Genomic DNA, 144,179 nt, shown 5'->3' with positions numbered 1-144,179 from the left:
AGTAGGCAACTCATCTTGGGTAAACACAATTTGAGCTTTAGGATTCATCACAGAGTTAACCAAAGATGCTATATTACTAGATGTATTCGGTGGAGGAACATTCAAATCTTTCAGGGCATCTTGTAACATTCCATGATGAGCGGAAGAAGTTTGAATCAAATCCCAGAGGGATATCTTAGAAGGGGTAGCTTTAAGTTGTTCTATGAGATCATATTCCTTACCCATAACTTGCGAAATACGGGGAGCTTGCGGAAGAATTGGTTGAGGATTAGGAAGAGAAACTGGAATAACAGGAGGAGGATTAGGCTGCCTATTATTTCTGGTGTGATAAGTATGGGCAACCGCATGATAACTCTCTCTAGTTAATTGCTTGGCATAACTATAAGGACTTATAGGTTTTCTTCCTTGCACAGTGATGATTGGTTTATTCAGAGTAAGAAAGGAATCATGATCATACCCTCCTTGCACAGTAAGGAGAGGTGATTTAGGAACTTGAAAGGTGGGAGAAGGATAAGCACCTTGGACTTCAAAGAGAGGCTTATTATGCTCATTCAGGTTTATCATGTTAACCAATTTAGAAGTCTTGTTCTTGTTTAAAGATTTCGATAAAGCCACAAAGTCATCAAGAGCATCATCCAACAAAGTATGATCATAGCTATCAAAAGGTTTATTTTTTGATTCAAAAGGAGACATCTCTTCATAGAGGGGATTATTGAAAACAACCATGTTACTAGATTCAGTGGAAGAGTTGATAGGAATGTACCCTTGAGAGGAACCATTCAACTTATCTTTCTCATCACACCTAAATGGCATAGTAACAAGGTTTATGAGTCTTTGGTAAAATGAAGGTTTGGCATCTTTAGGGTTCAAAAACTCATCTAAAGCTTCATCTAATTCATCTTGGCTATAATCATAATAATCGTCATAAACATGAACATCTTGTAAATAAAAATCTGACATTTTGAAATAAAGGTTGCATAAAATTTAAACACACAATGCAAAGAAACACACTCTTTTTTATTTTTTTCTTTTTAATGAAAATGAAATGAAAACACGCTAAATCTAGATCTAGATCTAACAAATGCAATGCAAGAGGAAGCAATGATAGTTTCACGTCGGGTTCACCAAAATGTGTAGGGGAAAAAGCGAGACTAGGTTAACATGCCCTAATCCTACCTTTTGACACACATTACAGAATACGAAAGAGCCTAGAGGTATCACACAATTGGCTACTTCTTTTTGTGAAAGAGAGAGCCACGGGCTACCTATTAGGATTTCTATTCCTTTGTTGTAATTGAAAGATAAAATGATACAAGTTCAAGTCCTAATCCCAAAATGCAAGTATGAACTAATAACAAGATTGCAGAATTGAGATTAAACAATGAAAAGTTGTAAACACAAGGACAAAACAAGAATGCAGATGCGTACCCGGAGTCAAAATTTGATTGAAAATGTTCGGGACAGGGGCGCGGGCGCCACTGTCCTGATTCTGTCCCAGAAACCACTCCTGAAACTGTTGTTTTGCAACCTGGAAAACTGTCGGAAATGACAAAAAAATTTGTCTGTCAGGAGGACCAGGGCGCCCAACGCCTCTGTCCCAGGGACCAGGGTGCCCAGCGCCCCTGTCTTGGCAGGACTAGGGTGCCCCACACCCCTGTCCTGGTCTTTTGTCCTGCAACTTGGTGGGAAGGTCGGTCTCAGTCTGCTTCTCCTGGATCTGCAACCTGCAGCGTCGTCCGAGTCCCGAAACCTGCACTTGTATCTGAAAAGGGTATGGTGGGCGGCTATATAGGGTTTTGCCTTAGTCAAACCCCCACTTCGATGATTTCCACCTCCACGAATAGCCAAGTTGTATTGTAAAAAGTATTGTGTGTGTAGACCTTGTGTGTGTGCAAGATCCTAAAATGCAAGTAAGCAAACTAGAGCAACCTATAAAGTAAACCCTAATTGCTTGTAAATGACAATGTAAATGCTCTAAATGCTCTAAATCAATATGCAAAGTGATCTAAAGTATGAATAAGTGATATATTGAAGCTTATGCAAAAACATGAAAACAACATGAAATCATACCCAACCCCAAGGGAGGGGTACAAGCCAATCTTCAGTCGGTAATCTCCTATTGCTCTTCAATGTCTTCCAAGCCCTAAACGGATGAATGAAATTGATAAATTCTTGATAGAGGGATGTTGAATGTTGTTGAAGTCTTCAAAGATCTGATCTTTCGCTGCATATGAGGTTCCTGAAAACAAAATTCCAATCCTTTCAAATGAAGAAAGAGAGCTCTTATGTATGAAACCCTAGGTCATAATTTTGACTTTTAGCCGACCTAGAGATTGAATCTCCCGCCAATTTCTTGGGGTTAAGCTTTATTTTATGATTGGATTGTGCTCCTAAAATTTCGAGAAAAATGTCCGGGACCATGTGCACTCCGGGCGCCATGGTCCCGACAACTTTTCACCAAATTTTCAGGGCTGTCGGATATGATGATTTTAGAGAGAATCCTGAAGTTACAGGTGATTTCGAGATGTTTTGACCCTCGAAACCAAGCCCCCAAGTTCAAAATAGGACTTAATTAGGGTTTTTGATTGAATGATGTATTGGAGGAATAAAATGAAAAGGGCACACTTTAACGAAAGGGCCCAACTTTATGATGTGGAGGATGATGAAATAGGACCTTAGACCTAATTAATTTGATTAATTAAGTGCTAAAGGAGAAATGCAATGCAAAATATAAAATGCACCAAGGCGGGTGCTAAACTAGGTGTGAAATTGTACCACCCTAGCAAGTGCGTACAATTTACGATGCTACACTAAGTTATTAGGTTTGTTATCTTTTATTTAAAAGCCTCTTGTTGTTGTGCCTCTTGTGATTGCAAAAAGATGCTTTATGTGGTACATGAATACATGTATCTTTAGTTCATGATTTTATCTATTCTTTGGAGATCTTCATTTTGGTTTTGGAAATATTCATTTTGGTTCAAGAATGTATCTAGATCAATGTAGAAAGGGACAAGGCATGACGTAAATACAGAGGAATGAAAGCATGTGGATGAAAGTTGAGATATGGTGAACAACAGGGTAATGAAAATAAGAAAACTTTAAGGATAAGAGGACAATCATCATAGTCTTCATATAATGGACAATAAGAAGATACAATGCAATTTTAAAATTCATTATGATAGGAATGTCAATGACTTTATGAGAATATAGAGGTTGTAATGATGCTCAATATATTGTTAATAATGCACGGGTTATTGTTCTCAAGGAACTCAAAGATTACTTGATACATCCAAAGTATGACCAAAATCAATCCTTGAATATAGTTGAATGTTTGGAAGAAGTGCTTTTGTTAGAGATATTGATAAGTTTTCTAAGCCAGTATGTAGTTTTGGATGGAGTTAAAGAAGTTAAAAGGGATTTTTTCATTTGTGTAATGGAAGATCATGTAAATGATGGTGAGAAATGCATTGTAGATACTATAGGGATAATGATGTTCTATGAGGTCATTGTCAACCATTATATGGATTAAAGCAATGATGATAATAAGCCAAAGATTGCAAAAGGATAAATTTAGAGAAAGAAATTTTACCTCTATTGATTTTTCTTAATGATGAGAAACACATAATAATAAAAATATTAGACTTGTATCTATTGAGAATGGAGACATTTTGAAGTTTAGTTTGGATGTAGAGAGTGATAGTCATTTGTTAAAAAAATAGTCACATTGCTCCTTGCAGTTAAGGTTATTGTCATAGTTCGAAGTCATGAAATCCTTGTGATATGGTAGTCCTTTCAAAGTCATGATGATAGTGATGAAATGAAGAGGACTGCCCTTTCAAGAGGACAAACATAATGGTAGTTCATAAAGAGTTTCATAGGGTCAAGCTTGGAGTGATAATCACTGTGAAATAAAAGATAAAGGAGACAATACAATATGTAATCTTCAAGGTGCTAGTCAAGAGGACACTCAAATGTAAATTGAAGTAGATAAAATCAATAAGAAATGGATAATATTCTTGTACATGTCAATAAAGAATATGCATAGGGATAGTCTTCATTAAAAGCATAGTCAAAGAGGGCTTATATCAAGGGTATAAACAAAGAAAATTATATCACTGTTTTTTTTTTTGTCTTTTTCCTTACCTTTCATGACAACTTTTGTTTATGACAGTGATCAAGTTTGGTTAATAAGTTTGCATTATGATTTAAAGAGGGATAAAAATATAGAGAAATGCATCATTGAGACTGTTACCTAAAATTTCATTACCCATGTAATTTTAGCCAAAGGATACATTTTTATCAAATGATTGCATTTACAAAAAGGTACATTGCAGTTTTTTAAAAAGAAATGCATTTACAAAAGGTACATTGCAGTGTTAAAAAAAGAAAAGGGGGGTATTTTCATTCGTATTGAACAATGATAGATTACAAGTTGAGTTCATGCATTTGAAGCATATTTATACATACACTGAATTTCTTAAAACCTCACACAAGCCATGAGCTTAGCATTTCTATCTTTCCTACATACCCAAAACAGAAAAGGATAGAATCAAATAGTGAGTGTAAGGATAACCAGTCATTGCCTTGGGTTGCTTTGACTGGTTATTGGCTGTCTCGTTGCCTTATGACTGTTTTCTCGATCTTCAAATTCTGAAAAACCCCTACTTTCCTGCACAAAAGAGAAGAGGTGTTAGATCTAACAGATCTAAGCAATGAAAGATTATCCTACAATATATCATTTATCATATCCTATCTTATTTTTGTTTTGAAAGGGCGGGAAAGATAAAGACACAAATCACTGCTTCAGGAGAAAGAAATGTTTATGCTAATGTGTTTGTTTCATGTGCAGATAATTAGTTACTCTAATTGGCATGTGCCCCTAACCGAGGCTCCCTTCGGGTATGAGCCCGACATACCTTTTAGAGTAATTAATCTCAGAATATCAAAGTGGAATGATGAAGAAACCAACTGAAGTATCAAAGGGACATGTTTGTTTTGAATATGAAACCTTTTACTTTACTATTCATGATATGCATAAAAAGAAAACATTAATGGATAAACTGTTTTAAGGGACATATTATTTCAATGTGAAACCTTACAGTATTTTAAAGGGGCAATACCACGTAATGAAGATAAACAATTCAATGCAACAGGTTGGTATAGAAACAGAGTATCTGAGTTTTTTTTTTATGCATGATTCAAACAGTAAGCTTCAATGAAATCAGAATCAACTGGTAATGAAATGAGTGTCACGACCCCGTGCTTGAACTTCATTTCTACATAAGATCAAAATGCACAGTCATGAGACATGAGGTAGCAATGGCATTTTATGACTAATTGGAGCAAGGAAAATCTGCACTGTTATTCAATCTATGTTGAAGTTTGGGAGAAGCTTGTAAAATGAATACAGTTATTACAGCATACAGAAGACATGGGTACCTTCACAAATCAGTCACATTATCTTACCAAGTACAACTAACAGGTCTCCAAGCGAATCATTTCACATTTGCCAGCGCACTCCCAACATGTGCCAAAGTAGGAAATTTAACAAGGATAAAACGCAATCAGGATCGTGAACAAAACAAGCAGAGGAAGGCAAACTTGATCCAGTAGTTGGGAGGCAGCCACAAATTGAAAGAGTTACACAAATATTGGGACGCCGCACAAAGAACAATCCTTGCCTTATTGGTTAGCCTGGAGTAGGAAAGACAGCTATTGCTGAGGGACTTGCTCAATGAATAGCTTCAGGAGATGTTCCAGAAACAATTGAGGGTAAAAAGGTTATTACTTTAGACATGGGGTTACTTGTTGCAGGTACCAAGTATCGTGGAGAGTTTGAGGAAAGACTAAAAAAAAAACTTATGGATGAAATCAAACAGAGTGATGAGATCATACTCTTCATAGATGAAGTCCATACTTTAATTGGAGCAGGTGCAGTAGAAGGGGCAATTGATGCGGCCAATATCCTAAAACCAGCTCTCGCACGAGGTGAACTACAGTGCATTGGGGCAACCACCTTGGATGAATATAGAAAACACATTGAAAAAGATCCCACTCTAGAGAGAAGATTTCAACCCGTACAAGTGCCAGAACCAACTGTAGATGAGACGATACAGATATTGGCAGGACTACGTGAACGATATGAACTTCATCATAAGCTTCGTTACTCTGATGAGGCTTTAGAGTGTGCTGCCAAATTATCACATCAATACATCAATGATCGTTTCCTCCCTGACAAAGCAATTGATCTAGTTGATGAGGCTGGCTCTCATGTGCACCTCCGCCATTCACAGCTTCCTGAAGAAGCAAAAGAACTTGACAAAGAACTGAGGCAGATTACAAAAGAGAAGAATGAAGCTGTTCGAGGCCAAGATTTTGAAAAGGCTAGAGAGCTACGGGATCGTGAGATGGAACTGAGGGCACACCGTTTGCAGGAGGAGTATACTATGGCAAACTTAAATTTCCACCTGAGTACCCATGTAAGCCTCCAGGCATCAGCATGATTACACCAAGTGGGCGCTTTGCAACTCAAAAGAGGATATGCATGTCTATGAGTGATTTTCATCCAGAAACATGGAATCCTATGTGGTCTGTCTCAAGCATTCTAACAGGACTTCTTTCCTTCATGATGGACAACAGCCCAACAACTGGTAGTGTCTCATCGACGGAGGAAGAAAAGAAAAGACTAGCAAAGTCTTCTCTTGCGTTTAACTGTAAGAATGCTACATTCTGTAAGATCTTTCCAGAGTATGTGGAGAAGTACACAAAACAACTAAACACAGAGAAAATTAAATCTGAATTTGGTTTAACAGACGAAACAAGCAAAATGTGGAAAAAAGACACAGCACGTTACTTTTCTGGTAAATGTGTATGCGCAATATGTAAAAACAGACACACAACAAGTTTCTTGGTAAATATGTATGCAAATTGTGGGAAAAAACAGACACAGCGTAAAAACCCTCTTCAAACTTCCAACAATGGCATAACTAATCTCAGAATAAAGCAAGAAGGAGCCATTTTCATACCTGTAGAAAATATGATTTGCATTTAAAGAGAAGATTCAGAAAGCCCCAGCATCCTTTATCAACGACTTCACAAAGCGATGGAAAAATCAGAACATCAATGGCGGCACCAAAGGGTCTCAAACCCTCGAAGAGCTTCTTTGTTGTTTTCATTTTGCAAAATGAGAAATATACGATGGAGTGTAAAGCTTTTAGGGTAACAAAAACCCTTTGTAATTTTTTATATTCTCCCTCAAGTCTGCTGGGCTTTCCAAAATATGCAAAGTAATAAAAATAAAATGTATTTGATAAAATAGATGTTTAAAGTTTCCATCGATATATCAAATATGTTTTATTTTTATTCTTTTTATATATTTTTGTTTTCTTTCTTGGTTAAAAGCTGGTATTTCTTTGTAAAAGGTATTTAATTACAATACAATTATAAATTGTAATTAAATATTATTATTCAAAATGTAAAAGGTGTATCCATGTGCAAGAGGGAGACTAAGTCTTTTGACTTAGTTTTGAAGGATGAGTTAATTCAGGAGAGATAAGGCTCTCATTGAAGAAGTCTTTTCGGTTTGGAGACATAAGGAGAGCATATAGGAGCATGCATAACCACTTGGGAAATATTCAAAAGGAGTTGAGATAATTTTGGAGACAAGAACATTTTTATAGGAACATGAGGTTGTTCGAAATCAAATGGAGTGAATCTAGGGAGGTTGGAGCACTTTTAGGTAAAGGGTCGAAGTTGGACTTTTTCACCATTTTGGGGAGCTTTTATTACTTGGTTGAGCTTTTTGAGGCTGTTTCTAGTGGTCTTTTGGGTTAGTTATTCATTAAAGAAGACTTTTCCATGTTTGCAGCCCTTTTTGGTGTCTTCTAGACTCCTCTTTTTGAGGCCCTTTTCTTGCATCCGACCTAATCAGTTGGAGAGTTTTTTGTACTTAGTGCCTAGAGACACTTGATTTGGAGTTAGTTCAGATTTATGCAAGAACAGTGTTTTCAGAGACAGTTTTCTTGTCCTTAGCATTTCTTTTGCACAGATTCTGTAACTTAGATTTGGAGATATTATATATGTGATAGCATCTTTTGGAACGATTTTCTATGGAATCAAACCTTGTTTTCCTTCCAATTTTTTGTGTACAAGCATGATTGATGAAGCTAAATTTGTGAGTTATATTGCTCCTTGTTTACTTGTCTCAGTCAGTACCTTAATATAGGAACGTGTGTATGTTTGCAGGTCATAGTATGTGTTTAAAAGTTCAAAATTTTTGAGTGAAAAATTACTATTCCTCATTGGTTCATCTCAAGACCTTATTATGAAATACTTATGCAAACTTATAACAGGAAAAAAGTGTTTATCAATTAAAGTAGAATATTGTAGACTGAGATCGGTTTTCATCATTTATCTCTCACATTTTGGTGTATCACCAGGTTCTAGTTAAGTTTAGTTCAGTTTTAATTTTTCATTTCTGTAATTTCTTACCCTTTACCCTGCAAAGTTAGTCCAATATTAGAGAGTATCAGGTGATTATCCAATAGGAACCGACCTAGGAACCAGAGGTTTCATTTCAAGTTGTGCATTGCCCACATGCAGAAGTGAATCCCATGTTAGGCCAGATTGCTAAACTTATAATTTAGTAGGGTGCAAATTTGTGCCTTAACAGAGACAATCATACGCATAGGGTAAGGAGATTATCTTAACAATGCATGATGAGTAACATAATGGATAGTGATCAACTTAGAAGACAACAGGGCATCAACATAAAGTGAAAAGATATGTAATAAAGATCTGAAACCTATTGAAGACAACTAAAACTTTTAAAGTATAGAGGAATAGGGAAGATTTATCACTCCCATGTATCTTTTTTACATGAGTTAAGGTACCTATTGGGCATATATGCATTCAAACATCAGTTTAAAGCCTTAACACTCATTTTGGAGTAGTTAGAGAGTACTTCATTTCCCAAAATTAATCTCATCCAAACCAAGTTATTTAGGAGGATTTTTGAGGACTTTTAGGAGGGTAAGTGCACAAAGATGGTGGTAAAAAAGGGGGGTATAAGTGGACGCTTTTTTCTGAAATCAGGTGAACCTGAACTTGGAGGCAAAATTCGAAAGTCATCCACTCAAGATATGCAGATAATCAAAGAACAAATATTGTAGTACTCTGAATCTAGTTTCCAAACTACTAAAAAAATTCAAAATTGGATAAGATTAAGGGGGTCAAATCCTTTGCGCACGAAAATCAAACCCTGATTTTTTCTGAAAAATATAACACAATGTCTGACGTGCGCATCAAAGAAGTCATAGTTAGATTTAGTATTTTGACAAATATTTTGGCAAAAAGATAGTTAAGAGTGAGCACTAGAAGATGTGTATTTTTTTGTAATTTTTTGTTGAGTATTTTTTTTTTAATGATTTTTCCAATCGAGCATATCCTGAAAATTAGGTACCTATTTGTGTGCGAAGCATAAGTTGCACTAAACAAATTGAAAATACAATTTATTTATTTTTAAATTGTAAATAATCAAGTGCACTACAATAATATACAAAGTTTTATTAAATTTGGATAAATATATCAAAATTTATTAAAAAAATGGTGCACCTATGTCTGTGAGAACTATGGAGACACTGGTAAAAGAAATTCAATAATAATTTGTTATTGAAAAAAATTATATGGTTAGAAAGCTCAGAAGATTGGTGAAAATATGGTGGCAATTTTAGAAATACCCACTTGATGAAGTGTAAACCTGATGATGACAAAGTCGAGAAACCAAGTTGATAAAATAAAACATGTCAAAAAGGAGGGAAATGGAGGGAAATCAAACTTCCAAACCGTAGCTTTTTCATCCAAGCCTATTTCCAATCCTAAATAGTCAAAAGCGTGTACGGGGTACCTATGGTATAAAAAGCGCGTACAGGGTAATTATGGTGTAAAAAGTGCATACACCCTATCTTAACTAAAAGCATCACATACACACTATTTTTACTATAAAAAGCACGTACGCGCTACGTTTGTTTAAATTTTGGAATTGTGTATAATATGATATTGTATATATAATATGTGTATATACATATAATATATAATTTTTATATATAATATATAATATTTATATATAAGTATATAATAATATATAAAATATTAAGCATATATATACACACATATAAGTGTATTGTCTCCCCCTCTCAAGCGCATACAAGGTGCCTCTCTTTCTCTCCCTCTCTCTCTCTCTCTCTCTCTCTCTCTCTCCCTCTCCATCTCTCCCCTTCTCTCCCTCTCCCTCCCTCTCTCTCTCTCTCTTCCTCTCTCTCCCTCTCTCCCCTTCTCCCTTCCTCCATACCCCATCCCTCTCTCTCTTCTTCTCTCCCTCCCTCCCTCCATACCCCACTGCAACTGTGTATACACTTCTCTAGAAGTAAGTGAATTTATTTCTTGTCTACAACTTCATCTTTGATTTTTATCATGTACTCTTAGGGTTAGGTCAAGCTCTTACACTTTCTTTTTAGCGAAGCCTCATTGTTTGTTCATCTGGAGTCTCTCTTATGCTAACATTGGTCTAACTTAGCTATATCAAAACTAAACTACCGATGCTCTATTGTATGATGTTCTATTCATAACTTTAAATAATATATCATTTTATTAGCCCATCATATGACCCCTTAGGTGTCATTAGAGGTCATATTGTTTCCTAAGAGGTCATATGGTGTCCTATGACCCCTTAGGACACCATATGACCCCTTAAGACACCATACGACCCATAATGACACCATATGGTGTCCTAAGGGGTCATAAGATGCCATATGACCCCCCAGGACACCATATGACCCATAACAACACCATATGGTATCCTAAAGGGTCATATAGTGTTCTATGACCCCTTAGGACACTATTTGGTGTCGTTATAGGTCCTATGGTGTGCTAAGGGATCATATAGTTTCCTATGATCCCTTAGGACATCCTATGACCCTTTAGATGTTATCAGGGGTCATATTATGTTCTAAGGGTCATATGGTGTCCTATGACCCCTTAGGACACCATATGGTATCGTTATGTGTCTTATGGTGTCCTATGACCCCTAGGACACCTTATGACCCCTTAAGACACCATATGGTGTCGTTAGGGGTCATATTGTGTCCTATGATCCCTTAGGACTCCATATGACCTCTTATGTGTCATTATGGGTCATATGGTGTCCTATGACCCCTTAGGACTCCATATGACCTCTTATATGTCATTATGGGTCATATGGTATCCTAAGGAGTCATATGGTGTCCTATGACCCCTTAGGACACATGCATGGATCCCTAGGATACCATATGACCCTAGAGAGGGAGAGATGGGGAGGAGAGGGATGGAATGGGAGATACACCTAAGAGAGGAGAAGAGAGATAGATAGATAGAGACTGAGAGGGAGAGACAAGAGAGAAATGAGAGAGAGAGAGAGAGAGAGAGAGAGAGAGAGAGAGGACACCATATGACCTATAATGACACCATATGGAGTCCTAAGGGGTCATATGGTCTCCTACAACCCCTTAGGACACCATTTGATCCCTTAGGACTCCATATGATGTCGTTATGGGTCTTATGGTATCCTAAGAGGTCATATAGTGTTCTATGACCCCTTAGGACACCATTTGGTGTCATTATGGGTCATATGGTGTTCTAAGGGGTCATATGGTAATGAGAAAGGGAGAGAGGGAGGGGGAGGAGAGAGGGAGAGAATGAGAGAGATACACCTGAGAGAAGGGGAGAGTAAGATAGAGAGACAACGGATGAGAGGGAGAGACTTCAGATATAGAGAATGGGGGGAGAGAGAGAGAGAGAGAGAGAGAGAGAGAGAGAGAGAGACTTAAGTGAAAAATAGAGACTAAATTCTCTCCCCTTCTCTCTTCCTCCATACCCCTTCTTCTCTCCCTCCCTCCTTCCCTCCCCCCCTCCTTATCTCTCCCTCCCCCTTCTCCCCCCCCCTCTCTCTCTCTCTCTCTGAGTCCCCTTCTCTATGTCGCTCTCTATCTCTATCTCTCCCTCTATTTCCCTCTCTCTCTCCATCTCTCTCTATATCTCTCTAAATCTCCCTTTCTCTCATTTATCTCTTGTCTCTCCCTCTCAGTCTCTATCTATCTATCTCTCTCCTCCTCTCTTAAGTGTATCTCTCTCCCATTCCATCCCTCTCCTCCCCCTCTCTCCCTCTCCTCCATACCCCTTCTCCTCTCTCTCTCTCTCTCTCTCTCTCTCTCTCTCTCTCCTTGTGTGTGTGTCTTTGTCTGTCTGTTTGTCTGTCTCTCTCCATCTCCCTCTACCTCTCTCTCCCTCTCTCCCCTTCTCTCTTCCTCCATACCCTTTCTTCTCTCCCTCTCTCCCTCTTAGTCTCTATTTATCTATCCCACTCTCCTCCTCTCTTAGGTGTATCTCTCTCCCATTTCATCCCTCTCCTCCCCCTCTCTCCCTCTCCTCCATACCCCTTCTTCTCTCTGTCCCCCCCTCCCTCCCCCCTCCTTATCTCTCCCTCCCCCCTTCTCCCCCCCTCTCTGTCTCTCTTCCTCTCCCTCTTTGTCTCCCTCCCTCCACCTCTCTGTCTCCCTATCTCCCTCTCAGTCTCTATCTATATATCCCACTCCCCTCCTCTCTTAGGTGTATCTCTCTCATTCCATCCCTCTCCTCTATACCCCTTCTTCTCTACGTCCTCTCTCTCTCTCTCTCTCTCTCTCTCTCTCTCTCTCTCTCTCTCTCTCTCTCTCTCTCTCTCTCTCCATTCCTTCACATTTTCTTTAATACAAATAGCACATATGGGGCACTAAGCCTATTAGTTCGTTGCCTTTGCATAACATTTTTAAGGTGTAGGAGCGCGTACAGAGTACTGAGCCTATTATTTCATTGCCATGCCTTAACATTTTTAAGGTGTAGGAGCACATATGTGCTACTTATTAGCAAAGGGTGGAAAACAAATATCGTTGGGCTTGCCAACATTTTAGGGACTAATAGTGCACATGCGATTATTAATATAGCACGTACACGGTACTGAGAGATAGTTTTATTTTCCCAAGAGCCTCAATGGCCTCAAAAGACGTTTTTGAGGTCGTTGAAGGCCCCACTGCAACTGTGTTTGCACTTCTATCACTGTTTTATACATATAAGTAAGTGATTTTTTTTGTTTTTGCATGAATTCAAATGATTGAATTGTTATTCTTATTAGTTTTGCCAATATTATTATGATTGTTTAATAGTTTTGATTCAAAAATATAACTAGAAGATGCTTATTTATGGTTATTTGTTTGTTTATGAACTTTTGTTTACATATATATGTAATATGATTCTATTTAGGACAATTGATATAAAACATGGGAAAGAACAAGAGAGGAACAATGGAACAATGAGAGGCTGAAAAGGAAAGACAAAGGCAACGTATGAAGAAATTACGTGACATAAGAACAATGGGAGAAGAAGGTATGTCATCCTCAACATCTCAACTCGATTTACCAAATGAACATAATGCACCTAATGCAATTGAAGAAGAGAAATTTGATTTGCCATATTAACCTAATGCAACTGAAGAAGATACCACATTGAATAATCAATTAAATGATGAACATACACCTTCTCTATTTGATGAATTGAATGTATACAATGCACTGATGTTAACACCTCCTAGAATCATTCGTAGGAAACCAAAGTATCTAATTGACATTGATGAGAATATATTGAAGCCAATGCCCGATAAAATGAATGAGTGAACTTGTAGGAGAATGGCTAAAATAATATGGAAAAACTATTTTGAAAACTTAAATCAAACCGCAAGATGCCAATTAATTGTTCAAATGATTAAAATTTTTGAATTTTAGAGAGACAATGAAAATTCTAGGCCTAAGTTCATCTGAAAGTAACAATGAAAGAACTATTGGGAGAAATCTATTTTATGCATATCAAGATATTGTTTCAAAATCATGTACTAAATATTTTAATGCTACTCAACGTGTCATTACATCAACCATAATGAGCAAGAAAATAAAAAAAGATCGTTTGATAAGCAAAACAAGTAAGTCATTAAACGTTAGTAGAACAACATTAAGTAAAGCATTATAGAGATGAGAAAAAATAGAGGAACCTAACAATAATTCTCTTTGGGCATTCTTGGGTAGACTACCACGCAAAGACAAGGTTGTTGTTGATGCACTAAGAACATTAATTGAAATTTTTTGGCATGAAAACATAAGAGTTTCGCCTAACCAAAGAGATGTTGTTAGAAGGCGAATTGGGTCTAAAAATCATGAGCCACATGCCAAACACTATTTGGATATGACTCAAACAAAATTTTATAAAAGATTCCTTTAAAAGTTTCCTCAAATAAGAATTTCTCAAAGATTTTTTGAAATGGCAAAACCTTTTTATATTAAAACTAATAATGTACGCACCACGTGTTGTTGTAGGATGCATATTGAATTTTCCATGCACTATGATATTTTTCGTCATATTTGTTCTACTTTGAACACTAACGATGTTTTGCAGGAATGCAATATACAAGACCCTCCTAATTCGATAAGAGAATTCATTTTAAGTCTACTATGTAATAGACATGATGGTTGCATTTATTATAAGATGCCTTATTTAGAAGTTCTTTGTGCTATATGTGGTGGTTTGCAACATTTACCAAAATGTGTACATTTGGAGAGCACACATGAAATTTGTAGGAAACTAGTTTCTTCTAGAAAATACAAGACAATCACATATGGAGTTAAAGATGGAAAATATTTGAAGAGATGCAAGATAGTGAAAAATGATATATGTGTAGCTGAATTTATGAAAACGTTTCAAGAGAAACTAGTTTATGAGTACATAATGCATACACATATAGCTCTATGGTTAGATGAGCAATTCAAGTTATGTAAGGATACATTTTTCTCTTGGCACCGTTGTCTCTATCATTGATTTTGCTGAAAATCATACACTACAACCTCAAAATGAAGTGCAATCTATGTATTATCATTCTACACAAGTTTCTATTTTTGTACACATAACATTCATGCATGCAGATGATAGCACAAAGGAGGATAGAAAGGTTGTAAGAGAGTGTCACTTCTACATAAGTGATGATCGTACTCATTTATTAGAGTTTGTACAAGGATGCTTTAAAGTTTTCTATGATAGTGTAAGGGAAAGGAACATACGATACAACCAACACTTAATATGGTCAGATAATTGCATCGCACAATTCAAGAATGCAAGGATGTTTTATTGGTTGACAAGGATGCATATGACAAGCGATGTACAACATTTTTGGAATTTCACTGAGGCTGAACATGGTAAGGGAGAGAATGATGGTGCAGGAGCATGTGTAAAAAGAGCTCTAGCTAGAGAAGAATTGAAGTACGAAGGTGGTGCTGAGTTGATAGATGCAAAAATAATTGTGCGATGGTGTAAGTCTACGATGGGTCCAGGTAATCCGGGTACATCAATGGTTCATAGATATTTTTTGTTGATCACTGAATCTAACATTGAAAACTATCTTGATTATTGTACAACTGCAGGATCAAGTGACATGCACTCATTTATGAGTTCAAATGCAAGTTCACTTGTAATTTATACGAGACCGATGGTATTTTTTTTCTCTTCATGCATGTATTGTTTGTGGGAAGAATGTGAATCACAAGAGTGGGTTGACAAATGGTCTTGTAGACCGTTGGTTCCCATTGATACATATCAAATTTCCAAAGCACTACAATTGAGCCAGATGGAGACATCAGTGGATTTTGACCATGTATCCGACCTAGTGGATTCGAGTGATTTTTTGAGTTAATTTTTTTGTAAGTATTCTTTCATTCATTTTTTTGTACATCATATTTTATTTTTGGTATTAATTATCACTTTATAAAATGCATGTCATGTGTATGCAGTTGTTGCAAAAGAGAACAATGAAGAAGGAACAAATTACTATTTGTCTTGTTATGTTGAGCCTAAAATAAAATTGACAATCACAATCATTGACAGAGAGGATATTGAGTACCCAATAGGGTCTGTTGTCGTCACAAGAACATGGCTTAGGAGATACCCTATCAAACATTCTGATGTTTGGTTGTTCAAGGAATTTGGAACACACATACATATTCTTAATTTCTCTAACCTTTTTATTGCAACAAATATTCAAATGATTAAGTATTGTGGTAGACCTCATAACAAGGTTTTTTGTAAAGTTCGCGAATCTGACCACGAGGCAACACTTGACACAATACGGGTTAGAGCTGATGCTAAAGGCTCACTTGATTGATTCTATGGTTCAGAGTAGAATGATTTTGAGAATTTTGTATATATCATCGACGAATTGTTCTATATACATTTTTTGTATATATAAATGCCCATGAGCTTATTTTTACATGTTTAGGGGCATAATTTTGTATATTTAAATGGCAATGAGCTGATTTGTACATATGTAGATGTCAAATTTTGTATATTAAAATGGCGATGAGCTGAATCGTACATATTGTAATAACAAATTTTGTTTAAAATCCCATGAGATTATTTGTAAGACATTTTTTTGTATATTCAAATAGCAAAGAGCTGATTTGACCATATTTAGAGGCAAATTTTTTAATAATATGTGACAATGTTTTGTGACTATTTTTTGTGTCTATGTTTTGTGACTATGTTTTGAGTTTATGTGATGTGATAAGGTCAATCATGAGCATTCTTGATTCTTGTATAATCATGGAGAATTATTTGAGTCATTATCAGGTCATAAGGGTCATAGATTGAGTCTAGATACAATTCAAGCAAAAATTGTCAAAAAAGTTGTCAAGCAACTTGTACATCACGTCGGTAGGGTATGACTCTCGACGTTTTGATGTTTTGGGATGCACAAGAGGAGAATGCCTAGTGTAAACCTACCCACCTGGATGCATTCGTGACGTTAGTTTGTGCACACGACGAACCAAATCAATTCTAGCCTATCTTGCAACTTTGCATTGTATACAACTGGCGATTTTTGCAATAGGCGAAAAAATGCCACCAATTGAAAATGGCTCCAAGTCATCAAAAACTGAGATAGGCCATTGTAGAGGAGCCTCATGCAACCCCACAAGTTCAAACATATTGATCATATGTATCCTGGATTGGAAGAAATAGTCTGTCAAAGTTTGACAATTTTTTTGGATTCAGGGCACTTGAGAGATCGCACCAGTAGGGTATGACTCTCGACGTTCCAACACTTTGGGATGCACAAGAGGAGAATTCCTAGTGTAAACCTTCCCACCCAAACACGCTCGTAACGTCAGTTTTTGCACACGACGAAGCGAATCAAGTCTAGCCTATCCTGCAACAGACGGTTTTTGCAGCAGGCGAAAAATGTTACCAATTGAAAATGGCTCTGATTCGTCAAAAATCGAGATAGGCCATTGTAGAGAAGCCTCACATGACCCCATAGGTTCAAATGGATCAGTCATATATATCCTAAATTGGAAGAAATAATTTGTCAAAGTTTGACAATTTTTTGGGCTTAGGGCACTTGAGAGATCGTGGTGGTAGCGTATGACTCTCGATGTTCCAGCGCTTTGGGATGCACAAGAGGACCATGCCTAGTGTAAACCTGCCCACCCAGATGCCCTCGTGACGTTGGTTTGTGCACATGACAACCAAAATTTGACCATTGTGAGTGTGAGGGTGCTCTCGCACCACACACATATCGTTGTTTATATTCATATTGTCAATTTTTGTTGTTTATATTCATATTGTTGATTACATAGGCAAATATTAATCTAAATTTATAAAAGGGTAGCCACCAAATACAATGAATACACAATAATGAACTAAATACAAGAAGTTTTGTAGGGTTAATTCAACATTTTAGAAATTTTATCAAATCATATTCCACAATTGCAATGTTTTATATCATAAATTTTTGTTGTTTATATTCATATTGTTGATTAAATAGGCAAATGATTAATTAACTTTATAAAAGGACAACCAAAAAATACAATGAATACACAATAATGAACTCAGTGCACATTTATTGGATCGAATATCAACATTTATATATATATATATATATATATATATATAAAGGCATGTCTGCCAAGTCAATACAAGTATTACAAAAATGTGGCATATGCCATGTCCAAATAGATATACAATAAAAATGTAGAATATATCTACATGTATTGGTCATTATAAAATTGAGCCTCTTCGATGCAGTACGTGGCTCTGTAGATCGCTGCAAAATCACAATTCAAAAGCCAAGTTAGAATTCTTTTGTAGAAAATAGTTCACAATTAACAACATAACTATGATTTTAACTATAATTCATTTGCAATTTAAATGTAGATCACCTCATTAGTTGATCTTGAAGCTAATGTCTTTCCTATCCTCTCCTTGTCACTCTTAGGAGTTTTCTTGAAGACATACTTAAAAGGATCCACGTTATGGTTGTATCGCGAAGGGGTCTATTGCAGATTAAATGTACAATTAATACAATGTACTAATATAAATACATCAAAAACACTTAAAAGCTATAATATAGAGAACAATGACCTACTGGTGCCTAAGATGCTTCTCCAATGGACCGAGGGTGGCTCACCGTCGATGGATAAACTGTCGCTATTACCTATACAAAAAATTATCAAAGATTAAATACAATTAATATAATGATAAGTATTGTAGGTTAAAAACAATTAATGTAATATATCAAACAAAAGTGTACCAGATCCTGAGATGCTTCTCCAATGCACGGAGGAGTGCTCATCATTGATGAAGTAGCTATCGATATTTCATGTATGAAAAAATTATAAGATTATAATATATCACAAGTTCACATGTATGTGTGCATATAATCATGAAATCAAGAAAATAAAGTAGAGAAACATACCTCTGCCCTCTCTTGATCCACAGGCGAATCAGGTGCATTCAACAAATCCACATAGCTCAATGATCATTGTACATGTAAAATAGACAAAAAACACTAATCAATCTACAAACCCCAACTAATACTTGATTTCAACATTTTCAAACAATTGTACAACTAAAAATGTGTTTGATTACGTTCTTCCCATGTTTTGACGTCTTCAAGGAATTATTTTTCTTAGGATGAGGCCTAGATGCAGAGGGGGTACCCTAAAAAAACAAAATTAACATCAGATATTAGTATAAATAATATATTAAACATAATTTAAAAAATCTAAAATGAAATGACTTGCATATTCCATCAAAACAATACATAAAAAGGGTTGTACAACATATGATACCGTATAGCCTTGTAGGCCAAAATCGATCGTTGAGAGCGTGATGTCATCAATCTGGGACATTTGGTCCCCTGTCAACACCTATAAACCAAAAGTTAGACCAAGCATTAAAGATAGTTAGTATATCCTGTAATATTTTTGAATTCAAAGTGTATTGTTCTATTTTAACATGTTACCAAATTTATACCTCAAGGATCTAAGTTGCAGCTGTAGTAATTGCGAGAGGAGTATGGGATACGCTGTTGCATCCTAAAATGCATATTATTTGTCTCAATTTAAATTGATGTATACACGAAAATTCATTTATGTAATTACAAATTTAAGGTGACTGATAAATAAAATGCTATGAATTCAAATCAACACACCTGTGTCTCTCGCTGATAGGAAAACACCATGTCCATCAACTCATCTATCAGTGCCAAATCCTCAACCGTGCGGGCCTGACATCTAATCCCACAAATCGTGCACAAATGAGATGTGGATCCATATGCACCGACCACATCATCTATCCCTGAGCATATCCTCGGGCAACTAACACACATATGTTGAATGAACTCTATGTCACCACCTGGAGCAACTAATGGCTCATCATCTAGTACAATAGGGTGTGCTAACGATGCCCCATACAGGATGATGGCACCAGTAATTATTGTGGCCACCTGAAGAGTTAGTAGCTCCATCGACTCTTTTAACTCTACTGGGACAACCTGATGCACCTTGGGTTTGGGTGCTAGGGGGCGACGACTCTCCAGAGCTACTCGCCTACAGGCTCTAGGTCTATCTTGGGCAGAGCTGCCACCTCTACCATGAAACTCTCTCATGTCAAAATAGTTTGGTTGCACATTGAGCACAAACTCACAATATATTTTTCTCAAAAAATACAATGGCACCTCATAATTATTACAAGGTGGATCATCAAAGACCATCCACTACGTCTGCCAAAAAAGATTCTCCATCTGCACATTGGTACACCAATGTATGGGAAACCTCTTTTCATTAAGAGGTAATGACTGACCATTTTTAGGATCAACAAAAAGGGCATATATTTGTTGTTTATTAATATTTTTGTTTTTCATTGCCTTGTATGATAACCCATCAGCATAGTATTGACGACACCTATCCCTAAAGTTTCCCCATTTTGTAATTTGTGTGGAAACAACTATGGCATTGATGAATAATGATGAATAGTTAGTACCAAACCGGTACTGAGAGGGGGGGGGGGTGAATCAGTACAGACAAAAACCTTTCCTTGAACTAGTCTGACTGCAAAGACTACACTTAACTGGTAAATAGTATCACCGGTCTAAATCAGGGCACTACCGGTAAAACACAGTGAGACTGTGAAAGATATAAATCGATAACACTTAGATATTCACAACACCTAATATCTCATATCCACTTCACCCATATGCATAAACAAGTAATACATTGCTAGAAATATAATGACCATTGGACCAACATGCATTACCACTTAACAAAAAACACTAATCATCACATGAAAAAGCATCACACATGACACATTGATTTTTCACATGGAAACCCAACTGGGAAAAACCACGGTGGGGATGAATACCCACAAGCTATTCTTTGAACTCTTTTGAAGTCCACTCTATTGGGAGCCTAGTCCAGTTAAAGACTTTTACAATAGGTTCTGCTAGGAACCGATCCTGCTAGGGATCACCCGGTTAAGGGATGGCTTGAATACCTGGTTAAAGATTAGAACCCTGTTAAAGGTTACCTTGCAAGAGGATTTGAAGAACTCATTGAATTGAGTCACCATGTTAAAGGATTTACACAAAAGCCTATTAAAGCTACCCGGTTAAGGGATTTTCCAACTGCTAAAATGGTTAGAAGTCAACAGGTAATACACTGATCTGATAACAACACACAATGCCAAGGCAGATCCTCTCTAGCTCCTTTGCTTCTGCAATCACACTCTACAGGTATCCACACACTTCTCTGATTTGGCAAGAATCAGGTATCTCTTCACTCGGATACACACATAACATTTGCCAACAACTTTTAAAATGAAAAACATCATCAATCTTATAGGAAATAGATAGGTCGGTAGCATAAACCCTAAACCCTAAACATTTAGGTTTATCAATTCAGTCAGTTCAATCCTGACCATTAATCACACTGTATTGAATACAATAGTCTTGAATAGATCTCAAGACATTCTCCAATGTTCATTCTTTGTCGCTTCAAGAGGCTAATAACCCATCACATGCTCTCCACCATTTACAGAGAGTTCGCACATTCCTGAGGTAGATAGGATCAATCTTCTTCATGCAAGATCCTCAAGGAAATCCTTCATGCACACAAGGCTGACGTGGCAACATGATTTGAGCTTCATTACAATGCTAACTCATCACAAGATGTCATCAGTTGAAACACACAGGCTTGGAATGCATCAACCGGAAACCCTGAAGCTGAGACTACAAACCGGTAGTCATGCTAAATGAAACCCCGATACAGAACATCCCATATACCAGTTCTCATTCCAACATACCGCTTCACTTTTTCACATATACCGGTTCACAACATCATACCGATTCAGTTGCCAGTTTGCTTACATCAATATATTGGTTCATACTTCAGCATATTGACATCAATGACAATATACAACATCATCATGTCATCAAGCTATCATCATGTCATCAAGCTCTGCACATATGCCAACAATATCTGCCTTTGGCATTGATGGCAATATACAAAGATATCTCTCTGATTCACATCTTCTCCCCAATACTGCATATATCTTCTCCGCTTCACATCTTCTCCCCCTTTGACAACAATGCCAAAGTGGAGGCACAAATAGCTATGTTCCACTATGCTGCTCCCCCTAAGAAGTAGCATCCTTCAACACACCAATACTGAAAAAGATTTATCAATGCAATACCTGACTGATGTGGAGCACACACCTTTAGTTCACCTCTTGAAGGGGCAGCACCCCTAATTCACCTCTTAAATAGGTAAATGTAGCCTTCGGTAGAGGCTTGGTGAATATGTTTGCTAACTGCTCCTTACTGGAAACATGTTCCAATACAACCCCTTTGTTCTGAACCTTCTCCCTCAAGAAATGATACTTGAGCTCGAAGTGCTTGGTTCTAGCATGCAAAATCGAATTCTTGGAAATATTAATTGCATTTGTGTTGTCATAGAATATACTCACTGATGTAGATACGAGAACTTTGAAACCACTTAATACATGATTCATCCAAATTGTGTGAGTGCAGTTCATAAATGCTGCAACATATTCCGCTTCTACTGTAGACTGAGAGATATAGCTTTGCTCCTTACTCAACCATGAGACTAGTCTACCACCAAAAAAGAATGTACCATTGGTTGTGCTCTTCTGATCGTCCACATTACCAGCCCAATCAGCATTTGTAAACACTTTGAGGTTAAAATCATTACTGTATGGATACCACAATCCATAGTCAATAGTTCCCTTCAGATATCTAAGAATCCACTTGACTGCTACCAAGTGGGATTCTCTTGGACTTTTCTAGAACCGTGCAGTAATACCCATTGCATGAGCAATGTCTGGTCTGCTATGTACTACATAGTGCAACTCACCAATCATTGATTGGTATTCCTTTTCATTCACCAATGCTGAGTCATCCTCTTTTGACAATTTACAACCGGTCACCATTGGCGTACCAACCGGTTTGTTGTCTTCCATGCCAAAGGTCTTCAACACCTCTTTGACATACTTGGACTGAGTGATAAAGATACCATCTTTCATTTGTTGAATCTATAGTCCAATAAAGAACTTAATCTCCCCTATAAGTGACATATCAAATTCCTTCTTCATCTCATCTGCAAGATCACGACTCATCTTGTCATCTCCACCAAAACTTATGTCATCAACAAATACTTCACAGATTAGAATATGATCTCCTTTTGACTTCAAATAGATATTGCTATTTTCACTTGTTCTTTCAAATCCAATCTTCATAAGATGGGAGTGTAAGCATTCATACCATGCTCTAGGTGTCTGCTTCAATCCATACAAGGCTTTATGTAGCCTACACACCATGTCACTATTCTTTGATAGGGCAAACCCATTTGGTTGCTCTATATACACCTCCTCTTCAAGTATTCCATTTAGGAATGCAGATTTTACATCCATTTGATATACTTTGAATCCCTTGAAGGATGCATATGCAAGAAGCATACAAACTCCTTCCAATATAGCTACTAGAGCAAAGGTTTATCCATAGTCTTGTCCTTCTTCTTGAGCATATCCCTTACACACCAGTCTGGCTTTGTTTCTTACCACTGTGCCATCTTCATTCATCTTATTTTTGAAAACCCATTTGGTGCCAATGACATTTTTATGCTTAGGTCTGGGTACCAAAGACCATGTGCCATTCTTTTCTATCTCGTCAAGTTCCTCTTCCATTGCCTTGATCCAGTCTTCATCTTTATGTGCCTCTTTAAATGGTTTAGGCTCAAATTCAGAGATCATGCAAGAGTTTTCTTTGACCTTTCTTCTTGTAAGAATTCCTGCATCCTTGTCTCCTATGATTTGCTTTGGATCATGATTCAGCTTTACATACCTAGGAATGATCTTAATAGATTCCTCTTTCTTTTCTTCTTCATCCTCATCTTCATCAGCATCAACATCTACCGGTGTAGAAGCACTGTTACTGGTACTAGGCTGTTTTGCAACCGGTTCCCAAAAGGTTATAGCCGGTTCATCTACCACTTGCTCACTGTCGGTTTCCTCAGGTTTCTTAGAAGTTTCATCAACTCTAACATTGATACTTTCATCAATTTTCTGATTCCTATTGTTGAAATACTTGAGAGCTTTGCTCTTGGTGGAGTACCCTAGGAATATTCCCTCATCACATTTTGCATCAAACTTGCTCTGGTGTTCACTCCTTTTGATATAACACTTGCTACCAAACACTCTAAAGTAGCTTACTATAGGAGTCTTACCGGTCCAATACTCATAAGGTGTTTTATCCTTACCTTTCTTGATGAGTACCCAGTTCATTGTGTAGACTGCAGTGCTCACTGCTTCTCTCCAAAAAGTATGAGCAACTTTTCCTTGAATCAGCATGGTTCTGGCTGCTTCAACTACAATTTGGTTGTTCCTTTTTGCTAGGCCATTATGTTGTGGAGTCTGGGGGGCAGACAATTGCCTCTTGATGCCATTTTCTTCATAGTACTTATTGAACTCACTAGAAGTGAACTCACCTCCTTGGTTAGTTCTAAGGCATTTGATTCTCTTACCACTTTCTTTTTCAACCAGTGCTCTGAAGGATTTGAACTTTCCAAAAGCTTCAGACTTATCTTTCAAGAATGTGACCCACATCATTTTTGAGAAGTCATAAGTGAGAATCATAAAGTACCTATCTCCCTGCACACTCCTAGTTTTCATAGGACCACACAAATTAGTATGCACAAGATCAAGTAAATTGTCTGCAGTGAAAGATTTACCTTTGAAGATTGAGGAAGACATTTCCCCAGTTGACACTCTCTACACAAAGGATTCTCCGGTTTGCTTAGCACAGGCAATCCTCTAACTGCCTTGATCTTACTGGCCTTCACAATATTATCAAAGTTTACATGGCAGAGTCTCCTATGCCATATCCAGCTATCATCAAACTTAGCCATTAGACATGTATTGATATTTGCATTCAGCTAAAATAAGTTACCTCTGGTCTGCATACCGGTGGCCATCAGCTCACCACTCTTTCCTTTTATTTTGCAAACTCCATCTTTGAATCCCAGAGTGAGTCCATTATCATTCAGTTGGGCAACACTCAAAAGGTTGTGCCTGAGACCTTCTACCTAGTACACATTATCAACATTGCTTTTTCCATTTAGAGAGATGGACCCTCTGCCTTTTACCATACATGGTGCATCATTACCAAATCGAACCACGCCACCATCATACTCTTCCAGAGACAAAAAATTACTCTGGTCACCAGTCATGTGGTGAGAACAACCACTGTCAATAATCCACTCATTGGAATTATCAAATCGGGAGACAAGAGCCTTCTTGTCTGACACATCTTCCTTGATTGCTACAAACACAATGTCTTCACTTTCTTCATCTTCTGATTCCTCATCAGTGACAACTTCGTCAATTGCTACAAAACAGTTTCTCCTGTTTCCTCCTTTGAACTTCTTGAACTTCTCTGGTTTGTCCTTATTATCACCATTAGGACAGTTTACAACAATGTGTCCTATCCTATTGCAAGAAAAAATATTTCAAAGGGAGCTTACCTTTGTATTTACTGGTTCCCTTAGGAATTCTTTTGGCAAGAAGAGCTTCAAATTCCATCAGGATCTCCTCATCATCCATTTCTTTTCTTTGTCTTGGTTCACAACTGGTACAAGCTTCTTTTCCCTTTCTGGATGGTGCAACAGATACTCTAAAGGCTAATTCGGTCTTCTAAATACTATCATCATAATTATTTAGCTCATATGTGGTCAACTTAGCAATGATGGAGTCTAGGGATACCTTTGTCTTGTCTATAGACCTCAACTCCTGAATAACAGCAACCCTTATTGCATAGACTGGTAACAAGGATCTCAAGACTTTGCTAACAATAGTGGGATCATCTATTTTTCCTCCTGCACTCTTGATGTCTCCTACAACAGTTTTAATCCTAATGCCATACTACTGAATGGTTTCTCCTTCAACCATCCTCATATCCTCAAATTTACCTCTAAGGATTTCTTCCTTAGCTTGTTTCACATGCTCATCACTGCCATAAATATTCTCCAGAGCATCCCATACTTCTTTGGGATTGTCTTTATCTTGAACATCAATAAACTCAATGTCAGATAGACTGCTGATTAGGGCTTCCATGACTTGCCCATTCTCCTGAATCTCTCTTCTTTTGTCATCGGTGAGAGTACCAGTAGGGATAACATAGGCATTCTCAACATAGCTCCAATGTTGAGCACCCATGCTTCTAATGTAGATCTTCATTCTATCCTTCCATATCTTAAAGTTATCTTTGTTAAACTTTGGACCTTCCCTCTTCATCATTAGACTAGGATCTTTTCCTCAAGCGGTTAAGCTTACAACACAGAGGACCTGGAGGATGCTCTGATATCGATTGATGGGGGGGGTGAATTAGTACAGACAAAAACCTTTCCTTGAACCAGTCTAACTGCAAAGACTGCACTTAACTAGTAAACTGTATCACCGGTCTAAATCAGGGCACTACTGATAAAACATAGTGAGACTATGAAAGATATAAACCAGTAACACTTAGATATTCACAAGACCTAATATCTCATATCCACTTCACCCATATGCATAAACAAGTAATACATCATCAGAAATATAATGACCACTGAACCAACATGCATTACCACTTAACAGAAAACACTAATCATCACATTAAAAAGCATCACACATGACACACTGATTTTTCACGTGGAAACCCAACTGGGAAAAACCACGGTGGGGATGAATATCCACAAGTTGTTCTTTGAACTATTCTGAAGTCCGCTCTGTTAGGAGCCTAGTCTAGTTAAAGACTTTTACAATAGGTTTTACTAGGAACCGATCCTGCTAGGGATCACTCAGTTAAGGGATGGCTTAAATACCCGGTTAAAGGTTAGAACCCTATTAAAGGTTACCTCGCAAGAGGATTTGAAGAACTCATTGAATTGAGTCACCTTGTTAAAGGAATTACACAAAATCCTATTAAAGCTACTCGGTTATGGGATTTTCCAACCGCTGAAATGGTTAGAAGTCAATAGGTAATACACTGATCTGATAACAACACACAATGCCAAGGCAGATCCTCTCTAGCTCCTTTGCTTCTGCAATCACACTCTGCAAGTATCCACACACTTCTCTGGTCTGGCAAGAATCAGGTATCTCTTCACTTGGATACACACATAACATTTGCCAACAACTTTTAAAATGAAAAACATCATCAACCTTATAGGAAACAGATAGGTCAGTAGCATAAACCCTAAACCCTAAACATTTAGGTTTATCAATTCAGTTAGTTCAATCTTGACCGTTAATCACACTGTATTGAATACAACAGTCTTGAACAGATCTCAATACGTTCTCCAACGTTCATTCTTTGCTGCTTCAGGAGGCTTATAACCCATCACGCGCTCTCCACCGTTGACAGAGACTTTGCACATTCCCGAGGTAGATACGATCAATCTTCTTCATGCAAGATCCTCAAGGAAATCCTTCATGCGCACAAGGCTGGCGTGGCAACATGATCTGATCTTCATTACAATGCTAACTCATCACAAGATGTCATCGGTTGAATCACATAGGCTTGGAATGCATCAACCGAAAACCTTGAAGCTGAGACTACAAACTGGTAGTCATGCCAACTGAAACTCCGATACAAAACATCCCATATACCGGTTCTCATTCCAACAAACCGCTTCATTTTTTCATATATACCGGTTCACAACATCATACCGGTTCACTTGCCAGTTTGCTTACATCAATATACCAGTTCATACTTCAGCATATTGACATGAATGACAACATACAATATCATCATGTCATCAAGCTATCATCATGTCATCAAGCTCTGCACATATGCCAACAGGCACCACTAGCTAATGTTTCTAGGCTAGCGGCGAGGGATTTGTGATGCTCAAGTTCGGATGCTTTCAATTTATCAATCAGTCTATTTATTTTAGACATATTTTTCCCTAACTGATTAATTAATTGCTCCTGTGTTTCAGATGTATGGTCAAAAGGAGGAATTCGGGGTGTATCTTGTGGATTTTCAGGAGGTGCATTTTGTTGTTCTTGTTGTGGATGATCATAATCAGGTTTTTGAAACAAAAAATGAAAAAACCTAATCAAAATTAATGAAATTAAATTCAAAACATAAAACAAATTAAACAAACGGGAAAGAAAGACAAAAATTAAGAAAAACTAACCTTGATCCATAGTGTCTAGAGGAGAAATGAGGCACCCCATTTGCGGTTTTGTGGAGGAAATGAGGAAAAAAATGTGGTTGTCACAGGAAAATAAGACCTAGTTTTTTTTTAAAATTTTTTTTTGATAGGTACCGTGTAAGCGGTCCTTTAGGGCTTATAAGCGCGTATGCGCTCACTTTCCTTAAAGTAGCGCATACATGCTCACTTTCCTAAAAGCAGCGTGTACGTGCTACCTTTTTTAGGCTCAAGAACAATGGACCTAAGCGCATACATGGTGATTTCAAATTTTATAACCATGTATGTGTTGCTTGTTTTTTCATGTTTTTTTTGGGTGGTGTCCACTTTTCTAACCACCATCTTTGTGCACATACCCAGGAGAAGTAGTTTGGCAAGGCGAAACAAGAATATAGGATTGAGGGAGCACATTTAGTGGTAGTTTGGGAACTTTTGACCTAGTCCTAGCACAATCCAAACATCTAGCAACCAAAGTAGCAACTCATCAAGTGGAAGGAGTTTTACTAAGTCAAGGCAATTGGAGATATATTAATAAATACTCTAGTTGAGCACTCAAAGTAGGTTGAATTAGCTCCTAAGCATTCAATTCATGTTTTTAGTGAGCCGTCGATTCTCTCCCATGTGGAGAATGATTGTAAGCTATAAAGCACAGTTTAGGCTTAATTTTCAAGTTAGTTATTGCTTTTCATTTTAAAAAGTATTATAGTTTTAGAGCTCTTTCAAGCAAAAAAATAGGATAGTTTTGTAACTTAGAACCAGTCACTTTGTGACTTAAACAGTAGATGTAAGTTTACATTTTCAAGAAATTGTCAAGTAATTTTCAAAACATATAATTGTAAGAAGACTTTCTTTCAATAAAAATCAGTTCTATTACCTACAAAAGTGTTTTATTTGTTTGTAATGTAGTATTTAATGCATATTTTATGTGATATTTCATCAAATCCTTAAGCAATGTTTCGTTTGTAGCACCTTAGAACAACAACAAACACTTGTACTTATGCAAGTTGATAGTTGTGTAGTGTGAAAGTGAATCTTTTAGTTGTAAAAACTCTTTGTTTTCATTTTAAGAATTGTGAAAAAAGAAAAACCATTTAAAAATGTTAATGCATGGATATATGTAATGCTTTAGTTGTGCAAAACCATATGGACAGTTAAAACCGGTATATCAAAATAATGATGCGAGTCTCAATAACAACCTAGTGCACCACCTTAATAGAGTATGATTTTAATTTTTAGGCACTTCTTCCCCTTTTCATTGAAAGTCAATAGTTAAGAGTAAGTTTTAGGTGATTGGGCATAGGAATCAACCTTCTCTAGAGGTTAACTCTGAGAGGTTATTCCATGTGTCAATAGGTAGTTAAGTTAATATCTTATCTAGGGTGCGACTTTGTTGATAATAGTATCATTAGAACTTCATGACAAAAAATAATTGTGGATCATATGGCTCTCATTTTTGTTGGACCAATAACAATAAATTTGTTAGTTGCACCATTAATCTAGTTGAAACCTACAAATTTTAATTTTAGAACAACTTGTCAAGTGCATAACAATGCCTTTGTCTTTAGTTTTTGAATCATTTAAAATTTTCCTACCCCTTGTTTTCTCAATAAGGCATCATGCTCAATGTGTGGCCTTTGATGTCAATATGTATTTTTTGTACAATGCAACCAAGTTATTTTTTGTAAACAAATGTACCAATTAACATAATGCATCTCTCTCATTAGAAAAAATGTAGGTATTAATGTATGACATGAAGAGTTACCAATATGTTATGTTGCCTTAACATTCCTTGTATTTAAAAGGATGTCATGAAAATTAATTTGGTTAAGTTCATCCCTGTGTTATTGGAAAACCATTTTCAATGTAACCAGTATTTGAAATCTTCTCCAAATGTTGTCTTGTATGACATCCCAACATGCATTAGAAATGTTTTAAATAGATAATTTAATTATCCCAAGTCAATAACAAGCACAAATAACCAACCACCAAATAAATTTGATTATGATAGGTGAAATTTTTGTGTAACCTACTATCAATGTGTTTTAATAACCTTGGTCCAATCAAAGCCCATTTCATCAATTATAACACAATGAATGAAAAATGTATTTTTAGGAAAGTTGAGAAAGCTTGATTTTGAAGAGAATGAATTTGTATCTTTAATTGTTATGCTACACAAAGTGTTACATTAATGTTTAATACATTGATGTTAGAAGCAATCATACCTTATGAGGTGAGAAATTATAAGGGTGTTTGTGCGCTAAAAGACATTGATAAAGAATGCTACCTTGATGTTATTAATGAAGTATACATTTCCTTGTTCCATCAATACTTTGTATGTTATTCAAATTGGTGATTGTATTCCTAACTAATAAGAATAGCTCACAATAATGTTGAGAATATTTTTCTAACTAAAAGAAAGCCTGCCTAGCGTGAGACATGTTTTTATTTGTTTTATAGTTGATGTATTGAATTATTGAAGTCAATTAATGAAATAGTATTTCCCATAGAGGACCCTGTGTCAATGTATTGGTAGTCTACTTGTGCCTTCTAGGGATTTTGGAATATACAATATTTTAAAATTAGAAATGATAGATGTTGGTGTAGGTGGCTGAAATATGGTGGGTAGGATCCTAGAAGAGAAGAGAAGAGAAGAGAGTAAAGAGTTTTAGTTAGTAAAGGAGGTTGAATTATGGTGGAACAAATTCTACATTGAGGAAGAGGAGTGTAGATAAAATATGGTGGAGAAGGATGGTAAATGTTTTAAGCAAATGTTGGAAGAGGCAAAGGAAGAAGTATTTTATGAGCCTAATGCAATGACAAAGTTTTTTATAAAAAAAATTACAACTTGAAAGGATAGTTGTACTATTCATCTCTATTTTGTGAGTCCATGCTCACAAACTTCTTACTTGATGTGTTTAATGTAGGAGCATCTAGGTTCACAAGCAATCCTACATTACCAGAATAATAATATTTTATTTTTGTGTTTAATTTTTGCATTTTTGGTTTATCTTGGAGCTTCAAGAACATATATTGGAGAGTTGAAAGAAAATATATTTGTTTTATCAAGACTTGGCTTCCATTTCAAAAATCACAGACAAATAGGGTGATTAATGTGGTTTTAAGAGTGTTATATTATATAAATTCAAAGTTTCAAGGTTAAAGAAAATTAATTATTTTTGAAATTTTTATTCCAAAATAAAATTTTAAAAGGCATTTTGGCACTTAATTCTTGTCTTATTCCAGATAAGAGTGATTTGATTTCCAGATAAGAATGACTTGATCTATATTTTTATTTATTTTTAAAATTATTCTACAAAGAAAAGGTGTTTTATATGGTTATAAAATCTCAGGTGCCATATTTGGAAGCATTTAAAAATAAATGTGAAGCATATACAAACGAACTTCAAAAGACAATTGAAGGTAAATGAAAGAGAAAATTTGAGCATCTTACAAAGGTTTAAACCTCTATAAAATGAAACATTTAATGGTGTAAAGAGGTATAAATAAAGGTGAGAGAAAGAACTTGCAAGTAGTTGTAGAGGATTGCCTAAGAAAAGTGTAGGAAATGAGCTTGCCAAGAGGAGAGGAATACAAAGAAGAGACAAATGAATTTGCAAGTGTGTTGGTGGTATTCAAGGCAGCTATGCTAGCTCTAGAATGAAGTTAAAATTAGATTGTGAAAGAGGAGTGAAGCGCAAAGCATGTGAAGGCATGAAGGTTTGAATATTTGAAGGCATAAGTGCCTAAAAAAACTGTAAAATTTCTTTTTTTTTTTCTTGTTGAAATCCTCCATGTATGTAATTGTTTTTGAGGTTTTTTGTTGATGAATATATAAATAATTTTTTTAATAAAGACATGTTTCGGATTTTTTTCATATAATGGATTGGATGATATGTTAAAGTTGTAAATTTAGGTAGTTTGACAAGACACCCCAATCTTGTCTAAATTATTAAAGTATGAGATATAAAACAACTCATCATGATAAATTGTAGATATAGATAAATAAATATGCAATGAGATATACAACAACTCATCATATCAATTACATATATCCTATCCCAAGCAAGGATCAATTGTTAGAAATAGTAACTAGATTATAGTTGATGCCCATGATGGGTGACTTCTTTAACTATAACCAAGTGGTCATGAAAGAACCAAATCACCGCATGACAATATTCACTACTCCATGGGGTACATATGTGTATGTAAGGATGTCATTTGTATTGAAGAACATAATTTTAACTTTTTAGAGAATAATGGATATGACCTTTTCTATTCTCATTGATGAGATTACGGTTGTATATGAAGATGATCTGGCTATATTTTCAAAAGAAAGACAGAAAGGAGAGTTGATGCAACATCCAATTACATACATCCACAATTGTCGATTGGGGTCTCAAACTAGCTTCAACTACTACATTTATTGTCATAGTCTTATTACCACCAAAATTTGCTAAACCTTTAGGTCTCAAGATAAATTTTATTGAAATTCAGTGAGGCATCATCCTTAATGAAGAAGATCCACCTAATGTCAACCTCCACAATAATGCCTCCCTCTTCTACCTACCTATAGATTCAACATTGCTTCTTAATACCTACATAACTAGAAATTGTACCTTGGTGTGCAATGGGTACATTGAAGAGGTGTGAAAGGGCAATTGGTAGACCATTTAGAAAATGATATTATTTTTGCAACAAAAGTCTCCAAAAATGAGCAAAACTAAGTAGATATATACAAATAGAGAAAAGTAGATGTAGACAAATAGATATGGAGAGAGTGAGATATGTAAAGAGGGAAATAGAAATATGGGAAAATAGAGAGGGAGAGAGAAAGAGAGAAATAGAGATATATGAGATTAGAGAGAGAGAGAGAGGGAGGCGAGGAGAATCAAGAGAGGGAGAGATAATAATAGAAAAATATTTCAATTTAAACTATTAATTTTTCTTGTATCAATTTAAAGAACATTCTATATATATATATATATATATATATATATATATTGATATTTAATAATTTACAATACACAAAATACATAATAAATATAATTATGTTATAATATTATATAAATAAAATTTAACAAGAAATACATTTAATATTTATGTTATATAATAAAATAAAATATTATATAATTGTATTTAACAATTTGTAATTTACAGCTATTTTTGATAATATTATATTATATAAATTATACAATATCTCTTTATTGATATAATTTTGTTGGGTGAAAATCTGTAAACTCAAGAGAGCTTAAAAAATGTGGGTTTCACCACAGTATGTGAGACAATATCTCTCAGAAGGCAAGATATGGTCCCTCCTACTTGTAAGGGAAAGCTCCCCCTTTGTACTGCAAACTATATCTAATATTATCATATATGCTAACTTTACACTAATCCAGGATGATACAATTACTTTACTCTCTTTTTTAAGAGTAAGCATTTACCTAATTCTCTATCTAGAATGGATTTACTTTCCAAAGACTGAAAATAATTCTTATTTGCAGTGACATGCAATCTATAGTAATTTAGAAGCCTCTCGTTGCTCCTCTTTTGTGAAAACAACTAATGGGATGGGAAAGTAACTATGAAGCTCAAAGTCTTCTTCTAATTATTCTCTTCTCAACCTTTTACAAATGACTTTTTCTAATAATTCTTTTAAGTACAACCAAGCAGAATTTACCAAGAAGCTCATGAAAGCTCAAAGACTTTCCACGACTTCATATAAAGCTTTAGGAACAAAGATGAAATATATGTAGCTCAAAGACTTCAACATACACTTCACCTTAAATGTGCAAACATAGAAGATAAAAACAACACAAAGACTACAATTATCACTTTACTTGAGTATGAACCATTAAATTCAAACGTGATAAGTAGCTTAAAGACTACAAGATCAAATTTGACAATATACCATTAATTATAAACACAATAAGTAGCTCAAAGACTACAAGATTGGGTTTAAATATATTTCAAATAACACCACAATACTCATAATCAATTCTGAATAATATCGTCACATTTTGACTTGTTCCAACACAAAGATTGAAAGCAACTTGTCTCTTTTATTGATTGCAATTTGATTTACATCTAAAAACACAGTTTTAGAGTGCTTCCCAAATCAACAGAGCTTTGTTGCATTAGCCAAAAAATAGAAAAAAATATGCTCATTACAATGAAAATCCTCATATATACAGAGGAGAGGTGCACCATGAAACTAGGAAAGTTACTACTAATTTGTGACAAAGTCAAAGGTAGAATCCTATTTGACTTAGGACACGTGTAGTCCTACATGTGTACTAGAGCATACATAGAATGATACTTGAGTGTTGATATCTTATTACAAAAGGACACTTGAAGTGCTGTTTGAAATTACAAAATGCCACTACACTAGAGATGCATAAATATGACTAAGTGTCCAAAGACACATCTTTATTATGATCATCCTCCTTCATGAAATCTTCATATTGTTGTCAGGTAGCCTGTATTTCAGATTCATCTGGTGTTCACAATGTTTGACACCACTAAGGATGAGAGGAAGAGTGGATAGGAGTCTTGCTTCTTGAACTTCATTGTCTTTTCCTTGGAGACAATTTAACATCTGTACAAGGATGACATTGTAGCATAGGGAAATCATCCATACTTGTAGGGAGAAACTCATCAACCATCTTGATCATTTGAATTGAATAGGATCATGTATGTGCTGAATTTGGCACAATCAGAGTTACAAAAACCCTAATTGTATCACGACAGAACAAATAAATCGAGTCTACGAACCTTATTTATGTGTGTGCATTTGGTGTAATTTGGATTCGTAGGTCCGAATTATACTTAATTTGAAGTGTGGTTCAAAGGTGTAGTTCAGGTTTGTAGACCCGAACTACACTTACAATAAAGGTTAGGTGTAGTTCAGACCTATGGACTTGAGCTGCACCTTGTGGAGAAACATGTGACTGGTGTAAATCATACATATTTACGTGTGTGCATTTGGTGTAATTTAGATTTGTAGGTCCAAATTACACTTGAGGTGAAGTGTGGCTCAAAGGTGCAATTCAGGTTCGTAGACTCGGACTACACTTACAATAAAGGCTAGGTGTAGTTCAAACCTATGGACCTAAACTGTACCTTGGGGAGAAACATGTGATTGGTGTAAATCAGACCTATAGGTCCAAACTACACTAATTGAGTGCATATCAAAACTACTCGTAAGTTAGACCTACAAATCCTATCTACACCTAAGTGGAAGGATCAAAGTGTATGGAAGGTTTATAAACCCACCATGCACTCAAAAAGTGAAGAACTCAAACTTGGTGTAAGGCGGGTTTAAAAACCCACCTAACACAAAGGCTATGGCACAAAGGATTGCGAAGTGTAGGGCAGGGTTGTAGACCTACCATGCACCAAGCAATGGCTTTCAATGCATGGTGGGCCTATGACCCCAACATGTACCATCCATACATAAGCAATGTCAAGGGGCATATTGTGTTGTTTGGGTTTGTAGGCTTGAACAACACCAATAACATGGTGTAGTTTGGGTCTACCAACTCAAACAACACCAATACCATGGTGTCGTTTGGGTCTACCAACTCAAACAACATCAATAGCATGGTGTACTTTGGGTCTACCAACTCAAACAACACCAATAACATGGTGTAGTTTGGGCCTACCAACTTGAACAACACCGAAAGGTGTAAGGCAAGTGCAAGGAGGAGGTGCAATTCGAGTTTGTAAACCCAATTGCACTAGGAAGACTAAATGGTGTGATTCGGGTTTGTAAACCCGAATTGTACCTGGACACTTAGAATTAACAAGACACTCAAAAGACCAAGAAAATTCAAATGGAGGTTCTAAGGTAGAAAAGCACGCATGGGAAGTGACACAAATTACCTTAAAAAGTATGCATATAGCATATAAGCTACAAATTGGACAAAATTTGTAGGGTTACCCCAATTTTTCCAAATTGAGGACAACAAATTTATAGCTATTATTGATAATATTAATTTATCATAAAGAATCATATATATAATATATACCTATCTATATTTATCAAGATGTAAAAAATTAACATAAAATTATAAAAATATCACAATAAAATTATATTTACTTATTCCAAGCACATTGACAAATTTATTTTGCATAAACAAAGACCGTAGACTGACAAGAGGCCTCACCATGGTTAAGAAAAGTAGCAAACATATCTTGCAATGAAATAAGGGGCAAAAACATGCAATCAAAGAACAAAGAATGAAAATAAAAAATGACAAAAATGCTAATAGAGAATGGAAAATAACCGAGAAAAAAATAACTGACAAAATCCAACAATGATTATGTTTTGGATTGTCTTGCATGCCTCTTGAACAATAGGAACCCTTGATATGTAAAGTCATCTCATCCACTTTAGATAAGGAAACGCCTTCAACGTAATTACTAACTCATAGATAGACCAAAAATACTATATCTAAACAAGTAACAAACATATATATATAGTGAAATAGCTAATCAATAATATGTTTCTTCCAAGCTAGTACACTTTCTTTTATATATATATGTATGTATATATATATGTATATGTATACATACACACACACACACATAGACACACACACAGACACACACACTCACACACTCACACACACACATACATACTGAAGATGGGAAAAAGGGGAATGAGGTGAATTAGTTAGCAAAATCATGCAAATCAAACATAGAAGCATAAAAGACATAATTTCAATCACATGGAAACAAGAATGACATGCATATACCTCACAAACCTTATACCTTCTCCTTTGGATTGAGCTTGATGAAGTGAAGGCACCCTTTGATGATGCTCCACTTGATATGCTCCTTTGAAGGCTTGATGTGGATGGCTCTCCAATGTTGTGCACAAATGACATTGATCTTTGAAGGATGATAGGGATGAGATGATTAAGTATGGATGATAGATGATTTTGGCATGGTAAGGATGCTAAGATGACTTTTCTAGGCTCAAACTAGCAGCATAAGATTACTAAACTTGAAGATGTTGAATGAAAGAATGGAGCCCTCAATTTATAGGGAGAGGAGAGAAAGAATGGATGGCTAGGATGGATCCAAGATGAAGGGCTAAGATTTCTTGTGAGCTCACACAAGGCCCAAGAGAGGGTGTGGAGACCAAGAGATATGCCTTAAAGACATTTCTTGTCTCCACACTCCTCAAGGTGCATTGGGAAGACTTCCCAATGTGCCTTGAGAAGAGCAAGGGATGGGACATTCTTTGAAGAATGTGGAGGAAGAATTTAAAATTCTTCAAAAAGGGATGATCATGGGGATTGGAGGAATAAGGAGGAATAAAAAATTCCTTGGGAGATGATATGCCTAGAGGAATGTGAGATTTTGAAAATCTCACATTCACCTAGGAAAAGAGCATTTAAGGATAGTGGTTGGATGGAAGGGACAAGGAGTTGACTTTGTGGCTAATCGTGATGATTAGTCACTAGCAACTCATTAGGAGGGGGATTAGAGGAAAGGTTAGGGGAGATAGGATTTGTAGGAGGATTTGACTAGGAGAGAGAATGAGTGGGGGGGAATTAAAAATTAGAAGAATAATGTTAAGTGGGCTTAGGGAGTTTCTAGAAGACTTTATCAGGTTACTGATGAATTAGGAAGATAATTTGTAGGGATCATGTAGGTTAACTAATTAATTGAAATTAATTAGCTAAGAGGATGATTTGAGAGGATTTAATTTTTTTAGAAGAATAATAGGAGGGGGATTGATTTATTGAATAAATCAATCAGTAATCACATACTATAGTGACAATATTAATTACAATTAATCAATATTGAGGAGAATATGAATTAACATAATTAATTAATTAATTAATTATGTGAGGAATTAAAAATAATTAAAATAATTATTTTTAAGTGTCTACACATACATATACATACATATACATATACATATATATACATATATATGTATATGTCCATATATATACATATATATGTATATCTATATGTATATGTCCATATATGTACATATATATGTATATCTATATATATACATATATACATATATCTATGTATATACATGTATGTATATATATATGTATATATGTATATATACATACATATATATACATAGATATACATATATGTATATATATGTACATATACATATATATACGTATATATGTATATATATATGCATATATATTTATATATAAGTATACATATACATATACATATATATGTATACATATGTATATGTATATGTATATGTATATGTATATATATGTATATATGTATATATGTATATGTACATAGATATGTATATATGTATACATATACATATACATACATATATGCATATATATGTATGCATATGTATATGTATGTATATATATGTATATGTATATCTATATATGTATATATATCTATATGTATATATATGTATATATCTCTCTCTCTATATATATGTATGTATGTATATACATACATATATATATACACATGTATATACATATATATACATGTATAAATACATACATGTATATATTATATATATATATATATACACACACATATATATATATATATATGTATGTATGTGTGTATATATATATATATATGTATGTATGTGTGTGTATATATATATATACATATATGTGTGTATATATATATGTGTGTGTGTGTGTGTGTGTGTGTATGTGTATATATATATATATATATATATAGAGAGAGAGAGAGAGAGAGAGAGAGAGAGAGAGAGAGAGAGATCTTTATTGTTCTTTTGGTTTATATATTTTTGTTGTTTCTTTATTATTATTTTGTTTATATATATATTTTTTGTTGCACTATCATTTTCATTTTCATAGATGTTCTATCATTGTTAATAAAAATATAAAAACTAGGGACTAATAGATTTTACTTATTCTTTATTTAGATTATCAACATGAAGGGCATCAACTAAAGTAGAAGGATTATCTTGCTTATTCATTTGTTTCACATGGTCATCATGATCAAATAATTCTTCTACATTAGAGTAAGTAATAATGTTCAAATTTTCAATTATAACATCTTCAACTTGAATTGAAAAACCCATGATAATCCAAAATTTTTTTAAGGGAAATTGAGGAGGACATTGAGACAATGTAATATAATCAAATATAAGACATTGAAAACAAATAAAGGTCAAAATAAGGTTTAGATTTGATTTAAAAATCATAAAAATTTAAGAATTTAAATCTTGAAATTAAAAAAAAATGATTTGTAAAGCTAAATTCTAGGCATGTAGTATTACATAGGTTCACTAAAATGGAAATCGATAATAATCAATTTAAAAATTATCTAGGCTAATCAATTAATTTATCAATCAATTAACCGAGACAATGTAATAAATCAAAATAAAGACCTTATAAAGAAATATAGATCAAAATAACATTTAGATTTGATTTAAAAATCATAGAAATTAAAAAACTGAAATCTTGAAATAAAATAAAAAAAATTGAATGATAAAGTTAAACCCTAGGCATGTAATATTACACATGTTCACCAAAATGAAAATCAATAAACATCAATTTAAAAATTATCTATACTAATCAATTAATTTATCAATCAATATAATGACTAATTTAGTTGAAAGAAGTAAATCTCAAAATAATACTAAAATATATAAATAAGTCAACAAAGAAATATGTATATACTTAGCTTTAGAAGTGACAATTGAAAGATATATTATAATACAAATTTAGATCCCATTCTGGCTTGTTATTAGATTAACAACTCTTATGCTCTGTTATGGTTCAATCTTTCATCTACAACTTTTATCCTCTTTTGTAGAGTCAATACTAGCAATATGTTCTTGAACTTCATGTAATGTTCATTTAGTGGGTCGCAAAAGTTTTAGTTGTTTGTTTTGTTTGTTTGTTTGTTGTTTTGTTTTTTTTCAATCCATTATTTTGGTTATATAAAAAGTTTTTATTTTATTTTATTTTTTTATTCAATTCATTACGTGGGTAATATAAAAAGTTTTATTTTTTTATATTTATTCAACCCATTACGTCGACATTACATTTGGTATCAGAGTCAGGTTGCAAATACTAGGATCTTTGGTGTAGCTTGTGACCTTGGTGTGCAGTGTATAGTCTTTACGTTGTATGCTTGTTCTCTTCTAGTGTGCGTGTAATTGAGGCATAGGATCTTGACGATCTTGAGGACTCGTGTTTGGTTCTTGTTGTTGTTCTTTCTGTAAACCCTAATTGTGTGTAACATGTGTGTTCACACCTTGCTTTCACCTTCTTGATGTTGGTGTTTATTGAGTGATTTTATGTGCTTTGATTGCTTATTAGATATCTTGGTCTACGATTACTCTTATTATAGAGAAGATCGTATGTACCTCCCAAATTTATTGTTGTTTTCCCTAGATTAGCCCATTGGGGTTGGACAGTGCTTGTCTTGATTTTGAAAGTATGAAGTGTGCTTGTATTATGATTATGATATGGCCTAGTGTTGTGATCTTGAAGAACTAGTATGATAGATGTTGAGTGCATATGATGTAGTGAATTGAATGTATATCATCCTTCCTTCTCTTTCTCTCTAGGAATTCAAATGTTTGTTATATGTGTATTTATCACTTGGGTATGTTTTCTGAATGCGAGTGAATGTTGTGACTTCATGAACCCTTGTGTGAGCCTAATGATTCTACTATGCATCTAGATAATAAGAGGGCTATGGATTATAAAAATCATAATGGATATTGGGAGGAAATTGTATGTTTTTCATAAAGGAATTCACCATGTGTATTGTAGGAGTAACATAATGAATTTATTTTCTTAGGCACTGTGCGATAATGTATGTATAGTTGATATATGAAATTGACTTGTTTGTAATAAGATGCATAAAAGGGATCATGTTAGAGTGGTTAGGAGGGAATTGATGTGTTTGCATTAAAGATTTTATTATGTGTTTAATAATACCGACTCAAATGATGACCTATTCGAACAATGCAATAATGTACTTGCTTTTGGTTATGTATAATTGGCTTAGTATGAATAGAAGGTGCAAATGAAACCCATGTTTGATGTGCATGCATAATTTTGTATTTGTTTTAGTTTTCTAGATCCTCTTCCACCTTCTTCTCGTACTTTAATTTTCAATGAAAGGTTGCAGTTAACAGTGTATTTCATATTAATTAGGAGTATTGAGTGTTTTGCAAGAGGTCTTGCATGAAAGAAAAGATTGTCTGTCTTGATTTCATTCTTGGAAAATTAGGACATTCAATAGCATCCATAATATTTGGAAATGTCATGATAGGCCAATTGGTATTCTTCTATAATGATAGTGAAATGAAAATCTTACAATAAAGATGTTAGACATATTGAGAGAAATTTAAGCATGCTTGTGTGATCTTAATGACCTTGCTGATTTATAAGCATATGTATGAAATGGGTTGACTATCAAACTCTCTCCCTCTTCTTTCTACCTAGTTATCAGATTTATAGAAATGCTACTAAATAATACATTGATTTAAATAGAAGTATTTATTTGCTTGTTAATGAATATTATAGGGCAATAATAAGGAATGTTTGATCAATTTTGCATTAAGAATCCAAAGTGTTGCATCGCATATTAGGATATCATGAAAAGTATGTTTACAAGTAAGTGGAATACTTTTTGCATATATATTGTGATTAGTCATATGATTTTGTTGCTTAACATATCATGATAGAGAACAAGTATTGATTGAGATAAAGTTATGCATGGCATGTAGAATGTGTATAAAGCATATGAAATTGTATTTTTGTGCTTTGACTTCATGTTGAAAGATGGAAGTCTTAAGCTTCGTAAAGAAAATTTGCATGGTTAGTAATGTGAATATGAATGTTGAGTGGAATTAGTGAAAGATATAGAAATGATGCTACTTCCTTATTTAATTTGAATTGTAAAGAATGTGTTATTTAATGAAAATCCTAGTAGAGTGGATAAATGGTGACAAATATAGCGCGTCCAAGTGTTATTTACTTTATTGTGAGTTTGGAAATCAATAAATGATTTGAAATTTATACTTAAGAGTTTCTTGAGAAGGGTAATGTTAGGAATGCAAAAAATTTATAATTTATGAAGAATGAGATTTATATAATGAGTGTATTCTCTGTTTGTGTGTAATGACATATCATTACCTCCCGACATATGTATGCCTACATAAGGGATAATTAGATGAACTTTCATGTGTATACAAGATTGCATTAATAAAGAAATATAGTTAGTGTAATAGCCTTAAATGGCTAATTCTCACTCTTTAACGCACTCAGGACATGTAATCTTGGGTATTGTGTGGCGGTTACTCCCTATAGTATGGCTTAAAATGGTCACCTTATTTTGCATTTTGATTGTGACAGTATTTTAACTGTCTTTTGATTAGTGTTATGTGACTGTGGGGGATAGCATTTTATTTTGATATTTCTTACTACGGAATGACCACTAAATTTTCATTTATTTTTATTTTCGTTATGACACTTATCATGTTTTCGATTTTGTTGAATTTTGAAATTGCCAGCATCTTTCTTTATTTCATCTTGGACTTGGTGATTTAATTCTAAATTACTATTGTTTGAGGTGTCTGGTGGTCATTTTGAATATTTGAATTAGCTGGCCCTAGTTATGTGATCAATGTTTAATCTATCATGTTTGCTTGAACCTCTGATAGTGTGTTAAGGGAGAACACCGCAAAGAGTGGATTTAGGCATAACGAGGTAATCAATAGTGTTATATTAAATTAAGAAAACTAAAAGTGTCTTTCTATGATGAAACTCATTTGCAATCATTTGTATCAAAGATTTATTAGATAGAAGTGTAAACTAGATTTAGTGAATTGTGCATTACGCCTTGGATAATTGCGAATGATTTGCAAACCCATTGCTTTGACGAGTGTATTGGAATACCTACATGGATTCTATTTGAATTTAGTTGACATTGTGTGTTGTTGTAAGATGTTATATTCTCTTACTCTCTTCCTATAAAATTGTATTATGCCTTAATATTTGGTGTTGTGGTGTTACCATTGTTTTAGCTTATATACCATGAACCTTTATGTATATGATGTCTATACATTATGGACCCCTAAGGTAGTATGATACCCTTTTAATGACTGAATTTGTATACTTAACTTTGATTATGATATGTTGCCCTAGTAATGTAGGAAGGAAAATATATGTGTAAGATAACATATCAGGTATATAATTATCATCATTATGATGAGTGTTGATGTGAACTGAGTGGTTTTCATGTTTGGGTAGAGTAATTATGATGTTTGTACTATGTGATGTATGCTTGGGATAATAATTTCAGTAGATATTGTATGATTTATGCGAATAAATGAAATTATGATTCCTAGCAGTTGAATAAATAATTGGCATGTGTAGCCTAGATAGTGAAAGATGATGTGACTATTGTCATGCTTGTGTAGCACATTGATTTTTAGTAATTAAGGATTGTACAAGGAAAATTTGTTGAAAACCTATTTGAAGTAGAAAAGGAATGAGATGAATTTTGTTAAGATGGTTGATTTGAATGTTGATTTCGGTATGTTAGTAGACTGTTTTTGTAGATTACATCTTCCTAAAAGAAAGTCAAGATTTTGGCTTATATAATGTGAGTTCTATGACTTATTGTGTCCCTGTGTTTCTATCCTACCCTTGCGACTTCCAGGAGTAAGTCAAACCCTAGGGGGAGGAGACGTAGTACCCCTTCCTTGATTAGACTCTTTTAAAACCCAATTTGACCTTGGTTGACTTTTTAGTGGCTTCTTGGATGGTTGGTGTACCGTCTTGTGTTGTATGGTGTATGTGCTCATCTGGTTCATTTTAATTTTGGATGTATGAATGGTATTATGGTTAAAATGTTTAATGCAATTTGGGTGATATTAATCTTGATTGTATGTATGAAGTCATTAATTAAATGCAGTAATATGGATTATGATGAATGTAGCTCTGGTGATGTTATGTAACTAATGGTAGTTGTATATATTCAATCATGCTTAGTTTAATCTCTTATGGAATTTAATTGCTATGTTCACATGGTAATCATTCTATCATGACTAGGTGTAATCCATCTCATTGTTAGTTGGATTAATACACCTTAATGTTCATTGGATTGATCGAGTAATCTTCGTTAGAAACCCCTTTAGGTGTTTAAGTTAAGTCTTCCGCTTGTGCATATGCATTGCAATGTTTAATCTAATGCATCTTAAAGTTCATTAATGTTTTAAAAAAAAATTATTTGCACTCTTTTCGAGAGTTATAGTTGAATCCTTTAGGGTTTCTTGGCGGGGCATTACACTTCACAATTCAATATTTTAAAATCTTGTTTTCCTTTGATGTATGAAATTGTTGATTCTAAAATCATTGTTGAGAATTTCTTTGGCAAGATAAGTCAACTTGTTTCCCACCTTGCAGCTTAGTCAACCCCCTCGAGTAATTCAACGGTTTGGAATAAGTTAGACATTGATGCAGTTATTGGTATTTGAATGTTTGTGAATGACATTGCTATCTTATGATCTCAAAATGAACTTGGACTATGACCTTTTTTTCAACATCTTAGTATGCAAATTTGTATACTTTGTAGTTGGTGGGTAAGTGCCAGTTGGAGGTTAACTTGAGCTATAACTAATTTGGAATTGATAAATTAGGGATCGAGACCACATGTGACATCTTGAAGTAATATAAGAATTAGTAAATTTGCATCTTCAACCCTTAAAAGCTCAAAATCATATAATATACATATTAAAAATCAATTCTTACACATAAATATAATATTTAATTACTAACTTGTTACATTAAGAACAAATATTAAGAAAAAAATAAAACATGCTAAAAATATTAGGTAGAAATAATAGTTTTTGATCAAAATATCTTCATAAAACCATGTTATAATTCTTTCAATTCAAAATTAATTTTATGCTTTTCTCAATTGATCATTTTGAAGAAAATGAGCATTACAAGTGACAACTTGCACATTTTTCAGATTGAACACCTAAGATCTTGTATTTAGAGACAACATTAGTCATTAGTTCACAAGGGATTATCTCATCATTTCAAAGTATTATAATCTCATTTGTATTACATCAAAACTTACATAAGTGGACACTACCCAATCAACTTATCATCTACACATCTTTTGTTTATAGTTCACATGTTTTCTAACATATTCATTAACAATGAATATTTACTAGTCATTAAGGAAGTTTCTACACATTCTCTCCAAACATATTAGTATGCACTTAGTTCACATTACTCATTAGGTTGCACATCAAAGCTTTTCATATTGAACACCTAAGATCTTGTATTTAGAGACAACCCAAGGTTATTAGTTCACAAGGGATTATCTCATTAGATCAAAGCATTATGATTTTACTTGGATTGCATCAACACTGACATAAGGGGAAACTAACTAATCAACTTATCATCTAGGCATCTTTCATATATAGTTCACATGTATTCTAACATATTCATCGACAATGAATATTTACTAATCATTGAGGAAGTTTCCACACATTCTCTCGAAACATTCTTTCCAAACATCTTAGTGAATGCCATTGTTATCCAATAATCTCAAAATGAATTAGGATTGTGATGTTTTATTCAACATCTTAGTATGCAAATTTGTATACTTTGTACTTGGTGGGTAAGTGCTAATTGGAGGTCAACATGAGCCTATAAGTAATTTTGAGTTGAGAATCAGGGATCAAGGCCACCAACATCTCAAATTAAGATAATAATTAGTAAATTTGTAGCTTTGTCCATAAAAGGACTCAAAATCAAATAAAATACATACTAAAAATAAATTCTTACACAAAAATGTAACATTCACTAAACCGTTACACTAAAAACAAATATTAAAAAAATAAAACTTCATAAAAATATTAGGTAGAAATAATAGTGTTTGAACAAAATGGCTTCATAAAACCATGGTATAATATTTCAATTCAAAAATAATTTTATGTTTTTCTAAGTTAATCATTTCAAAGAAAATGAGCATTACTTGTTAGGTTGCACATTAAAGCTTTTCTCATTGAACACCTAAGATCTTGTATTTAGAGACATCCTTAGGTCTTTAGTTCACAAGGGATTATCTCATCATATCAAAGCATTATAATCTCCGTTGGATTACATCAACACTTATATAAGGAGATACTACCCAATCAACTTGTCATCTGAGCATCTTTCATATATAATTCACATGTATTCTTACGTAGTCATCGACAATGAATATTTACTAGTCATTGAGGAAGTTTCCACACATTCCCACCAAACACTAACAATCTCCTTAAGCTACTTTTCAACACCATCCATCTTTAAATATATATACACATTTGTATTGAAGATCATAAGAATACTAGATAAAACTACACTCCCGTGATTAAACTTTCCAAAAAAAAATACCACAATCACAACTCCATGTAAATATAAAATAAATCTTTAATATTTTTTATAATATTCATTTAATTATAAAAATCAAATTTTAATCATAAATTAGTTATTATAATTAATCATCCTTCATGAACTATTTTAAAAAGACTAGAATAAAATTAAACTATTTTGTCTCTCTCAATTTCATTTATTCTTTACATTGCCAAAAGACTTTGATTTAATTACAAAGTCAATTAAAAAAAAATTAAAAAAATCTTCATGTTGCCTATACGTTTATCAATCAAACACTATGACAGATCTCTCTTAAAAAAATCGCGCCACAATACACGAAGGTAGTGCTCAAGTCTAGATCCAGTCTATTCCATCACTTTCGTTCGATCTTAAGGTCAACAATAGCCACCCTTCTATAGACGTGAGGAGCCCCTCACACTTCGTCTTCTTCGTTGAAGTCAAGATTCCATAATCCAAACACCTCTTAAGAAGATGGATTGAGATTAGATTCATTGTAGCACAGGAATTGAGAGGCATGGGAGAGGAAGCATATCCGTGTCGCAAAAGGGCAGTATTGCTCTTACTGGCAATATATTATGGACTTCTTTTATCTGAATTTCAGATCACCTATGGATGGACTGACCAAGGGGTAAACAGTAAAATATTTTACCTTATGAAATTTATGGTAATTATAATCTCTGTCGATTTCTAATTCATCTTCATCCACTGTCAGATGTGCACAGGTAGCGCCACTGGGGATGAATGGCCATGCACCGATTACAAGCTTTCCTCAAAGTTGTTAATTAAAGGAGGAACTGTAGTTAATGCTGAGAGCCAGCAGGTGGCGGATGTTTATATTGAAGATGGTATTATTGTTTTAGTCCAACCTAACATCAAGGTTAGTTGAATCTTACTAGTGGGTATGAAGGAAACCATTTCATTTACAAGGAAATCACCATTTGAAGGGAATTTTTGAATTCTTTTATTGCTGGCACATCAGCTTCTAGTTTAGGTTTGATATGCCAAATTTTCCTTGATCGCTTTTTAAATTGTTTTAACAAATGAAGAAATTTTCAATTACAATAGTAGTCATTATTATTTAACCAGATTTCATCCTCTCAGTAATAGATAACATACATAATCTTTCTATATGTTATAGATATATTTATTCACACATAATATTATATTTAAATCAAATTGGTCTATATATAGACTTTTGAAATGCATCGTTCAATTATAAATTACAGTAGCAGTCATATAAGTTAATCAGATTTCATCCTTATTACATAACATCAATTACATGAAGTTACATATCTTTGACTTTGGTATACAAAGTATTGTCCGAATTACTCTTGTTATTATTTCCATTCCTCCAATCATCCATGTTGGGGAGTTCTTCATAGGTAGAAGAGTCATCATGATGATTTGTATCGATAGTACTTGTGTTTCTCCTTGTTATAGTGTGCCTTTAAATGTGTCCAGAACATCCTCCAAAAGGACAAAAAGATATAAGATATTCTCCAATAATTTACAGGGGGATGAAATAGAAACGAAATTAAAATTTCTTTCTATCATTATTTCTATGTATTAACATTGTGGAAAAAAGAGCACCTAAGTATATCTATTTGTATACATGTATTATGTATGTGTATGTGTCTATACACACATAAACATAGACATAACTTACATTGGAATCTTTCTTTCATAATCCTAGCAATCGTCACCTACTTATCACTTAGACATAGAATAACTTTGAATTACTTCCCTGAGAGACTCAAGAGTTGCTATTGAGTTCTGTTTTTTTTCCTGGTAGTTATTATTTAGATCTGCCTTGCAATTAAAATTCCGTTGACTTCAAGGATTTTTTTCATGTAGCCTTTAACTCTAAATCGACCTCATTGAATTTGAACTGTGATGCTCAGTTTTTTCCCTCTCGATTAACTTTGAGTTCTTGCACTTACCAGCTTAATTGAAGCTTTCACTTGGATTCCTAAAACTCTTCTAACACCGAATTTTGAGTAGACATTCGCAATCTGGTTCCTAATTCTGAGTTTGCAGCGAGATGTATGGTGGGCTCCCAATTTCTAAATATATCCCAGAGATGTTCTGAGGACCAAGTTTCAAATCAGATATCCTAATCCGAGTCCTAGGTCCGAGTTTGCTTTGAGTGAGAGTTCTAATCTTCTTTCCGAGGTCTAAGTTTATGTAGCAGCAAGGTGCAGATTTCCAAATGCAGTCCACAGTTCAAATTTGTCCCTGACAGGGTATCCAATCTACAGTCTAAATTTCACAGTAAAATCTTAGGGTCTGAGTTCTGAAACAAAAGTTCCTAACAGCATTCCAATGTCTGAGATTCCTCAAACACTTTCCTAAGGCCCGATTTTCAGTCCGAAATGATGACCAATAAGATGAAAGGCTACATTTGCATAACAGGAGGCTAATTGCCAATGGATTTGTGAGGAATCCAAAATTCCTGAAAGGAGCATATCAACTAAATTTCCTCAAAGTGAGATCCTTCAACTGGAATGTGTAAAATAAATATGATGATTTCTGATCAAATGAAGATTGTCTTTGGATGTTGATGATCAATCCTAAACCTAAGAAATTCTTAAAGTTCTTAAGTGATAAAAACTACTTTTATATGCAGGATGGATAACACCAAAAGGAGTCAGAGAGATGAAAAGATTGAAGAGATAGATACCACCGATGGAGCCAAAAGATGGAGAATCTAGCGCACAGGTTGAAGGTATGATCACAACAAGGAGCAATTTCTAGAAAGGAGCTGGAGGGTGAAGGATACAGAGCATGTGATCAAAGTGAAGAGGCAAATTTGCAGAAAAGTTACAGGAAGAGGGATCATCTGTAGAGGAGTTAAAAATTTAAAGAAGATTGAGAGCAACATGCTCACATAAACGGCTCTGATGGTGGGATCTATAAGATTTGCCGATGAAGAATGCGTTTCAGAGCCAAAGACAAAGTATGAAAATGAAATATCACTACCACAGTGCAGAAAGCTAACCCATGCCATTTCCAGAATTCTAGAAGAGAGTGACAAACTATAGAGGTGCTACAGGAAGCATACGGAAATAGAGGAGGAACAACTAGAGATGGCTGGAATATGATTTGTTGTAATGGCCTTTAATTTGTTGTAAAATGACAACTTTTGGGCCCAATTTAATACAACACAAGAAAAGCCAAAAGTTAGTTATTTATCTAGCTGCCTATTTTTTCTTTTGTGACAAAAGCTGTTATTTTGTCTTGTAGTGGGAGCAGTTGAAAAGTGGTTGAAAGTTGTTGAAATCATTAACTGAAAGTTATTAGGGTTTCTAGAGGGCAAATCTAGGCCATTGAATGGATTAAATCCTGGTCATTGATTCAAAATGTAAAGTCTATAAAAGGCCAGTGCCTCTGTCATTTTAAGGGATTAGAAGTTAGAATTAGAGTTAGAAGTAGCAGTAGCTAGCAAGTAGAATTAGAGTAGAGTAGGAATTGTTGAACATGTTAGGCCCAATATGGAAAGCTAATGTACTGAGAGGGGAGGGGTGAATTAGTACTTCAAATCTTTTCTTCAACAATATCTTTATTGTTATGCATAAACTGAAAAGTGCAGTAACATAACATAAAGCTAAAACAAATAGATAACAATCATACATAATTCACTCCATAACACTTATATTTTGGTTACGCAGAAACTCTTGGTTAGAGAGAAAAACTACAGTGGGGATGGCACCCACAACTTCACTACTGCAATAATAAAGGTGCTCGGTTAGAGCTACATGTTTAGCTATTTCTGATAGCTCACCCTATTAGGAGTATCAAGATTTGTTAGATCTACCTTGCTAAAGGATTTTTACAACACTTAAACTAAATGCTGCCCCTGGTTAGAGGCTTTACAATTTATAGACTTGATTAGAGTCTTTTACCCTGTTAAAGGTTTCTCTTACAACTTCAAAATATTACAATAAAATCATTACAAATATCTACAACTTTACATCTGAAATGTTATAGAAGATTCTATGTGCTCAGAATAAGTTACCTTGCTCATAGCATACCTCGGTAACCCATATAGTAACTCGGTAAACCCTTCTATTTACTCTGTTCTTTAACTGTTCTCTGAAAACCTTCTCGGTGACCTTTGTGTCTCTGTAACAGTCTTCTTACACTCATGCACATACACTTTTTAATCCTTAATTCATGCTGTATAAATAGATCTTTTATGACAGTGATCCATTCATGGCTTCGATCTTACAAACATGATTTATCGAATGAATAACCATGCAAATTATTTCATTGGTTAGATGACCTCAAAATCATACACAATCTTTAAGTGCAATTTCCAATGTGATAACGGTTAGATGTTCCTCAATCTTGTAACACGTTTTCATATGTATGTCCAGGTTCAATGAATCTGGTAACACGTTTCACTCAGTGAATATCAACTCGGTGTGTCATCTTTGCTGCTCGGTAAACATGAAAAGATACTCGGTAGACAGCTCGGTGCTTACTGGGCTCTGTGACTACTTTCTTCTATTACCGACTGCGCTGTTCATACCGACTACATATTTTGGTAGAGTTAACCGACTAGAGTATATAGAATAACTTTGAACATAAAACTAATGGCAATCTTAGTAAGTAGTAACAATCTCCCCTTTTGACATTAGTTGAGATGTTTGACAAAAACTACTTTCAAAGTTATATCTCAAAAATCTATATACTTGCAAAATTTGACTAACTAACAATATATACATTAGTCAATGAAATATTTTATTCGGATATACTCCCCTTATCAATATACTGTACAAAACTTTGATTTTGCATCCTTAGTGATCTGTGTGCTGCTTTTGAGTACTCTGCTCACTCTGCTCGGTATACTCCCCCTGTATACTATACTCCTTTTGTTTGATACTTTGAATACTACACTCCCCCAATACTGTATCATATCACTCCCCTAATACTATATCATATCACTCCCCCTTTTTGACAAACATCAAAATTTAATTACCATTCGGGGGTGGTAACTGGTCAAAAATGGATTTGTATTTGGTCTGTGCTTCGGTGAGAGTGAGAGAGAGTGCATTCTTTACACTGTCCATTAAAGAATTATGTGCTTGAATATCAACCAATAATGATATTAAGCCATCTAATGTGCTTCCCTCTTGTGTAGTAGATAAGGAGGTTGCTCGGTTGATCTGTTCTTGGACGGATGAAAGATGAGGAAGAAATAATGTCTGAAGTGTCATTATATCCATCCTGATCTTGTGTTCTTCATTTCTTTGGTCCAATTGTTGAGCCATAAGCTGTTGTAACTTCGTGTAAAAATTCTGAATTGAATTTGGCTCTGTGGTCAACTTGCTTGAGATCGGTGATCTCTTTCTCAATTGTCTCTGTTTTATTCTTAATGTCTTTAATGAATAAAGAAAATGTGCAGAGTTTCTGAAATAAATAAAGAATGTGCTTGAGTTGAGGAGTCAACTCAGCAATAAATTTGACAAGTTTAACTTTTCCAATAGCGATAGCTTTCTGTACCTCTTCTATCATCTTTGCAGTGAGCTCTTTGTCTTTTATCTTGCTCAAGTACTTAGATGCATCTACTCCAGATGTCTCTATCTTTGTTAGGAGTTCATCCAGTTGAATGTGGATGGCTGCATCAGTTGATACTGTAGCTTCAGGTAGCATATCTATTAGGAGTGCTTTTACCTTCAGAAGTACTTTATTTTTCTTTTGAATGGCCATTTGTTTTTCCTATTCGGCCTTTGCTTTGCATAGTTCACCGAAATCAATGAGTGCTTGCCCCTTTAATTTTGCTATGTCTACATTGGGCAACACTATTGGTTTTGACAAATCAACTTTAAAACTATGCTTTTTCATCTTCTTTTCTTTACCTTTCACCGATTGAACTAGGACAATGGCTTGTGAGGCTAGTTGACTCTCGGTAGGTTGTTCGGTAGAGGCAACACTTTGGTCGGTTACTTTAGCCTCTGAAGTGTCCTTTGGTGTCTCGGTACTTGTTGTCTCAGTTGCAACATTTTCGGTGTTGGACGGTGCTTGAGAGGGTTGTTCCCCGGTTGCTTGAGAAGCACCTTCTCCTGTTGTAGAATTGTGAACTTCTACACCTTGTTCAGTATCTTGAGGGGCTTCAGTTGAGACAGGTTGATTGACCGGTGGATAAGGCTGAACTTGTTCCAAAACGGATTTGCTGGATACAAGTTTTGCATATGCATTGCCTTCTATCATTTCCTGTTCCGGTGCCTCTGTATCCATGATATCTTCATCTATTTGAATGGTGTCTGCAGGGTCTTGCTCGGTAACATCATGATCTTGCTCGGTGACATCTACTATTTCAATTTCTGCTTGCTCACTGGCATCCTTCATTCTAAAGATTTCCTGCCATTTTTCTTTTGTTTCATTCTCTACATCTAAGTAGAGTTCATTCATCAATTTTAAAGCTCTTTGTTTGATTTGGAAACGCTTGTGGTAGTTTGTCAGATACTCTCTGATTTCATCTACCGACATGTTTGGAAAGAGATGTACCAGACTTCTTTCTCTCATTTGCATTTCTGTGTCCATTGCATATTTCCACCTGTTGTCAATATGCTCGTACAATTCTTTTGGAAGAGAATTAGATACTTCCAATGGGACCACTCGGAATTTTAGAAGTGTACAGATGACAGCTTCTTCAATTTGTCTCTTCTCTGTATCATTTCTAGATTCATATTTAACATATCTGAAGGATCCAAATCCACCATATTCCTTCAGATTAGCACAAAAGTTTTCAACACTATGTACATTTACCTTCTTGCTCTTCACAATCTGAAATTTGCTTGCATCTTCAGATTCGGTATCACTAGACTCTTTTGCCAAAATGAGTCTCCGAGTAGATTTCTTGTAACTTTTAGTTACCTTTGGAACAGTAACATTCTTTGTTTTCTTACTCGGTGAAGCTGTTGATGCTCTTGTGTTGGGTCGCTTAGCAGGAGGGGTTGGTGAGGTCTTTGATGTGTCCAGTTTCCTTCTTTTCAACACTTTTCCCTTGGGCAATTCAGTGCTTAGTGTCATAGCTGCCTCTTGGGCTTTAGATTCCTCTTCAGTAACTACTAGAGTGCCTTTATCAGGTGTGGAGGAAGAGTCTTCTCCAAATTTCTTTGTTAATGCCTTTATCATTTTTGTTGCCTTTCTTGTAGCTTTGGGTACTACAATGCTCATTTTTACTTTTTCCTTCACTTCTTCGTATGTTCCATACCTGAGCTCAGTAGCATGCCTTGGTAGTGCAAGAAATACATCAATTTGCTATTGTGTGATGTCAAAGTCAATCTCATAACCCATAGGTGGCAAAGATTGAGTTCTTGGTTCCACAACATTCACATAACAGTAATTAGTGTCTACTTTAAAACAAATGTCATCTTTGTATTTCTCCACTAGCTTGGGTGGAATTCGGTACCTGTTATGCATTTTCTCCTGAAATTTACTGAAGTAATCATCCATAATATCATTGAAATTATCACCTAACTTCTTGATGAAGTCATTGATCTGATGGGTGATTGGTCGGTGTAGTTCCCAAACAACTTTACCGACTGTTGGAAAAAACTTCTCAAGGTAGAAAAACATGCATACAAGCAGAGATCCAAACTTTAGTGTATTAGCCGAGTTGTTCTTCTTCGGCTTCCTAATTGTGTTCAGATTCTCAAATAGGTTCTTCAGCAATACCTCACATAGGTCTTTCATTCCCTTTTTCACAATTTTGTATGCTAGGTGTACTGCTGCACAGGGTACATTGTTTTCCCTTGCTGATTGGAAGGAACAGTAACCAATTACTCTAATGGCAAATTTTAGTTCTTCATCTGTGACATTATTCAGTTTCAATCCTCTGCAATCTAATTCCACTCCAGTTAAATTGATCAATTCCTTCTGTTATATCATCTTTTGGGCTCGGGCATGATCATAAATGGGGTAACCGGTAATCAGATGAATGATTTCCTTGGTAATCTTAAATGGTTGCTCTTCTAGCCACATGAAATCATCATGAACTCTGCTTAGAACAAACTTGACCCACTGGGGTTTGAACACACGGGGATAGGTTAGGGCTTCAGTTAATCCCTTGATCTTGATGTGCTCATACTTGCTATTCAGTTTACCATTGGTACACAGCGCATCATAGGTGTCTTTGATTTCAACATGACCGAGTTTTTCAACACGACATTTGGTGAAGAATCTCACATCCTCGACTAACAACACTCTATCCAGGATGAGTGAAAAAGCGGTTTTATCATCTGGTTCAGAAGCAACTTTGGGTGTCAAAGAGTATTTTAGTGAGGGCTTCTCTACATTCTTGACAACAATGGGATCTTGGATCTTAGGCGCCATTGTAGATTTCAGATAAAAGCTAACAAAGGATCCTTAGGGTTTCAGGATTTCCAAACGATTGACGCTTTATACTTAGTAGATAATGGCAACTAGATACGATCAGTAAATCAGCTTAACAATGCGTTGGGATTGATGTAAATACCTTGAATTTGCTTTGTAGGAGGTTTGATCGCCTTTGAATCGCTCTTCTCTGCTTTCTTGAAAACTTGGTGAGTTGAAAAATGACTGGGTAAATGCTATAAGTATTCAATATACCTTATCGGTCTCCGTGCAGGTTAGGTCAAAAACATTAAATGCACTCGGTTCCACTTAACTTTCTTTCTCCTTTTTTTTGCTTTAACCGAGTAACCAAACTTCCTTCATTCACCGACTTGATAGGTTTCTTGTATAATGCTCCAAAAGACTTTGATAGAATTTCAAACTTACTAATACATCTTAGCTATGCAGATTTTGAATTAAGTACATAGTAGAATAGGAACTGTTAAGATTTAATCTTGAGAGAATGCAGTCCCTTCATACCTTTACCGATTAATTTGGAATAGGTGCACCTAACTCGGTAGGTAAGGTGCTCTCTTCATTTGACACAATTTCCTTCTTTTTCCAAATCATCTTAAATTTCTCTTTTATTTCTTCAGTGTCTTCTCTAGGTTGATCTTTGCAATCTCCAGCGAAGTGTCCAACTTTGTGACAATGAAAACATGCCATTCCAGGATTTCTCCATGATCTTCGGTTGTTCATCCCAAACCTTATAAAGCAGTTGGCACTTATGTGTCCATATCTTCCACAACATTCACACCATATCCTTGTATTGTAATCCCATGGTATTGCAGCATATTGTCGGTTAAGATCTCTGTGAATTCGGTAGCTTCCTGTGTTTGTTCGGTGTGCATACCACATATAGTTCTTTTGCTTAAACCAACACTTCTCGGTACTATGTCCATATCTATTGTAGTTTTTACAAAACCCTTTGAATTTTGTATTCTTATAATTGTTAACAGACTTTGTCCTACATTGATTAGATTTGTGACCATATTTATTGCAATTGTAACAATAACCATTGGACTTAATGACATTCGGTTGCTTACCTTTTCTGATTTGGCACATGTTGGTAGTGTGACCTTGATTTCCACAGTAGTTGCAAATAGGCTTCTTTCTTTTGATGTTATTCTTGATTCCTGCTTACTTTGATGATTCTCCTCTCTCGGTAGTATGGATTCCCTTCTCGGTAGAGTCTTTTCCTTTGTAACCGAGTCCTGCATCTTTGTTGGGTCGTCTTGTATTCAGTTACTCATCCAACATCTTCGATGCTTCATAACTCTTCTTCAGTGTTTCTATGGATTTTTTCTCTGTTTCAAGTTCATTGGTTAACCTTGATACCTCAAGTTTTAATGCTTGATTCTTATCATCTCTCAGATTTGCTTCATGATGTGCATAACCTAGTTGATCTGATAGATTTTGTTGAATCCCAATCAACCTTATGATCTCATCATTCTTTTCAGATACTAATGCTTCAAGCTGTTGTTTCTCTTTTTCTAGATCTCTTACTTTATCCTTAGCTGTCCTTAATGCATCAAGATTTTTAGTCATTTGTGTGCTGAAATGTTTATGTTCTCTTTTCATTTCTTTTAGTTGATTAGCCAGTGCTTTGTTCTTTTCTTTCAATACTCCAATCATTTCTTCAGTCTCTTCAGATATACTGTTCTCAGATGATGTCTCAATTTGTTCCACTAACTCTTGAGAGTCCTGCAAATCATCAAATAATCTTCTTCTTACTTTCAGAGATTTTTGCATTTGTCTTTGCATGTCTGCAATCACTTGATTGGCATGATCCAGCTCTTCTTGTAGATACACAATCCTCCGAGATTGTTTATAGCCTTCCATTGGTAAGATCTTTCTCTTTAGGTAGTTAAACCCTTTTCCAAGATTCAAGCTCTGATACCAATTGTTAGGCCCAATATGGAAAGCTAATGTACTGAGAGGGGAGGGGTGAATCAGTACTTCAAATCTTTTCTTCAACAATATCTTTACTATTATGCATAAATTGAAAAGGGCAGTAACATAACATAAAGCTAAAACAAATAGATAACAATCATACATAATTCACTCCATAACACTTATATTTTGGTTACGCAGAAACTCTTGGTTAGAGAGAAAAACTGCGGTGGGGATGGCACCCACAACTTCACTACTGCAATAATAAAGGTGCTCGGTTAGAGCTACATGTTTAGCTATTTTTGATAGCTTACCCTGTTAGGAGTATCAAGATCTGTTAGATCTACCTTGCTAAAGGATTTTTACAACACTTAAACTAAATGCTGCACCTGGTTAGAGGCTTTACAATTTATAGACTTGATTAGAGTCTTTTACCCTGTTAAAGGTTTCTCTTACAACTTCAAAATATTACAATAAAATCATTACAAATATCTACAACTTTACATCTGAAATGTTATAGCAGATTCTATGTGCTCAGAATAAGTTACTTTGCTTATAGCATACCTCGGTAACCCATATAGTAACTCGATAAACCCTTCTGTTTACTCTGTTCTTTAACTGTTCTCTGAAAACATTCTCGGTGACCTCTGTGTCTCTGTAACAGTCTTCTTACACTCATGCACATAAACTTTTTAATCCTTAATTCATGCTGTATAAATAGATCTCTTATGACGGTGATCCATTCATGGCTTCGATCTTACAAACATGATTTATCGAATGAATAACCATGCAAATTATTTCATTGGTTAGATGACCTCAAAATCATACACAATCTTTAAGTGCATTTTCCAATGTGATAACGGTTAGATGTTTCTCGATCTTGTAACACGTTTTCATATGTATGTCTAGGTTCAATGAATTTGGTAACATGTTTCACTCGGTGAATATCAACTTGGTGTGTCATCTTTGCTGCTCGGTAAACATGAAAAGATACTCGGTAGACAGCTCGGTGCTTACTGGGCTCTGTGACTACTTTCTTCTATTACGGACTATGCTGTTCATACCGACTGCATATTTTGGTAGAGTTAACCGACTAGAGTATATAGAATAACTTTGAACATAAAACTAATGGCAATCTTAGTAAGTAGTAACAAAACAGAGATTGTTGTAATAGCAGTTGAAGCAAATGAATCAAGCATTGAAGTATAATGTTTTGCTAGTTACCTTCACTTGTTTGCATAGTTTCTTTCATCAAAATTAGTTAAAGTTCAGTGATTTAATGGTGAACTGTGAGGATATCTGATCAATTTCTGGTTCATACCATTGGAGATTTGTTGACTATTAGTCTTTGTGCATGGTTGGTCTGAGCCTATTATCATTATTAGTTCAATTGTGGATGTTTGTTTTGATTGTGCCACAATTGGGTATCTAAATGAATGTTCATGATCTGAAAATCTTTCATTTCCCTTTGAAGATCGCACTATTTCTGTGACATTGTGAGTTTATCTCTGGTTAAGCAGAAATTAGTCTTATGAGAAATCTGTCTATCTGCAGAATCAACCATTAATATCATTTTCCCTAGATTCTCCGAATCCCATCCCTTTGCTCTTTATTTTTAACCAGTTTGAGAAGTGAAGCTTTTAATTAGATTGCCATATCAGATGCACATCAGCTTGTCGGATGTGTAATTCCCTTTGTGATTGCTAGCAAATCACACTACTACTAGGTTATCCAAAGTTTAGTCAGGACCTAACACTAGAAACCTTGAGGTTATCTTGTTTGGATAGTCAAAAGGCATACACGATTGCCTTATTCAAGAGAGAATAGGATATACTTTGTGTATTTTATTCTATGTTGGGGGAAGTGCAAACTTCCCCATCAACAACTCCCTTGGTAGATAGGCCAGAAGGACAAATGCAACCCACAAAATACTAGCTAGAGGCTATAAACATGAGCATCAAGGATGCTAGGTAGGTTGCAAGACAAGGTTAAGTTCCTCTTGGAGGGAGCCAAAGCAATTGACTCATCTCTCATTAGCTTGGAGAGAAAATTGAAGAAAAGGGAGAGAAGTTGAAGTAGGCATAGTAGATAATTGAGACTACCAAGGTGAAGGTAAAGGCTCTTGAGGGACTATTATCCATAGTGTTTGATAAGGCTACAAAGAAAAAGGTGGGTAAGCTAAGGATGTGGAGAAGCGTGTCTTAGAAGCCAGAACAAAGCTCATCGGAGCTAGGTTGGATCTTGTAGCTGCCAAAGGATAGGTGTCACTAAGAAAGATACCATCAACTTCCTCACCAATTAGGTAGATGGGCTAAAAGCTTAGGTGACATAGCATTATGCCTTAGCAAATGTGATGGGAGCCATGGAGTTAAAGTTAAGCACACAAGAGAACCAACTTGTCAAGCTTGAGACCTAGATGGAGACATAGAAGCAAACCATCAAGGTTCTCATTGAAAAGATCAATGACTTGGAGTAGAGGCTCAGTAGGGAAAAAAAGAGATCCAACAACTTAATACCAAGATAGAGGAGGTCAAACTCTCAGTGGGGTCCCTTGCGCTGATCTATGCCCTCTAAAGAGCCTATTGCAAAGAAATTGAGCAAATTGCACATGCCTTCACTCCTGCCCTCCACTTTATAGACTATGCCCAAACTCTTTACTCAATGATGCAAAAAGAAATTGATGCAAGAGAACCAACTCTCGCATGTCCTCGGTAATGCTCATGGTGCTATCACAAGGCTCTACAATGTAGATCCCCTAGAATTGAATGCCTCCAAAACTTGGAGTTGATTTGCTTCTACCCAAAAAACCAATGATGTCCTAGATAAGGACAAAATGATATAGTAGTTCAAGGCCTAGCTTGTAGTTGTTGCTCACACAATGGCAGATGTCCAAGTTTACATCACAATGCTAGTCAAGCATGACCTCCCCTTGTTGATGGACTCAAAAGACAAAATGTTACCTCCAAGTGTTATTAGATATTCTATTTGAAATTAAGTCCTCAATGAGTTTGAGCTAGATGGGCTCTCCCTTTCATCAATGTTGGAGGAAATGTTGGTTGTGATCAAGCCCACTATTGATTTGGGGACCCTTGTATAGATTGCTAGCTTTCAATCCCAATAGATATCTTATGAACATACATTGAAGCTTGAGAAAAGGTATAATATATTCAGCAAGATCAACTTGCCCAAGGATGAAAATTGGGGCAAACTCATGGCTTCCCTAAGCCATTTATAAGCAAAGGTATCCTATGAATTTAGAGAATTTTGATATTTTGTTTTTATGGGTTGACTCTATGCCTAATGGATAAGAACTTTTGGGTTCCTTTCCTTGTACAAGTGAAAGGACCCCTAAGGGTTGCCAATATCGTAGTGAATTCTTCACCATAGGTAGTAGATCAATCTCACCTTGATCTTCAATGAATAAAAATGTCATGTGGCATTCATGAACCTACTCATTTCAATCCAATTTTGTAGTTTTGGTCTCCTATTGTAGTTTGAAAAGGTTCCAAGTCTTGTAGAACACAAGTAATTTGATCATCCAAAATAGATTTAATCTAATGTTTTGTGGGACTTTTAAAAGAAGCAGAGCCATTTTCCCCAATAAACCCTAGCATGATGACATGTGGTGAGGCTATGAAGAAGTCAAAGATAAGAGTACCTTGTGAAACATTGGTGGGTTTTGTCTTCAATATAATTCATTTATTTACTAAGGACACGTGGTGCACTCTTAGGGTTTTATGAAAAGGCAGAGAGGAAAATTTCTCAAAGATAACACATATGTTGTGTGATTTGCCACCAAAGATTTCATTTGACAACCTACATGATGTGCGACTATTGCAACATAGAGCGACATCTTTTGCATCTTGGCTTTGCAATTGTGATTCTTGTAGCCTCCTTGCATCATCCTAAGAGAGTCTACAACATTAGAATAGCACACGTGGCATTCATCATGTTGGAAATTCGAAATTCCTAGAACAATGTGGTCCAATATTCATGGCTAGTGCTTGGGTAGCACCAAGACAAAAATTTCACCTACCAATGTCTTGAGAAGTGTTGTCCTCATTTTTGTTTTCAAAAATGAAGGACCATTACATAAAATTTTTGTCAAAAAATGAAAATATTACTCTAGGACACGCTTCCCGAGGCATAATTTTTCTTCGCCTTTGGACTTGCTTAATCCTTAGTCCATCCTCCAACCACGTTTCAAATTTCATCGCATTATGGGTTCGTTTGCTTTGTCTTTTCTTCAATTTCGGGTTTTTTCTCCCTGACTGCAGGTGGGAAATTTTCCTTAAATTGCAAGTTTTAATGTTTTCCTTTGTTTTAGTCTTTGTAGGGCAATTTTTAGCTAATTACATGTGCACTTTTTGAAAAAAGAACTTGTAACTTACTTTTTATTTCCCCCTTAATGCTTTTTGGCTTTTTAAGTCATAATAGGGATTTTTGGGATAAGTTACAAGTTAATTTTAAATTACAGATTTAAAGGTCACTTGTAATTCTTTTGTAAAATCCATATTTTAGAGTTTTTTTGCTTGTAATGGGGATTTTATTCCCCTATTGCATGTGTTGAGTTATTAAAACTTGTTGTAGAGATTTTATTTTCCCTTTACAAGTTATTATAACTTGTATTTCTCTCTCAAAAACCTGATTTTGCTTAGAAATGGAATAAAGTGAAATTTTAAACTTGCTATTGTGTCTAAAAAACCCGATTTGCTTCATAAAGTGAAAATGGAGGCATTTTAAACTTGCAATTGGATTTATAAAACCCGATTTTGCCTTGTTGAAAGAAAAGTGAAATTTTAAACTTGTAATATGAGAATAAAAACCCGATTTTTTCTATTGCATGTAAAATGAAACTTATCAGTCTTTCCCAAGAACCCGATTTTCCTCTCCTAAAACAATTCTGCCACAAATTCTTCCCGATTTTTGTGGAGAGATTCATGGAGTAAGGAGGCGATATTATTGCAAGGCAATTTTTGTGAGTTTAAGAACACGTTGCATTTGATTTGGTAAACGGTTTAACCCTCATTTTCTGCAAAAACCGTTTTCCACGTGATTCTTCCAAGCTGCATTTTGGGGGGTTTTGGTGCCACGTTTTCACTTCTCCCTTAGGCATTTGGCTTTGGGACTCTTAGGCGTGGTTCCTCCTTAGCGATTTGGCTCTATAAACTTGTATCTTGTGCCACGTTTTGCTGCCTATGGCGTTTTGGCAAAAATGTGGTTAGGGTCTTGGAATGCGGTTTTTTTTTTCTCTATTTAAGATTTTTCCTCTCTTCTTTCAAAGATTGATCATCTTTTGAAGAGGCATTTCAGATTAAAGCAAGGTATGATTTCTTTTCTTCTTCTTGTTTCTTTTTCTTGTTTTCTTGTCTTCTTGTTCTAGTTGTAAATTTGTGTATATGTTGGTTTTGCCCCAAAATCGGTTTTGTGAGAGAGATTTTCCCCTTTGCAAAGCAATTTGTGAATTATGAGTTGGATGAAAATAATTGATCTTCCCTTATGGTAATAAGAATTTAACCATCTTCTAGTGAAATTCCAAGTTGCAAAGATGAAAAATACCCATCCTTCCAAAATCGGGTTTTTAGAACCGGATTGCATGTCCAAAGTTCTTCCCATTTTCTTGAAAATGACATTCCCAAAAGCTTCCTATTTTTATCCATCCATATTGCTTATATCCGTACTTTCCGTTCACGTCATTTCCCACAAGCCTAAATCTCATTTTTCACTCATTTCTCCATTTTCCGTTTTACAAGTATACTTGCATTCAAGTTTTAAAAGTCCGATTGCATGTTCATTCTTCCCAACTTGTATACTTGTAAAACTCTCCCCAAGATCCGAAATTGGTCAAAGTCAAATTTCCACCACTCCCATTTATTTCCCATCTTTCTCTCACAAATCTTTCTCTCACAAATTCGTGAAGTGCAAGGGTTGGAGTTCTTCCTATTTGAAGAAGGAAAAATGTTAGTTGCAGCAGATTATGATGTTGCCTTAACACTTTTAAGTCTTCATCACAGTATGCCAAGTTATCCTTCAATGTCAGATTTACCATCCTCTCCTATTCCGAAGAAGATGAAGTATAAATATGACAAGTACCAAAATGAAGTTTCGCCTTCGCAAGTTTCCTCTCCTTTGGATCACATAAAAGACACGAAGATAGGGCATGTGGACATGTCAGAATTCGTCAAGAGAGTGAAGGATCCGCATGATAGTAATATGCAGCAGCTATTGGACAGATACATCCATCACGCATCCTCTTTTCCAGTGGCTGCCTGTTGTGACGTTTTCACACATCGCCCCATTGCAAATGGGGACCCTTGCTTTTTTGCTTTTTAGGGTTTGTTTTTTGGTCTTTTAGGGTTTTGTTAGTTGGCCTTTGCATTTTGAGTGTCGCCCAGGGGATCACATGGATAGCAAGTCCGGCTTGAGTGATGTCTTGATCCTGAAATTTGGCTAAGTCTGGAATGTCCTGATCCTGAAATTTGACTAAGTCTGGAAACTGAAAAACCTCAAAAAACTAGATTTTGCAATATAACTCCTGGAGGTCTGAAACCACTCTCAAACATCCTAAAAGTATATATGGAATATAACTTAAAGTATAAGTCTATCTTTCTTCTTTCTTATACTTAAATGTTATATTCCATAAAAGTTATCCTGATAGAGAGTTCGAAAAGTCAAATTTCGCTCCTGTCCTTCACGGAGGATCCAGAGCGAATTTCGCTCCTGTCCATCCCAGGAGGACCAAGGCGAATCGCTCCTGTCCCTCACCAAGGGTCCAGAGCGAAAAAGCTTAGTGGAGTCATTCCTGACCTTGTTTGAGCAAATTGAGACATCAAAGGCATGATGGAGGACAAAATGAACATGATAGAACATCCAGACTTGATCAAAAACAATGAAATGATGAAGTTTTTGCCTAGAAGGTCAAATTCGCTCCTGTCCCTCACTGAAGGACCAGAGCGCTTTTCTTTATATGCACAATTTTAGACCTTTTTTGGACATTAACTTTTATTCATAGCATGAAGTAAGATGATATCTTCCTTAGCCAAGACATTTTTTGATGAAAATTGTAGTGATTTGGCCTTGAGGACAAAATTCGCTCCTGTCCCTCACTGAAGGACCGGAGCTTGAATTCCAAAATTGCATTATCCTTGCCAGATTTAAGTGGTTTCGCGATTTGAGAAGGTCAAGGGAGTTATGTTTTGCCCGTTGAATATAACTTAAGTACGCCACAATGAAGAAAATCTGCCTAAGTAACAAGTTTGCTCCTGTCCCTCTCCAAGGGACCAGGGCTATTTTCAAAGGGCGCTCCTGTCCCTCTCCAAGGGACCAGAGCGATTTTCCCTCAAGACAAGATTCGGGCAAGAGAAAAGCAAGTTTCGCGTTTGAGGTGGGTGGAGGAAGACACAATCGATCCGTTGAAGATAATTTTCGAAGCTAGCAAAGGACGAATTGGCTTGTAATTGCAAAAGTGCTCCCGTCCCTCACTGAAGGACCGGAGCTTGAATTTCAAATTTGCACTGTTCTTGCAGGATCAAGACAATTTTATGATTTGAAGAGACCAAGGAAAACATGATTTATCCATTGAATATAATTTGGAAGGCTAACAAAGGACGGATAAGCTTGGATTTGCAAAATAGCTCCTGTCCCTCTCCAAGGGACCAAGGCAAAAAACCTAATATCCAGTCCTTCTCGCCAAGTTTGGACAAATCTAAGCCAAGGCGCGGATTTGAAATGATGTTTAAGATGCTTCGAGGTGGAATTGAGATGTAAGAGTTGCAAATTTTGATGACAAATGCAAAAAGCGCTCCTGTCCCTCACTGAAGGACCGGAGCTTGAAATCCAAATTTGCATTATCATTGCAAGATTTAAGTAATTTTGCGGTTTGAGGAGGCCAAGGGAAGCGAGTTCTGTCCGTTGAATATAACTTGAGTGGGCCACAAAGGAGAGAATTAACCCAAAAGACAAAAATCGCTCCTGTCCCTCACCAAGGGACCAGGGTGAAAATGTCCTAAGGTACGCTCCTCCTAAAGATCAAATAAAATTAAACTCGAAGCTCCAATTAAAAGTACCATTTAAATGCCTAGATGAAGTTTTGGACGAAAAAAAGGAGATATGCAAGGTCTAGATTGAAAAATCGCTCCTGGCCTTCACCAAGGGTCCAGGGCGAAATTGATGATATCCTTCATTTTTGCATTAATTGAACGTTGACATTCCTTGAAATTCAACAAAATTTGCTAACTTTGGAATATTTGAAAAAAATTAATTAAATTGGCATTTAATAAATTAATTTTGGGCCTCAAAAAATCGAATTTCTATTATAAAGGCATTTAAAATTTTTTTTTTTTTTTGTGAAATTAAAATTATAATGTGGAGCGCACAAGGCATTATTTTACCTTTTATTTGCCAAGTCGGCCTCATGGGTAAATGGAAGGTGAGCGCTCTATATATTGGGGGTGTTGTTTCACAATTCAAATCATTCAATCATCCTTTGAAGTACGAAATTGGAGAGCAATTTGAGGAGCGAAATCTAGAGAAGTGGAGCGAATTTTTACTAAGTGTGGAGAAGCTAGTGGAGGGCGAAATTCATCTTGAAGGCTATTGGAGAGGCGTATTTCTTGCTAGTTTGGAGGATAATTTCTAGATTTTTTGAAGACATTTGAAGGCAAATCTCCAGATTTTTGAAGAGGAAGGTGGAGTTCTTTTCCAAGCTAAAGAAGGTGCATTATCCAAGGGAGAGCTTTGATCTACACTTTGCCTAGCAAAATTCATCTATTTTTACATCATTTCTTAGAGTTAATTCTCAAGAAGAGGTATGGCAAAATCATCTTGACACCCTTATTCAAGGTTTGATTTTTTTTAGACATTTTTTAGAAAAGTCTAAGTATTGCATGATTAATTAGGAAATGATAACTCAAGATTTATCATGAAGTTTCCTAATTAAAATCTTGAATCTTCCTTTTAAAGTTTAATTTTTAGATTTCAAGATATATTACTAATTTTGAAATGTTGTGTAGGTATCAAGATGGCGACTCCCAAGCTCGAAGGATCTACAATTCGGAAGGCTCTCCTCAAGGAAAATCAAGCCAGATCAAGGACGGTCTCCTCCAAGAAGATCAACAAGGGACAAGGGCGACCTCCTCCAGCCTTGCATCATCAAGGATGGCTTTCTTCGATCAAACATCAACAAGGGCGACCTCTTCCAGTCTAGCATTCCAAGGCGAGGTACATCATCATCCTGCAAATCAAGGACACAAGAAGTCAGAGCAAGGGTTCGTTGAAGAAGCAGATAGTTCCAGAAGAATTAATTAAAGCTAGCTTCTCAACAACATCAAGTTGAATATTTACCAAGTTACAAGTGTCAGACGAGGTGGCATCCTAGTCATCACTTCTCCAGTCAGTGTGGTCCACCTCAGCATGTCCAGATTCAATGTACCTGACTCATGGAAGGTGGCACAAACTCCGATGTACCTACCCTGGCTATCCATTGGTCGAATTTTTTTTAGAGAGGACATGTGTCCAAGCAATACAATTTTATCATTGGTCAAGCATTAAATGTTATGTAATGGTTGTAACAAACCCTAATTAGGGTTTTCATTGTTGAATCTTGGCCATTGATCTCGAATTGATCTAAGCCATCGAATTGTATTGAGGGCACTATATAAGCCCTGGCATTTCATTTTGTAAAGGCAGTTAGAGAGTTGAAATAGTTGGAAGCAGTTAGCAAATATAGAGTAGTTAGCTAGTTGATAGAATAGTAATTAGAGTAGAGTAGAGAGAGAAGGCAAAGATTGTTGCCAAGATGTTGTTGTAAAAGACTTGTAACTTCATTGAAGAAATGGTGAAATTTATGGGTCGATTCGACAATTTGCATGGTCTTTATACTTCTCATATTTGATTTCATGTTATTAGATGAGTGGAAGAAATATGCTTGATTGATGGTGAAATTTGCATATCCATACTACTAGCAGTTTGTTGATTGCAGACTTGCCTTGTGTAGTCAACTGGAATCATTCAGCCTAAGCTTAACTTCAATTGTCACTTCTTCATTGATATGCATCAACCTGATGGTGTCTATGCCTGCAGTGATGATTTGAACATCATAAAACTTTCCTTCGAAGATCGCACTAGCCTTGTGGAGATGGTCCTGCGATGTCAAAACAAGACCTAGTTAGAGTTTCATCAAAGATCAATCATTGCTCCTACATTCTTAGTATTAGGATTAGATCCTCTCTTCGCCCTCATCTTTTTTCCATTTTTCAAATCTAAGGCAGTAAGATCCTGTGTTCCAGCAATATTCAAAGGCAAATCAGAAGTTCAATCATCAAATGTAAGTCCCCTTGTGATTCCAGCAAATCACATCATACCACACAGAGCTTATCCACACGTAGAGATCCTACATACAAGAACCTTGAAGTTTCTCCGATTGATCCTTTTCGCGATATCTTCAGCATTCGGAAACTTTATTCAAGAGAGGATAAGGTACCCTTGGGTATTTTATTCTGTGTTAGGCTGTGTACAAAATACACGTCAACACTGCCCTAGAACCTGAATTTTTTCTCGCTTGCACCCATCGCTTTGACAAGGAGACAAGAACCATTAAAAATGATGATGGTGAGGTAATAATCCGCCTTGATGCAGATACAATTGAGAAAGTCTTCAGAATACCACTAGCACCTGTTTATATGGAAATTTCAAAGTATAGTGCAGTCGAGTACTATGTCAAGAGGGAAAAGGACTGTAAACGTCATATCAACAGGTGGATTCATGAGCCATGAGCCGCCTTCTCAAGGTGGGCTAAATTGTACCATTGTGACTTTAAGTGGGAAATTGGAGACATCATAACTCTCCTCAGCAGGATGATGGGTCTTGAACACTCTAATGTTTTTGAACCCTGGATGTATCAGTTTACCATGTTCATAAGGCAATCCCATCATATATCATGGGGAGAGATTATCAGTGATGCTTTGTGCGAGCAACTTGCCGCAGTCCCTACCACCATGACTTTCTACATGAATTCATACTTAGTGTATTTGGCAGCGTCACTCAGACATTTCCTTGGTCTTTCTACCAAGGGTGACTGCTCGCTTATACCTGTGTGGGAATATTATGATCAGCTGCCTTTGAGACCCAATGGATTACATTTCAGAAGAGTTCAAGATGCATTCTTTGGTTACTTCATGTGCCAATTTGACAAGATTCTAAAGAACAGAAGGGTGTCAAATGAAGCATGGGAAAGAGTCAATGAGTATGGGTGCTTGTTTCTTCAATTCCCAACTTTCACTTATGTGAGGGTCGGATGCTACAGCGGGCAACCATATATGCGCCCTAGATATCCGACTGATAAGATCATTCTTATGGAGTTGGGAAGACAGATCATGGCCGTGCACGCTCATCAATCTGTTAGACATAAGGTCGGAATGGGGATCTCTACAACAAACCCATTGAAAATTGGCCGGTATTCTCTTGTCACATCCGTCAAAGCCAAAGCTATGGAGACTGAGATGCGAGAGAGTAAACTCAAAAGGTTTAAGTCTAGGGCAAATTTTGATTACTGGGGTATGAAGGAAAAGATCAAAAAGTCCTTCGTGCACGTGCATCGTATTGAGGATATCTGGGTAGATCTCCATACAGATTTGGAGGTTCTCAAAATGGACTACTGCAGGCTTACTCTTGAGCAAGTTATTGATCTGAACCTGGTGGACATTCCGCAAGGAATGATCGATGATGGTCATGTGCTTGATCTAGAATATGTCTCATGAAGGGTTGAGGAAGCCCCACTTCCTTTAATCCAATGGTTGCATAAAGAATGGACATCCATTCTTGAAAGATTTCAGCCTATCTTGGCTAACACCAACACTTGGCTCAAAGGTAATGGTGTTAGACTCATCAAGATCAAGGTTGGGAAAGAAGATGACTCTACGGGGCCTCTTGGACGTAAGTCTGAGATTCAGATTGACAACAAGGAAGGTGCATCATCTTTAGGCACCAGGATCAAATTGCGGGTTAGTCGGGCAATAGTGCTTCCTCGTGAGGAGGCGTCAGTTCGTGGAAAGGAAAAGTCCTGGTTTCATGTTCATGTGATCGATCCTGATAATCCAGAAGAACGACAACAATCAGATGATGCTCCTAAGTCTCTAGCTTCGGACTCACCTCATGAGATTCCTTCCTCAGTTTCCATTGAGATGCCTCTTTCTCCTCCTGACATAATAGTGGAAGATTCTCCTCAGAATGCCGTTCCTATTTCAGCAGTTGAGCCGCCGCCTGGTCATCTACAAGAGAGTTCGCTGGAAATTCCTGAGGATACTCCTGCATGTATCCATTTGTCAGAGATTGATACCTCTACTTCTGGCTTTGAAGAATTTATGAGGCAATCTTCATGCCCATTGGTTACTGAGAAAACCATGGTCGCCATCCAAACAGATACTCCTCCTAGGGTGACCACGGCTGTTCAAACAGAAACTGCTTCTCCTTCGCCTTCAGTAGCTACTAGAGGAGAACTAGTTGTTTTACCTCCATGGCTTAGTTCTTTTACCCCAAAGAGGAAGATTCAGGAAATCTCTTCTGATGTCTTTGACTATCAGCAACTCAAATAGTCTAGGCCCAAGGTTGCTAAAAAGGCCAAGACAATCTCAAGAGTAACTGTTGATAGCAATAAAATGAAAGTGGCAGAAATTGTTGAGCCCCTTGAGGATAAGCCACGTGAGGAAATGCGAGCTGCTGATTACAAAGTTACAAGGATTGAATTGGATAAACAAACGCATGAAGTGGTCAAACATGATGCCCATCAATCCGTAGCCTCACAAGTGCAACGGTATGATGAACTTCTAGCAAAGAAAGCCAAGCTTGAAGAGGAGAACCGGCAACTTGTTGTAGCTATTCATAAAATTACAAAACCTGCTGGTGAAGGGAGTAATCCTACAAGTTCTTTCGGTTCCCAAGAATCAATTCGGGGAGTTGAAAGAGCTGCTCAAAAAGTACAAGCGTTGGATTCTTGGGTGGATCAACTTCATGATCTATGTGCACAAGTGCTGAAAGACATTTTCCAAATGATGTCTAAGTTGGAGACCATTGAAGAAAAATTGAATCATACCTCCGACACTTCCAAACAGAATTTGGAAAGGGTTGAAGGTAGTTTGACAATTTGGCGCACCATGCCCCAACAACACTTGAGTGTTCTTTAGGAGCATGCCATTATTCCTTCCAGGGTCATGTACTTGGAATTTGAAGAACTTTTGGAGAATAAAGCCCTTGTTCTCAAATCCCTCATTGAGGAGATTGATGATGCAATGAGATTGCGGGGTGAAGTATTCCAAGGTATTGTTTCCCATTGTGAGAAGGCCTCTTGCAACATAATGAGTCAGAATGGAGAGTTGATACCAGAAGAAGAAGTGCTCGCAGATCTACAGATGAGGATTCATAATGAATGGAGGAGCGAATGATTCTCAGCTGGTTCAATTCAGCATCTGATGAAACATCGAATCTTTTTGCACGAAATCCAGTCCATCTTGGAGAAGAACGACTCTATGCTTCTTCGATGCCATGATACCATTGTGAAGACCATGGTTGTTGCCAAGAACACCCACAAATTGAATCTCGCTGAACTACGAATGATCATCCAGAAGTTGGAAGGATTCATGTCTTCACATGCTGCAGCTTAAGTGTTTTTCAACACTTAGTTGTATTTTTCCAGATTTGTAATCTCTTAGTTGTAGTTTTTCTTTTGACAAGTTGCATGTAAAAAAAAACTTTTTGTAAATTGCAAGTTAAGTCTTTACTTGCACTTTTGTAATTACATGTAAGGCAACTACAAGTTGTGTTCAGTTAGGACTGTAGTTGGAATACGTCTTAGTTAGTTATTGAATAAGTCTTGGTGGTTGAGAGAATCTCTCAAGTTAGTTAGGATCCTCCCACCTTTTTCTCAAGACTCCTCTTCTATAAATACTTGAGGGGTCTATTGTAATCTTTATCTTTTGGAAAGCAAGCAAAAACTCTGCCAAATTTACAGCAAATAAGTCTTTGAGCTTTCATGTGTGAATTCAAGAATTGAAAGAAATAGAAGGAAATTGTTCAAGCTTTGAGTCTTTGTGCTACATTCTTGAGTTTGTGTTCTATATTATCTTTCTTGCAAGTGTTTCTTCAAAGAACTTAATCGAATTTGATTTGCAGTCTTTGTGCTGCAAGTATTTGAGGTTAATATAAATTAGAATAAATATTCTTTTGAGAGGAGCTGTAAGTATTTGTGCTTGCACATATTCTTAAGAGAGTTTAGAAGCAGATTTTGTGAGAAATAGCTGTGAGTCTTTGAGCTTATACTACTTCCCATTGTTTTATGTAGAAAAGAATAAGATACTCCAGTCTGTGAGCTGTTATAATTTGTTCTTGATAGCGTTAGTATAGAAAAGGGTAGTTAGGACTTCATATAATCAAGACTTTGAGTTTGATATTGCTATCCTGTCCCGAAGGAAGTGACGGAAGTCTTTGAGCTTTCAGGAAACTTTATTTCCTTTCTCTCATTTCATTTCAAAAGTTTAAATTGCTATCACTTTTCTGTGAAGAGAAAAGGATATTGGCTTTCTTGAAAGAAGAAGAAAGAGTGCTGTCCCATCCCATTTTATTTTTAAAGTTGTAGTTAGATAGGGGGAGCCTTCCCTTAATTAGGAGAGTTTTACTCACACACTGTGGTTGAACCACAATTTTGTATATTTCCCCAAGTGTACAAAATTTTGAACCAACAAGAAGTTCAAAAGCTAGGTGGCAGACTCTATAGACCAGGTATAGAGGGTCTTGTAGCTATTCCCAACCATTGACATAAACAATTATGGCACTAAAAGATTTAGAGCTGTCGTCCTTCTACAAATTTGAAATTCAAATGTAAATTTGGGAGGGAAACTATTGTGGGATTGATTAAGTAGGTCTATAAATAGCCTACATGCTTTTTACAAGAGAGAAATTTTGAACATTTGAGCTAAAGAGCCTGATGCGTTGATTGTTTTTGCAAGAGGATATTTTTTGTAGTTGAGCTAGAGAGCTTGATATGACAGTGTAATCGTATCTCTCTTTGCTTCTAACATGGAAGCCTCTTTGCACATTTCAAGCAAGATTGTCTCTATAATTACTACACAATTAGTGGACTTAATAAGCAAGTCTTTGGATATCATTTGTTGTCTTTGTTCACCTTGTAGTTGTTATATGCACATATTCTTGTTGATTATAGCATTATGAGCTACTTTTCTATGCTCTGGTTTTATAGATAGTTAATCTACCTATCACGAGCTTTCTTACTTTAACTGGTTGGTCTCTGCAATTTCTCTCTTTTCATCTCCTCCACACACAACAGGGAAAGGTTTAGGCTCACATCATTCAGTAGGAAGGGAACAAACCATCTAATGCCGGAGATTGCTTTACTGGGATCATCCTCATCATCAATGACATTGCTACCAATAAGGATTTTTATTGTTGGACTGTGCACGTGTGTCATAGCAGCCTCTTGGAGCAAGGCTGTTGCAGAACAATTTAATGAACAATTAAGTCTGTCATTTGAATAGTTTATAATGGCATTTGTCTACCTCTTTGGATCTTACTTGAAAATAACTCCTTTTACGCTATATATTATTCCAGTATCTTACATGTTTTTCTACATCCCACCGTTATTTATCTCACTCTTATTTTCAAGGCACACAAGACATGTACGAGTAAACAATAAAAGCAATAAACTGGGAAGCAGATTGGCAAAAGAATAGGAAGTTATCAGATAGAAAAAAAAATGAAAAGATTGAACATTTTATCTTCTTCTAACTTCATCAATGCCATTGATGTGATTTTTATTTGTCTCGACACATGCATTATTTGCTGTCTCTTTCTTTAACATTTACAAAGGCACTAGTTATTTCCAGAAAGCACGTACCCAGTACTCATCAAGGATTTGAGTTTGTTCTTGTTGGATGTAATAAAGTCAAGGAATCGTTAAGTGAATTATTCTAAGGTTCAAATTTATATAGTAATTACATGCATATGGTGTTGTCAAAATCACAAAAGTTAGCATGCAATAAATTTTGAGATGTTTGTACTTTGTTTTTCATGTTTTCTTCTTAAGGATTCCTGTTAAATTCACATAAATATTAAATTGTCATGCGTCATGCAAAACAAAAGGCCATGGAATCTCAGGGATCACTCATGATTGCAGTTGTTGCTGTATTTTTATTCTTGTACAACATCATTCTCTGCTGTCCTCATATATTTGAAGAAATGTATTCATATTCACTGCTGTCAAAATTGTGACCAGTGTACCTAAGGTCATTCCTGTTATGCAATCTCCTTTGGTAGAGTTATTACACAGAAGGGTTAGGAATCATTCAATCTACGTTGAATCTTTATTATGCACTTTCATATTTTCCAATAGGATTTAGCACCTCTTTATTGTAGAGTAAAATAATACTAGCATGAGAAGTAGTCCTTTTTACTTAAATTGGACTCCAGGGACTGGATACATGTTTTCTAAATAATTTTTTTAACATTTATTTGTCACTAGAATATTACCTTTTATTGTTGATCATGGCATTGGCATTGCCAACATGTTTTGCTAATTTGTGGTCCAGTCAGAAATTACGATTATAGTTGAAAGGAAACATAGTTGTGTTATATTTTTAAACTTGTTGCCTTCATGGTAAGGTTAATTGTTGAACTTGCATGAATCTTCTTACTCAGGTTGCAGATGAAGTACATGTCCTTGATGCAACTGGTAGATATGTCATGCCAGGTCAGAGAGAAAGTGGCGTTTTTAAATTTACAATTGACAAAGCTATTAATAGCATTGATTCCTGTTCATAATTTTAGTAAAAAGTCTTTTAAGAGTTCTGTTGTTTTTTACGGCAGCCATCATTATGCTCAGAACAGATCATGTGCTTTTTGTGGTACAAAACAGGTGGTATTGATCCCCATACACACTTGGAGATGCCATTCATGGGTCAAGAGACTATTGATGATTTTTTTACTGGCCAGGCAGCTGCATTAGCGGGAGGAACAACAATGCATATTGACTTTGTGATCCCGACTAATGGGAACCTTGCACATGGCTTTGAAGTCTATGCAAAGAAGGCAGAAAAATCTTGCATGGACTATGGTTTTCATGTAGCTGTTACAAGTTGGAATGAAGATGTTGCTAGAGACATGGAAATGCTTGTTAAGGAGAAAGGTAAGGTTTTGTTAAATTTACAAGGTCTGAAGCGTAGATGTAGAATGTATATTATAGTAGTCAGAGGCTTAAACCATCATTTTGAGAATGAGGTTGTCTAAGGATGATGTCTTTTGATGTGTTTACTTTGATAACTTAGGGGAATTGTTCTTGCCTTGGCAGGTATCAATTCCTTCAAATTTTTCATGGCATACAAAGGGGCTCTCATGGTAAATGATGAGCAACTCTTGCAAGGTCTAAAAAAGTGCAAGTCTTTAGGTGCCTTAGCTCAGGTTCATGCAGAAAATGGGGAAGCAGTAGCAGAAGGACAATCTAAAATGATTAACCTTGGTATAACCGGTCCAGAGGGTCATGCACTTTCCAGGCCTCCACTGGTATCTACTTGTCTAAGTTACAATTCTTTTTTCTATCTTGTACTCATGTTCATATTTGTCATTTAACTCTTTTTTTCTATCGTGTACTCATGTTCATATTTGTCATTTTTATTCTTGTCTTCTATGCTTTGATATTGGGTATATTTTTTTGTCATAGAAATACCAAGAAGAAAGGACATGAGGGAATATTGATACAAGTGAATTAGCAAAATCAATAAGAAAATTAGAACAATTGACAAATTTGTAGCTAATATAAGTTGAAGAAAGTCGATTAATAAAATCAGTGCTGCAGTTTGTAACACCCTTGTTTTTTTTGTTTTAAAGTGTTGTATAAAAGAAGACGGAGATGCAAAAGTGGTATAAAAATATATATTTGTTGCAGCAATGAAACAATTGAAATAACTTGCAAATGCAATATTTCCAAAGTACCCACAACCAACAATAAAACTGAAAGTACAATATAACATAAAAAATAAAGACACCTAGATGGTGAAATAGCATTACAATGCTAAATTAGATATACCCATTTGTTGGTAACAAAATAACAATGAAATAGAGAAAAACCCAGCAAACTGGTGCACAAAACCCCTAGACACCATCCCCAAGAATGGACTCCAAATGGTGCAAACTGGATGTCACTGAGTTGCCAAACCCCAGTTGCCCAAAATGCCTTAATAAATCTGCTTGAATATCACATGCTCTAGGAATCCCAATCACCCAAATTAGCTTGTAGGTGAGCCACAAGGAAGCATGGCCTGCTATAGGGAAGGACTGAAGATACAATCCAAAAATGAGGTCCAACAGTAATTCCTGAATGAATCCACTAAGGATTGGGTCTTTCACCAATGTCGAAGATGTTCCTTGCAAGGGTTTTCGTCCTCAGAATGCTATAGGATGAACAGCTCAACTAGAAAACGTATTCTCCAAAATATCAAATCCAAGCATAACAAATGAGCTCCAAAAACTCACTTTTATAGCCCTCCAATTCCCATGCCCAGCAAGATGTACTTTTTAATTTCATTAAATCTAGAATATACTTGGCATTACTTATGTTGTGCCTGTATATGCATCCTCTGTACTTAAAATCCTGGATAATCTAATAATACTTGGCAAGGACTAAAAGAATAACATAAACTGCAATTTTGATCCCAAGAAAAGGTATCAATGCTAATTAGAGCTAAGTATTTGGGAACTTGTTAAGTGATGGCAGGTAGCACACTGATATAAGGATGAGTTATTGATAGTTAAGTAGGAAAAAAGTTAAGGATAGAGCTTGTATCCTATTCTAGGAAGAGCCCTGAAATGGGAAAAAGTCCAAGTGTACAGCAAACTAGTTGGCATGAATTTAAAAGGGTTATAAGTAGCTAGATTCTAAAGACAATGTGGTACAGGTTACAGATCTTCCCATCAGATATTTGCACACAATAGTACAATACAAGATAACTGTTTTTTGACTTAAATGGAATACAACAATAAAGCACCATAGTTAGTAATAAAACTCAATAATACCATCATCAAATCATGCTTTAAGATGAATGTCCCCTAATGTTCATAATTGTGAGATATCATTAATTTTGGACTCTACCAAGTTTATTTTCTGTCTAGCCCAAAAAGAAAAATTTAACAATCTACTCTAAAATCTATGCTATCATCATTTGTATATCAATCAGTGGCATATACACATCCTCAACTAAGCTTACCATCATCAAGAATATGATCAACATATCTAGAACCCTATAATTGGCATAGAGAGAATATATAATCTCAACTGAGCCTTACTATCTTCATCAAGCACACTTAAGCCTTGTCTAAATAATTTAATCATTAAGTCATTGGGAAGTGTGGAGAATCTCAATTAAACGCTATCAGTCAAATATAATGTAGAATGAGTAAACTCAATGAATGTCATCTAGTACTGAGGTCATGAGTAATCCCAGTTAAATCCATCTTGGATATGCGACATCAGCAATCTTATTTGCATCTCTACCTCTCATAATCCATTTTACAACTGCATTAATGGCTTAACAACTCATCAATGGTATTAAAGTTTTGGGATTTTCACTGGTAAATATTTTAATAACATAATGAATGATTAACAAGTCCAACTACTAGCCATCATTAGATGTAATTCAAGAGCCAAATTCGTCAAACAAACCACATACCTTGTAATTTTTTTGCCAAAAGCTTGACTGAATAATAGTAAAGTTTTTAATTATTGCAGCAGTTATAGAAGTCCAATAAGTCAACAGAGTCAAAATTCTTAGTCAATGCTTAGACAGATATCAGCCATTCAACAAAGTAAATATCAGTCAAGAGAGGGTCAAAATAAATCAGAACTCTTGCTCAATGGCCTGGTCCTCGCCAAAGTTGGCTTTCATGTCATATTGTTCAATTTTCCTCCAGTGTCCTTTTTTTGTTTTTAAGAGTAGCTTAGGTCAAAGCAGATTCAAGAGAGAACCTGAAAAATGATGCATTGTGAGCATTCAATAGCATCTATATATGCTATTGTTGATCTAATGTGCTAATGTGCCACCAGTCATCCTAGTCAACATATGACCTCATTTAGTGTTGCCATTAATTACTAGGTTTCTCAGGAGAGGGAATATAAGTTTTTGGAGTAAAAAAGTCCAAAAAAATTGGGAGTTTTTAGGATGATGTAATAATTAATAATCAATGATATTATCATTCTTAGATGAGAATTATGTTATCTTGTTGACTTTCTTATCTTATACTGCCCTCTATAATTTGATTATCATTTTGTGGGGTGATGGCCTATTGTGGAGGGTTTGGTCTAAGGAGATGGGGGGCAAGAGAAGAATTTTGGTAGGGGTAATTGTTGATATTATAGCTAGGTCGGATTCCTTCTAGGGCTGACCTAGCACTTTTGGGTGGCTAATTGGCTTGTCGGCCTTAGCCACAATATCTTGCAAAGTTCAATGTATAACTTGTTATTAGGTCTGGCCCTAAATGGGCGTCATCATTTGTGAAATGTAATTATAACATGTAACTTGTATTAGGTCCGGCCCTATACAAGTAACTTTTAAATTGTAATTGGGCTAACCCTATGTGTGGGCACCAAAATGAGATTCAGTTATCAATTTAAATGCAAGGCCGACCTAAGGAGAAGAGCGGTGCAGGGGCATAAGGAGACATGTGTGCATCAGTTGTATGTGTGTTGTTCCATGATGGTGTTTTGTGGTATGATGTGTGTTGATCCATGTTGATCCATGGTGATGTCCATGGTGGTCGCAAAAACAGTGTAATAATCCATAAGGCTCCACAAAGGTGTCAATTTGGTCCAAAGCCTTATATGGGCATTTTAGTTGTGTTTTTGGTGTTTAGGAGTCTTAGATGTGTTGTGTGTTCATTCTTGGCCTTTTGGTGTGAAGGCAAGAGCAAGATTGTAATAATGGTCAAAAGTTGCAATGTTGTCATGAGCAACTTTGACAAGTTTTTGCATTTTTGGTTACCCAACGGTTAGTTGGTTGAATGTACACGTTGGGGGTGGTTGGAGGAGTTCCTTGGCATGATATAAGCCTGAGGAACTATGCCAACAGGTTAGGAGAAGCTGGTAATGTAATTCCTGTTTCTAAAACCAATCAAAAACTGCATTTTTTCCCATTTTCCTTGAGTTTACTGCATTTGTACGGATTTGTACGGATGATAGGCATGAATTGAGAGCAGGGAAGTTTGAGGCTGTGAATCAAATTTCATTTGGCGTTGGAGTGAGGTCTTCAAACGTTTTGATTTGAAAGTTAGAGTAAATTCTTCATCGCTGGCCTGAGAAACCCTTAAAATCAGGGTTCAACATTCCATCGTGGGAATGGCCTGAAACCTTGGGGAATGTTGAATTGCCTTGTATACTAAATGTTCCAAGTGGTTTGGGAGGCAGGAAGTGTCATTTGATATTTTTAAGATGAAGTCCTAGGCTTGACATCTACTATGTGGCAAGCCTGTGCAGCAGAAGAAATGGTTGAAACCCTTGTGCAGCGGATTGAAGGGTGTGACAACTTGGCATGGTAGGGACCCTTGAGCATGTACAGACCCTAGAAAAGTGTCCATTCTTCCTTCTAATATGACTGGTGAAGACTTTTGTCAACAAATCTCCAAGACCGACTAGATAGGCCTAATTAGGGGAAATGTGGACAGACCTCTTAAACTCAAAACCCAGATGCCAAAGTGTGAAGTTTATAAGGGAATTCAAAAGGGTACTCAAATTTATGATTTATCCTAGGGGTTGTTAAGGGAGATTGGAAGTGATTGAGCAAAAACCCAAATAGGAGGCCTAATTGCTTGTAGCCCTTACTAGGTCTCTAGGGGTAAGAGGTATTGGGGATCTTGTAGAATCTGTTCAAGAGGTACAAAACAATGCAAATGCCATGTCTCACATAGTTTTCATCCACAAATGTCATACTTCACCACTTGAGCAAAAGATCCTATATGCTAAGGGTTTGGGGTTGTTAGGTGTCCTTGGTTGGAGGGATTGAGACCAAAGGAGTAGAAGACTCCTTGCCAATTTGGAGTTTCCTTATTGTGGGTGATCCTTGGGAAGGATACCAAGCCTTCGGAAGGCTAAAGGCGATACACCACTGGATGGTGTCTATTGAAGACCCTTTGAAGGGTGAAAGCAATCAAGTTGTGTTCAACACCAAACCCTCTGCATCAAAGAGACATAAAGTCTTATATATATGCAAGATCATTCTTCCATCAATAATACATTCATTGAGCAATCAATCTCATTCACACATCAGCGAACTACCTCTACTATTGATCAGCAAATCAGTTATCTTGTGCAGCGAATTCATCCTAGATATTATCTAGGGCTGGCGAACTTTCATCTAGGGCTGGAAAACCTCCTTTAGGGCTAGCGAATTCATCCACAAGGACAGCGAACTCCTCCTAGGGCTGTCAACTTCATCTACAAGGTCAGCGAACTTGTTCTAAGGGCTGCAAGATCAAGCAAATGGTCTACAATCAGATTATTGAATCATCTACAGCAAGCATACCTCAGATAAGTCTGCCCTAGTGTGTGCCCTAACTTGGATTATCATCTGCTGATTATATTATGCTTCAAGTGTTGAAGCAAAAGTTGTAAGACTTCTACTGATTTTGAGTTAATATAATCTGAGATCTTTGTTGCTGGGTTTTTCACCTCCAAGAGGGAGGTTTTCCCATGGTACTGTTGTGTTATGTGTGTTTATTGTTTCATTTCTGCATGTTGTTATCGGTCTGATCTATAAAATTAATAGTAATAAGAGCAAGCTACTCACATGGAAGTGCATCCAACCAATAGAAATGAGATAGATTGACCAAAAAGATGAAAATAGCAGATGTCTAAAATAAAATATCCTACAATTCCAATATCACAGGGAAATTGACTGAAGTTTCTATTGTTGACTCGGAGGACTGGATGCAAAATTCTATGCAGTAGCAAATGCAAAACTCAACAGAAGCGGTGTGTGTAATTTATAAGTTGAAAAAGCCAAACATGAAACAGAGGCATGTGACATCATCATTTGAAGCTGCAAAAAAATGTTAAACTCTAACACTCTGTTTCACCTTTAGTGCTTTTAATATTTCCACTTTTGTCAACATTTTCCAACTGATTCAAAGAGGAACTCAGAGGTTCCAAGCCTTTTTGAAGTCCAAGTGGAATTGATAAGAAAAACATGAGGAAGACAGGTAGCATGGTATTTTTATTCAAATTCCATCCCCTATAATATTCTAAGCTATGATAGAAGGGGATATCAATTTTGAGAATGGTTACATGATTCCATCTCTTGAAATCCCAATAACAGATCAGCTAAGAGGAGTTGGTATCCATATCTAATGAATGTGATTAAATGAAAAGGAACTGAAAGTAAACAGGTTGTATTGTATTAAGTGATGGGTTGTTGATACAAGGCAAAATCCCTTTCTAAATATCTTGGCACAATGCCCTCAAGCTGAGATTTGTAAAATCCATTCATACAAGGCATGAAGAGTTCTAATTACATTTCCAGTTGCACCAAATTTTCCATTTTCAATATTGAGGAAAAAAATAGTGTCCAAATTTTTAGGACAAAGCAGGAAATTGTAAAGCAGAAACTACATTAATTATGGACAGATTTTCTCGTCTCTTTTGACAGCTATAAGTAGCATGGGCATTGGATATTTTTCTCAAAGGCTATGTTGCCATGGAGGTTTGGGGATTCAGGTTCTGTAGTTTGTGAATTTTTCCTAGCTTTGGTACATTTAGGTTTGGCCATATGCATTTATATACATTCATACATAAATATAGAGGTACATATCTATTTATAAATATATAATCTATAGTCAATAGCATCTATAATTGTAGCCATTTGTTGTCCATATTGTCTCACAAGTTTTACAATGCCTTGTAGGATTTTTTCACTTATTGCCTATGAAATTGGGTAGATTCTACCTATTTATGTTGGGACTAGATGGGGGAGTCACTATATTTCTGTCCTGATGCAACCTCAATGCTTGAAACCTGCTTAACAGGGAGTTTTGATTTAGACGCTTTGATGCTTCTATCGCACTCTCGACCATGTGAGAATCCTCGACTCATCCTACTTCAATGTTTTGTACACTTGAGTTGCCTTTAGGTTCTTTCTTATGCACGTTTGGCCCAGGTTATTTTGGCTTGGATCCTTAAATCACCAATTCTTCTTCTTCTTCTTCTTCTTCAATTAACAACCTTTTGATGCCTCAAAGGTAACTCTCATAAGCTTCTGGCAATAAGTCTTTAGGTTCTATCTCCCATTCTTCTTTGTCTATTATTTTTTGCATTGGCTTTTCCACTTGGTTAGAAAGATCAAACCATGCTTCATTGGGTAGTGGTAAGTGTCTTGCTATCTCTTCCCACTCTGCCCTTGTATGGTTCCTTGTAGTGGAAGTGTTTTTTATTTTTCCATCTACAACTCTCATTTTGGATCACACTCTAACTTTGATTTCTTTCTCAAGATGGACTCTGACTTTGAGCTTGAATGTTTGAGGTTTCTTTGGATTTTCCTCATAGTCTTCTACTTCATTATCTTTCTATCAATCTTAGAGATTTCTTGATCTCTTGGTCTTGATCACATTTTGGTCTCTTCCCACCTTGATTGGGGTCAAAAGGCACGAATCTATGAAATATGACCCAATTTCTTTAAGGCAACAATGCCAAATTTTTATTGCTCTATCCGATAAAATTAATACTCAAAGTAATGACAGAGATAACAATGCATACCAGATATATGAGTAAAGTATATCTTTATTTGCACATGAAGTTATTATAGTAGTAGACCAGAGATGGTTGGCCAAGGATCAAACTACTTTTCTTGACTATGCTAATGCCATTTAAAGGATTTGATGCTTGCCATGAGAACACAAGCATCTATCAACTGATGCTTATAGCTACTCAAAAGTTGAAAAAAAAATTAATACATAGTTCAACACAACCATATGAACAAAACATAATAAAAGTATAGCATGCTGACTGCAACTTTATTTCAAAAGGACAACTTAAATATTATTATTATTTTAACAAAGTGGTAGTCTAAATGAGACATTATAGTATTTTATTTAAAAAATATTTTTAAGCACTCAGAAGGAAAAGTAAGTTCAAATTGAAGGTCCAAAAGGCATGTCTAAAATAAAGTCATTTGCTTAAAGCAAATCGTCCATTATCATTATTTTCAATTCCATTTTTGGAGGTTGAGCATTCAAGGACGAAAACCATTGGTGTAGGAGATTTGGAGGATGAAAACCCTCTTGATTTCCATTGTTGAATTGTGGACAAAAAACATCTTGTCCATTTGAGGCAATTCCATTTGGAGATTGCATTTGTGTTGATTATTGAGTTTATTTGAATATTATAGTCGTTGAGGATCAGATCTATCAAGTATTTGCAAACAAATTGAATCAACATTTTATTAGTGGCTATTCTGTAGGAATTTTCAGATCAATTAGATCATCATTGTTGCTGTTCAGGATTAGATTTTCTATTTTGAAGGTTTTCAATGCCTTGTTGTTGCACCAAGGTTACTCAATCACCATTCATTATTTACTAGCTACTAAACAACATTAATAACATTTATTTAAGCATGGTTGATGTGGTGCCACCCTTGTTTCTGTAATTAGGGGGTATATTTGCCATTTTCAATTTTCCATATTCTAGCTGCTATATTGATTGTTGCTGCTGTTACCAGTATCATACAACTCTTATAGATCCATCCCAGCCGCCATGTCTTGCTGTTGTACCAGTAATGAAGGGTGCTGTATATCTTAGCCTAACATGTGTTATTTATTGCTGAGTTGCCTTATTGCTGCCGCTGCTGTACACTTCTAGCCACTCTTTTTCAAGATCTTGTGCCAACACTGGAGTTTCTACCTGACTGATCTGTACAACTTTATGGCCTGTTTGTGAGTGGAATATGTTGTCATCATGTACTGAAATGATTAAAATTAAATATATAGTTATGATGAGTTGCAGACCTATATCTAGTATTTTATGTGATGTTCGAGGTATTAATTGCCACTGTCATAAAGGAACTTTGTTGTCTGTATGTACTATGTACTATTCTACTAATTCAGCATTCATTGTTCAAATGTGCAAGGGTTTCCATTGGCCATTAATATTTGGATCTTTTATCATGATTGGTTATGATTGATATCTGAGTGTTCCTAAATTTATATCAGCCTTGTATATTGTTGAACAGGCTACTGTATTCATGTTATTTGGATGTATGAGGGTTTCCCATATTTATTTTTGATCTTTATTACTGCCAATCAACATTCTGATATTAAAGTTTCACATCTATGCTTTACATTTCATATTTATTGTAGTTTGCACTAATTAGAAAATACCTATGTTCCACGGAGTCTTGGAATGAGGGGATGTGGGGGATGAAGGGCCTAGATTTGAGGACAATGGAGGAGTGAAAATGGGTGGAGGTTTGGAGGTTGAGTACCTGGTGGGTTCAAGAGGCACACCTCTTGTGGGGGTTAGGGGCCAAAACCCTAGAAAGGTCAAGGAGTAGTGCCTCTTGCAGCGGTTTGGGGGCGGAGCCCCTTCCACCAAGTGCAAATTAAGGCATTCAAAACCACGCAAACCTTATGGCACATGTGATTTCCACAATTATCACTCTTTTTGAAACATGGGAGCGGTTTGGAATGAGGCTCAGATGCCTATTTTATAAGTTTTTTGTGAGTTCTCAGGTTTTGGGTGGGGCCCATAGACCATAGGTTTAGGGTTGGTGGCAAGTAGATTAAAAACACTTTGATTTATTAAAAATATTGAGTTTTTCATTTTTCTACAATGGGGGACACTTGAAAGCCTTGGAGATAGTTGGGAGACACTTGGGAGACACTTGGGAGTCCCCTGAATGTCTTATAGATGTCTTGGAGTCCCCAAGCCATTCCCAAACCAGGGGTACATTCCGAAAATGTCCCTAGGTTTGGAGAAGATGCTGTGAGATGGCAGGGGGACATAAATCCAAGTCTCCTTGTCTCATCAACATACCCATCCTAGAAACATGGAGATTTTGTTGGGGGAGGTTGGGGGATAGGTCCACATGGAACTCTGGAAAATACAGGAAAATTGCATATTTTACAAAATTTCTAGCTAGGACATTACAAGTCATGGTTAATGATGAATCAAAAGTGTAATTTTTTCAATGGACCTCCTTGAATGAGATAATAAAAGAATTATTTGAGTAAGTACATTTTGAGAGAAGGTTGAAAAGATCCTAAAGTTGTGTGAGCTGCTTGTCTGATATGTGAGAATGTTTCATGACAAACCAAGATGTGTGAGATGGCAGGGGGACATAAACCCAAGTCTCCTTGTCTCATCAACATACCCATCCTAGAAACATGGATTTTGTTGGGGGAGGCTGGGGGATAGGTCCACATGGAACTCTGGAAAATACAGGAAAACTGCATATTTTACAAAATTTCTAGCTAGGACATTACAAGTCATGGTTAATGATGAATCAAAAGTGTAATTTTTTCAATGGACCTACTTGAATGAGATAATAAAAGAATTATTTGAGTAAGTACATTTTGAGAGAAGGTTGAAAAGATCCTAAAGTTGTGTGAGCTGCTTGTCTGATATTTGAGAATGTTTCATGACAAACCAATATGAACAAAGCAAAGGGAAAGAGCAATGTTGAATAAATCAAGCATATATGGGAAATTATTGACAACCACTGAGACACTACATTGTCATTTAAAAGCAACAACTTGCTATTTGAAGTGGATTATTTTCAAACATCAATGATCATCTATATTGTTTGCTTGATGGTTTGACTTTTAGAGGACTAATGTATTGTTCTTAAGTTTTTCATACATTGCTAACTAAATAAAACTTGACCAACTGTAGGATATTTTTGTTTGACATCATTTATTTTTTACTTTATAGGCTATTATTGTGTCCTTTTGGAAAGTACTAAATCTATTACATATTTGATAGCGTCAGTATGGACTGAAGGATGGTGGCTTTTGTTAGCACTTTCTTAAGGACATAAAATAATTTATGCTGAACAAAAGAGACTTGTTAACGACTTTCACCACCACTGACAAATTTCACCTCTGCTGAATTTTCTCACCATCTAATTAGCTGAACAATGCTAGATGGCACCTAAATGTCTTCATAGGAACCAGGAACAATCTAGTCCATTTCATTTGGATAGGGCTTTTGTTGTGACAAACCTTTATGATGTCACAATTTCCCCCCAAAATTATTTTAATAATGCCTCACAATTATATAAGCTTTGACAAAAGGACCCATGATTTTTTTTTCTGTGAAGCTTTCTCATAATAGATCATTTAAGTCAGAAATTAGAAATCCAAAGGATCATCAACTGAATGGTATCACAAATATTAAACTCTGAAACTTTTGAATAAGAACTATGAATGAGAATGCATACAATGACCTATAATGATGTGAATTTCAGTCAGCTGTTGCCCTAAGCTACCACAGAAGCTACAGATAAATATTCTACAGAGTTTTGTGAATTTATAAGTTAAGTTGCATTCTTTCATAGCATAGAAATATCCTGACATGAAAATGAAGTTTTCCTTTCCCTTAAATTATTTCTTTTACACTTGTCTATGATTCTCGTCCATCTCATGTTCCTTTGCAATCTGCCAACCTAGTTAAAAATCTTTGTAATTGTTTTGAAATATTAAAAAAATTTCCCCTAAAATACCCAGTAGTATTCGGAGGCAAAAATGTGTGCTTTGCCTACTGAAATAGGAACTATTACTGAATTTTGTTCTTAATCTGTAGCACAATAACTTAGTTCATATAAAATTTAAGAGATATGATGTATTACTAATACTAACCTTGTTTACACATAGAAATGTTCCAGATTGATGTGAAAGAATATGTTGAATTTCTTTCTCTAGTAGATCAGTCTACCTGCTATGAATTTGCTTATACAGACACTCTGTTTTTTCCTCTTGCCTTTACAGCTCGAAGGGGAGGCAACTGCTAGAGCTATCAGGTTTGCGAAATTTGTGAACACACCACTGTATGTTGTTCATGTAATGAGTATTGATGCCCTTGATGAGATTGTCAGCGCTCGCAGATCTGGTATCCTCCATATCTAAGAGTTAATTTTACTTCATATTCCTATAAAAAAATACATTATATACTGCTGAACTTATAATACATTTTGACTATGTATGATTATGTTAGTCATGGAGTTATTTCTTTCTTTTTTGTGGTAGATTCTATGTCCTGTTTAAATTTCATTTTGCTTTTATATTTGCATTTTGTAATAAGCATTTGAGCTCCATTTAATTATTTGATTCAACAAAATGATTTAAAAGTGTAAACCTCTTTGTAAAGCTCAATCTGAGTAGAGTAAAATTGAAATATGACTAAATATTGCCGATTTCTAGGCCTAAAGAAGTTTCGGCATTATTTAAATTCATTAACTGTATATTACAGCTGGTTATATAATGCTTTAATTGAAAAGAAACGTGGTCTGAATTAGTAACCTTTGAGTTCCAGGGCAAAGGGTAATAGGAGAGCCAGTTGTTTCGGGCCTTGTCCTTGATGATTCTAAGCTTTGGGATCCGGACTTCAATATTGCAGCCCAGTAAATACAGTTGTACTTAATAATTTTGTTTTATCTATTGTCTTTCTTGTGTGAATCTTTAATCCCTGATTATTTTTGTTTCATATTTTATTTTTCAGATATGTTATGAGTCCACCAATAAGGTCATCTGGACATCACAAAGCCCTTCAGGCTGCTCTTTCAACTGGGCTCTTGCAGGTCAACTATCTATCCTTTTTAAGTCAGTTGGATTTTCTCACATTGTCTTGGTTGAGTGGATCAGCTCAATGTTGACAGTGCCTCCGATTAATCACTTGGAACTTGTTTCTGATTATGCAATTAAACATACCTGGATTAAATTTTCATTCCTTTTAAATTTGTACTGTTATAAGGAAAGCACATATATAGTATGCATTGCATTTTATGAGATCTTCATATTGGAAAATCAACATGTACTTTCTATTTTTTGTCACTCTGTTTTTCCTCTCTCTTGAGGTTGCACACATAATGAACTTGATAACCTTTCCAAGGAGATCGATATTTTAAAGATTTTTTTTTAGTTGAGGTACACAGAAACTTTCAGCTATTTTTGGTTAGAGTTTGTTTGAAAAGCTTATGACCTTTGGTTTTTGGATTTGATGTGTTACTACATGATGTTGGATCACTTCAGGAATCCAGTACTCTAATTCATTGGATGTAGAAATTGGAATCCATGCAAATGTAATGACTTCCATAGATTCCATTTAATTATCCAAATCAACCAATGCAATCTGCAGTGTGCTACTGCTAACACTCTTTCACAGTTGCACAAGGGCAATAAGGTGAATGTTTAGAGAACACTGATCACTATATCAAAACGAGACATTTTTCCTCAAACAATTAAGCATGCAAAATTTACAGAAAAAATTGTGTTGCACATTTGTTTCTCACTCAAGATCTCATTAAGGTGAATTTGCGTTGCACTTTATTTCTCATTCAAGATCCTGGCTAAGGTGAATTTGTGGGAACAGTGTTATTGGATATTGCCATAGCTATCATAGTATATTTTGTATGGAAGTTAATGTTCAACTCTAATAGTGTGACTGGAGGTGGAACTTATAAATAACAAAGGAGCATATTTATGGGGTCAACATGTTTTCATAAAAGTTTCTATTTCCATTTGACATCGCAAATTTGAGTTATACTTGTACACAATTGCAACATTAGATATTTGTAACAGTCCACTATCTGTACCTGCATGGTAGTCATGTTGATCTGTACGAGACATTACAATAACCAATAATTATTGGTAAGTCATGAGACATGATAAAATACTATATAAATACTTAAAGATTGATCCTATATTTAAATATTGATCCAAGAATCTCATAATTACTTTATTCTATTTTTCTCTATTCTTGCTTTCTATGTTGAATGCATTCTTTGTGATGTTTGAAGATGTTCCTTCTCATTTTTCATTCCTTTGTTCATTTTATAAAAGAAGTGATGAAAACTTCTCAAAATCAAATTCTCGAGTCTCCACAATTAGGTCAAGAACTCAACAAAGGAATTAGATGATGGTGGCAAATTCTGCATTATCAGTGCAAACAAATCTTGACCATCCACTGTATTTTCAACGGCTGCCAAATGATCATTGAGATCCTTCATAAACAAAATCTAGTTAGGAATAGATCCTCCTTCCTACAACTTAGTGGAAAACAAAAGACTTTTTGAATACAAAGCTCTCCTGGCTTTAGATGCTTGATATTTTGTTTTGAGACTTTCCTGTAATACTGGAGCCTTAGTGGCATTTTTTACCTTTGGCACTAGTGCTTCAGCAACAGATAATTTTAGAAGTATTAAAGCTTCCTTATGCCTTTTGTCATAGTCCTCTTGGTGATCTTTAGGTTGTGCCTCCTTGTTCAACACAATTTGATCAAGATCACGATACTCAAAAATGGTGAGTATTTTGGGAGTCCATAGACTATATTCTTGCCAATCAATTTTTGAGAGTTGGACAAAAGCAATGTTTGGATTCCTGCCATGTTAGCACACTGCACTAGACTTGGGATTGATGAAAACAGTTAAATTTGGAGATACATTAGAGCTGGAACAAAAACACTTTATAGGGATGTTTGAGACTCCATTAGAATCAATGTGGTAAGTTTTAAGGAGAAAATCCCTCAAAGTTTGAAAGATATTCAATTAACAATATCTTTTTAGGCAAATTGTCTTTACAATTAAAACTAGAGATCTGTGAGAGCTGAAAAAAATCACTTTATAGAAATGTTTTAGACTCCACTAGACACAATGTGACAAATTTTTGGGAGAAAATTCCTCACTGTTTGAAAAATATTAATTTAACAATATTTGCTTACGAAGATTAATGTAACAATATAATCTGGAGATGTGAAAACAATGGAGTAAAAATAATATATGGGGAACTTTGTGTGGTTACTACACACAACATGGTTGAGTTTTAGGAGAAAATTCCTTCTAGATGAGAAGATATGAAATTTACACTAATTTCTCTAGAACGCTGAAATTTTAAGCACATATAAGGTTCTACAAATCAAATTTATGCTATACTCTTTAGAAAAGCGATAATCGAATACTTATTTGTCCACACACTTGATGCAGTCAAATGATTGCCAATGCCCCTTTTGGTTACACTATTTAGCTCTATAATATGGCAATATCCTTTGCCCATCTGATTCAAACAATGGTTGTTTCAAATGCTGGGACCCTAATTGGCTATCCTATTCACAAGACTATCTTTCCTATTTTCTCTTTCTTATCCACCAAACAATTTGTACCAATATACACCTCTAGATCTCAAGACCTTTTAGTTTGTTTTGGAATTAGATTTGTGATCTATAGGAGCCTGTTGTATAGACTTATACTGTAACTTCTAATGTGTTTGCTGTTGATGTGTTTTTTAGACACCTCAATAGATCACAATAGATGATGTGTTATATGTGAGACTAATTAGATTTGTAATCTTCATCTGATCTTCCATGTAGTCCAACTCCTCAATAGATGAAGCGAATATCTTTTCCCATTTAGGTCCCAAGTCACTAATCTTACCCACAAGTGTCATAAATGATTGAATATCCTCCAATTATCCTTCTGAAAGTGATCTGGAACTTCCAAAGAAAATACTTTGAACCTTTTCCGCTATCTTGTCAACGGCCATGTCAGCTTCAACTTTCATTTCTACTCCAAGAATCATTTCAGCTGCTGCTACAGTCTTATCATTTATTGTTTCTATCATATTTGCAACTCGATCACAACCACTACTAATGTTTTCAAACATACTTCTTCTCATTTTGAGCTTAGAATGCCATCCACAGAAGTCATATTTCTGCCCATACCTTATTATTCCAGCATCCAGCAAGGTTTGTCTTGGAATATCCATTAATGCTTGCAACCTCGGGTTGGTGAATTTCCTTGTATAAACAAAAGACATCATAAGAAGCCATAAGAACGACAGTCCTATCAAGTATGGCTGAAACTGTATCAAATACATGAGCCAGGTCTCCCACAAATTTGTTCGCCTTAGTGAAGGAAGTGTCAATCCATTTTTTCAACATTTGGGAATTATTTCTCATCTCCTCCAAATCATCCACTGTGTCTGGCAGGAGTAATGATGGAGGTATGCTCGAAGGATCAACTTGCCTTATGGGATTCCTTATTTGTTGCACATAATTTTTCAAGGCATTCAATTCTTTTTTAAGCTTCTTACTATGCTGTAGCTCAATTTGTAATCTCTCATGGATTGTCTTCACTGTATCATCCAAGTCTTCCATTGTCTGCTCTGTAGTAATAGGTCCTAACTCAATTGTCTCCAAATCATACTCATCAGCAGTGATCTCATATTGTGGCTTGTCCACTCTTGGGGTAGCAATTTGTATGACTCAAGATCCAACACTGTCTTTTGTGATTTTTGAAAGCTTGGCAGCCTTTTTCTTCTCCTCTATCGGACCAACTCTATTCAAGAAGTCATCCACGTTGTCAATTATCTCTTCTTCAGTTACTATCACTTCTTTATTTATTCTTTCTCGTAGCCATGCTGGAATAGTGGATCTTCCTTCTCTGCCTGTAACTCCTTAATTTGCTGTTCAGCTCAGGGTGGAGAGGTCGCTTCATCATCATGATTTCCTATATCCATGTATTCATCTTCGGCTGCCTTATCATTTGCAATTGTTTCTCATGCTCTTGGAGGATTTTGTCCATGGGGCTGTTTTCCTTTAGCTATCCTATCTCCTTGATCGTTATGTATAGTGGATTCTAGTGATTCATTTGCACCTTGATCAATACCTCCCTTCCAAGATGACTGTCCTTCATTGTTGGCCGTTTTGTTCATACTAACCTCACGGATGGAAGAGGTGCTAGTGGAAGAATGAATTGTACTTGTCCTTTTCTTCTTCTGTTTTGACCCCTCCTTGTGACTTCCTTTTCTTTTAGAGCTCATAGGTTGAGTCGACTAGGTAGCACTCTTGTTTATGCTTACACTTTTTGTTTCCTCATCTCAAGAATTTGGATCTCCCATCATATCAAAGGTGAGCTGCACATTTTGACTTTTCAATTTGTTATTTTGATAATCTACCCATCCTTTTGTGTAAGCCAAGATGGGTCTCATCAACTCATTCATGTCACTGACTTCTACTTCAACCCAATTGACTTCCATTTCTTTATTTTTTACTTGCTCATAAGCACGCTGGAGGTGCCTTCCATCATCTTGCACTTGATCTGTGATTGTGAACACTCTAAATATCTTGATGATATCTATAGGCAATGTGGAGAACATCATCTTTCTAATCGCAAAATCATCTTTGACATTCATCCAATAGTCTTCTATATGTGCCCTGCGCTTGTGGCTGTTACCATTCTTCCTCTTCATGTTGCCGTATGGATCAAAATTAGTTCTTGAAGGATATTCGGTGAAGGAATAAAATTTCATCTCCTCTTCCGATCTCTCAGCTGCTTGCAAAGATGGACATACCTCCAATGATTGTCCAACACAATGGGAAAGAAAATCCTAGTCTTATGTTTGTCCTTTTGAGTCTTGTCATATGTAACTAATTGCCTCAACACCTCTAATAACACCATCTTGTTAGTAGGATAACATGGAAGCTTGTATGGTGGAGATGAGAATCCTTGAACTCATATATAGGTGAACTTGGGAAACTAAATGAACCAAGCACCTTATTTCATCACCAAGTCTTGTGCCTACGGGGAAAACCTTTGATGGATGCCGCCTTGCAACTTTCTTGTTATATGCATGGAGAAGACATCATTCACTCTCCGATAATGTGCCTTGTTATGAAAATGCAGTTATGTGTAGTTCTTGCATACCCTTATTTCTCCTTTTCCATTCCCTACTAGGCCTCTATACATCAATCCGGCATACTCATGATTTCTAGCAAGAGAGTGGATGATGTAGGAGCTCTTATGAAATTGTTTGGTGTGCTCAAGTCTTCTCAATTTGATGTAGTGAAGGATGGGATGGGGGGTATAAGGGGATAGTGAAGGAAGTTTAGGATATGCACGGGTGAGATGGAAGGATAGGAAGGTAGGTGGGTAGGGGATGATGAATGGTAGGAAGGATGGAGGGTGGATGAATGGAAGGGATAAAAGGTGAAGTGGAAGGCTGTGAAGGATGAAAGTGGAAGGTGAAGGAAGGTGAAGTGGAAGTGGTACCACAACATGAGTTCCTCTCTAATTTTGAAGGCACATGATGATTATGATCAAATTAAATGATCATCCTGACTTGTTCATCTCCTAAGCCCTGAGAGCTAACTGACCTTACTCCAACTCAAAGAGAGAGACACGACTTGATCAGCTCTTGACATCCTAAGACACTGCACTTCTTCCAAGTGAAAGGCTAATAGCTAAATACTCTACAACAAAACCAAGAAAGCAAAAAAGGTGGGGGTCCCCAACTTGCAATGGGGCGATGTGTGAAAACTGCTGAAAATGTAGCTAGGTCGTATCCCTTGATTGGGCCGACCTAGCTTGGTAAATTTTAGATGTGGCCTTTGGCCTTAAAATTTATTGTGTAATTTGTAAATTCGATAGGTCAGGTCCCAGTCATATGTAACTTGTAAAGGGTTATTGGTTAGGTCCTAACCTATGTAACTTGTGGTTATAAATGTGTCTGACCCCATAATGTAACTTGTGACCATTGGAGATTGGTCCCGCCTAGGCACATAAAACACTCAAAGGGCAAACACAAATGTAACGTGTGGAAGCATGGACCTATTCATGTAACTTAAACTAAAAGCATTATATTTTGGCGCCAAAGTCCTTAGCTGACTAAGGCAAGATATAATGCTTGTACCTCCTATATAATCAATGGATTGTAATCCATTTCACAGATAATAATGTGTACTTGATCAGCAAATACCACTCTGCCAGCGAATTCAATGTTGAAGTCAGCGAATATTCTCCAAGAGTCAGCTAACACATTTTGAGTGACAGCGAATTCACATTCTTGTAAATCGGCAGACTTCTGATCCAAGAAGCTATCCTCTTGCTGTGCGAACTATATCAGACTGATCTGCCCTAAGGTCTGCCCTACATCTGATTGGAGATTCAGTCAAGTTCAAATCAGAACTTGTGATTCAGATAAGTCAATTCTGTCATGCCCTAGGTGGGCGAATTTGTATTTGATTATCTTCTGACATTAATCTAATCAGATCTGAGATCTTTGGTTGCTGTGTTTTTCCTCCAAGAGGGAGGTTTTCCCAGGGTACATGTGTGTTATGCATATGAATTACTTTGCATTCTGATTTTCTGTTCTATACTGCTAATCTGATTGCTAAAACTAACATGGTATCAGAGCTCTAGGTTCGTATAGAGGTTGTGATCAGATTTGTGCTCATATCTAACCTGTTGTTGAAAGGTTTAGTCCTCATGGCTTCTTATATCAGGGCTGAAGATAGGTTGGAAGGTCTCACAAATTACTCTTCTTGGAAGGTCAGGATAATGATGGCATTGAATGATCTTGCTGAATATGTTGGCAAGAATGCTAAAGAAACTGAGGATGAAAGTGAGAAAGTAGATTGGAAGAAGGACTTCCAAGTTCAAAGGATAATAATAGACTCCATCAAAAATCACTTGGTGCCATCCATCTCCATGAAGAAGACCACTAGGGAGATGTTCACCACATTGGAAAAGATGTACAAAGTCAACAATACCAGCTACATACTTGCTTTAAGGAATCAGCTCTTAGACATCAAATTAGAGAAAGAAGAACCTGTTGCTGCTTACTTAATGAGAATCTCTGAGCTAAGAGATCAACTTGCTACTGTTGGGAAGAGCGTTGAAGATAGTGACTTATCTATGAATGCCCTAAATGGTCTTCCTCCCTCTTGGGAACTGTTTGTTCAAGGAATCAGTGCCAGAGTTGAGCTTCTTAAGTTTGATCAATTAATGGGAGATTGCATTCAAGAAGAGTCTCGGCTGGCTGCAAAAGGAAAAATTAAGAACCCTTATGATGAGCAACATGTTCTCTTGGCTAAGAAGGAAGGCAGCCATTGGAAGAAGAATGATCTTAAGAGAAATAGAGATTTCAGCTCTTCTACCCCTCATTCAAGGAAGAGACCAAGAGACTTATCTCACATCCGATGCTTCCGATGCAACAAGCTTGGCCACTTTGCAAGGGACTGTCAAATTTAGGACGAACAAGAAGATGCAAACATAAATGAAGTATCAAATCCCCACAATCGTGAAGATTTCATCTTTTGATCTATTGGTTTGTAATCCATCCCTAAGTTAAAACTTCTGATCTTGTTGTTTTATTTCAGTAGTGATGTATTGGAAACTAACCCTTACAGCTGTTCTAGAAGAAAAATTTTCAGGTCCTCAAGCATGATCTAAGAAGGCCCACTTTAGCTCATGCCATCGGATCTAGATTTGAAAGTCTACTCAAACTTTCAAACCTTCTCTTTATTAAGGATACAAATTGATAAATTCTATTTTAGATTGATTCCAACTTTAAGTCAGGAAATTTGTTGTGGATTTATCATCTAGATAGGGTTTTAGAGGGAGTCTCATGATATTGTCAAAATACCTTATTTCAGTAAATCTTATTGCTGGTTTTCTAAACTTTGTGTTTCAGCTGTAATGATGGATTTAATAAGAATATGTCTAATGTATGATCTCTACTTGATTATAGCAAAGTTATTTCCTTTTGGAATTGATAATATATATCTAATATTCCTTGTCTATTGCAAAATGTTTTTTTTTATGATGATACTAACCATGATACACTGGGTGTATCATCCACCCTCTGTGGAGTGCAAGGTGGCAGTGCTCGCTCACCCTCTGCGGAATGCAAGGTGAGTCCACCCTCTGCGGAGTGCAAGGTGGCAGTTCTCTCTCACCCTCTGCGGAGTGCAAGGTGGCGGTTATTTCTCACCCTCTGCGGAGTGCAAGGTGGCGGTGTGCAAGGTGACAAGTTGTCCTTCTCTATGAAGAAGCTTATGTATACTCTGCGGTTGTGCATGATTTATGTTGTATGGTTATATGTAACTTTGAGTATTAATTATTGCAGGTGTGCATAATGGATATCATGGAAGGAATCCATGACTGTATTCTTTGAATCCATCCTCTGCGGATGTGCATGATGGATATCATGAAAGAAGTTCATGATGTGTATTTGTGTATTCATTTCCTGCAGGTATGCATGATGAATATCATGGAAGAAGTACATGATATGTATTGAATTCATCTTCTATGAGAATGCATGGTGGAAAGAGTCCATGAAGCATGGTCATGATGTAACTTGATTAATCAAAGGGATCCTCCCTAGCTAAGAGGGAGTGTTGAAAATGTAGCTAGGTCGTATCCCTTGATTGGGCCGACCTAGCTTGGTAAATTTTAGATGTGGCCTTCGGCCTTAAAATTTATTGTGTAATTTGTAAATTCAATAGGTCAGGTCCCATTCATATGTAACTTGTAAAGGGTTATTGGTTAGGTCCTAACCTACGCAACTTGTGGTTATAAATGGATCTGACCCCATAATGTAACTTGTGACCATTGGAGATTGGTCCCGCCTAGGCACATAAAACACTCAAAGGGCAAACACAAATGTAACGTGTGGAAGCATGGACCTATTCATGTAACTTAAACTAAAAGCATTATATTTTGGCGCCAAAGTCCTTAGCCGACTAAGGCAAGATATAATGCTTGTACCTCCTATATAATCAATGGATTGTAATCCATTTCACAGATAATAATGTGTACTTGATCAGCGAATACCACTCTGCCAGCGAATTCAATGTTGAAGTCAGCGAATATTCTCCAAGAGTCAGCTAACACATTCTGAGTGACTGCGAATTCACATTCTTGTAAATCGGCAGACTTCTGATCCAAGAAGCTATCCTCTTGCTGTGCGAACTATATCAGACTGATCTGCCCTAAGGTCTGCCCTACATCTGATTGGAGATTCAGTCAAGTTCAAATCAGAACTTGTGATTCAGATAAGTCAATTCTGTCATGCCCTAGGTGGGCGAATTTGTATTTGATTATCTTCTGACATTAATCTAATCAGATCTGAGATCTTTGGTTGCTGGGTTTTTCCTCCAAGAGGGAGGTTTTCCCAGGGTACATGTGTGTTATGCATATGAATTACTTTGCATTCTGATTTTCTGTTCTATACTGCTAATCTGATTGCTAAAACTAACAAAAACGTCACAACATTTAACTTCTTCTGTTCAATAATTGCATCAACCCTCTTTTGTCATTAAAGCTTGTGCACGCTGTGCCATTGCTGAATTATTCTGTGGCATCTTTGCTCCCAAGACTTATGACTTTGGAATTTGGGTATATTATTCTCTGGATAATTTGATGATGTAATCAGTGCGGCAGCTTAATTAGGAGTTGATTGGCTAATTTGATAATTTTTTTCTTCAAAATTATAGACTAAGTTTTGTTATTTCCTTGTAGTTAATACAACAGCTTAAATGGCTAACTGGATTGGCTATTCCCTAATTTTTTAAATTTCATTCAGCACCTTTTACTAAAGTTGAAATAAATTTCAAGTCTTTTTTCAATGGCTTCAATTATATTTTTATATTTATTTTTCTGTAACATGCTAAAATTAAAATTAATTATATTACACCCTTATATTGATATTTAACTTATAATTTTAGTGTTTTAATATAAGTTATGTTTTTCCCCTGCTCCCAGTCCCCCCGCCATCCCCATGCTGTCCCCAAAATTTTGGGAAAAATCTGCTGTCCTTGGGAACCTGTCCCTGCATGCCCCCATCCCAGAAACTCAGAGAAAACTTATTAAATATGAGATAACATTATCATTAACTTCTTATCTGATTGCATGCAGTTGGTAGGAACAGATCACTGCCCTTTCAACTCAACACAAAAACAAGCTGGGCTGAATGATTTTCGAAATATTCCAAATGGCGTAAATGGTACAAATTCTGCTGGCTAAACATTTCAATTTAGAAATCCATTTAGATAGCAAATTCTTGTTTCAATTGTGTATTGTATCCTTATCTATTATTTTAATCTTCTTATTACTAATTTATGGTGATTGAGATGGACCGTTTCTTGCAAATTCTTTCAGGAATTGAAGAGAGAATGCACTTAGTTTGGGATGTAATGGTGGTATGTGGCAAGTAGTACATATGTCATTAGAGTTTGTTTGCTTATGTATTTTATGGTATTGAGATTGTAAAATCTTAACGTTTAACAAAAAATGTGAAGCAGAACTCTGGTCAAATATCAGTCATGGACTATGTTCGAATCACTAGCACAGCATGGTTGGTATATGGATTCCTATTCCAAGTTTTGTTTTAAATTTGTTGAATGAACATGTTTACTTATTTGTAGTTTCATTTAATCCTTGAAGTAAAATTCTCTTCGTTGGATGTTAATTTTTGGCATGTTTAATGTATTTGTTAATTAAAGAGATGCATCTTATATTACATTTGAAAAAACAAGACAGCTACATCAGCTAAACAACATAATCACAATGAAGGTCCTTTATAAAAGCTAGAAAAGTTAACGTTTGAGCCTGTGTCGTAAGAGCAAAGAATCAACATAGATTAAAATCCTGAGTTTTCTAAATCGAATGGGAAGTTGTCTTGCTGGAAAGTAGCCTTACACTTTGTCATCCATAGGAAACTCATGGCAGCCAACTGAATTATATGCTATAAATTTTTAAAACTATCCTTCATCATTGAAATGTTGCATGGTAGTGTGCCTTGCCAAGGAACATGGACAATGACTAAGAATGGAACTTGGAACAAAACGATATTAAAAAAGATTTGGCAGAAATACATCTCTTGAATACATGGCTGACCACCTCTTCTCTCCCACATACACTACATAAAGAATTTTGATGGAGTGGAGATGCTCTTTCTTCTCTTATGGATGATTTCCCTTATTTTGGAGTTATCTTGTATGGAATTGTTTTCATGGAGTGGTGATGTGCTACCTCTTTCATGAAGTTGTCATCTCCCTTTTGGAAACTTCTATCTGGACCTTTGAGGTGGTGCATTGCTGACTTCCTTTTCATTATAAAACTGACCACTTTTTAAAGACTTTAATCTTTCATTAGATTAAGAAAAAATAATGCTATTTTCTTGCCTTAGCTGATTTTGTTGAGATGGTGGCTTGGGCTCGATGTTTTGGCAAAGTAGCTTTGCTTTAGTTGTTTAAGAGCATTCTCTGACATATTTTATGCTACCAGAGTACCTCTATCCTGCACATTGAGGTCTTTCCTCAACATCTATGTGACTTGCAACTCCATTGCTGAGACCTTTTATATGATAACAAGTTGTGAACAAAAAATTAGATCTCATTTTCTTAGTGTGTTTCTCAAACTACCAAAGGACTTGTTCAATGCTTGACTTGTAGAAAGAGCATATGGTGAATGCTTTCTGCACATACCTTAGTTATAGTTTTGTGCATCTTTGGTAGAGGTTGTTCTCCTTGGTGTGGTAGCCTCTTGTTTCCTCTCCAGTCCACCACCATTATCATGAAACTTTATGAACTTCTCTTTTTTGCACCATGAGGAAGTCTCCTTAGCTTGTCAATCTAACTTGTAACTATTGATTCTCCATTTCCAAGTGCTGCAACATTTTCTTACCTTCTATCACCCATTTGGATGTTGATTTATCTCCTCAAGTTTTGGTACCCTTGGTTTCTCCAAAGTGTTGCTCATGTTTGGAATATGCAACCGAAATCCTGCACTTCCTTATCAAGTGTCAAATCTGGAAGCAAATATGCACACATAGTTGAAGTCTGTTAGCAAATCCTTTCAACCCACAAGGAAAACTTATACCATTTGATGTTTTGTAATCACTGATTAAGCTTGATATTCAAATTTACTTTTCACCATCACAAATATATCCTTTCCTTATTTGTTGTCCCAATGTTGGAACTTCTATGCCATTGAAACACACCTTAAGGGTGTAAGACGATGTTAATACAGCTATATGGCCACCATCTATCATATAGCTGTTATGCGATTGTATAGATTCTCACACACATGCTTACAATTCCCAAATTTCATACTCCTATGCTACTGCCAAAATGTGAATCTTCTTTATTCCACAAAATCAATAGTGCAACAAAGAGTGTGCTGATTCTTTACGTGAGATCATATTTAACATCTATTGCCATAATGAATAAGTGTTATGCTTATAATCAGCTGAATACATAAACTAGATGCTCTGTTAATTAAGTGCTGGAGATGGTGTTGTGTTTGCAATTTGCATTGAGTAAAAGTACCTCAACAAATGAATCAAAATAAAAAATGAGAGAGAGAGAGAGAGTTATCATTGAGAACCAGATAGAAAGAGAGAGAGATAGACTTATCATTGTGAAACTAGAGATAGAGACAGAGACAGAGAGAGACTTATCATTGAGAAACCCATTACAGGAAAACTACCTAAAGCTATCCTTTGTTTCTTTCGCTATTATTTGCAAATTGTAATAACCCTTACCCCAAGTTTTGACACAACCCGCAATATTTCTGATTTTAAACTTATTGACATTTTGTCAAACATTTTGCATTAAACCTAATACGCAGAGTTCATAAGTGCCAGCACTAAGGACTGTTGCGACTAGAATTCTAAATCGTAATTTTATTATAAAATCATTTCACATGGACATTTTGTTAAACAATTTGTATGCAACTGAACCTGAGAGTCGAATGCCAATTTCTTTGGCAAATATATTATGGCATCAACTCACAATTAATTCCCTCAATCCTCCAGACTCAATAACAGTTTTTCCATTAAATTTACTAGTATAACTATGTTGCAGAAAATTATTTAAATCAATATATATTCCAAAGAATTTCTAGAGACACCACAAAATATAAAAAATAATATATTCAGATTACTGAACTCTGATTTTGAAAGATTTGCAGACCAATCAGCATCCTTCAATTCCTTTTATCTTAGTCCAAGAGCTGTACGACTCTACTAATAAAGGTACGGAAGACTAGAAGATAGTACGGTAGTTATCTAATATGTATGGTAGGACAAAAAGATGGTATGAGGTCTTAATGAAAACTGCGACTTCCTCCTTTATATCCTGTGCTGACCTTGTTAACTACCCTAATTGCTGCGCTAGAGATTAATGTAATTTCCCCTTCTGCTGAGTAGTTGAAGTGTCCCTTTTAACCTACTTAATTCTTGTAGGCTACTTTTGGGCTTTGTTAGTGAATAAAAATAAAACTGTCCAATAAAGTAAATTTTCAAGTGAATTTATTTTAATTGATTTAAAAAGACAACTCAAGTGATTTAAAGGACAAATATTATAAATTCGCTTTATAAAAGGTGCTTTAATGATATAGTTCAAGGTAGGAAATTAAAAAGTACCTTTGGGAAGGTTCTAAGGGAAATTATAAAGAGATAATTTGGAAGCTCATTTGCATATGCTGGATTTCATTTCTTGTGAAGACTTGAAGTTTTCAATGGGAGCAAACCCTAGGACAAAAACCCTAAGAGAATTGGTTTTGGTGGTGAGACATCTACCCTAGCCAATTTGCAAGTAGAATCACACAGGTTTCATGTAGTCATTGAATGATTGAAGATCAAATAATTTATTAGAGGGTTTACAGGCAAATGATAAATTATTAATCCTCTAATTCTGAGGTGAAGGTTTATCCTTGTTTATCTTTTTCATTGTCATACACAAAAAGAGGCACCATTTATGAAGGATTGCTAAAGATGAATTGCTAGATGTCAGTATTTCAACTTTTTCATAACACCCTTTTGGAGACCAAGCAATTGCTTGGAAGATGGATTTGCCTATGTTCCAAAATTGCTTTGAGATTAATACAATTCTATTTGAATTATTCAACTAAATGTAAAATGAAACCCTAATTCCTTATTCCATACATTATTAAAACATTTGTAAATAAATTTCCTAGCAGACATTTTATCATAGTCAAGATCCGCAAGAAATATTGCTACATTCTTTAACCTCTTTTCCTCCCTATCCAAAGCAATCACCATGCCTAAGTTAGAAGTGACAACAAGCTTCCTAGTGCCAACAAGAGAGTACTTACCTTCTCCTCCGTTGTCTGGTAGCTCTCCATTGGTCCCACCATCAACCATCTCCTCAAACCTTTTTGAGTCTAGAATGTTTTTCCTCGTGCTTTCTTAGACAATGTCTTGCAATGTTTTCCCATTTTTTAAAATGTTTTCATTAATGCTATCTATCACACTTAGGTTATCGGGGGGCTCAAATGATGCCTTGTCATGCCCCACCATTAACTCTAGCATGAAACAAAATACTACAATAAATGCTAACCAGCAGGAGGAAAAGAGCTAGTATGTAGAGCAGGAAATAAATTTTCAAATTCAAAAAATAGACACATACCACAAAAGAGAACAAAGCTCACACCAAGAATACCCCCATCTATCAAGGATAAGCAGCAATAGACATAGGTTGAGTACCTATGGGAGAGAACCCTACAAGACCTTCAATGGAGACCGACCATTAGCCTACTCTAGATTGTAGAGTGCTCTCCCCAATCAATTTAGTATTCTCATTGGTGATCATTATTTTGGACACTTTAAATTCCTCATTGTATAACTTAGCACTAAAATAGCTTTGTGACCTTGCTTGAATTATTATTTGAAGGGAAACAATCTCTTAGGGAGATGTTTATTAATGGGAAGAGATGGAGGGCTGACCCAGCACTGGTAGTGGAACATATGAAATTGTTGATCTCATTATTAGCAATAATTTTTCTCTATTCTAGCAGCAAGTGAAGAACTGTTGACCCTTTGTACTCTCATACCTTGTTATGCCCCGATCCTTTAATCAGATGTATTCATTCCTTTATACTATAAATATCAATTCCTAAGTCTTGATTGACCTTGCTGATGTAGCACAATCATTGTCTGACAGTATACATATTTGTATTAAGCAATATTATTTATTCCTTATGACTATAATCACTCCTCATCATTATGATTATTATGATTAATATGGTTATGACTATTTATCCATTATGATTATTTAATTGTAATATTAATTAAACAATACTGTTACCTGGTTAGCAACTAACATCAGTTATGTATTAATAATTTTATCTTAAAAAAATACGATCTGTAGTAACACAGCAATCCTATCAGAATTAACAAATCGGTTTAAGTCATGCAACGTACCAATGAAAGCAGACATTGGTTGCATAGGAAGGAACACGTCTTTTGGAAATAATAGTATAAGAAGGCTCCCAACCATTTTGGGAGGGCATCAAAGGAACAGAAGGAGGAAAAGACACCCATCGTGGAAGTTCCCAGACCACCGCGCATCTGTAAGTTGCATTTAGGCCATAAGGAAGGGTCACAGGTATGAACCGATACACTGTCCCCCTACTAATGTCTTGTAACAGTCTGCACCACCTAGCATTGTCCAGATTACTGTAATCTTGTTCACAATAAATATGGTTGCAGTATTATCACCATCTATTATTATTCTGGACACTAGATGATATGATTATCGTTCTATTGTTATTCTTGATAGTATTAAATGATATAATCACTGTTCTATTGTTAGTTGGATAGCACTAGATAGTCTGAATACTGTTACCTGGTTATTTATGATAACACCAAATGATATGATCACTGTTCTATCGTTATTCAGACAACACTAGATAGTATGAATAACATTTAGTGATAACACTAAATGATACGATAATTGTTATCTGGTCATTCTGATAAACACTAAATAGATAATTGAGGAAGTAGGATTATACATGCAATCCAATTCTGATTCACTAAAAATAATAAATATATAGCAATAATGACTCTGCAATAACACTATCAAATCATTTGTATAAGTAGGAACTTAGCACCATTGTTTCAGTATTTATGGCAACACTTGATAGTCACCTTAATTTATATGTAATCTAATATCGAATCTCTTCATGGATGGGAGGGAGGAGAAGTAGGTAAGAGGTTAGCAGGTTTCCATCTAAGTAGGATACCTTGGGTGGATGTCAACGTCCTGCCACCGAGGCCAAGAGGTTCAAAGTCCCTCTCTTGGGCTTAGATTGGACATCTGAGGACCCTGCTAGGCTCTCCATGCCTTCCTTACCATGAAGGGCTATTAACTCTAGGGGATGGGTCATGGATAGGGAAGCAAGACAAGTATCCCACTAAGTAGGATACCTTGGGTGGATGTCAAAGTCCTACCACCGAGGCCAAGAGGGTCAAAGTCCCGCTCTTGGGCTTAGTATGGGATAGCTTGGTCAAACCTATCATGGCCCCATCTCTATAATTACACTATGCTTGATAATAAATAGAATTGTAGGAAACATTCTTATTAATTCTAACCATATCATTGGATATATATGTGTGCACTTGTGTTCTCCATATGGTGGTTGGGGGATTTCTATTTAAAGGGCATAATGAAGAATTAATTATTTGTAAGTCATCTCTCTTACTCTAACTTAATATAGTTTGTGAATGTAGGGTTTCATTTAGGACAAACATAGAAGGGACATTATATACCCGAGGTTCTTTGATAGTTTGATATTGATAGGCCATGTATGGATGTTGTCTATGATACCCTAAATAAGATGTGAGAAAGGATAGATATGATCTTTAAGATGGTGGTACTGTTGTTGGTTGAAAATTTTGTACACTTGGGGAAATATACAAAATTGTGGTTTCAACCACAATGTGTGAGTAAAACTCGCCTAATTTAGGGAAGACTCCCCCTATCTAACTACAACTTTAAAAATAAAATGGGATGGGACAATAGTCTTTCTTCTTCTTTCAAGAAAGCCAATATCCGCCAATATCCTTTTCTCTTCATAGAAAAGTGATAGCAATTTAACATAAAACAGCAGTAACAACTTTTGAAATGAAATGAGAGAAAGGAAATGAAGTTTCTTGAAAGCTCAAAGACTTCCGTCACTTCCTTCGGGACGGGACAACAATATCAAGCTCAAAGTCTTGATTATATGAAATCCTATCTACCCTTTTCTATACTAACGCTATCAAGAACAAATTAGAACAGCTCAAAGACTGGAATATATTATTCTTTTCTACTTAAAACAATGGGAAAGAGTATAATCTCAAAGACTCACAACTATTTCTCACAAAATTTGCTTCTAAACTCTCTTAAGAATAAGTGCAAGCACAAAGACTTACAACTCCTCTCAAAAGAGTATTTATTCTAATTTATATTAACCTCAAATACTTGCAACACAAAGACTGCAAATCAAATGCGATTAAGATCTTTAAGAAACATTTGCAAGAAAGATAATATAGAACACAAACTCAAGAATGTAGCACAAAGACTCAAAGCTTGAGCAATTTCCTTCTATTCCTTTCAATTCTTGAATTCACACATGAAAGCTCAAAGACTTCTTTGCTATAAATTTGGCAGAGTTTTTGCTTGCTTTCCCAAAAGATAAAAATTACAATAGACCCCTCAAGTATTTATAGGAGAGGAGTCATGAGAAAAAGGTGGGAGGATCCCAACTAACTTGAGAAATTCTCTCTGATGCAAGTATTGTCATTGATGTCAAATTAATTGAAAGAAGGAAGCATCTAAAATGACATCACAGAAAGAATGAAAGTATCTAAAATATATCCTAGAGCCGGGTGTTGGTTTGGAAGTTTCCTGGCAAATCAACACGATGAAGCAGAAGATTACAGTGAGCATTGTTCGTATCTATATCATTATCTGAAGGCAAAAATAGAAATCAAATGAAAACTATTAATGGAAAGACTTCATAAATAATCCGATATATTTATTACCCGATATATAATATGGAAAGACTTTATAATTATCAGCAAATATATTAATATAGCGGCAAGTTTATTAAAGCGAAAAAATGTTTTGATAGCGGATGTATTAACCAAGTATTTTTTACGGCACCTCATGAGCGTTAATATATTGAACAATATTATCGGCGGCACACTTTAAATTAATTAAAGCGGAGATAGATATGGAGCAGCAAAATTAAAAGTGTTGTATAGCGGCTTATATTCATCACATATTATCAACGATATTAAAACCAAAAATAAATCTCAACAGCAAAAATTATTAAACTTTGTGTTTTGCGGAACTTACTTAATACCGGCTGGGAGAAAATAATATCGTAAATAAATTGCATACCTTATTTTTACAATACATATTATCGGGCTTCATTAAGTTCGGTGGTTTGTTTATTATGAAAAGTATTGTCTAAGGTATAGTGGCATAAGAGTTTATTAATATAAACAAAAGTGTTTGGCAAACAAATACTCCCGTAAAAAGTTTATTAATAGAATTTAACAATAAGAAGTTATTGAAATATTGAAGGATATGACTTTTCAAACTAAAAGTCATGTTGGTTTGCAACCGGTGGAACTAGCACATATATATATGAATTTTTAAAAATGCTTTGAGAAGGAAGTTGAAAACGTTGGATATATATACTGTGTATAAAATTGTGGATTTTTGAAAGTATACCTCACGTAGGTGAAGTAAGAGGTGTGCAAAGAGAAACATGAACAATCAGTCCTAAAAGAGCATAAGTTTAGAATATAGTAGCAGATATATAAACTTAGCACATGCAGATTTGAAATGAAGAGTAAGGTAGATTTATGATCAGCTTACAACAGATTTAAGAAAGGAATTGTGACATATTTGTATGAAGATGTGTATGCAGATTTAAAGAGTGTTACCATTGTCCATCATCCATTGTTACAACAACATGTTCAAGATGGAAAATTAGATTTGTGAAGAGTGAGTTGGTGCTCACAATTTCAGCAGAGAGAGTTGGTGCTTCCAGTGGGTTGGTGCTCACAAAACAGAGTTCGGGGGTTGGTGCTTCCAGTGGGTTGGTGCTCACAAAACAGAGTTAGGGAGTTGGTGCTTCCAGTGGGTTGGTGCTCACAAAATTGTAAAAGAACATAAATATATAGCATTCATTTTCAGTGGTTTTCTCCCTCATTGGGTTTCCACTTAATTCTGTGTTATTGTGTTCATATGCAAAATTATTTTTAGTGATTGATTTTATCATATAAAATATTGAATTGAAAAGTTTCATTATACTGATTCACCCCCCCCTCTCAGTATAACTGTGTGCTCTTCAATTGGTATCAGAGCCAGTTCCTTCGGAGATAGCCTTACAGCTTGAAGGTAGATCTTCAAAAGAGCACAATGGTAGATAACTATGCAATTAGAAATCCAATTTTCGATGGGACAAATTATGCATTTTGGAGTATCAAGATGAAAGCCTATCTGAACGCACTTGGTTATGATGTTTGGCAATCCGTGGAAGATGGATACACACCTCCATCAACTCCTCCGACCGATGTAGCAGGAAAGAGGAAAAGTGAGAATAATGCCAAAGCAGAACATGCTCTCCTATGCAGCCTGGCTGATTCTGAATTTACAAAAGTCATGCATTGCAAATCAGCAAAAGAGATATGGAACAAACTGAAAAGTATCTATGAAGGGGATGAAAAGGTAAGAGAGGCCAAGCTTCAATCACTTAGAATGAAATTTGAAAGCCTTAAAATGAAGGAAGATGAAGATATCGCCACCTACTTTTTGCGTGTGGATGAAATCATAAATGCAATCACAGCATTAGGAGAAGAAGTTGAAGCTTGAGAACATTGACAATGAAATTTGATCCTAAGATATCAGCAATAGAAGAAATAAAGGATTTGAAAACATTAACAAAAGATGAATTGTTTGGAATCCTCACAGCCTATGAAATGAGGAGAGAAGACAAACCATCACAAAAGGAGGTATCTTTCAAAGCATCAAAGAAGGGCAAGAACAAAAATCATACACCAAAAGAGAGTACAAGCAGTGAATCAGATGAGGCTGAAGCTTACTTCATGAGAAAGTTCAAAAAGGGCAAAGGCAAATACAAAGGAAAATTCCCTTTCAAATGTTTCAATTGTGGCAAGGTTGGGCATTATGCTTCAAAGTGTCCTCAAAATGAAAGTGATAGCAGTGAAGAGGAGAAGAAAAGCTATTCAAAGAAGAAAGGAAAGAAATACTTCAAGAAGAACTACTCAAAACATAAGAAAAGCTTCTACTCTAAGCAAAGTTCCAGTTCATCGGAGGAAAGTTCTGAAGATATGTCCAGCAGTGATGGAGAAGAGATTCTTTTTATGGCAATGAAAGTCGAAGATGATGAAGATGAGAAGGAAGAAGGACAAGAGGCTATATGTGATGAAGAAGATGTAGATCTTGAAGAAGAGTTACATTATGCATATAAACAAAATGAAAAGCTAAAAGGAAGGGTCTCAAAATATAAGACAAAATTACAAGAATCAAGCAAGCTCGCTGAAGACTTAAAAATACACTTGGAGGAAGCAAAGAAGAATGAGAAGGAAATAAGGGATCAACTTAAAAGAAAAGAGGAAGGATGCAACAAATTAGAATTAGAAATTGTCTCCTTAAAACAAGACTTGGGGAAACTTCAAAAATTTGAAGACAGCACCAAGAAAATGGATCGACTTCTTAAGGCACAAAGACCTATGTTCATTAAATCAGGTCTAGGACATGAAGAGGATCAAACAGCAAATGCTCCTAAGTCAAAAACTTTGGATGATTCATGGAAGACAGTAGAAAACAAAAGAAGGAAGAATGATGCTCAAAAATCTCATCCTCCCACAAATATGTTGAAAACATCTCACATAAAGAAATTACATGTAACTAATAATTATTATCCATTCAAAGGACATTGTTTTTCATGCTATAAGTTTGGTCATAAAGCAATTGATTGTAGAAGTCATACTAGAAATATTTCTAACTTCACTCCAAAGAAATATAATTCATTTTCTCCTCTAATGAATTATGATGTAATATGTTATAAGTGTCACAATTTTGGACACACAACTAGATTCTGCCGAACTATCTTCCCTAGTTTACCAAGAAAGGGAGATGTACCTATCAAAAAGGAGGAAACATCTAGAATGACTTGGAAGAAAAAACAACGAAGAGAAAGAATCCTTATCTGTTCAAATAGCTCTTCATGCAAAGAACAAGAAGGATAGATGGTATGTAGACAGCGGATGCTCAAGGCACATGACAGGGGACAAAAACATATTCATCTCTTTTGAACCAGCAGATGAAGGATCAGTAAGGTTTGGTGATAACACAAAAAGAGAAATAAAAGGTAAAGGAACACTTAGTTTAGATTATGGAAAGACTAAAATTGAGAATGTGCTATATGTCAAAGGCTTAAAAGAAAATTTATTAAGTGTTAGCCAACTTTGTGATCAAGGACATAGTGTGGCATTTTTGTCTAAGGGATGTGAGATTAAAAAGAATGGAAGAATCATTGCAAATGCCCATAGAACTGCAAATAATTTATATATTCTAAATGAAATAAATGAAGAAACGTGTAATTTTGTTCAAGAGGATGAAAACTGGCTATGGCACAAAAGGCTAGGCCACCTTAACTTTGACAATCTTGTCAAGATCAGCAAAAAGGAAGCAGTAAGGGATATGCCTAGAATTACAAAACCATCTAATGTCATTTGCAAACAATGCCAATTTGGGAAACAAACTTGAGTAAGTTTTAAATCCAAAGAATACTCGTCTTCAAAGCCTCTAGAGCTGATACATATAGACTTATGCGGACCAACCAGAACAAAAAGTCTGCAAGGGGAAAGGTATTTTATGCTACTCATAGATGATTACTCTAGGATGACTTGGGTCGCCTTTCTAAAAGAAAAATCTGAAGCTCTTACAAAATTTAAAGCCTTCAAAGAGTTAGTTGAAAATGAGATGGATGTCAAAATTAAGTGTCTTAGATCAAACCGAGGAGGGGAATTCACTTCAAATGAGTTTGAAGATTTTTGCACAAAACATGGAATAAGAAGACAACTTTCAGCAGCAAGAACTCCACAACAAAATGGAGTTGTTGAAAGGAAGAATAGGGCAGTTCAGGAAATGGCAAGAGCTATGTTGAATGAATCAAAGATTGCAGACACTTTTTGGAAAGAAGCAATTCACACAGCAGTGTACATATTGAATAGAGCGCAAATAAGGGTAAACAACGACAAGACACCATACGAACTATGGAAAGGAAGGGTTGCAACTGTTGATTATTTTAGAATTTTTGGCAGCACTTGCTACATTAGAAGAGATGAAGAGGACTTGGGAAAGTTTGATGCCCGGTCAGATGAAGGAATCTTTCTTGGATATTCCACCAGAAGCAAAGCTTATAAATGCTACAATAAAAGACTTCACAAGATAGTTGAAAGTGCTAATGTGAAGATAGATGAAGGAAAACAATTTGAGAAAGCTATAGAAGATCATCCTAAGGAACAAAGTGATGAAGAAGAATTAAAAGAAGAAAGTGAAAATGAGGAACAAGAAAGTTTTGAAACTCCATCAAAAACACCATCAAAGACACCTTTAAAAACACCATCAAAAACTCCATCAAAGTTTGTTCAGAAAAATCATCCAGAAAGCTTCGTTATTGGAGAGTTGGATACAAACATTCAGACAAGGAGGAGACTAGCTACTATCATAGAACATGCTCATTTCTGTCTACTTTCTAAGATAGAACCAAAGAATTTTGATGAAGCTAGTGAAGACAAGTATTGGGTAAATGCTATGAATGAGGAGTTGGACCAAATTGAAAGAAATCACACATGGGAGCTTGTTCCAAGACCCTCAAACAAAAATGTCATTGGGACCAAGTGGGTTTTTCGCAATAAAATGAATGAGGATGGCGAAATTACAAGAAATAAGGCAAGGCTTGTGTGTAAGGGTTATGCACAAGTGGAGGGAGTCGATTTTGAAGAAACATTTGCCCCAGTTGCCAGATTGGAAGCTATCAAAATGTTTCTAGATCTTGCAAGTCATAAAGGTTTCAAAGTCTATCAAATGGACATGAAATCAGCCTTTCTAAATGGCGATTTAGAAGAGGAAGTGTATATTGAACAGCCCGAAGGATTTATCCTGTCAGAAGAGGAAGATTATGTATGCAGATTAAAGAAGGCACTCTATGGTCTCAAACAAGCCCCTAGAGCATGGTACTCCAGACTAGAAAACTACCTTCAAACACAAGGGTTTAAAAGAGGAGCAGCAGACAGTAATTTGTACTTCAGATGTGAAGGTAATCATTTGCTGATTGTAGTTGTTTATGTAGATGATAGCATTTTTGGTGGTAGTAAGAATCAAATGTGTGAAGAATTTGCTTCTAACATGCAAAAAGAATTCTAAATGTCTATGCTTGGAGAACTTTCTTTCTTCTTGGGATTGCAGATTTCACAATCAAATGAAGGGATATTTCTCTCACAGACTAAGTATGTTAGGGAGATGTTGAAGAAATTCAGAATGGAGGATTGCCATCCTGTCAATACTCCTATGGTCACTAGTTGCAAACTTAGTAAAAATGATGAATCCCTTAATGCGAGTCAGCTCAATATAGATCCATGATTGGAAGTCTCTTATATGTAACAACTACCAGGCTAGATATTATGCAAGCTGTTGGTGTAGCAGCACGGTATCAAGCATCACCAAAGGAAACACATGTACAGGCAGTTAAAAGAATCTTCAAGTATTTGAAGGGTACAATGAATTTTGGATTGTGGTACCCAAAATGTGATGATTTCACTCTCAAAGCATACACAGATGTTGATTGGGCAGGTGACAAGGATGATAGCAAAAGCACCAGTGGAGGAGCCTTTTTCCTTGGCAATAACCTTGTATCCTGATTGAGAAAGAAACAGGCTTCAATATCTCTATCTACTGCAGAGGCAGAGTACATTGCAGCAGCAGCATGTTGTACGCAAGTATTGTGGATGAAACAAACCTTGCAAGATGTTAAGATTGAGTATGATCATCCTATCTCTATCTATTGTGATAATACAAGTGTAATCAGTATGTCAAAGAATCCAGTGATGCACTCCAGGACAAAACACATCCCTATCAAAATTCATTTCTTAAGAGACCAGGTTCTTGAGCAGCAAGTAAAGTTGGAATATGTTCCAACAAAGGAACAATTAGCAGATATCTTTACAAAGCCTCTTCCAAAAGAGACTTTTCAGTACCTAAGGGATAAATTGGGAGTAATATCACTCTCATCCTCTTAGTAAGCACTTCGTATGAAGCATACATTAAAAAGGGGCAGGTTACAAACAACAGAAAATCCCTTGCCATTGATGTCAAAGGGGGAGAAATTGGAGATAGGGGGAGTGTTGGTTTGAGGGGGAGCAATCTGGATTGTAAGGTTGCCATCAATGACAAAGGGGGAGATTGATGCAAGTATTGTCATTGATGTCAAATTAATTGAAAGCAGGAAGCATCTAAAATGACATCACAGAAAGAATGAAAGTATCTAAAATATATCCTAGAGCCGGGTGTTGGTTTGGAAGTTTCTTGGCAAATCAGCACGATGAAGCAGAAGATTACAGTGAGCATGGTTCATATCTATATCATTATCTGAAGGCAAAAATAGAAATCAAATGAAAACTATTAATGGAAATACTTTATAAATAATCCGACATATTTATTACCCGATATATAATATGGAAAGAATTTATAATTATTGGCAAATATATTAATATAGCTGCAAGTTTATTAAAGCGAAAAAATGTTTTGATGGCGGATGTATTAACCAAGTATTTTTTACGGCACCTCATGAGCGTTAATATATTGAACAATATTATCGGCGGCACACTTTAAATTAATTAAAGCGGAGATAGATATGGAGCGGCAAAATTAAAAGTGTTGTATAGCGGCTTATATTCATCACATATTATCAATGGTATTAAAACCAAAAATAAATCTCGACAGCAAAAATTATTAAACTTTGTGTTTTGCGGAACGAACTTAATACCGGCTGGGAGAAAATAATATTGTAAATAAATTGCATACCTTATTTTTACAATACATATTATCGGGCTTCATTAAGTTCGGTCGTTTGTTTATTATGAAAAGTATTGTCTAAGGTATAGTGGCATAAGAGTTTATTAATATAAACAAAAGTGTTTGGCAAACAAATACTCCCGTAAAAAGTTTATTAGTAGAATTTAACAAAAAGAAGTTATTAAAATATTGAAGGATATGACTTTTCAAACTAAAAGTCATGTTGGTTTGCAACTGGTGGAACGAGCACATATATATATGAATTTTTAAAAATGCTTTGAGAAGGAAGTTGAAAATGCTGGACATATATATTGTGTATAAAACTGTGGATTTTTGAAAGTATAACTCACGTAGGTGAAGTAAGAGATGTGCAAAGAGAAACATGAACAATCAGTCCTAAAAGAGCATAAGTTTAGAATATAATAGCAGATATATAAACTTAGCACATGCAGATTTGAAATGAAGAGTAAGGCAGATTTATGATCAGCTTACAACAGATTTAAGAAAGGAATTGTGACATATTTGTAAGAAGATGTGTATGCAGATTTAAAGAGTGTTACCATTGTCCATCATCCATTGTTACAGCAACATGTTCAAGATGGAAAATTAGATTTGTGAAGAGTGAGTTGGTGCTCACAATTTTAGTAGAGAGAGTTGGTGCTTCCAGTGGGTTGGTGCTCACAAAACAGAGTTCGGGGGTTGGTGCTTCTAGTGGGTTGATGCTCACAAAACAGAGTTCGGGGGTTGGTGCTTCCAGTGGGTTGGTGCTCACAAAACAGAGTTAGGGAGTTGGTGCTTCCAATGGGTTGGTGCTCACAAAATTGTAAAAGAACATAAATATATAGCATTCATTTTCAGTGGTTTTCTCCCGCATTGGGTTTCCACTTAAATCTTTGTGTTATTGTGTTCATATGCAAAATTATTTTTAGTGATTGATTCTATCATATAAAATATTGAATTGAAAAGTTTCATTATACTGATTCACCCCCCCTCTCAGTATAACTGTGTGCTCTTCACTCTCAACCACCAAGACTTATTCAATAACTAACTAAGACTTATTCCAACTACAATCCTAACTGAACACAACTTGAAGTTGCCTTACATGTATTTACAAAAGTGCAAGTAATGACTTAACTTGCATTTTACAAAAAGGCTTTTACATGTAACTTGTCAAAAGAAAAACTACAACTAGAAGATTACAAATCTGGAAAAATACAACTAAGTGTTGAAAAACACTTAAGCTGCAGCACGTAAAGACATGAATCCTTCAAACTTCTGGATGATCATTCGTAGTTCATTAGGATCCGGTTCATGGGTGTTCTTGGCAACAACCATGGTCTTCACAATAGAATCATGGCATCGGAGGAGCGTAGAGTTGTCCTTCTCCAAGATGGACTGAATCTCATGCAAAAAGATTTGGTGTTTCATCAAAATTTGAATTGAAGCAGCTGAGAATTGTTCGCTCCTCCATTCATTATGAATCTTCATCTGTAAATCTACAAGAACTTCTTCTTTTGGTATCAGCTCTCCATCCTGACTTATTATGTTGCAAGAGGCCTTTTCACAATGAGAAACAATATCTTGGAAAACTTCACCTCGTAATCCCATTGTATCACCAATCTCGTCAATGAGGGATTTAAGAACAAGGGCCTTATTTTCTAGAAGCTCTTCAAATTCCAAGTACATGACCCTGGAAGAGATAATGGCATGCTCCTGTAGAACACTCAACTGTTGTTGAGGCATGGTGCGCCAGATTGTCCAACTACCTTCAACACTTTCCAGATTCTTCTTAAAAACGTTGGAGGTATGACTTAATTTCTCTTCAATGGTCTCCAACTTAGACATCATCTGAAAAATATCTTTCATCACTCGTGCACATAGATCATGAAGCTGATCAACCCAAGAATCCAATGCTTTCACTTTCTGAGCAGCCCTTTCAACTCTACAAATTGACTCTCGGGAACCGGAAGAACTTGTGGGATTACTCCCTTCAGCAGCAGGTTTTGTAATTTTATGAACAGTTGCCACAAGTTGCCGGTTTTCTTCTTCTAGCTTGTCTTTCTTTGCTAGAAGTTCATCACACCGTTGTACCAGTGAAGCTACAGAAAATTGAGCATCATGTTTAATCACTTCATGCATTTGCTTACCCAATTCTATCCTTGTAACTTTGTAATCAGCAGCTAACATCTCTTCAAGTGGCTTATCTGCAATGGGTTCAACAATTTCAACTACCTTCATCTTGTTGCTGTCAACAGTTACTTTGGAGATAGTCTTGGCCTTTTTAGCAACCTTGGGTCTAGACTGTTTAAGTTGCTAATAATCAAAGGCATCAGGTGAGATTTATTGCTTCTTCCATTTTGGAGTAAAAGAACTAAGCCATGGAGGTAAAGCCATCAACTCTCCTTCAATAGCTGCTGTAGGCAAAGGAGAAGCAGTTTCTGTTTGAATAATTGTGGTCATCCTGGGAGGAGTATCTGCTTGGATGGTGACCATGGTCTGTTCAATAACCAATGGGCATGAAGATTGCCTCATAAATTCTTCAAAACCAGAAGTGGAGGTATCAATCTCTGATAGCTAGATACATGCAGGAGTATCTTCAGGAACTTCTAACACACTCTCTTGTTGATGATCAGGAGGCGGCTCGTATGCTGAAATAGGAATGGCATTCTGAGGAGATTCTTCCACCATTAAGTCAGGAGGAGAAAGGGGCGTCTCAGTGGAAACTGAGGAAGGGATCTCGTGAGGTGAGTCTGAAGCTGGAGACTTAGGAGCATCATCAGATTGCTGCCCTTCTTCTGGATTATCAAGATCAATCACTTGAACATAGAACCGTGACTTTTCTTTTCCATGAACTGTCGCCTCCTCAGGAGGAAGCACTACTGCTCAATTAACTCGCAATTTGATCCTAGTGCTAGAAGATGATGTGCCTTCCTTGTTGTCAACCTAGATCTTAGACTTACGTCCAAGAGGCCCAGTAGAATCATCTTCCTTTCTAACCTTGATTTTAATAAGTCTAAGACCATTACTTTTCAACCAAGCGTTGGTGTTAGCCAAGATAGGCTGAAATCTCTCAAGAATGGATATGCACTCCTTGTGTGACCATTGGATTAAAGGAAGTGGAGCTTCCTCAACCCTTCGTGAAATATATTCAGGATCAAGTACGTGCCCATCGTCAATCATCTCTTGTGGAATATCCACTAAGTTGAAATCAATAACCTACTCAACAGTAAGCCTGCAGTAATCCATCTTTAGAACCTCTGCTTATGTTCGAAGATCTACCCATATATCCTCCATACGATGCACGTGCACGAAGGACTTCTTGATCTTTTCCTTCATACCCCGATAGTCAAAATCTGCCCTGGCTTTAAACCTTTTGAGTTTAATCTCCTGCATTTCGGTCTCCATGGCCTTGGCCTTAACGGATGTGACAAGAGAATACCGGCCAATTTTTAATGGGTTTGTTGTAGAGATCCCCATTCCAACCTTATGTTTGACGGACTGATGAGTGTGGACAGCCATGATCTGTCTTCCCAACTCCATAAGAATGATCTTATCAGTTGGGTATCTAGGGAGCATGTATGGCTTCCCAGTATAGCATCCAATTCTCATATAGGTAAAGGTCGGGAATTGAAGAAACAAGCATCCATACTCACTCACCCTTTCCCATGCCTCATCCGATACCCTTTTGTTCTTCAGAGTTATGTCAAACTGACACATGGAGTAACTGAAGAATGCATCTTGAACCCTTCTGAAATGCAATCTGCTAGGTCTCAAAGGCAGTTGATCATAATATTTCCACACCCCTGATAGAAAGACCTGGAAAATGTCTGAGTGACACTGCCAAGTACACCAAATATGAGTTCATGTAGAAAGTCATGGTGGAAGAGACTGCTGAAAGTTGTTCACACAAGGCATCGTTGATGACTTTTCCCCATGATATATGATGGGACTGCTTTATGAACATGATGAACTGGTACATCCAGGGCTCAAAAACATTAGAATGTTCAAGGCCCATTATCTTGCTGAGGAGAGTAATGATGTCCCCAATCTCCCATTTGAAGTCATAGCGATACAACTTAGCCCACCTTGAGAAGGCGGCTCGTGGCTCATGGATCCACCTGTTGATATGACGTTTGCAATCCTTCTCTCTTTTCACATAATATTCAGCTGCACTATCTTTGGAGACTTCCATATAAACAAGCGCAGGAGGTATTCTGAAGACTTTCTCAATTGTGTCTGCGTCAAGGCGGATTATTGCTTCACCATCATCATTTTTAATGGTTCTTGTCTCCTTGTCAAAGTGATGGGCACAAGCGAGAACAAATTCAGGTTCTAGGGCAGCCACTGGGAAAGAAGATGCGTGATGGATATGGCTGTCCAACAGCCGCTACATATTGCTATCTTGCGGATCCTCAACCCTCTTGACAAATTCTAACATATCCACATGCCCTATCTCCGTATCTCTTATGCGATCCAAAGGAGAGGAAACTTGGGAAGGTGCAACTTCGTTTTGGTACTTGTCATATTTATACTTCATCTTTTTTGGAATTGAAGATGACGACAAATTCGACATTGAAGGACAACTTGGAATATTGTGATGAAGACTTATAAGTGTTAAGGCAACATCATAATCAGTTGCAATTAACATTTTTCCTTCTTCAAATGGGAAGAACCTCAACTCTTGCACTTCACGATTTTTGTGAGAGAAAAATGGGAAATAAATGGGAATGGGGGAATCTTGACTCTGACCAATTTTGGATCTTGGGGAAATTTTTGCAAGTATACAAGTTGGAAAGAGCATACATGCAATCAGATTTTTAAAACCCGAATGCAAGTACGGATATGGGTGACATGAATGGATAAAAATGGGAAGATCCGGGAATGTCATTTTCATGAAAATGGGAAGAACTTTCAACATGTAATCCGGTTCTAAAAACCCGATTTTGAAAGGATGGGTATTTCTCATTTTTGCAACTTGGAATTTTAACCAAAAATGGTTAAATTCTTTTAACCGTAAGGGAAGAACAAAGATTTTCATCCAACTTGTAATCGGGATTTAAAATCCCGAATACAAGTAAAGAGGGAAAATAGGGAAGATCAATGCAATTCAAAAATTGCTTATCAAGGGGGAAAATCTCTCTCACAAAACCGATTTTTGGGGCAAGAACAACATATTTACAAATTTACAACTAGAAAGGAAAATAAGAAAACAAGAAAAAGAATCAAGAAAAGAAAAGAAATCATACCTTGATTCAATCTGAAAATGCCTCTCCAAAAGATGATCAATCTTTGGAAGGTAGAAGAATATCTCTTAAATAGAGACAAACCACAATCCCAAACCCTAGCCACGTTTATACAAAAACGTCATAAACTGAAAAACATGGCAGCAAATGCAAATAAAATGGCCCAAGGAGGGGTCGAATCTTCTGTTAGACACAATGCACCATTGAGAGGGGGGGTGGGGGGGTGAATCAATGGTTCTTAATCTTTTACCCTTAACTAACTTATGTTTGTATACCGGTTATGGGATCTAACACAATGGAGACATACCGGTTAGTAAGAAGACCAACTCAAAACAATCACACACAGAGAGGCATCTCATAACACCAGGATGTACGAGGAAAACCCAAGATGGGAAAAACCTCAGTGAGCAATGCCATTGGAGTCTACTGCTCCAATCCAGCCTCACAATGAAAACACTGTTACAAAGTTTAGGGCACCAACCCAAGGAGCTACAATCCCTGCATCGAGCTACAACTCAATGTTCACAATGTAAACTTCAATTACAAAAGTAGTTATCTAGCTACAAGTGGATCTTGTAACAACTCAATACAATCTCCCCTGCCGGTAAGGTATCTCCTCAGCCTTACCAGTTCTCTGCTCACTTTGACTGAATCTTCACCAACTCAGTCACTATCCTGCTGGATCTTCTCTTCTTACTCACTGCTCTCTCTTCTCACTGTTGCTACTTACCGGTTCACCTTTCTCTCTGCCGATTCTCACTTCCTTCAACTGTCTGCTGCTCTCCACCAGTACTATACTTAGTCGGTTCTATGCCTGCCTATTCTGCAGCTTCCTTCACCTTTGCTCTCCCGTTATAGACACTACCGGTTCTGCTCTTCTACCGGTTGAACACTTCAACCAGATTCTCCCTCACTCTTACTCTCTTCTCAGATACTTGTTGAGCACTAGGCTGTTTTTCTCTCACATGTAGAAGTAACACTTAGTCACTTTGCAACAGCATAATATTCTTCCATTCAGTAGCACAATCTATCTCTTAGGCTCACGTATTTATAACCCAGACTTCCCGCCAAAAACCAATTCAAACTTGGCGCCTTAGGGTTTTCTCCACTGATCGCGAGACACACTGAATCCAATCAAATCTGATCGGATCACTACTCAGAGATGTCTATTTGTACATATCCGCCATTTATGTGCCTTCCGGAACACGACTTCCTTCTTCGGCAGCCGACAATCGATCTTTCGGCTTTGCTCAGTCAATTCACCATAAATGGCCTAGCTGTCTCCTTTACCTACTCCGATCCACACAATCAACCTGTCCTGGATCTCGAGCCGCACAACTCTGCAACTCTACCTCGAGCTTTGTAGTCACCATTAATGTCAAACCAATCACAACTACCTCACCGACCTTACTTCACCAACCTGTGCATGTTTCATCCACCACTTCTTCTTCATGTGGCATCACAGTCGGTATCCACCTCATCACACTACTCTGTCGGTTTAGCTTGGTCACCGACCACACACTCTACCTGTTCCTCTTTCCTACCAATTCCTCTTTCCTGCCGGTTCTCTCATTCTACCGGTTGCCTCCTCATGTCTGCCTTCTACTGAACTGCTGGTGGAACACCTTGACTGGTTGTCAGACATGTCTATCTTAGGGAATCATTCTATCGATATAAGTATGACATTACCGAGGGGAGTATGCATCATCCACATGACATATGTCATCTTGCACACAGAGGGAACATACTCTGTCAATCTATCACCTAGCTTGTGACAACTTCTTTAACCGGTGGGAGTCCTGCTAGTTAACCTCACACTTGCAATCTGGTGGCCTGCTCAAACTTCTCCTCTGGTGTTGATGTGAACCAAACAATATTATGCCGCTTCAGCATAACCAATGCTCATCATGTAATCTCTTCATACCGGTTGTCTGCAACACTATATCAATACCCTTTCTCCAGAGTGATCACTTTGCTGCACTTCTAGCTTCTTCCTTCTGCAAGAGGGTGGTCACTAGGTTGTCATCAATGACAAAACATTAATTCTTCTCCCATACAATCTCCCATACCGATCCATCTTCTATACTAGTTGACATCAAACTCTAATGCCAACAACCTCTTGTTCACTAGCTGACATCAGTGTTAGTGATACCGGTAACATCCTATACCGGTTGACATCAATGACAACACAATGCCAACATCTTCATCCACCTTCAACGCCTAGGCAAGAGAGGCAAAAACGCCTTAGGAGTTTTCTACTTTGTGAAGAAAAAATCGCCTAAAACGTTGATCCAAGGAACCACGTGTTTGCTGATTTAGACCAAAAAAACAGTAAATGCAAACCCCAAATGGCATGAAAAGTGTTTGCAAATGCATGAGAAAAGGATGGAATCCCAAACGCCTCTCCTTCCTAAAAAATCTCCACGAAATTTGCTTTGAAATCTTCAACAAATCCGTTTTTCTTGGCTGGTCGGGTTTTTTAGAAAGATGAACAAGTTCGAGTTTGCATGTATGGGTGAAAATCGGGTTTTTTGGGCAATATAACAAGTTTACAATTGCACTTTTTCATTAACAAGGCAAAATCAGGTTTTAAAAATGCAATTACAAGTTTAAAATCTTCCAAAATGCACTTTATAGAGAAAATCAGGTTTTTTGGGCAAAATAGCAAGTTTTAAATGTCACTTTATTTCAATTCTAGGCAAAATCAGGTTTTAGAGAGAGATGTTCAAGTTTAAAATTACTTGTAAAGGGAAAATAAAATCCCTACAACAAGTTATAATAACTTGCACATATGTAATAGGGGTTTAAAATCCCTATTACATGTAAAAACCATTAAAGTAGGGGTTTTAGAAGAGAATTACAAGTTTACTTGTTACTTAACCAAAAAATCCCTATTTTAACTTAAAAAACCAAAAAGCATCAAGGGGGAAATAAAAAGCAAATTACAAGTTTTTATTTTTCAATAAAGTGCACTTGTAATTAGCCAAAAATTTCCCTACAAAGACCAAAACAATGGAAATCATTAAAACTTGCAATTCAAGAGAAATTTCCCACCTGTAGTCAGGGCGAAAAAGCCTGAAATTGAAGGAAAGACATAGCGAACGAATCCAGAATGCGACGAAATTCAAAACGTAGTTTGAGGATGGACAGAGGATTAAGCCAGTCCAAGGATTAGTCTAAATTCTGCCTCAGGAAGTGTTCCATAGAGTAAAATTTTCATTTTTACACAAAATTTTTATGTAATGGTCCTTCATTTTTTAAAACAAAAATGAGGACAACAACTGTCATGCCATGTAGAGACCTCAAATATAATAGAGGCATCCACCAAAGTGAGAGAAGATGCTCCATATGCCTATTCATGTTGGGGCACTTTTTCTTAATTCCAAATGGGTTTGTCATAAACCATGGGAAGATACCAAGGTCTTTTAGAGCTGGCCCACCTTTTTTGATAGATTCCATCATCCAAAAGTTGACCATGCTTAAATCAAGGTATAGTACAGTAAAATATATCAGAGTAGATGGACATTTTCAGAAAGGCAACATTGCTTTTGTGCATTAGGTTTGGGTTATTTGCGGCAAGAACATCTACTCTCAAAATCTTAACCTTTCATATTCTCTATTAGGAAAGTTCAATTTGATTTATTCTTGTTATGTTATTTCACTTGATATGTGTCCAGTTCATCTGCCTGTTCACTATAATGTCCCCACAATTTTTTTTTTGATTTTGTCACAGTTACATTCAACACAACACTTGTTATGGTTAGGAAATGAAAACCAAATGCTACTGAAAGTAATCCTCCACTTTTTGATCACCGAGAGCCCAATTTGGGAGGGTGAGAGCATATAGTGTTGAGGGGATCGTTAGATGCCAATAACTAAAAATGATTACAATCTTCGGGTGGCAAGCCAGGCCCTTCCGCTTATACAGTGGGATAATGAAAACAATGCAATCACTTGGTAGTAAACCAGCCAAGGACAAGCTAAAGAACTGAAGAATGCAATCACTCAACCACTTGTTCGGCGGGAGGACTGAAATGAAATTCGAATCAACTCTACTGCTTATGCAGCAAGAGGACAGTATTACAATATCCAAAATATAGGCGGCAAGCTAGCCTGGGAACAAGATGAGCAATTACAATAATAAAGAGCTGATAGTACTACTAATCAGCACTACAATGTTCATCACAAAATTCAGAATTTAAGTAATGATGCTAATCTAAGCAGGTGGCTAGGATAGTTTCTTCCACTTAGATAGTGGGACAGCTAAAAACCAAGAAATTGCTGTTAGTACTACAAACCAGCATTACATTGAATAGAGAAGTGGAAACCAAGTGCTGATTAAGGACTTACAGCTGCATCGAACACTCCAAACAACTCTAGAAACCCAACCAATCACACTCACCCAAAATACACTCCAAACTAACAACTTAGAATTCTGAAAAAACCATCCACACACAGGGAAAGTCACAGGCCAGCAAGCTAAAAACCCACCAAATCACTCATATCTTTCTCTATACTCAACGGAAAACCCCCAAACTAGATGCAAATGAAAGATACAAGGAAGGTGATAAGGATAGAATAGATAAACAACAACTAACAATGCCCCAAATCCAAGACACACAACCCAAAGCACCTCCAGCATAGGGCGTACCAAAGCATACGTTCGATTTGCAAAATAAAATTCAATACATCACGAAAACCAATGCAAACTTACAGGAAGAATCACCCAAGGCAGAGAAGATGAATAAGCAAATACCGAGAACGAACAAACACACTCACAAGGAGCTACGAGCAAAAATATGCTTCAGCCACACTAAATCAGCAATCTGAAAACTCACTAACAGCACTCCAGAAATCAAAACACCACAAATCTTCATCTTTGTTGAGCTCAATCTGCTCCTCTAGATGAGTAACAGTCATAGGTTCATCTAGGCGCTATCTCTCAAGCACGAAACTGAGGAACTAGGAGGTATGCATCCCTCGAAGTCAGAGTCTGATAGCACTTTGACAACACTTTGTTATCATAACAATAATGGATACCAAAATGAGAGCCCAAGGTTCTTATTTATAACTTTTTCCTCAAGTCAAACTTCTTTTCCCTCCAATATGGGATTAAACAACCACATTCCAATTTCCTTAATTTGCATTTCATTTCATTTCTCCAAAATTGCCCATTACTTGGTGGCAAATACACTTTATAAAAATACATTGATAAAGTGTATTATGGCATTTAAAGAATAAAGTGACTTATATCATATAATTGTCTTATTTTTCCTCTCGAGGCGTCTATCTTGCCTTTACAATAATTCACTTATAAAATATTTTCCTCAACCAAAAATCACCCACATATAATTAAGGAAATGACTTAGATATCAATATAACTTAAGCAATCCCCTTTAAATAAATCGTCCAACCTTGGCGCCTAACTTAGGAGAATTAATAAAATCTTTTGAATAATATATGCTTTCCCCTTTCCTAAGTCGACCATCAAATAATTTAAATATTAACCTTATAATAGAGTATTAATATTTAAATAAATCATCTTAAAATCAAAGACTGATCAAAACCAAATGAGCTGGAAATTGAAGTGCTGAAAACTATCAAGTTGAATTGGGTTGGAGCTTTGCACTGAACTGCTAAAAATAGCACTGTTTGAAATGACACTTACTAAAAATAGTAAGTTCTGAAAACAACTCCAAAAAGATTGCTCTTCGAACCTTGAGCATGAGCTCAAAAAACCTAGAAACCTTGACGGCTGTCACTAACTTACTAAAAATAGTAAGTTCTGAAAAACTTCCTGAAACTGAATGCATGCCATACCCTTGCAAAGCTCTTGGAAAACCCAGAAGGAATCCACAGCCTGAATTGTAGAATTTCGACTAGTCAATCTTCAAACAGCTCACACAGACCTCCACAAAAGCTGGAAACCCTAATTCTGCATTTATCTAGCCTACGGGCATCCAAGGATAGGCTAACAGTCACTGGAAAGCGTAGTGCTAAAAATGGTGACATTATGTTCACAAAATTGAGGTTAATATACCTTCATTCATCCCATACTTCGTAGACTCGGACTCGGAGAGTACTCGGCAGGCCCAAAACTTTTGACTCGGCAAAAACTACTCAAAAACTCAGCAACTTAGAAAGTACTAAAAATTAAAATTTATTAAAGAAACATTTTTTATTTTGTAAAGTTCAATTACAAAATATTTTAAATTATAAATTGATATCTTGAAAGAGAAAATGCATGGTTTTATGCCAAAATGTGTAAAAAACGTATTTTAACTAGCATTTTACCCGTGTCAGCATTTTTACCCGTGTTTTTCCCATGTCTATAAAAACGTGAGAGTTAAACTTATAAAAACTTGCCCAGCAAAAAGCATAGAGAGTACTTGGCAACTTGGAGAGTACTCGTAAAGTTTGGAAACCATGATTCATCCCACGATGGGAGATAAAATTGGCAGCAAAAATGAGAATCTTGTATATGTTCATTTTAATGTCTACATTTTGTACCGAAAAATGCTCAAATGCCATTTGGATTTTCCCAGGATGTAAGATTCTAGGGTCTGATTTGGCTGACAACAATGGTGACTCATGAGCTGAGTTCAGTCAGGATGACAGAGATGCACTTTTGAGTAGCAGTGGCTGCTAAATCAGTGGGCATGGGCAAGGCAGATATTTGGAGCTGCAGACAATTGATATAGAGGATCCTTTTGACGATTAGTGATTTGATCATCATATTGATAATGTGTTAGGGCATATATTCATTTTAATTTTTCAGATTCTTGTAGGATTTCCATAATCATATTCCAGGTGAACAGTATTGACGAGAAAATACTGCCTCATTTATTGTGACATAATCTTATAGTCTCAGATTTAAGGAATCTAATGTTTTGAGTTCATGGAATTTGGTTTTTAAAATACTTTATGGTAATTGTTTAGCAGTGCAATGATGTTTTTATTGTTTGGTATGTATTGTGTGTGTGTGTGTATGTTAGTGAATCATAATAGAGATAGGCATTATGTATGAGCTTGCATAATGTCTTTACCTTTTGGGTATGAACTTAAACAAATAATGAATTTCTGGAAAAATTGTACATGTATGATATTAGTATTGTGTATCAATAAACAAACGTATAATCATCTCTGAAAAACTACCCCAACCACTCCAACCTCCTGTTGTTTCCCATTTCTTGTTTCTGATAACTCCAGCATAAAAGACTGTAGGATCATTGTACACGTCAGTACTTGAAATTGGTTGAATCATTGTAAAAGCTTTTGTGAAACATTACATCAAGCTTAACACTATTCTGGTAGTGTATCTTCCAAATGATTTTTATTTTGAAAAGTGCAATGGAAAAAAATGAGCGTCATCAAGTAACTGTCATCTTGAAAGCTCCTTAGAGTGTATTACACCTATCATTGACGAATTTAGTCTTCATAAGTACATACAATCCATTCTTATAAACATGATGGTTCTTGTCCATTTAAACCAACATCAAAACTCTTTTCTCTTTATCACAATAAATGTACAGTAAAAATATTGAGGAGATTTATAGACCTTTAAACTCTATGTTGGTGAACATTCCTCTTGTATTGCATACTCTTGTCTCTATGTTGGACACTCGTATTTATAATCCAATCCCTTGGACATTGTTCCCTTAAGTTGGCTATCAATTTATTTTTAGCTGCTAGGCGTGGTTTACAGGCATCACATTGATAACTGATACTTTGTATATTGACAGCGACATGTAACATATAATCCAACCCCTTGGACATTGTTCCCTTAAGTTGTCTATCAATTTATTTTTAAGCTGCTAGGCATGGTTTACAGGCATCACATCGATAACTGATACTTTGTATATTGACAGTGACATGTAACATATTGATAACATTCATTCGAATATCTAGAGGTAGGATTCACATCATTACAAGCAAATCTGTACAAGTAGCTTTACTTGTCAATTATGTGTCGTTGCTAATTTTTAAGGATATCTCCCTTGTTCTTTTTGTAGCATCTTTTTTGCTGTGAAAATATGATACGTTCATTGGCACGTGCATAAATATTTTCTTAAAACGCTTTGATGTGGGTATCAATTTCAAATTAGAATTTTACCTGTCTATTCTGCTGCCAATAGCTAGAATCTCATATTGTGTTAAGTGGAGTAGAACATGCCCTACTACTTTTACAATATGAACTTTAACTGAAAAGTATTAGCTGTATGGGAAATGGTTTGAGTGAGAAATTAGTGGACCAAAGAGTCACTCGGAATTATATGTAAAAGTATTATAGCACTTTATATTATAGTTTGCAAACTCAGACTTGGAGAGTACTTGGCAAGTCCAAATTTTTTGACTCAGCAAAAACTTGGCAAATTCGATGGCAAATGAGAAATCAATGTGTGATCTGTGAGTCTGTGTGAAGTTTTTAAGGGAAAAAATCACAGCAAAATTGTGTTTTCCCTTGTGGCTCTGTCTTGTGTTTTCCGTAGGTTTTGGCATTTTTTGGCCAGCATTTTCGCTAGCATGTGTTTTTCTTGGTGAGTCGTCTGTGAGTTTTGGTGAGTTTCTGGTGGGTTTTCAGTGTTTTTTCATTGAGTTTGTTTGACTCATGAGTTAACCTGCAAGTCACTGGTGGAGCCTTGGAAATCGCGAGTGCTTGATGAGTTTGTAATCTATGCTTTATATAATGATAATTATAAATGAATTTAGGGATCTTATTGTGGACTTATTGTTAAAAACAATGTAACCTCTTGTTATTTGTAAGATTGCATTGATTTGATCCTTGAGGATGTCTCATTGTTAATTGCTAATTGCTAATTTCACCATTTAATTCTCTGACTTGTTTGAATTCAATGTTGCACAAGATTTATTTTTGAGAAATTGACTAGTGATATGTTGAGTAAGATAAATTTAGGAGAGTTCTCTTCTTTCAACTTGAAGTAGAACTAAATGCCCTTAAGAGAATTCTTTTGCATTCTTAAACATAATAAGAAAAACATGGACTTAATTGTTAAACTTTACATTTGCATTGTTACTAGGATTGAACCTCTAACCTAGATATGTTGTCGTATGAAAAAACCAGCTAAATAGCTTTATTTAATAAATGATTCTAAAGATATATAAAATAAAACTGATCACACCTTTGATTCCCATCTAAGCTTTGATGTAAGGATTGATTTGTTCGATGTAATAGTATCATTAGCATAATAGAATTTATTATGAAAAAAAGATATGCGTTCACTAACCAAAATTAATGACTTTAGAAACAGTTATTAGTGCAATGATCTTGTCTGTTGACCACCCAATGTTCTTATAGTTGTTTGGCTTAACTAATTCCAGAGAAAGTTCAGTCTATAAAGTTTCACTTATTTTCTTATTCCTGATATTGTATGATTCAGATGTCTATCCATAACTCTTGATTTCACATTATTTGTTATTCGTGTGACACCTTGTGCAGTGCACGTATATTCAATATATATCCAAGAAAAGGGGCCATTCTTCCCAACTCAGATGCTGACATAATCATATTGAACCCAAATGCAACATTTCAAATAAATGCCAAGTCTCATCACTCAAAGATAGACACAAATGTCTATGAAGGTTGGATAGGAAAGGTAATCATTATCTTGTTATTTTCTTATCCAGATTTTATTAACTAGTTCGAGTTTCCTGAGATAATTTAGTATGTGCTTTTGTTTTATGTATTTTTTTATGCAGGGAAAAGTTGAGGTTACAATTTCAAGAGGTAGAGTTGTTTGGCAACACGAGAAATTGATGGTTGAACGGGGATCAGGACAATATATATCCATGCCTCCTTTTGGTTCTCTCTTTGATGGCATTGACAAAATGGATTCAGAGTATTTATCTTCTCTAAGAGCTCCAGTTCATCGAGAAAATTCTCATGTTGCAGAAAGCTAGTTTGACTCTAGCATTGTTCTTAATGTTTTCTTTTCTTCCGACATATTAACAAAAACAAATCAGGCAATAGTAAGTAGAACATGCGTTAATATCATGTAGTATCTAATCTCTAGAGAGCAACCATTCTATGCTATAGGCATTAAACATTTGTCACAACTTCCTCCTGTCTTTTTATATCTATTTTATGCACACAGACATGTAAACCAACAAACTTGAAAATCGAGTAGCTTTTGTGCAACAAAATAACTTGTAAAGCAACCAAGTATACAAAAGTGGCACACTCTTTAGGAATTTCTATAATCTAATTGAAAAATGTTTGTGAATTCTAATAGTAACGGACTCTTGGATTGAAGTTCATCATTCATGTATGAGTTCGAAGAGGCATAATAAGTGGACTGTTTATCATTTGGTGTGACTAGTAGTCTAATTACTATCATAAAAGCATATGTGATGTAATGGAAAATTGATCAAACACCAACTAAATGTGGGCAAGTTATTATCTTTCTTAGCCCCATATTGTGGAGGGTGTTAGTCCAAAAAAAACATGATAGTGTGATTTCACAAAAGTACTTACCATCTTTATCTTCTCCGGGCATCTTTGCTGTTGAATATGTACTTGCACCATGATTGTCTTTGGCATAAATAAAATAGATCTTCAGCAGCAACAACAGGAACGAGAACAAGAACAGTGGGCGCAGCAACAACCACCACCTGTCAGTTTAGCTTGACTGATTGAGATGGAGTGTCTATAGGGAAAAGGTCCAAGTTCGAGCCCCAGTGGGCTGAGAGCCCCCGAAAAGGTCAAACCATCTTAATAAGCCCAAAATAGTAAGAATGTTTTTCTATTATTTTCATGCTCTGAACATACGCATGCTTATAAAGCTCAAGGAAATGTGTAAGTACCTCTTTATTTATACTAATAAAAAGTTATCATTAGCAGTGAAAATATTTATCCATGCCAATTTTGATTTTCCAATGTTTTTACTTTAAATGATACACGATCTGTGTTCAAGGCAAGGTAATAGAAGATGGAGTTTCAGGGATTCATTTAAATTGATTTTTTCCCCCTTGCGATAAACGATATTAACCTTGACATGTTTTAGCCTCCCGATCAAATGAATTGAAGTCCTAAATATGTCAATTGCAGTTCAAAGCAAAAGCAACCAATAGCTCTAAAATGGTTGCGAGGACAAGTAAGGGAAGATTTAATACGAGTATGGGCAATTGCAAATGAATAGTCTCCAATTTCTTAGCAGCACTTGAGTTCCAAGCATATTATATTGCGTGAAAAAAATTAAGTTTACTGCTAGAGTTTGCGATCTAAGGTATTGTAATGTTAGGATTTAGTTTATATTGTAAACTAATGTTCTATGTTTGTTGAAGTTAAGTTGAAAGTTAAATATTATAAGCCAGAGACAACTCTGTCCAGAGAGTAGCATAATCAAAATACTTATCTTAATTGCATTCAGCTGGCATGCAGGAGACTATGACCAAAACAAGGACAACATGATGAATGCTAGAGGTTAAATTCCTCCACCACAGGCCACTGGGTGTCCGTTCCAGCTGAGTTTGCAGTACAGTTTAACTGTGGCTTGGACATTTTGCAAGTAGCGAAAGTTAACGAGTTTATATGTTTGTGTTGAGTGTATGTATTTGTAATGTATTATATAAGGGTGTTCTGCTAGTTTAGTAAATGATTTGGGTGGTTAGCTGGTTGATAATAGGAAGTGGCTATTTACCTAAAAATAATTTGTCGTTAATATTATTCTAATATTCATAGCATAGATTCTCATTGCTGTGTTGCTGTGTTGTATTGTTTCTAGCTCCTACATTTACAACGAATTAAAAGATGTCTTTGAGAGATTGTATAAAGATAGATGTTTAACTAACTTTATTTGCAACATCAAAATCACAAGATAGATGATTTTCGGCCTTTCATTAGAGACAATAATGCATGCTTTTAGCTCCTTTCCCTTTCATAAACCTAGCTTGCTTGCCATCCTACACATAACTACAACCAGCGCACATGATTCAAATAAATACTAATCCCCTGTAGGGGAGGAGATTTGCCCCCTCCAAACTGATAAATCTTAGAAGGCAAACCAATCCGCCGCTACCTCTTCGAACAAGCATTGAGATGAGCCAGGGGATAACAAATAACTACACTAACTATACTATAAAATATAAATAACAGGATTATAATGCAAAAGCAGTAAATACATAGAAACTGAATTTTAGGGAATGATGCAATACTAAAAACAAGTTATACCTTCCAACCAGAGAGCTCTCGGGTTTAGGACGTTAGCACGGGGCACAGACATAAGCGTGGCGCGTTGTAATCCGTACGGCCCGCGGACAGGGAAAAGTCTAGAAAGAAGCCTGCAAGTGATTTCCTGTGTGTGGAACCTGTATGTCACCTGCACACACTAAGACAGGGAAAATTGTTGGGGTTGTATAGGGTCTGCCTCAGTCAGACCCTCGTTTAGGTGTTTCCACTGCCACAGACATCCAGATAGATAGATTGGAAAGATAAATTGGAAACTTGATAAATTGGAAAACTTGAAAATATGCAAATAGAAACTATGCTACGCTTAATGGAAGAAAACCCCTATTGCATGCATTTAATATTGGAAATACTGGAAATGTAAGAGATAATGAATGCACCTAGATGATAGATACAATCAACAATGCAATGACTCATTACATGTAAGTAAAATAAATAAAATAGAAGACAAGACGTGAAGCCAAACCCCTCTTTGTTGAAGATACGAGCGTGATGAAGCCCGCGATAGTGTTTGTTGGTAACAACCACCACAAGATGGTTGTAGCTTGATATTGATAGTGTATGTCCAAGAGCATGAAGAGAGCAGTGAGAGTGCAACCAAAATCCAAGAGTCAAGAACCCAAATTGGGAACCCTTCAAAATGAGCTAGGAAGGGTTCTTAAAAATCAGAAGAGGCGCGGAGAGCCATTACGGCGAAACACGAGTCAAAGGACACGCGCCAACCAACGTCTGGAACTCTCTGCCAGATTTGAGATTCCATCAGTTTTTCGAGATGTTAGCGCGGTGCATGGACGTCCCTGCATCGTGCTTACGTCCATCCAAAAGTAGGCCCAAAGGGGCTTTCAAGGCATTTCGAGGCACTTTGTCTTCCAAGCCCATGAATCAAAAATAATATGATTTTGATCATGGAATCGTCATAAATGCACTAGGTGTCATGCATAGGTGTCATAAATGCACTAGGCGCATTTTAGGACACTACATTTTGCCCCCACTTTAGTGGACTGATTAGCTATAGGGATCAGTTGCATTAAAGTAGTTTGGAAAGATATGCTCATTAAGCTCATGCAGTGTAATAAATGCAGTAGATGCAGTAAATACTTAGCCAAAAAGGATACTGTAGAAGCTGCAGAGGTTGAGTCAGCGATCATGAGCAATTTCCCCAAGTATCCACGAGGAAACCTAATATTTGGTAATGACGAATTCCATACTGCAAGATTAGAAAAGTTGTCAGCACGGAAAACAAAGGAAGTTACTTTGGTGAGATGAATGTTTAAGGAGCGTTAGTATGGATAGAAGAGAAAAATCAAATGAAGGCGAGTATATGCCCCTTCGTGTTTTTCCCCCAGTAAGGCGAGGAAAACAGGAAGGAAAACAAGCCAAAATTGTCCAAAATGGGCAAAAGCCATTTTGGGCAAAAATTAGGCTATATACTCGAAAGTGGGCCTCAAGAAGGGTCATTGTAACTATTCACTGCAGGTATTGTAGCTAAGATTTGTATAGAGTCAAAGCGAAAATGCCACACAAACAAGAGCTTATGTCATGTTCCCTTATAAGTGATTGACGAATGTATAAAAATATTAATTACTTTATATAAATTCCTCATTCATCTATATGAATAATTAATATTTACAAGGCATATCTTTTAATTACATGTATTTTTGTTTAACCGTAAATAGCCTTAACTATTACGGGATTTTTTAACCAACTGATGTTAATAAAAGGATGGGCACTCGAGATGGAGGACATGGAATTTTTATTAAAAAACATTGTAAGAGGAGAAGATTGATTATATGCGAGGTTGTAAAGCATATTCATGAATTCCTTTCGCCAGCAATAACTAGCCTATTGGAACGTTGAACCTTTGTCGTGGTGTGGCAGAGGTGAATATTTGTGTGCTCATACGCATAAAATGGAGAAGTGTACCAGAAGGCTGACACAACTCTTTTCTTCACGAAGACTTCCGGGAGTTAGCAGGAAGGCACATAAATCCTATTCCCCTTCGTATCATTGAAAACTGATAACATGTGCAGTTACTATTATGGACTCTTGTTCGTTCGCATGAGATAGAAAACAACGTACTCTCGTCTTGACCCTGCAGTCACGAAGATTTCCATGGAGTAGCAGAAGAAGGTAATGATGTGTAGCGGAAGTATTCCCTGTCATGATGTAACGCAAAATTGAAATCATAGGAGTATCGTTATCCAGGGAACCCGATATCGGGTCTACATTTGCTCGTTCAAGATTCATGAAGAACATAGTGTTGTGCGTGTTATATACAGTGGAGGGGCATACTCCAGATTAGTGGTGCGTGGCAAACCGAAAAGGAACATAGTTGTTGTGCGTGGTATGTGGTATATGCAGTGGAGAGACATACTCCAGATTAGTGGTGCGTGACAAATCAAAATAACAGGCGTATCATACCTGTGGCGGAAGTGACAGAAGCATCTACAGTTTATAACCAACGACATGCGAATTGGCATCTACAGTTTAGCACGAGTATCAGGTGCACCAATATATAAACTTGTATATTCCTTGAATAATAAATGTTTGTTCTATCAATAAATAAATACATCAAGTGGGAAGGGAGACGAAAATTGTATGAATGAGAAGTATCATTGTTTGAACGATATTCATTGTCCTGTCAATAACTCATTATATATGTCTAAAAACAAACATATTGCTGATGAACTGGATATATATCTAATAGATAATTAAGGAATTTTACAGTGGTATCAAAGCTTTTGAATTCTGCCAGTCTATAGAGTGTTAGAAATTCCTGAAAAATTAATGCACGATTGAGTATGCACCAGGGCGATTATAATTTCCGAAGCACTAGGGCCCGTCAAAACAGATTTTAGAACTCACCTTTAACTTAGAGTAGTTCATCTATTCCGTTTGAAATTGAGGATAGCCACACCGAACTTGACGAGGAATTTATTTTTGAAACCAACATGGGAGACCCGGATAACAATAGGGACCTATTGGCTGCATTAATTGCATTAATCAGAAGTCAGCAAGATATGCAAGATAATGTTAACAGAATGACCAACTTGATGACCCAATTTATGGCCAACAATATAAATCAGCACCAAAATAATGGAAGACAGAATAATCAACATCAAAATAATGGGGGAAACAATGGGGGTAGAGATGAATAGTTAGTCAATAATCAGCCCAAAAGAACAGGAACAACAAGACCATTTATGCCTACATTTACTGCTAGAAACTAGCCGCTTGAAAATGAACCTACAATAAGAGAAATACAGGAAGAAATACATCAGGATTGGTTAGGGTCTGGAGAAGAATTTAGATCAGCAATGACATTTAGAGAGTATTTAGATGTCAGAATAAAACATAGGCCAAGAGGACAACGGGGAAACAACAGTGAATTGCAAAAAATGTCCATTCCTTATTTTGATGGAACAAGTAAAACAACTGCTCGGGCATGGGTGCAAAAATCAGTCACATACTTCCAATTAAACCTTATGTTGGAAGAGGAGGCAATTAAATATGCTGCATTACTTCTTGACGGTGTAGCACATGAATGGTGGCATCACGGGCAAATAACTTTGGGTCATAATTTGATAGGTACTTATGTTGAGTTCACTGAGAAACTTATTGATAGGTTTGATTCTAAAGATCCTGAATTACATCTTAAGAATTTGACTCAGCTTAAGCAAATTGGAATTGTTGAACAATATATCTCTAAATTTGAAAAATTGGCAGTCTTAGTTACCGAAATTTCTGAAAGACACAAGATTGTAATATTTATAGATGGATTGTCTAATTCCCTCAAAGGTTGGGTTAAGTCCTTAAACCCTCCTACCTTACAAACCGCTGTCAAAAGAGCAAGAGAATTAGAACCATCTTCAAAATGAAAAGTTTTTAATAAAGGACCACCTCCTAAACTAGAAAAAGACAAACAACCTTTCAATAAAGATACTTTCCCTAAAAACTGGTTAGATAAAGAAGAAAGGGAAGAGCTCAGAAGAAAAAAACTATGTTTCAGTTGTAGGGAAGCATGGCAGCCTGGACATAGATGTTTAGGGAAGGGAAAAATTCATTATATTGAGGTTATGTCTAACAGTGAGGATGAAGAGAATGTTGATCCTAACATAGAACAAGCATCATAGGATACAGAGACGAAAACAGGTACTAAACAAGGAGAAGGAGTAATAGCATCTATGACAGGAACTCCTCATTATAATATTTTCAGAGTTAGAGGAGTTTTGAATGGACATCGTGTGATTGTTATGCTTGATAGTGGTTCTACACATAATTTTATAGATGCGGCACTTGTGGAAAGATGTGGTTTGCATAATGAAAAACATGAGGAATTTGATGTTAGAGTAGCAGGTGGAACTAATTTATCTAGTACTCATAAAGTTCCTAAATTAAATATTACCCTTGACAATTACACTATTACTGATGATTTTTATGTGATTGATTTGGCTGACACTAATGTTGTCCTGGGCATATAGTGGATGGAAACATTAGATGAATATACACAGAGTTTTAAAAGAATGAAATTCTCTTTTAAAATTGATGATAAGAAGGTAGTCTTTCATGGTATGTCTAACAGTGGTACCATGATCGTAAGTGCTAAAAGAATGGAGGCTATTTTCAGACATGGAGATGTGGCATGGTCAGCACAATGTTTAATCTCCAACAAGGTATCCGACTTTGAATCTAAATCTTATCAAGATGATTTGTTAAAAGTATTAGATTCACATCATTTGGTTTTTAGTGATATTCCTCTAGGAGTCCCACCTGATAGAGGATTTGAACATACTATTGAATTAGAAGAAGGTGCTAAACCAATTATCACTACTCCTTATAGACACCCTAAAACATTCAGGGATGAAATAGAAAAAGCAATTAAGGAATTATTGGATATGGGGCATATCAGACCTAGTTCTAGTCCTTTTGCATCATCTATAGTGTTGGTAAAAAGGAAGGATGGAACTCTTTGTATTGTATTGATTACAAAGCTCTTAACAAGAAAACAATCAAAAACAAGTATCCAATTCCTCGAACTGATGAATTGTTAGATGAATTGCATGGTGTTATTTATTTCTCTAAAATTGATTTGAGATCAGGCTATCAGAACAAGACATTCATAAAACTGCTTTTCGCTGTCATTATGGTCATTGTGAATTCTTAGCTATGTTGTTTGGTCTAACCAATGCTCCGACAACATTTCAGTCATGTATGAATGATATCTTTAACAAACAACTAAGGAAATTCTTGCTAGTGTTCTTTGATGATATATTGATTTATAGAAAAACTTGGGAAGAACATTTGAAACATATTGACATAGTTCTTGGTATTATGGAAACTCAATCACTATATGCAAAGGCTTCTAAATGTGAATTTGGAATGAATGAAATTTTGTATTTAGGGCATATGATCAATGCAACAGGGGTATAGGTTCATCAAGAAAAGATAAAAGCCATCTTAGATTGGCCACCACCACCACGAAATCTTACAAAATTAAGAGGATTCTTTGGTCTATGCAGTTAGTATAGGAGGTTTGTCAGAGTTTTTTCACAGCTTGGGGCACCCTTGACAAATCTTACCAAAAAAGGGGCTTTCTGATAGACTGAGGAAGCGCAACAGGTATTTGAGAAACTCAAAGAGGTAATGAGTTCTTGCCTAGTACTTGCTCTTCCAGATTTTAATCAGCCTTTTGTGTTGGAATGTGATGCTTATGGTGATGGAATAGGGGCACTTTTTATGCAAAACAAACATCCTATAGTTTATGAAAGCAGGAAACTTAATAAACTTGAGAAATTGTATTCTATCTATGATAAAGAAATGTTGGCAATCATGCATGCACTGACAAAATTTAGACAATATTTGGTTGGTAGCAGATTTGTAGTAAAAACTGACCACAACAGTTTGAGATATTTCTTGAGACAAAAAGATTTAAATGACAAGCAACATAAATGGATTAGTAATATTCAAGCTTATGACTTTGAGATTGAATATGTAAAGGGTAAAAATAATGTTGTTGAAGATGCTTTAACTAGAAGGCCTAAAATCAATGTGATCTTTGTAGTAGCAGCTGATTGGAAATCTTTATTGCTGGTTGAGTATTTTTGCATGTGATTCGTTAGATGGTAATATATAAGATGATAAATATAAAGTTGTTAATGATGCTATTTATTACAAGGACATGATTTATTTAACTCCAAGATCGAAGTTGAAAGAAAAAATTCTGCAATCTAAGCATGATATTCCTCTAGCAGGGCATCCTGGATACTTCAAAACGTATCATCAGGTAAGAGAAAGGTTCACTTGGAAAGGATTAAAAAATGATGTCCTATGTTATGTCAAGGAATGCACCACTTGCTAGCAAAATAAAGCAGAGCAAATTTATCCTGTAGGTTTATTACAACCACTACTTATACCAAATCAGAAATGGGAAAGTATATCAATGGATTTCATCACAGGTTTATCGAAATCCCAAGGTAAGGATTGTATTTTTGTCGTGGTTGATAGATTAACTAAATTTGCGCACTTCTTTTCTATCACTACAAAATTTACAGTAGTTCAGATTGCAGAGTTATTCTTCAGAGAGGTTTTCCATTTACATGGTTTACCAAAGACTATAATTAGTGATAGAGATAGCACATTTTTTAGCATATTTTGGGGAGAGCTTTTCAGATTGACAGGTACAGAGTTGAATCATAGCACCAGCTATCATCCGCAAACCGATGGACAGACGAAAATAGTGAACAAGTGGATCGAAGGTTATCTTCGTAACTATGTAGCTAGTCATCAGAAGGCTTGGCTTCGTTGGTTATATTTGGGTGAATATTGTTATAATACTACCTTCATATATCAATTGGTATGTCTCCTTTCAAAGCATTATATGGCTATGATGTACTCTCTTTTCTTGACCTTGCTTTTGAACAGAGCAATGTACCTAAAACTCATGATTGGCTTCAAGAAAGCCAAGACATTTTGTCAGCTCTTAAGGAGAATTTGCAGTGTGCTCAGAATCAATAGAAAATCTATGCAGATAAAAAATGAGTTGAACGCCACTTCGAAGTGGGAGATTTGGTATTTCTCAGGTTGCAACCTTATCGACAATCTTCTCTCAAACGTAATGGGTCTGAAAAATTAAAACCGCGGTTTATGGTCCCTATCAGGTAGCCCTAAAGGTTGGTACAGTTGCCTATGAACTTGACTTACTAGTGGATAGCAAGATACACAATGTATTTCATGTATCTTGTCTCAAGAAAGCTCCGGGGCAGAAGGTGTCAATGTTCGAAGATTTACCTCCTTTGAATGATGAAGGGAAACTTGAAATGATACCAGAAGTAATTTTGGAAACACGGGACATGCAACTGCGGAATAGAACTATCAGGGAATATCTCATCAAATAGAAAAATCTGTCTCAAGATGATGCTACTTGGGAAAATGAAAGAGTTTTGGAGTTGCTTGAGGGCAAGCAACACGAGGCAGAGGAGACTGTCATGTTCCCTTATAAGTGATTGACAAATGTATAAAAATATTAATTACTTTATATAAATTCCCCATTCATCTATATAAATAATTAATATTTACAAGGCATATCTTTTAATTACATGTATTTTTGTTTAACCGTAAATAGCCTTAACTATTACGGGATTTTTTAGCCAACTGATGTTAATAAAAGGATGGGCACCTGAGATGGAGGATATGGAATTTTTATACAAAAACATTGTAAGAGGAGAAGATTGATTATATGCCAGGTTGTAAAGCATATTCATGAATTCCTTTCGCTAGGAGTAACTGGCCTATTGGAACGTTGAACCTTTGTCGTGGTGTAGCAGAGGTGAATATTTGTGTGCTCATACGCATAAACTGGAGAACTGTACCAGAAGGTTGATGCAACTCTTTTCTTCACGAAGACTTCCGGGAGTTAGCGGGAAGGCACATAAATCCTATTCCCCTTCATATCATTGAAAACCGATAACAAGTGCAGTTACTATTATGAACTCTTGTTCGTTTGCATGAGATAGAAAACAACATACTCTCGTCTTGACCCTACAGTCACAAAGATTTTCGTGGAGTAGCAGAAGAAGGTAATGATGTGTAGCAGAAGTATTCCCTATCGTGATGTAACACATAATTGAAATCATAGGAGTATCCTTATCTAGGGAACCCGATATCGGGTCTACATTTGCTCGTTCAAGATTCACGAAGAACATAGTGTTGTGCGTGGTATATACAATGGAGGGGCATACTCCAGATTAGTGGTGTGTGGCAAACCAGAAAGGAACATAGTTGATGTGCATGGTACGTGGTATATGCAGTGGAGAGACATACTCCAGATTAGTGGTGCGTGACAAACCGGAATAACAGGCATATCATACCCGTGGCGGAAGTGACAAAAGAATCTATAGTTTATAACCAACGACACACGAATTGGCACCTACAGTTTAGCACGAGTATCAGGTGCACCAATATATAAACTTGTATATTCCTTGAATGATAAATGTTTTTTCTATCAATAAATGAATACATCAAGTGGGAAGGGAGACTGAGATTGTATGAATGAGGAGTATCACTATTTGAACGATATTCATTGTCCTATCAATAACTCATTATATATGTCTAAAAACAAACATATTGCTGATGAACTGGATATATATCCAATAGATAATTAAGGAATTTTATAGCTTAGGGTTAGCAAGATTGAGGAGTTGTGGACCACGATCGAGCAGGGCAGTGAGCCCGACCAGGTACGACTCGAAACATGCCTTGTTTTGTATTTTTAGGGCTTTTTTGGAGTATTTTGGTCGGACAGCTACACAGGCATCCCTGAGACACGTTGTTGTCCAGTTTGTGTGCCTTCATCTTAGACGAGCACGTTAGTCCGAACAGTGCGTTATCATCCTTAAAGGGTGCTAGCATCTAGAAGACACAATGTCGTCTCTTGGGCACATAGTCATTTGTTGGAAAAGTGGAATCGAAACTAGTGCAAAATTGTTTACGTGTAGACATAGCCCGAGATGCGGTAGCATACGCCAGGGCACTAGTTGTTGATGTTGCGGAGTCAAGTAGATGAGTTATCAGTTGTCGATAGACGACTCCTCCGTAGAGTGGGCTTATGGTGGACATACATGCTGCCCGATTTTCAGTTCCATGCCCCAATGCTAGGGGCATTGATGGAGAGGTAGGATGCAGATACCATGTCCTTCTAGCTGCCCAAAGGAGAGATGATAGTGACACTGATCGACATCTACCTCATCGTACGACTTCTTATCCGAGGGGGGGTGAGTGTCACCAGTGATCCTTTTTGCAGCGGAGCTGGGAAGACAACAGGAGTGGGCCCTGGGGCAGAGGGTAGACGTCGCAGGATAGGTATACCTACGAGCATTGGGCCAAGGATGAGTGTCGATTCCCTTGGTATGACACATCATGATCGTGACTGTCGCACAACGGACGTTGATAGACGACTGTGGTTCAGAGCTAGCTGCAGGTTTTGTCCCTTTGATCTAGGAGATGGAGGAGAGGCAGACAGTGTATGCAAGGGGTCGTAGCATGCTGGCCCATTTATATTATGAGCTCTCCCGGTATGTGCACCATGAGTACCACAACCTCACAACATGCACTCTTATACAGGTTTGGGCCTTCGAGCACATCACTTGCACGTAGCCAGTGGAATTCTTGGTGCCAATGCCCTTAGACATGTCACGAGAACACGCGTATCCACTACAACACGAAGGATGGCAGACAAGAGACCTCACCTTTTGGAGGGTCACCTTCGACTAGCTCGGGATCAAAGATGTGATTTGGCAGCCATGTTTAGAGATGGGGGTCTATCGAGCCACAGATTGCACAGCTCCCGCGGATGCAGAGAGACCGTTTCCTACTCGACTGCCAGGACCATGTGGTGATGTTGTACTATCGGGGGCGATGCATGCGGTAGTTCGGGCAGGTGCAGACTATTCCACCTGCTGCTCGTACCTACGGACAATCGTCCAAGAGTGCGTTACGACCACAGGATCTGCCCCGTCCTACCCTTGGAGATGTACAAGATAGTCTGCAGGGGAGTGACGATGACAACATCACTCCACAACTTGACATAGACAATGTCAGAGTCACACCAAGTTTCACAAGCTGGTGGGGCAAAGTAGGTCTGACACTAATCTTCCTGCCAGGTGCAGAGGGAGGAGACGTCGAAGCTTTAAGGGGAGACAACGATGACGAGGCCTCTACGAGCAATGAGGGTGAGAGGCCACAACAAAGAGAGCAGATGAGGAGTCCTAGTCCAGACTGAGCTATATGGGTGGCTAGGGCTCTTCCACCATCACCAATTGCACCACCAGCTGCGCCACGAGCGTGATTGACAACAATGACTGTGGAGGGATCCTCCAATAGGGTGCCTCTGCAGGATCCAAACTGGTAGAGGGGCAATCTTGGTACATACTTGTAGTTTCAATTGACGTACTTTAGTCTTTTTCTTGTATATGCATAGATGTAGAGATTTTTGGACATGATGGATATTGATGTGACATGTTTTGTGCCTACTGAGAGCATATCCAAGTGGTTGAGCTTCATCCACCAGGCGCTTGCAGAGGTCATCCCTAACGTGTAGACCTGGGGTCCTGTGCTGGACAACTACCGACCTCTCGAGTCATTAGTGAGACATGTGCAATTGTCCGAGCCTATAGCACGGCTACAGACATCATATGAGGAGGGTCGAGTGGAGCTCGTGTAGGGAGAAGCACAACTAGCCACTGTGATGGGGAATCGAGATTAGGCATTGCAGGAGATCTGCATTGTTCTTGGAGAGAGAGACCAAGCAAGGACGTGAGCTACAGAGATAGATCGATGACCTCCGACGACAAGTGGATGTTGCACAACAGGGTGCCACAAGTCACTTAGACCACCCCTGAGTGCGCCAACTGATGGTTGACCTTGAGGCATCGTGCCAACAAGAGATGGTGGCACGAGAGGAGCTGATGACACAATGGGAGACTGTTGTCGAGCTACAAGGAGAGCTGAGGGGCCTGCAATCGCAGAGTACCACTATTGCGAGGTCATGTTCGACCTCAGTTAGACAACCTTCTCGCCAAGACCATGACCCTCCAGTGCTAGCGACCTCAGGGACTCGCCCACCAGGGCAATCATGACACATTTTTGATTAATTCCATGTACCATATTTTTTTGTTATATATACACAGATGTATTCATGTATATCAGAGATACATATGACAACATCACTTGTTTTTGTAGTGATGTGATACATATACATTGATATGATACATTGACACACACACACACACATATGAGATTCAACATTGTGGTTCTATCTTGTGTTCTCATTGATGGATGTTGTTATTTTATATGCTCATGTGATGGATGATTTAGAGTTAGATGCTTATCATGATTTAATTTACATATGCTTGTATGCATCATTAAATCTTATGTGATCTATATATATGCCACATGTACATGCGCACACACACGTTGATGTAACAATGCATAGTCACTTCATAACACAAAGATGAATGTCGTGTTAGGGAAGGATATTTGTTAGGACATGACCCCCATAGGCATCTAGGTGTCACGTGCAAGACACATACTGTACATCTTCTACACAGTATCTACGCAGGTGTGTGACATTGATCGACTCTTTAAGGGGAGTGACATCTATGGAGGATAAACCATAGGCACCAGAACCATAAATAGAGCTGACGATGTATGAACCTAACCAATTCGGGCTAAATTTCCCTCTTTGATCAGGCAGTGCATTAACATTTCTCTAGTTCTCATAAAGAACCAAGTCACCTAATTAAAAGGTCTGAAGTAGCACACCTTGGTTATATTGTTTGGATATAGACTTTTGATAAGCTTGAAGATGTTGAAGGGCCTTTAAGCAGCACTCATCAAACAATCCAAGCTGATTTAAATGAAAAGTGTGATAGGAATCATCATCAATAACCCCTTTCAAGGAGCCCTACAAAGAGAGAATCTCCAATTCAAGAGGCATAATAGCGTCGGTACCATACACAAGGTTGTAGGGCATCGTTCTTGTAGCCATATGAACATTTGTGCGATAGACCCATAACGTGTATACTAACTGCAAATGCCAATCTTTACCATGTTTAGTGACAGTCTTGTGTAAGATTTGTTCAATGGTTTTGTTAGATGCTTCTGATTGACCGTTAGATTGCGGATAGTATGGTGTAGAAAAGTGGTGTTGAATGTAAAATTTTTCAAGAAAATGCTTAACCTCCTTGTTCTTAAAAGGTGTACCATTATCAGTGTTGTCCTCATTTTTGTTTTAAAAAATGAATGACCATTACATAAAATTTTTGTGAAAAAATAAAAAATTTACTCTATGACACACTTTTCGAGGTAAAATTTTGCCTAATCCTTGGACATTTTTAATCCTCAGTCCATCCTCGAACCACGTTTCAAATTTCATCACATTCTGGGTTCGTTTGCTATGTCTTTCCTTCAATTTCGGGTTTTTTTCCCCCTGATTGCAGGTGGGAAATTTTCCTTGAATTGCAAGTTTTAATGATTTCCTTTGTTTTGGTCTTTGTAGGGAAATTTTTGGATAATTACAAGTGCACTTTATTTAAGAAGAACTTGTAACTTGCTTTTTATTTCCCCCTTGATGCCTTTTGGCTTTTAAAGTTATAATAGATTTTTTTTGGATAAGTTACAAGTTAACTTGTAATTCTTTTCTTAAACCCCTATTTTAATGTCTTTTACTTGTAATATGGATTTTTTGGATAAGTTACAAGTTAACTTGTAATTCTTTTCTAAAACCCCTATTTTAATGTCTTTTGCTTGTAATAGGGATTTTAAACCCCTATTACATGTGCAAGTTATTAAAACTTATTGTAAGGATTTTATTTTCCCTTTACAAGTAATTTGTAACTTGCACATCTCTCTCCAAAACCCGATTTTGCCTAGAAATGAAAGAAAGTGACATTTAAAACTTGCTATTTTGCCCAAAAAACCCGATTTTCTCCATAAAGTGCAAATTGGGGAATTTTATACTTGTAATTTCATTTCTAAAACCCGATTTTGCCTTGTTGAGAGAAAAGTGACATTTAAAACTTTCTATATGGGAAATAAAACCCAATTTTCTCTATTGCATGTGAATTAAACTTGCATTTCTCTTCCAAAAACCCGATTTTCTCCTCCTAAGTCAATTTTGCCACAAATTCTTCCCAATTTTTTGTGGAGAAATTCAAGGAGCAAGGAGGCGATATTGTTGCAAGGCGATTTATGTGAGATGGGACATGTTGCTGTTGTTTTAGTGATGATTTAACCCTCATTTTTTGCCAGACGGTTTACCACATGGTTCTTTGAATCCACATTTTGGGGGATCTAAACTCCATGAAGTTGTAATCTCCTAGGTTGTTTTTGCCTTTCATTCCTAAGCGTTGAAGTTGGAAGGAGATTTGACCATTTCTTGGGCCATTTTATTTGCATTTGGTGCCACATTTTTCTGCTTATGGTATTTTAGTAAAAACATGGCAAGGGTTTTTGAATGCGGTTTAATCTCTATTTAAGAGCTATCCTTTCTTCTTTCAAAAACTAATCATCTTTTGAAGAGGCATTTTCAGTTTGAAGCAAGGTATGATTTCTTTCCTTTCTTTGTTTCATTTTTTTGTTTTCTTGTTTTCCTTTCTTTCTGTAAATTTGTTTATATATTTATTTTATCCCTTAAATCAGTTTTGTGAGAGAGATTTTCCCATTTGAAAAATAATTTTTGAATTTCATTGTTCTTCCCCATTTTCCCTTTTTACTTGTATTCGAGATTTTAAATCGCGATTACAAGTTGGATGAAAATAATTGTTCTTCCCTTACGGTTAAAAGAATTTAACCATCTTTTGTTGAAATTCCAAGTTGCAAAAATAAAAAACATCCATCCTTCCAAAATCGGGCTTTTAGAATCAGATTGCATGTTCAAAGTTCTTCCCATTTTCGTGAAAATGACATTTTCAAAATCTTTCCATTTTTATCCATCCATATTGTCTATATCCGTACTTTCCGTTCACGTCATTTCCCGCAAGTCTAATTCTCATTTTTCACTCATTTCTCCATTTTCCTTTTACAAGTATACTTGCATTCGGGTTTTAAAAATTTGATTGCATGTGCATTCTTCTTAACTTGTATACTTGTAAACTTTTCCCCAAGATCCAAAATTGGTCAAAGTCAATATTCCTAGCATTCTCATTTATTTCCCATCTTTCTCTCACAATATCGTGAAGTACAAGGGTTGGAGTTCTTCCCATTTGAAGAAGGAAAAATGTTAGTTGCAGCTCATTATGATGTTGCCTTAACACTTTTAAGTCTTCATCGCAGCATACCAGGTTGTCCTTCAATGTCAGATTTGTCGTCATTTCCAATCCCAAAGAAGATGAAGTATAAATATGATAAGTACCAAAATGAAATTTCACCTTCTCAATTTCCTCTCCTTTGGATTGTATAAAAGATACAAAAATAGGGCATGTGGATATGTCAGAATTTGTCAAGAGGGTGGAGGATCCGTAGGATAGCAATATGCAGCAGTTGCTGGTCAACCATATCCATCATGCATCTTCTTTTCGAGTGGCTGCCCTAGAACTTGAATTTGTTCTCGCTTGCACCCATCACTTTAACAAGGAGACAAGAACCATTAAAAATGATGATGGTGAGACGATAATCCGCGTTGATGCAGATACAATTGAGAAAGTCTTTAGAATACCACCAACACCTATTTATATGGAGATTTCCAAAGATAGTGCACCTGAGTACTATGTCAAGAGAGAAAAGGACTGCAAACATCATATTAACAAGTTAATTCATGAGCCACGAGCCACCTTCTCAAGGTGGGCTAAGTTGTACCATTGTGACTTCAAAAGGGAGATTGGAGACATCATAACTCTCCTCAGCAAGATGATGGGTCTTGAACATTCTAATGTTTTTGAGCCCTGGATGTACCAGTTTATCATGTTCATAAGGCAGTCCCATCAT

The 144,179-nt window shown here is 36.2% G+C and overlaps 2 protein-coding genes and 1 long non-coding RNA gene across 4 annotated transcripts; all 3 read left to right on the top strand.

The window, feature by feature from the left end:
- Positions 1 to 5,581: 5,581 nt before the first annotated feature.
- On the top strand, positions 5,582 to 6,645 carry LOC131029846 (ATP-dependent Clp protease ATP-binding subunit ClpA homolog CD4A, chloroplastic-like). The gene has a single exon (XM_059213495.1). It carries the CDS (start codon positions 5,796 to 5,798, stop codon positions 6,501 to 6,503), a length of 708 nt encoding a protein of 235 aa, XP_059069478.1. The 5' UTR covers positions 5,582 to 5,795; the 3' UTR covers positions 6,504 to 6,645.
- A 40,189-nt stretch (positions 6,646 to 46,834) lies between these two features.
- LOC131076134 (dihydropyrimidinase) lies at positions 46,835 to 127,273 on the top strand. 2 transcript variants are annotated; one of them, XM_058013198.2, is made up of 13 exons: positions 46,835 to 47,186; positions 47,271 to 47,435; positions 73,532 to 73,583; positions 73,749 to 74,018; positions 74,181 to 74,392; positions 85,850 to 85,970; positions 86,394 to 86,481; positions 86,580 to 86,658; positions 96,769 to 96,856; positions 97,012 to 97,052; positions 97,152 to 97,207; positions 126,456 to 126,612; positions 126,716 to 127,273. In XM_058013198.2, the coding sequence occupies exons 1-13, from the start codon at positions 47,073 to 47,075 to the stop codon at positions 126,914 to 126,916; spliced, it is 1,644 nt and encodes a 547-aa protein (XP_057869181.2). In that variant the 5' UTR covers positions 46,835 to 47,072; the 3' UTR covers positions 126,917 to 127,273. The 2 variants fall into 2 exon arrangements, with proteins under 2 accessions (XP_057869181.2, XP_057869189.2); XM_058013206.2 differs by having other exon boundaries at positions 46,857 to 47,186; positions 97,155 to 97,207.
- Positions 47,782 to 58,067, top strand: LOC131858965 (uncharacterized). The gene is made up of 3 exons (XR_009359079.1): positions 47,782 to 49,043; positions 49,185 to 50,037; positions 57,990 to 58,067. It is a non-coding gene; the product is annotated as an uncharacterized LOC131858965 (long non-coding RNA).
- Positions 127,274 to 144,179: the final 16,906 nt, after the last annotated feature.

This window comes from Cryptomeria japonica, chromosome 10 (assembly GCF_030272615.1).
Source record: "Cryptomeria japonica chromosome 10, Sugi_1.0, whole genome shotgun sequence".
In the NCBI taxonomy this organism is placed as follows: domain Eukaryota; kingdom Viridiplantae; phylum Streptophyta; class Pinopsida; order Cupressales; family Cupressaceae; genus Cryptomeria; species Cryptomeria japonica.
This window is presented reverse-complemented; position numbering and strand designations above follow the sequence as displayed.

What these genes read in the sequence shown, in the direction of transcription:
- LOC131029846 (XM_059213495.1), top strand. Translation starts at nt 5,796, where the DNA reads ATGGGGTTACTTGTTGCAGGTACCAAGTATCGTGGAGAGTTTGAGGAA.
- LOC131076134 (XM_058013198.2), top strand. Translation starts at nt 47,073, where the DNA reads ATGGGAGAGGAAGCATATCCGTGTCGCAAAAGGGCAGTATTGCTCTTA. An exon ending in TGGTAGATATGTCATGCCAG is followed by an intron (nt 73,584 to 73,748) that starts GTCAGAGAGAAA and finishes GGTACAAAACAG; the next exon opens with GTGGTATTGATCCCCATACA. An exon ending in CACTTTCCAGGCCTCCACTG is followed by an intron (nt 74,393 to 85,849) that starts GTATCTACTTGT and finishes TTGCCTTTACAG; the next exon opens with CTCGAAGGGGAGGCAACTGC.